Here is a 144,179-nt window from a genome sequence, read left to right as displayed (position 1 = left end):
CTGCATTAGGAACACACTGTCTTTACTCTGCTCTAGGAACACTCTGTCTTCACTCTCTATTAGGAACACACTGTCTTCGCTCTGCATTAGGAACACACTGTCTTCACTGTGCTCTAGGAACACACTGTCTTCACTCTGCTCTAGGAACACACTGTCTTCACTCTGCAATAGGAACACACTGTCTTCACTCTGCATTAGGAACACACACTCTTCACTCTGCTCTAGGAACACACTGTCTTCACTCTGCTCCATGCACATACACCGCAACTCTATGTTAGTAACACACTGTCTTCACTATGTTTTAGAAACACACTGTCTTCATTCTGCTCTAGGAACACACTGTCTTCACTCTGCGTTAGGATGATACTGTCTTCACTCTGCATTAGGAATACACTGTCTTCACTCTGCTCCTTGCACATACACCGCAACTCTGCGTTTGGAACAAACTGTCTTCACTCTGTTCTATGAACACACTGTTTTCACTCTGCATTAGGAACACACTGTCTACACTCTGCATTGTGGACACACTGTCTTCACTCTGCTTTAGGAACACACTGTCTTCATTCTGCTCTAGGAGCACACTGTCTTCACTCTGCTCTAGGAACACATTGTCTTCACTTTGCTCCATGCACATACACCGCTAATCTGCGTTAGGAAAACACTGTATTCACTCTGTTCTAGGAACACACTGTCTTCACTCTGCTCTAGGAACACACTGTCTTCACTCTGCTCCATGCACATACACCAGAACTCTGCCTTAGGAACACACTGTATTCATTCTGCTTTAGGAACACACTGTCTTAATTCTGCTCTAGGAACACACTGTCTTCACTCTGCTCTAGGAACACACTGTCTTCACTCTGCTCTAGGAACACACTGTCTTCACTCAGCTCCATGCACATACACCGAAACTATGCGTTAGGAACACACTGTCTTCACTCTGCTCTAGGAACTCACTGTCTTCACTCTGCTCTAGGAACACTGTCTTCACTCTGCTCTAGGAACACACTGTCTTCTTTCTCCTCTAGGACTATACTGTCTTCACTCTGCGTTAGGAACAAACTGTCTACACTCTGCTCTATTAACACACGGTCTTCACTCTGCATTAGGAACACAATGTCTTCACTCTGCTCCATGCACATACACCGCAACTCTGCGTTAGGAACACACTGTCTTTACTCTGCTCTAGGAACACACTGTCTTCACTCTCCATTAGGAACAAACTGTCTTCACTCTGCATTAGGAACACACTGTCTTCACTCTGCTCTAGGAACACACTGTCTTCACTTTGCTCTAGGAACACACTGTCTTCACTCTGCATTAGGAACACTCTGTCTTCACTCTGCATTAGGAACACACTGTCTTCACTCTGCTCTAGAAACACACTGTCTTCACTCTGCTCCATGCACATACATCGCAACTCTGTGTTAGTAACACACTATCTCCACTATGTTTTAGGAACACACTGTCTTCATTCTGCTCTAGGAACACACTGTCTTCACTCTGCGTTAGGATGATACTGTCTTCACTCTGCATTAGGAATACACTGTCTTCACTCTGTTCCATGCACATACACAGGAACTCTTTGTTAGGAACACACTGTATTCACTCTGCTGTAGGAACATACGGTACTAACTCTGCGTTAAGAACAAACTGTCTTCATTCTGCTCTAGGAACACACTGTCTTCACTATACATTAGGAACATACTGTCTTCACTCTGCTCTAGGAACACACTCTCCACTCTGCTCCATGCACATACACCGCAACTCTGCGTTAGGAACACACTGTCTTCACTCTGCTTTAGGAACACACTGTATTCACTCTGCATTAGGAACACACTGTCTTCACTCGGCATTAGGAACACACTGTCTACATTCTGCTCTAGGAACACACTGTCTTCACTCTGCTCTAGGAACACACTGTCTTCTTTCTCCTCTAGGAACACACTGTCTTCACTCTGCTCTAGGAACACACAGTCTTCACTCTGCTCTAGGAACACACTGTCTTCTTTCCTCTCTAGGACCACACTGTCTTCACTCTGCGTTAGGAACACACTGTCTTTATTCTGCTCTAGGAACAGAATGTCTTCACTCTGTTCCATGCACATACACCGCAACTCTGCGTTAGTAACCCACCTTCTTTATTCTGCTCTAGGAACACACTGTCATCACTCTGCTCAAGGACCACACTGTCTTCACTCTGTTCTAGGAACACACTGTATTCACTCATCATTAGGAACACACTGACTTCACTCTGCTCTAGGAACACACTGTCTTCTTTCTCCTCTAGGACTATACTGTCTTCACTCTGCGTTAGGAACACACTGTCTATACTCTGCTCTATTAACACACGGTCTTCACTCTGCATTAGTAACACACTGTCTTTATTCTGCTCTAGGAACACAATGTCTTCAATCTGCTCTAGGAACACACTGTCTTCACTCTGTTCTAGGAACACACTGTTCACTCTGCATTAGGAACACATTGTCTTCCCTCTGCTCTAGAAACACACTGTCTTCACTCAGCTATAGGAACACACTGTCTTCTTTCTCCTCTAGGAACACACTGTCTTCACTCTGTGTTTGGAACACACTGTCATCACTCTGCTCTATTAACACACTGTCTTTCCTCTGCATTAGGAACACACTGTCTACACTCCGCTCTAGGAACACACTGTCTTCACTCCGTTCTAGGAACACACTGTCTTCACTCTCCTCTAGGAACACACTGTCTACACTCTGCATTGGGGACACACTGTCTTCACTCTGCATTAGGAACACAATGTCTTCACTCTGCTCTAGGAACACACTGTCTTCACTCTGCTCTAGGAACACACAGTCTTCTTTCTCCTCTAGGAACACCCTGTCTTCACAATGCGTTAGGAACACACTGTCTTCACTCTGCACTATTAACACACTGTCTTTCCTCTGCATTAGGAACACACTGTCTTCTCTCCGCTCTAGGAACACACTGTCTTCACTCTGCATTAGGAACACACTGTCTTCACTCTGCATTAGGAACACACTGTCTTCACTCTGCTCTAGGAACACACTGTCTTCACTCTTCTCTAGGAACACACTGTCTTCACTCTGCGTTAGGATGATACTGTCTTCACTCTGCATTAGGAATACACTGTCTTCACTCTGTTCCATGCACATACACAGGAACTCTTTGTTAGGAACACACTGTATTCACTCTGCTGTAGGAAAATTAGGTATTAACTCTGCATTAAGAACAAACTGTCTTCATTCTGCTCTAGGAACACACTGTCTTCACTATACATTAGGAACATACTGTCTTCACTCTGCTCTAGGAACACACTCTCTTCACTCTGCTCCATGCACATACACCGCAACTCTGCGTTAGGAACACATTGTCTTCACTATGCATTAGGAATATACTGTCTTCACTATGCGTTAGGAACATACTCTCTTCACTCTGCTTTAGGAACACACTGTATTCACTCTCCATTAGGAACATACTGTCTTCACTCTGCATTAGGAACACACTGTCTACATTCTGCTCTAGGAACACACTGTCTTCACTCTGCTCTAGGAACACACTGTCTTCTTTCTCCTCTAGGAACACACTGTCTTCACTCTGCTCTAGGAACACACAGTCTTCACTCTGCTCTAGGAACACACTGTCTTCTTTCCTCTCTAGGAACACACTGTCTTCACTCTGCGTTAGGAACACACTGTCTACACTCTGCTCTCTTAACACATGGTCTTCACTCTGCATTAGGAGCACACTGTCTTCACACTGCATTAGGAACACACTGTCTTTATTCTGCTCTAGGAACAGAATGTCTTCACTCTGTTCCATGCACATACACAGCAACTCTGCGTTAGGAACCCACTGTCTTTACTCTGCTCTAGGAACACACTGTCATCACTCTGCTCAAGGAACACACTGTCTTCACTCTGTTCTAGGAACACACTGTTCACTGTGCATTAGGAACACACTGTCTTCACTCTGCTCTAGGAATATACTGTTTTCACTCTGCATTAGGAACACACTGTCTTCACTCTGTTCTAGGAACACACTGTATTCACTCTGCATTAGGAACACACTGACTTCACTCTGCATTAGGAACACACTGTCTTCACATTGCTCTAGGAACACACTGTCTTCTTTCTCCTCTAGGACTATACTGTCTTCACTCTGCGTTAGGAACACACTGTATATACTCTGCTCTATTAACACACGGTCTTCACTCTGCATTAGTAACATACTGTCTTTATTCTGCTCTAGGAACACAATGTCTTCAATCTGCTCTAGGAACACACTGTCTTCACTCTGTTCTAGGAACACACTGTTCACTCTGCATTAGGAACACATTGTCTTCCCTCTGCTCTAGAAACACATTGTCTTCACTCAGCTATAGGAACACACTGTCTTCTTTCTCCTCTAGGAACACACTGTCTTCACTCTGCGTTTGGAACACACTGTCATCACTCTGCTCTATTAACACACTGTCTTTCCTCTGCATTAGGAACACACTGTCTACACTCCGCTCTAGGAACACACTGTCTTCACTGCGTTCTAGGAACACACTGTCTTCACTCTGCTCTAGGAACACACTGTCTACACTCTGCATTGGGGACACACTGTCTTCACTCTGCATTAGGAACACAATGTCTTCACTCTGCTCTAGGAACACACTGTCTTCACTCTGCTTTAGGAACACACAGTCTTCTTTCTCCTCTAGGAACACCCTGTCTTCACTATGCGTTAGGAACACACTGTCTTCACTCTGCTCTATTAAAACACTGTCTTTCCTCTGCATTAGGAACACACTGTCTTCACTCCTCTCTAGGAACACACTGTCTTCACTCTGCATTAGGAACACACTGTCTTCACTCTGCATTAGGAACACACTGTCTTCACTCTGCTCTAGGAACACACTGTCTTCACTCTGCATTAGGAACATACTGTCTTCATTCTGTTTTAGGAACACACTGTCTTTATTCGGCTCTAGGAACACACTGTCTTCAACATTCGTTAGGAACATACTGTCTTCATTCTGCTCTAGGAACACACTGTCTTCACTCTGATCCATACACATATACCGCCACTCTGCGTTAGTAACACACTGTATTCACTCTGTTTTAGGAACACACTGTCTTCATTCTGCTCTAGGAACAAACTGTCTTCACTCTGCGTTAGGATGATACTGTCTTCACTCTGCGTTTGGAACACACTGTCTTCACTCTGTTCTATGAACACACTGTCTTCACTCTGCATTAGGAACACACTGTTTTCACTCTGCTCTAGGAACACACTGTCTTCACTCTGCTCTAGGAACACACTGTCTTCTCTCTGCATTAGGAACACACTGTCTTCACTCTGCATTATGAACACGCTGTCTTCAGTCTGCTCTAGGAACACACTGTCTTCACTCTGCATTATGAACACGCTGTCTTCAGTCTGCTCTAGGAACACACTGTCTTCACTCTGCTCTAGGAACAAATTGTCTTCACTCTGCTCCATGCACATATACCGCAACTCTGCGTTAGGAACACACTGTTTTCACTATGCGATTGGAAAATACTGTCGTCACTCTGCTCTAGAAACACACTGTCTTCACTCTGCTCCATGCACATACACCGGAACTCTGCTTTAGGAACACACTGTCTTCACTATGCGTTAGGAACATACTGTCTTAACTATGCGTTAGGAACACACTCTTCACTATGCGTTAGGAACACACTGTTTTCATTCTGCTCTAGGAAGACACTGTCTTCCCTCTGCATTAGGAACACACTGTCTTCACTCTGCATTAGGAACAAACTGTCTTCACTCTGCTCTAGGAACACACTGTCTTCACTCTGCTCTAGGAACACACTGACTTCACTCTCATTAGGAACACTCTGTCTTCACTCTGCGTTAGGAACAAACTGTCTTCACTCTGCTCTAGAAAGACAATGTCTTCACTCTGCTCTAGGAACACACTGTCTTCACTCTGCTCTAGGAACACACTGTCTTCTTTCTCCTCTAGGAACACACTGTCTTCACTCTGCATTAGGAACACACTGTCTTCATTCTGCTCTATTAACATACTCTCTTCCCTCTGCATTAGGACCACACTGTCTTCACTCTGCTCTAGGAACACACTGTCTTCACTCAACTCCATGCACATACACCGCAATTCTGCGTTACGAACACACTGTCTTGAATCTGCTCTAGGAACACACTGTCTTCACTCTGCTCTAGGAACACACTGTCTTCACTCTGCGTTAGGATGATACTGTCTTCACTCTGCATTAGGAACACACTGACTTCACTCTGCTCTATGCACATACACCGCAACTCTGCGTTTGGAACACACTGTCTTCACTCTGTTCTATGAACACACTGTTTTCACTCTGCATTGGGGACACACTGTCTTCATTCTGCTCTTGGAACACACTGTCTTCACTCTGCTCCATGCACATACACAGGCACTCTTTGTAGGAACACACTGTATTCACTCTACTGTAGGAACATACAGTATTAACTCTACGTTAGGAACAAACTGTCTTCATTCTGCTCTAGGAACACACTGTCTTCACTATGCTTAGGAACATACTCTCTTCACTCTGCTATAGGAACACACTCTCTTCACTCTGCTCCGTGCACATACACCGCAACTCTGCCTTAGGAACACACTGTCTTCACTATGCCTTAGGAACATACTGTCTTCACTATATGTGAAGTACACATTGTCTTCTCTATGCGTTAGGAACACACTGTCTTCATTCTGCTCTAGGAACACACTGTATTCACACTGCATTAGGAACACACTGACGTCACTCTGCATTAGGAACACACTGTCTACATTCTGCTCTAGTAACACACTGTCGTCACTCTGCTCTAGGAACACAATGTCTTCACTCTGCTCTAGGAACACACTGTCTGCTTTCTCCTCTAGGACCATACTGTCTTCACTCTGCATTAGGAACACACTGTCTACACTCTGGTCTATTAATACACGGTCTTCACTCTGCATTAGGAACACAATGTCTTCACTCTGCTCCATGAACATACACCGCAACTCTGCTCTAGGAACACACTGTCTTCACTCTCCATTAGGAACACACTGTCTTCACTCTGCTCTAGGAACACACTGTCTTCACTCTGCTCTAGGAACACACTGTCTTCACTCTGCATTAGGAACACACTGTCTTCACTCTGCATTAGGAACACACTGTCTTCACTCTGCTCTTGGAACACACTTTCTTCACTCTGCTCCATGCATATACACCGCAACTCTGTGTTAGTAACACACTGTCTTCACTATGTTTTAGGAACACACTGTCTTCATTCTGCTCTAGGATCACACTGTCTTCACTTTGCGTTAGGATGATACTGTCTTCACTCTGCATTAGGAATACACTGTCTTCACTCTGCTCCATGCACATACACCGCAACTCTGCGTTTGGAACACACTGTCTTCACTCTGTTCTATGCACACACTGTTTTCACTCTGCATTAGGAACACACTGTCTTCACTCTGCTTTAGGAACACACTGTATAAATTCTGCTCTGGGAACACACTGTCTTCACTCTGCTCCATGCACATACACAGGAACTCTTTGTTAGGAACACACTGTATTCATTCTGCTGTAGGAACATACGGTATTAACTCTGCATTAAGAACAAACTGTCTTCATTCTGCTCTAGGAACACACTGTCTTCACTATACATTAGGTACATAATGTCTTCACTCTGCTCTAGGAACACACTCTCTTCACTCTGCTCCATGCAAATACACCGCAACTCTGCGTTAGGAACACATTGTCTTCACTATGCATTATGAACATAGTGTCTTCACTACGCATTAGGTACACATTGTCTTCACTATGCGTTAGGAACACACTGTCTTCACTCTGCTTTAGGAACACACTGTATTCACTCTGCATTAGGAACACACTGTCTTCTCTCTGCATTAGGAACACACTGTCTTCACTCTGCATTAGGAACACACTGTCTTCACTCTGCTCTAGGAACACATTGTCTTCACTCTGCTCAATGCACATACACCGCAACTCTCCGTTAGGAACAGACTGTTTTCACTATGCGATTGGAAAATACTGTCGTCACTCTCCTCTAGAATCACACTGTCTTCACTCTGCTCCATGCACATACACCGGAACTCTGCGTTAGGAACACACTGTCTTCACTATGCGTTAGGAACATACTGTCTTAACTATGAGTTAGGAACACACTCTTCACTATGTGTTAGGAACACACTGTTTTCATTCTGCTCTAGGAAGACACTGTCTTCCCTCTGCATTAGGAACACACTGTCTTCACTCTGCATTAGGAACAAACTGTCTTCACTCTGCTCTAGGAACACACTGTCTTCACTCTGCTCTAGGAACACACTGTCTTCACTCTGCATTAGGAACACACTGTCTTCACTTTGCTCTAGGAACACAATGTCTTCACTCTGCTCCATGCACATAAACCGGAACTCTGTGTTAGTAACACACTTTCTTGACTCTGCACATACACAGCAACTCTTTGTTAGGAAAACACTGTCTTCAATCTCCTGTAGGAACACAATGTATTCACTCTGCATTAAAAACACACTGTCTTCACTCTGCTCTATTAACACATTCTCTTCCCTCTGCATTATGACCACACTGTCTTCACTCTGCTCTAGGAACACACTGTCTTCACTCAACTCCATGCACATACACCGCAACTCTGCGTTAGGAACACACTGTCTTGACTCTGCTCTAGGAACACACCTTCTTCACTCTGCTCTAGGAACACACTGTCTTCACCATTCGTTAGGAACATACTGTCTTCACTCTGTTTTAGGAACACACTGTCTTCACTCTGCTCCATACACATATACCGCAACTCTGCGTTAGTAACACACTGTCTTCACTCTGTTTTAGGAACACACTGTCTTCATTCTGCTCTAGGAACAAACTGTCCTCACTCTGCGTTAGGATGATACTGTCTTCACTCTGCATTAGGAACACACTGACTTCACTCTGCTCCATGCACATACACCGCAACTCTGCGTTTGGAACACACTGTCTTCACTCTGTTCTATGAACACACTGTTTTCACTCTGCATTGACGACACACTGTCTTCACTCTGCATTAGGAACACACTGTCTTCACTCTGCTCTAGGAACACACTGTCTTCACTCTGCTCTAGGAACACACTGTCTTCTTTCTCCTCTAGGAACACCCTGTCTTCACTATGCATTAGGAACACACTGTCTTCACTCTGCTCTAGGAACACACTGTCTTCACTCTGCATTAGGAACACACTGTCTTCACTCTGCATTAGGAACACACTGTCTTCACTCTGCTCTAGGAACACACTGTCTTCACTCTGCGTTAGTAACACACTGTCTTCACTCTGTTTTAGGAACACACTGTCTTCATTCTGCTCTAGGAACACACTGTCTTCACTCTGCGTTAGGATGATACTGTCTTCACTCTGCATTAGGAACACACTGACTTCACTCTGCTCCATGCACATACACCGCAACTCTGCGTTTGGAACACACTGTCTTCACTCTGTTCTATGAACACACTCTTTTCACTCTGCATTGGGGACACACTGTCTTCACTCTGCATTAGGAACACACTGTCTTCATTCTGCTCTTGGAACACACTGTCTTCACTCTGCTCCATGCACATACAAAGGAACTCTTTGTAGGAACACACTGTATTTACTCTGCTGTAGGAACATACGGTATTAACTCTACGTTAGGAACAAACTGTATTCATTCTGCTCTAGGAACACACTGTCTTCACTATGCTTAGGAACATACACTCTTTACTCTGCTCTAGGAACACACTCTCTTCACTCTGCTCCAAACACATATACCGCAACTCTGCGTTAGTAGCACACTGTCTTCACTCTGTTTTAGGAACAAACTGTCTTCATTCTGCTCTAGGAAAACACTGTTTTCTCTCTGCGTTAGGATGATACTGTCTTCCCTCTGCATTAGGAACACACTGACTTCACTCTGCTCCATGCACATACACCGCAACTCTGCGTTTGGAACACACTGTCTTCACTCTGTTCTATGAACACACTGTTTTCACTCTGCATTGGGGACACGCTGTCTTCACTCTACATTAGGAAGACACAGTCTTCATTCTGCTCTTGGAACACACTGTCTTCACTCTGCTCCATGCACCTACACAGGAACTCTTTGTAGGAACACACTGTATACACTCTGCTGTAGGAACATACGGTATTAACTCTACGTTAGGAACAAACTGTCTTCATTATGCTCTAGGAACACACTGTCTTGACTATGCTTAGGAACATACTCTCTTCACTCTGCTATAGGAACATACTCTCTTCACTCTGCTCCATGCACATACACCGCAACTCTGCCTTAGGAACACACTGTCTTCACTATGCGTTAGGAACATACTGTCTTCACTATATGTGAGGTACACATTGTCTTCACTATGCGTTAGGAACACACTGTCTTCACTCTGCTCTAGGAACAGACTGTATTCACACTGCATTAGGAACACACTGACGTCACTCTGCATTAGGAACACACTGTCTACATTCTGCTCTAGTAACACACTGTCGTCACTCTGCTCTAGGAACACAATGTCTTCACTCTGCTCTAGGAACACACTGTCTTCACTCTGCTCTAGGAACACACTGTCTTCACTCTGCATTAGGAACACACTGTCTTCACTCTGCATTAGGAACACACTGTCTTCACTCTGCTCCATGCATATACACCGCAACTCTGTGTTAGTAACACACTGATTTCACTATGTTTTAGGAACACACACTCTTCATTCTGCTCTAGGAACACACTGTCTTCACTCTGCGTTAGGATGATACTGTCTTCACTCTGCATTTGGAATACACTGTCTTCACTCTGCTCCATGCACATACACCGCAACTCTGCGTTTGGAACACACTGTCTTCACTCTGTTCTATGCACACACTGTTTTCACTCTGCATTAGGAACACACTGTCTTCACTCTGCTTTAGGAACACACTGTCTAAATTCTGCTCTAGGAACACACTGTCTTCACTCTGCTCCATGCACATACACAGGAACTCTTTGTTAGGAACACACTGTATTCACTCTGCTGTAGGAACATACGGTATTAACTCTGCATTAAGAACAAACTGTCTTCATTCTGCTCTAGGAACACACTGTCTTCACTATACATTAGGAACATACTGTCTTCACTCTGCTCTAGGAACACACTCTCTTAACTTTGCTCCATGCAAATACACCGCAACTCTGCGTTAGGAACACATTGTCTTCACTATGCATTAGGAACATAATGTCTTCACTATGGATTAGGTACACATTGTCTTCACTATGCGTTAGGAACACACTGTCTTCACTCTGCTTTAGAAACACACTGTATTCACTCTGCATTAGGAACACACTGTCTTCTCTCTGCATTAGGAACACACTGTCTTCACTCTGCAGTAGGAACACACTGTCTTCACTCTGCTCTAGGAACACATTGTCTTCACTCTGCTCAATGCAAATACACCGCAACTCTGCGTTAGGAACAGACTGTTTTCATTATGCGATTGGAAAATACTGTCGTCACTCTGCTCTAGAATCACACTGTCTTCACTCTGCTCCATGCACATACACCGGAACTCTGCGTTAGGAACACACTGTCTTCACTATGTGTTAGGAACATACTGTCTTAACTATGCGTTAGGAACACACTCTTCACTATGCGTTAGGAACACACTGTCTTCACTCTGCTCTAGGAACACACTGTCTTCACTCTGCATTAGGAACACACTGTCTTCTTCTGCATTAGGAACACACTGTCTTCACTCTGCTCTAGGAACACAATGTCTTCACTCTGCTCCATGCACATAAACCGGAACTCTGTGTTAGTAACACACTGTCTTGACTCTGCACATACACAGCAACTCTTTGTTAGGAACACACTGTCTTCAATCTCCTGTAGGAACACACTGTATTCACTCTGCATTAAACACACTGTCTTCACTCTGCTCTATTAACACATTCTCTTCCCTCTGCATTACGACCACACTGTCTTCACACTGCTCTAGGAACACACTGTCTTCACTCAACTCCATGCACATACACCGCAACTCTGCGTTAGGAACACACTGTCTTGACTCTGCTCTAGGAACACACCTTCTTCACTCTGCTCTAGGAACACACTGTCTTCACCATTCGTTAGGAACATACTGTCTTCACTCTGTTTTAGTAACATACTGTCTTTATTCGGCTCTAGGAACACACTGTCTTCAACATTCGTTAGGAACATACTGTCTTCATTCTGCTCTAGGAACACACTGTCTTCACTCTGCTCCATACACATATACCGCAACTCTGCGTTAGTAACACACTGTCTTCACTCTGTTTTAGGAACACACTGTCTTCATTCTGCTCTAGGAACACACTGTCTTCACTCTGCGTTAGGATGATACTGTCTTCACTCTGCATTAGGAACACACTGACTTCTCTCTGCTCCATGCACATACACCGCAACTCTGCGTTTGGAACACACTGTCTTCACTCTGTTTTATGAACACACTGTTTTCACTCTGCATTGAGGACACACTGTATTCACTCTGCATTAGGAACACACTGTCTTCACTCTGCTCTAGGAACACATTGTCTTCACTCTGCTCTAGGAACACACTGTCTTCTTTCTCCACTAGGAACACCCTGTCTTCACTATGCATTAGGAACACACTGTCTTCACTCTGCTCTAGGAACACACTGTCTTCACTCTGCATTAGGAACACACTGTCTTCACTCTTCATTAGGAACACACTGTCTTCACTCTGCTCTAGGAAAACACTGTCTTCACTCTGCGTTAGTAACACACTGTCTTCACTCTGTTTTAGGAACACACTGTCTTCACTCTGCTCTAGGAACACACTGTCTTCACTCTGCGTTAGTAACACACTGTCTTCACTCTGTTTTAGGAACACACTGTCTTCATTCTGCTCTAGGAACACACTGTCTTCACTCTGCGTTAGGATGATACTGTCTTCACTCTGCATTAGGAACACACTGCCTTCACTCTGCTCCATGCACATTCACCGCAACTCTGCGTTTGGAACACACTGTCTTCACTCTGTTCTATGAACACACTGTTTTCACTCTGCATTGGGGACACACTGTCTTCACTCTGCATTAGGAACACACTGTCTTCATTCTGCTCTTGGAACACACTGTCTTCACTCTGCTCCATGCACATACACAGGAACTTTTTGAAGGAACACACTGTATTCACTCTGCTGTAGGAACATACGGTATTAACTCTACGTTAGGAACAAACTGTATTCATTCTGCTCTAGGAACACACTCTCTTCACTATGCTTAGGAACATACTCTCTTCACTCTGCTCTAGGAACACACTCTCTTCACTCTGCTCCAAACACATATACCGCAACTCTGCGTTAGTAGCACAATGTCTTCACTCTGTTTTAGGAACAAACTGTCTTCATTCTGCTCTAGGAACACACTGTCTTCACTCTGCGTTAGGATGATACTGTCTTCACTCTGCATTAGGAACACACTACTTCACTCTGCTCCATGCACATACACCGCAACTCTGCGTTTGGAACACACTGTCTTCACTCTGTTCTATGAACACACTGTTTTCACTCTGCATTGGGGACACACTGTCTTCACTGTGCATTAGGAACACACTGTCTTCATTCTGCTCTTGGAACACACTGTCTTCACTCTGCTCCATGCACATACACAGGAACTCTTTGTAGGAACACACTGTATTCACTCTGCTGTAGGAACATACGGTATTAACTCTACGTTAGGAACAAACTGTCTTCATTCTGCTCTAGGAACACACTGTCTTCACTATGCTTAGGAACATACTCTCTTCACTCTGCTAGAAGGAACACACTCTCTTCACTCTGCTCCATGCACATACACCGCAACTCAGCCTTAGGAACACACTGTCTTCACTATGCATTAGGAACATACTGTCTTCACTATATGTGAGGTACACATTGTCTTCACTATGCGTTAGGAACACACTGTCTTCACTCTGCTCTAGGAACACACTGTATTCACACTGCATTAGGAACACACTGACGTCACTCTGCATTAGGAACACACTGTCAACATTCTGCTCTAGTAACACACTGTCGTCACTCTGCTCCAGGAACACAATGTCTTCACTCTGCTCTAGGAACACACTGTCTGCTTTCTCCTCTAGGACCATACTGTCTTCACTCTGCATTATGAACACACTGCCTACACTCTGCTCTATTAATACACGGTCTTCACTCTGCATTAGGAACACAATGTCTTCACTCTGCTCCATGAACATACACCGCAACTCTGCGTTAGGAACACCCTGTCTTTACTCTGCTCTAGGAACACACTGTCTTCACTCTCCATTAGGAACACACTGTCCTCACTCTGCTCTAGGAACACACTGTCTTCACTCTGCTCTAGGAACACACTGTCTTCACTCTGCATTAGGAACACACTGTCTTCACTCTGCGTTAGGAACACACTGTCTTCACTCTGCTCTAGGAACACACTGTCTTCACTCTGCTCCATGCACATACACAGCAACTCTTTGTTAGGAACACACTCTCTTCAATCTGCTGTAGGAACACACTGTATTTACTCTGCATTAAAAACACACTATCTTCACTCTGCTCTAGGAACACACTGTCTTCACTCTGCTCTAGGAACACACTGTCTTCACTCTGCTCTAGGAACACACTGTCTTCACACTGCTCTATTAACACATTCTCTTCCCTCTGCATTACGACCACACTGTCTTCACTCTGCTCTAGAACACACTGTCTTCACTCAACTCCATGCACATACACCGCAACTCTGCGTTAGGAACACACTGTCTTGACTCTGCTCTAGGAACACACATTCTTCACTATGCTCTAGGAACACACTGTCTTCACCATTCGTTAGGAACATACTGTCTTCACTCTGTTTTAGGAACACACTGTCTTTATTCGGCTCTAGGAACACACTGTCTTCAACATTCGTTAGGAACATACTGTCTTCATTTTGCTCTAGGAACACACTGTCTTCACTCTGCTCCATACACATATACCGCAACTCTGCGTTAGTAACACACTGTCTTCACTCTGTTTTAGGAACACACTGTCTTCATTCTGCTCTAGGAACAAACTGTCTTCACTCTGCTCCATGCACATACACCGCAACTCTGCGTTTGGAACACACTGTCTTCACTCTGTTCTATGAACACACTGTTTTCACTCTGCATTGAGGACACACTGTCTTCACTCTGCATTAGGAACACACTGTATTCACTCTGCTCTAGGAACACACTGTCTTCACTCTGCTCTAGAAACACACTGTCTTCTTTCTCCTCTAGGAACACCCTGTCTTCACTATGCATTAGGAACACACTGTCTTCACTCTGCTCTAGGAACACACTGTCTTCACTCTGCATTAGGAACACACTGCCTTCACTCTGCATTAGGAACACACTGTCTTCACTCTGCTCTAGGAGCACACTGTCTTCACTCTGCGTTAGTAACACACTGTCTTCAATTTGTTTTAGGAACACACTGTCTTCATTCTGCTCTAGGAACACACTGTCTTCACTCTGCGTTAGGATGATACTGTCTTCACTCTGCATTAGGAACACACTGACTTCACTCTGCTCCATGCACATACACCGCAACTCTGTGTTTGGAACACACTGTCTTCACTCTGTTCTATGAACACACTGTTTTCACTCTGCATGGGGGACACAGTGACTTCACTCTGCTCCATGCACATACACAGCAACTCTTTGTTAGGAACACACTCTCTTCAATCTGCTGTAGGAACACACTGTATTTACTCTGCATTAGTAACACACTTTCTTCACTCTGCTCTAGGAACACACTGTCTTCACTCTGCTCAATGCACATACAAACGCAACTCTGCGTTAGGAACACACTGTCTTCACTATGCGTTAGGTACATACTGTCTTCACTCTGCTCTAGGAACACACTGTCTTCACTCTGCTCCATACACATACACCGCAACTCTGCGTTAGGAACACTTTTTCTTCACTCTGCGTTAGGAACAAACTGTCTTCATTCTGCTCTAGGAAGACACGGTCTTCACTATGTGATAGGAATATACTGTCTTCCCTCTGCTCTAGGAACACACTGTCTTCACTGTGCTCTATGCACATACACCGCAACTGTGCATTAGAAACACACTTTTTTCACTATGCGTTAGGAACATACTGTCTTCACTATGTGTTAGGAACACACTGTCTTCACTATGCGTTAGGAACACACTGTCTTCACTCTGCTCTAGGAAGACACTATCTTCACTCAGCTCCATTCATATACACCGAAACTCTGCGTTAGGAACACACTGTCTTCACTTTGCTCTAGGAACACACTGTCTTCACTCTGCTCTAGGAACACACTGTCTTCACTGTGCGTTAGGAACACACTGTCTTCACTCTACTGTAAGAACACACTGTATTCACTCTGCATTAGGAACACACTTTCTTAACTCTGCTCTAGGAACACACTGTCTTCATTCTGCTCAATGCACATACAAACGCAAGTCTGCGTTAGGAACACACTGTCTTCACTATGCGTTAGGAACATACTGTCTTCACTCTACTCTAGGAACACACTGTCTTCACTATGCTCCAAGCACATACACAGCAACTCAGCGTTAGGATCACATTGTCTTCACACTGCTCTAGGAACACATTGTCTTCACTCTGCATTAGGAACACACGGTCTTCACTCTGCATTAGGAACACACTGTCTTCACTCTGCATTAGGAACACACTGTCTTCACTCTGCTCTAGGAACACACTGTCTTCACTCTGCATTAGGAACACACTGTCTTCACTCTGCTCCATGCACATACACAGCAACTCTTTGTTAGGAACACACTGTCTTCAATCTCATGTAGGAAAACACTGTATTCACTCTGCATTAAAAACACACTGTCTTCACTGTGCTCTAGGAACACACTGTCTTCACTCTGCTATAGGAACACACTGTCTTCACTGTGCGTTAGGAACACACTGTCTTCACTCTACTTTAAGAACACACTGTATTTACTCTGCATTAGGAACACACTTTCTTCACTCTGCTCTAGGAACACACTATCTTCACTCTGCTCAATGCACATACAAACGCAACTCTGCGTTAGGAACACATTGTGTTCACTATGCGTTTGGAACATACTGTCTTAACTATGCTTTAGGAACACACTGTCTTCAATATGCGTTAGGAACACACTGTCTTCATTCTGCTCTAGGAAGACACTGTCTTCCCTCTGCATTAGGAACACACTGTCTTCACTGTGCATTAGGAACAAACTGTCATCACTCTGCTCTAGGAACACACTGTCTTAACTCTGCTCTAGGAACACACTGTCTTCACTCTGCATTAGGAACACTCTGTCTTCACTCTGCATTAGGAACAAACTGTCTTCACTCTGCTCTAGGAAGACAATGTCTTCACTCTGCTCTAGGAACACGCTGTCTTCACTCTGCTCTAGGAACACACTGTCTTCTTTCTCCACTTGGAACACACTGTCTTCATCTGCATTAGGAACACACTGTCTTCACTCTGCTCTATTAACACACTGTCTTCTCTCTGCATTAGGAACACAATGTCTTCACTCTGCTCTAGGAACACACTGTCGTCTCTCCGTTCTAGGAACACACTGTTCACTGTGCATTAGGAACACACCGTCTTCACTCTGCTCTAGGAACACACTGTCTTCACTCTGCTCTAGGAACACACTGTCTTCTTTCGACTCTAGGAACACACTGTCTTCACTCTGCTCTAGGAACACACTGTCTTCACTGTGTGTTAGGAACACACTGTCTTCACTCTACTTTAAGAACACACTGTTTTTACTCTGCATTAGGAACACACTTTCTTCACTCTGCTCTAGGAACACACTGTCTTCACTCTGCTCAATGCACATACAAACGCAACTCTGCGTTAGGAACACACTGTCTTCACTATGCGTTAGGAACATACTGTCTTCACTCTACTCTAGGAACACACTGTCTTCACTCTGCTCCAAGCACATACACCGCAACTCAGCGTTAGGAACACATTGTCTTCACTCTGCTCTAGGAACACACTGTCTTCACTCCGCATTAGGATCACACTGTCTTCACTCTGCTCCATGCACATACACAGCAACTCTTTGTTAGGAACACACTGTCTTCAATCTCCTGTAGGAAAACACTGTATTCACTCTGCATTAAAAACACACTGTCTTCACTGTGCTCTAGGAACACACTGTCTTCACTCTGCTATAGGAACACACTGTCTTCACTGTGCGTTAGCAACACACTGTCTTCACTCTACTTTAAGAACACACTGTATTTACTCTGCATTAGGAACACACTTTCTTCACTCTGCTCTAGGAACACACTGTCTTCACTCTGCTCAATGCACATACAAACGCAACTCTGCGTTAGGAACACACTGTCTTCACTATGCGTTAGGTACATACTGTCTTCACTCTGCTCTAGGAACACACTGTCTTCACTCTGTTCCATACACATACACCGCAACTCTGTGTTAGGAACGCATTTTCTTCACTCTGCATTAGGAACAAACTGTCTTCATTCTGCTCTAGGAACACAGTGTCTTCACTATGCGATAAGAACATACTGTCTTCACTCTGCTCTAGGAACACACTGTCTTCACTCTGCTCCATGCACCTACACCGCAACTCTGCGTTAGGAACACACTTTCTTCACTATGCATTAGGAACATACGGTCTTCACTATGTGTTAAGAACACACTGTCTTCACTATGCGTTAGGAACACATTGTCTTCACTCTGCTCTAGAAACACACTGTCTTCACTCTGCTTCAGGAACACACTGTCTTCACTCTGCAATCGCAACACACTGACTTCACTGTGCATTAGGAACACACTGTTTTCACTCTGCATTAGGAACACATTGTCTACACTCTGCTCTAGGAACACACTGACTTCACTCTGCTCCATGCACATACACCGCAACTCAGCGTTAAGAACACACTGTCTTCACTATGCCTTAGGAACATACGGTCTTCACTATGTGTTAAGAACACACTGTCTTCACTATGCGTTAGGAACACATTGTCTTCACTCTGCTCTAGAAACACACTGTCTTCACTCTGCTTCAGGAACACACTGTCTTCACTCTGCAATCGCAACACACTGACTTCACTGTGCATTAGGAACACACTGTTTTCACTCTGCATTAGGAACACATTGTCTACACTCTGCTCTAGGACCACACTGACTTCACTCTGCTCCATGCACATACACCGCAACTCAGCGTTAGAAACACACTGTCTTCACTCTGCTCTAGGAACACACTGTCTTCACTCTGCATTAGGAACACACTGTCTTCACTCTGCATTAGGAACACACTGTCTTCACTCTGCATTAGGAACACACTGTCTTCACTCTGCATTAGGAACACACTGTCTTCACTCTGCATTAGGAACACACTGTCATCACTCTGCATTAGGAACACACTGTTCAATCTGCTGTATGAACACACTGTATTCACTCTGCATTAAAAACACACTGTTTTCACTCTGCTGTATGAACACACTGTCTTCACTCTGCTCCATGCACGTACACCACAACTCTGCGTTAGGAACACACTGTTTTCACTATGCGATAGAAAAATACTGTCTTCACTCTGCTCTAGGAACACACTGCCTTCACAATGCTCCATGCACATACACTGCAACCCTGCGTTAGGAACACACTGTCTTCACTATGCGTTAGGAACATACTGTCTTCACTCTACTCTAGGAACACACTGTCTTCACTATGCTCCAAGCACATACACAGCAACTCAGCGTTAGGATCACATTGTCTTCACACTGCTCTAGGAACACATTGTCTTCACTCTGCATTAGGAACACACGGTCTTCACTCTGCATTAGGAACACACTGTCTTCACTCTGCATTAGGAACACACTGTCTTCACTCTGCTCTAGGAACTCACTGTCTTCACTCTGCATTAGGAACACACTGTCTTCACTCTGCTCCATGCACATACACAGCAACTCTTTGTTAGGAACACACTGTCTTCAATCTCCTGTAGGAAAACACTGTATTCACTCTGCATTAAAAACACACTGTCTTCACTGTGCTCTAGGAACACACTGTCTTCACTCTGCTATAGGAACACACTGTCTTCACTGTGCGTTAGGAACACACTGTCTTCACTCTACTTTAAGAACACACTGTATTTACTCTGCATTAGGAACACACTTTCTTCACTCTGCTCTAGGAACACACTATCTTCACTCTGCTCAATGCACATACAAACGCGACTCTGCGTTAGGAACACATTGTGTTCACTATGCGTTTGGAACATACTGTCTTAACTATGCTTTAGGAACACACTGTCTTCAATATGCGTTAGGAACACACTGTCTTCATTCTGCTCTAGGAAGACACTGTCTTCCCTCTGCATTAGGAACACACTGTCTTCACTGTGCATTAGGAACAAACTGTCATCACTCTGCTCTAGGAACACACTGTCTTAACTCTGCTCTAGGAACACACTGTCTTCACTCTGCATTAGGAACACTCTGTCTTCACTCTGCATTAGGAACAAACTGTCTTCACTCTGCTCTAGGAAGACAATGTCTTCACTCTGCTCTAGGAACACGCTGTCTTCACTCTGCTCTAGGAACACACTGTCTTCTTTCTCCACTTGGAACACACTGTCTTCATCTGCATTAGGAACACACTGTCTTCACTCTGCTCTATTAACACACTGTCTTCTCTCTGCATTAGGAACACAATGTCTTCACTCTGCTCTAGGAACACACTGTCGTCTCTCCGTTCTAGGAACACACTGTTCACTGTGCATTAGGAACACACCGTCTTCACTCTGCTCTAGGAACACACTGTCTTCACTCTGCTCTAGGAACACACTGTCTTCTTTCGACTCTAGGAACACACTGTCTTCACTCTGCTCTAGGAACACACTGTCTTCACTGTGTGTTAGGAACACACTGTCTTCACTCTACTTTAAGAACACACTGTTTTTACTCTGCATTAGGAACACACTTTCTTCACTCTGCTCTAGGAACACACTGTCTTCACTCTGCTCAATGCACATACAAACGCAACTCTGCGTTAGGAACACACTGTCTTCACTATGCGTTAGGAACATACTGTCTTCACTCTACTCTAGGAACACACTGTCTTCACTCTGCTCCAAGCACATACACCGCAACTCAGCGTTAGGAACACATTGTCTTCACTCTGCTCTAGGAACACACTGTCTTCACTGTGTGTTAGGAACACACTGTCTTCACTCTACTTTAAGAACACACTGTTTTTACTCTGCATTAGGAACACACTTTCTTCACTCTGCTCTAGGAACACACTGTCTTCACTCTGCTCAATGCACATACAAACGCAACTCTGCGTTAGGAACACACTGTCTTCACTATGCGTTAGGAACATACTGTCTTCACTCTACTCTAGGAACACACTGTCTTCACTCTGCTCCAAGCACATACACCGCAACTCAGCGTTAGGATCACACTGTCTTCACTCTGCTCCATGCACATACACAGCAACTCTTTGTTAGGAACACACTGTCTTCAATCTCCTGTAGGAAAACACTGTATTCACTCTGCATTAAAAACACACTGTCTTCACTGTGCTCTAGGAACACACTGTCTTCACTCTGCTATAGGAACACACTGTCTTCACTGTGCGTTAGCAACACACTGTCTTCACTCTACTTTAAGAACACACTGTATTTACTCTGCATTAGGAACACACTTTCTTCACTCTGCTCTAGGAACACACTGTCTTCACTCTGCTCAATGCACATACAAACGCAACTCTGCGTTAGGAACACACTGTCTTCACTATGCGTTAGGTACATACTGTCTTTACTCTGCTCTAGGAACACACTGTCTTCACTCTGTTCCATACACATACACCGCAACTCTGTGTTAGGAACGCATTTTCTTCACTCTGCATTAGGAACAAACTGTCTTCATTCTGCTCTAGGAACACAGTGTCTTCACTATGCGATAAGAACATACTGTCTTCACTCTGCTCTAGGAACACACTGTCTTCACTCTGCTCCATGCACCTACACCGCAACTCTGCGTTAGGAACACACTTTCTTCACTATGCATTAGGAACATACGGTCTTCACTATGTGTTAAGAACACACTGTCTTCACTATGCGTTAGGAACACATTGTCTTCACTCTGCTCTAGAAACACACTGTCTTCACTCTGCTTCAGGAACACACTGTCTTCACTCTGCAATCGCAACACACTGACTTCACTGTGCATTAGGAACACACTGTTTTCACTCTGCATTAGGAACACATTGTCTACACTCTGCTCTAGGAACACACTGACTTCACTCTGCTCCATGCACATACACCGCAACTCAGCGTAAAGAACACACTGTCTTCACTATGCGTTAGGAACATACGGTCTTCACTATGTGTTAAGAACACACTGTCTTCACTATGCGTTAGGAACACATTGTCTTCACTCTGCTCTAGAAACACACTGTCTTCACTCTGCTTCAGGAACACACTGTCTTCACTCTGCAATCGCAACACACTGACTTCACTGTGCATTAGGAACACACTGTTTTCACTCTGCATTAGGAACACATTGTCTACACTCTGCTCTAGGACCACACTGACTTCACTCTGCTCCATGCACATACACCGCAACTCAGCGTTAGAAACACACTGTCTTCACTCTGCTCTAGGAACACACTGTCTTCACTCTGCATTAGGAACACACTGTCTTCACTCTGCATTAGGAACACACTGTCTTCACTCTGCATTAGGAACACACTGTCTTCACTCTGCATTAGGAACACACTGTCTTCACTCTGCATTAGGAACACACTGTCATCACTCTGCATTAGGAACACACTGTTCAATCTGCTGTATGAACACACTGTATTCACTCTGCATTAAAAACACACTGTTTTCACTCTGCTGTATGAACACACTGTCTTCACTCTGCTCCATGCACGTACACCACAACTCTGCGTTAGGAACACACTGTTTTCACTATGCGATAGAAAAATACTGTCTTCACTCTGCTCTAGGAACACACTGTCTTCACAATGCTCCATGCACATACACTGCAACCCTGCGTTAGGAACACACTGTCTTCACTCTGCGTTAGGAACATACTGTCTTCACTATGCGTTCGGAACACACTGCCTTCACAATGCTCCATGCACATACACTGCAACCCTGCGTTAGGAACACACTGTCTTCACTATGCGTTAGGAACATACTGTCTTCACTCTACTCTAGGAACACACTGTCTTCACTATGCTCCAAGCACATACACAGCAACTCAGCGTTAGGATCACATTGTCTTCACACTGCTCTAGGAACACATTGTCTTCACTCTGCATTAGGAACACACGGTCTTCACTCTGCATTAGGAACACACTGTCTTCACTCTGCATTAGGAACACACTGTCTTCACTCTGCTCTAGGAACTCACTGTCTTCACTCTGCATTAGGAACACACTGTCTTCACTCTGCTCCATGCACATACACAGCAACTCTTTGTTAGGAACACACTGTCTTCAATCTCCTGTAGGAAAACACTGTATTCACTCTGCATTAAAAACACACTGTCTTCACTGTGCTCTAGGAACACACTGTCTTCACTCTGCTATAGGAACACACTGTCTTCACTGTGCGTTAGGAACACACTGTCTTCACTCTACTTTAAGAACACACTGTATTTACTCTGCATTAGGAACACACTTTCTTCACTCTGCTCTAGGAACACACTATCTTCACTCTGCTCAATGCACATACAAACGCGACTCTGCGTTAGGAACACATTGTGTTCACTATGCGTTTGGAACATACTGTCTTAACTATGCTTTAGGAACACACTGTCTTCAATATGCGTTAGGAACACACTGTCTTCATTCTGCTCTAGGAAGACACTGTCTTCCCTCTGCATTAGGAACACACTGTCTTCACTGTGCATTAGGAACAAACTGTCATCACTCTGCTCTAGGAACACACTGTCTTAACTCTGCTCTAGGAACACACTGTCTTCACTCTGCATTAGGAACACTCTGTCTTCACTCTGCATTAGGAACAAACTGTCTTCACTCTGCTCTAGGAAGACAATGTCTTCACTCTGCTCTAGGAACACGCTGTCTTCACTCTGCTCTAGGAACACACTGTCTTCTTTCTCCACTTGGAACACACTGTCTTCATCTGCATTAGGAACACACTGTCTTCACTCTGCTCTATTAACACACTGTCTTCTCTCTGCATTAGGAACACAATGTCTTCACTCTGCTCTAGGAACACACTGTCGTCTCTCCGTTCTAGGAACACACTGTTCACTGTGCATTAGGAACACACCGTCTTCACTCTGCTCTAGGAACACACTGTCTTCACTCTGCTCTAGGAACACACTGTCTTCTTTCGACTCTAGGAACACACTGTCTTCACTCTGCTCTAGGAACACACTGTCTTCACTGTGTGTTAGGAACACACTGTCTTCACTCTACTTTAAGAACACACTGTTTTTACTCTGCATTAGGAACACACTTTCTTCACTCTGCTCTAGGAACACACTGTCTTCACTCTGCTCAATGCACATACAAACGCAACTCTGCGTTAGGAACACACTGTCTTCACTATGCGTTAGGAACATACTGTCTTCACTCTACTCTAGGAACACACTGTCTTCACTCTGCTCCAAGCACATACACCGCAACTCAGCGTTAGGAACACATTGTCTTCACTCTGCTCTAGGAACACACTGTCTTCACTGTGTGTTAGGAACACACTGTCTTCACTCTACTTTAAGAACACACTGTTTTTACTCTGCATTAGGAACACACTTTCTTCACTCTGCTCTAGGAACACACTGTCTTCACTCTGCTCAATGCACATACAAACGCAACTCTGCGTTAGGAACACACTGTCTTCACTATGCGTTAGGAACATACTGTCTTCACTCTACTCTAGGAACACACTGTCTTCACTCTGCTCCAAGCACATACACCGCAACTCAGCGTTAGGATCACACTGTCTTCACTCTGCTCCATGCACATACACAGCAACTCTTTGTTAGGAACACACTGTCTTCAATCTCCTGTAGGAAAACACTGTATTCACTCTGCATTAAAAACACACTGTCTTCACTGTGCTCTAGGAACACACTGTCTTCACTCTGCTATAGGAACACACTGTCTTCACTGTGCGTTAGCAACACACTGTCTTCACTCTACTTTAAGAACACACTGTATTTACTCTGCATTAGGAACACACTTTCTTCACTCTGCTCTAGGAACACACTGTCTTCACTCTGCTCAATGCACATACAAACGCAACTCTGCGTTAGGAACACACTGTCTTCACTATGCGTTAGGTACATACTGTCTTTACTCTGCTCTAGGAACACACTGTCTTCACTCTGTTCCATACACATACACCGCAACTCTGTGTTAGGAACGCATTTTCTTCACTCTGCATTAGGAACAAACTGTCTTCATTCTGCTCTAGGAACACAGTGTCTTCACTATGCGATAAGAACATACTGTCTTCACTCTGCTCTAGGAACACACTGTCTTCACTCTGCTCCATGCACCTACACCGCAACTCTGCGTTAGGAACACACTTTCTTCACTATGCATTAGGAACATACGGTCTTCACTATGTGTTAAGAACACACTGTCTTCACTATGCGTTAGGAACACATTGTCTTCACTCTGCTCTAGAAACACACTGTCTTCACTCTGCTTCAGGAACACACTGTCTTCACTCTGCAATCGCAACACACTGACTTCACTGTGCATTAGGAACACACTGTTTTCACTCTGCATTAGGAACACATTGTCTACACTCTGCTCTAGGAACACACTGACTTCACTCTGCTCCATGCACATACACCGCAACTCAGCGTAAAGAACACACTGTCTTCACTATGCGTTAGGAACATACGGTCTTCACTATGTGTTAAGAACACACTGTCTTCACTATGCGTTAGGAACACATTGTCTTCACTCTGCTCTAGAAACACACTGTCTTCACTCTGCTTCAGGAACACACTGTCTTCACTCTGCAATCGCAACACACTGACTTCACTGTGCATTAGGAACACACTGTTTTCACTCTGCATTAGGAACACATTGTCTACACTCTGCTCTAGGACCACACTGACTTCACTCTGCTCCATGCACATACACCGCAACTCAGCGTTAGAAACACACTGTCTTCACTCTGCTCTAGGAACACACTGTCTTCACTCTGCATTAGGAACACACTGTCTTCACTCTGCATTAGGAACACACTGTCTTCACTCTGCATTAGGAACACACTGTCTTCACTCTGCATTAGGAACACACTGTCTTCACTCTGCATTAGGAACACACTGTCATCACTCTGCATTAGGAACACACTGTTCAATCTGCTGTATGAACACACTGTATTCACTCTGCATTAAAAACACACTGTTTTCACTCTGCTGTATGAACACACTGTCTTCACTCTGCTCCATGCACGTACACCACAACTCTGCGTTAGGAACACACTGTTTTCACTATGCGATAGAAAAATACTGTCTTCACTCTGCTCTAGGAACACACTGTCTTCACAATGCTCCATGCACATACACTGCAACCCTGCGTTAGGAACACACTGTCTTCACTCTGCGTTAGGAACATACTGTCTTCACTATGCGTTCGGAACACACTGTCTTCACAATGCGTTAGGAACATACTGTATTCACTCTGCTCTTGGAACACACTCTCTTCACTCTGCTCCATTCACATACACCGCAACTCTTCGTTAGGAACACAATGTCTTCACTATGTTTAGGAACATACTGTCTACATTCTGCTCTAGGAACACACTGTCTTCACTCTGCTCTAGTAACACACTGTATTCTTTCTCCCCTAGGAACACACTGTTTTCACTCTGCTCTAGGAACACACTGTCTTCTTTCTCCTCTGGGACCATACTGTCTTCACTCTGCGTTAGGAACACACTGTCTTCACTCTGCAATCGCAACACACTGACTTCACTGTGCATTAGGAACACACTGTTTTCACTCTGCATTAGGAACACATTGTCTACACTCTGCTCTAGGAACACACTGACTTCACTCTGCTCCATGCACATACACCGCAACTCAGCGTTAGAAACACACTGTCTTCACTCTGCTCTAGGAACACACTGTCTTCACTCTGCATTAGGAACACACTGTCTTCACTCTGCATTAGGAACACACTGTCTTCACTCTGCATTAGGAACACACTGTCATCACTCTGCATTAGGAACACACTGTCTTTAATCTGCTGTATGAACACACTGTATTCACTCTGCATTAAAAACACACTGTTTTCACTCTGCTCTATGAACACACTGTCTTCACTCTGCTCCATGCACGTACACCACAACTCTGCATTAGGAACACACTGTTTTCACTATGCGATAGAAATATACTGTCTTCACTCTGCTCTAGGAACACACTGTCTTCACTCTGCTCCATGCACATACACTGCAACTCTGCGTTAGGAACACACTGTCTTCACTATGCGTTAGGAACATACTGTCTCCACTATGCGTTCGGAACACACTGTCTTCACTATGCGTTAGGAACATACTGTCTTCACTCTGCTCTTGGAACACACTCTCTTCCCTCTGCTCCATTCACATACACCGCAACTCTGCGTTAGGAACACAATGTCTTCACTATGCCTTAGGAACATACTGTCTTCACTATGCGTTAGGTACACATTGTCTTCACTATGCGTTAGGAACACACTGTCTTCAATCTGCTCTAGGAACACACTGTATTCACTCTGCATTAGGAACACACTGACTTCACTCTGCATTAGGAACACACTGTCTACATTCTGCTCTAGGAACACACTGTCTTCACTCTGCTCTAGTAACACACTGTATTCTTTCTCCCCTAGGAACACACTTTCTTCACTCTGCTCTAGGAACACACTGTCTTCTTTCTCCTCTGGGACCATACTGTCTTCACTCTGCGTTAGGAATACACTGTCTTCACTCTGCTCCATGCACATACACCGCAACTCTGCGTTAGGAACACACTGTCTTTACTCTGCTCTAGGAACACACTGTCTTCACTCTCCATTAGGAACACACTGTCTTCACTCTGCATTAGGAACACACTGTCTTCACGCTGCTCTAGGAACACACTGTCGTCACTCTGCTCTAGGAACACACTGTCTTCACTCTGCATTAGGAACACACTGTCTTCCCTCTGCATTAGGAACACACTGTCTTCACTCTGCTCTAGGAACACACTGTCTTCACTCTGCTCCATGCACATACACAGGAACTCTTTGTTAGGAACACACTGTATTCACTCTGCTGTAGGAACATTCGGTATTAACTCTGCGTAGGAACAAACTGTCTTCATTCTGCTCTAGGAACACACTGTCTACACTCTGCTCTATTAACACATGGTCTTCACTCTGCATTAGGAACACACTGTCTTCACTCTGCTCCATGCACACACACCGCAACTCTGCGTTAGGAACACATTGTATTCACTATGCGTTTGGAACATACTGTCTTAACTATGCGTTAGGAACACAATGTCTTCATTCTGCTCTAGGAAGACACTGCCTTCCCACTGCATTAGGAACACACTGTCTTCACTCTGCATTAGGAACAAACTGTCTTCACTCTGCTCTAGGAACACACTGTCTTCACTCTGCTCTAGGAACACACTGTCTTCACTCTGCATTAGGAACACTCTGTCTTCACTCTGCATTAGGAACAAACTGTCTTTACTCTGCTCTAGGAAGACAATGTCTTCACTCTGCTCTAGGAACATGCTGTCTTCACTATGTTTAGGAACACACTGTCTTCTTTCTCCACTTGGAACACACTGTCTTCATCTGCATTAGGAATACACTGTCTTCACTCTGCTCTATTAACACACTGTCTTCCCTCTGCATTAGGAACACAATGTCTTCACTCTGCTCTAGGCACACACTGTCTTCACTCTGCTCTAGGAACACACTGTCTTCTTTCGACTCTAGGAACACACTGTCTTCACTCTGCTCTAGGAACACACTGTCTTCACTGTGTGTTAGGAACACACTGTCTTCACTCTACTGTAAAAACACACTGTTTTCACTCTACATTAGGAACACACTTTCTTCACTCTCCTCTAGAAACACACTGTCTTCACTCTGCTCAATGCACATACAAACGCAACTCTGCGTTAGGAACACACTGTCTTCACTATGCATTAGGAACATACTGTCTTCACTCTACTCTAGGAACACACTGTCTTCACTCTGCTCCAAGCACATACACCGCAACTCAGCGTTAGGAACACATTGTCTTCACTCTGCTCTAGGAACACACTGTCTTCACCCTGCCTTAGGAACACAATGTCTTCACTCTGCTGTAGGAACACACGGTTCACTCTGCATTAGGAACACACTGTCTTCACTTTGTTCTAGGAACACACTGTCTTCACTCAGCTCCATGCACATACACCGCAACTCTGCGTTAGGAACACACTGTCTTCAATCTGCTGTAGGAACACACTGTATTCACTCTACATTAAAAACACACTGTCTTCACTCTGCTCTAGGAACACACTGTCTTCACTCTTGCTACATGCACATACACCACAAATCTGCGTACTGAACACACAGTTTTCACTCTGCTTTAGGAACACACTGTCTTCACTCTGCTCTAGAAACACACTGTCTTCACTCTGCTTCAGGAACACACTGGCTTCACTCTGCAATCGCCACACACTGACTTCACTGTGCTTTAGGAACACACTGTTTTCACTCTGCATTAGGAACACATTGTCTACACTCTGCTCTAGGAACACACTGACTTCACTTTGCTCCATGCACATACACCGCAACTCAGCGTTAGGAACACACTGTCTTCACTCTGCTCTAGGAAGACACTGTCTTCACTCTGCATTAGGAACACACTGTCTTCACTCTGCTTCAGGAACACACTGTCTTCACTCTGCATTAGGAACACACTGTCTTCACTCTGCATTAGGAACACACTGTCTTCACTCTGGTCTAGGAACACACTGTCTTCACTCTGCTCCATGCACATACACAGCAACTCTTTGTTAGGAACACACTGTCTTCAATCTGCTGTAGGAAGAAACTGTATTCACTCTGCATTAAAAACACACTGTCTTCACTCTGCTCTAGGAACACACTGTCTTCACTCTGTAATAGGAACACACTGTCTTCACTGTGCGTTAGGAACACACTGTCTTCACTCTACTTTAAGAACACACTGTATTTGCTCTGCATTAGGAACACACTTTCTGCACTCTGCTCTAGGAACACACTGTCTTCACTCTGCTCAATGCACATACAAACGCAAGTCTGCGTTAGGAACACACTGTCTTCACTATGCGTTAGGTACAAACTGTCTTCACTCTGCTCTAGGAACACACTATCTTCACTCTGCTCCAAACACATACACCGCAACTCTGCGTTAGGAACACATTTTCTTCACTCTGCGTTAGGAACAACCTGTCTTCATTCTGCTCTAGGAACACACTGTCTTCACTCTGCTCTAGAAACACACTGTCTTCACTCTGCTTCAGGAACACACTGGCTTCACTCTGCAATCGCAACACACTGACTTCACTGTGCTTTAGGAACACACTGTTTTCACTCTGCATTAGGAACACATTGTCTACACTCTGCTCTAGGAACACACTGACTTCACTTTGCTCCATGCACATACACCGCAACTCAGCGTTAGGAACACACTGTCTTCACTCTGCTCTAGGAACACACTGTCTTCACTCTGCATTAGGAACACACTGTCTTCACTCTGCATTAGGAACACACTGCCTTCACTCTGCATTAGGAACACACTGTCTGCACTCTGCTCTAGGAACACACTGTCTTCACTCTGCTCCATGCACATACACAGCAACTCTTTGTTAGGAACACACTGTCTTCAATCTGCTGTAGGAAGAAACTGTATTCACTCTGCATTAAAAACACACTGTCTTCACTCTACTCTAGGAACACACTGTCTTCACTCTGCTCCAAGCACATACACCGCAACTCAGCGTTAGGAACACATTGTCTTCACTCTGCTCTAGGAACACACTGTCTTCACCCTGCCTTAGGAACACAATGTCTTCACTCTGCTGTAGGAACACACGGTTCACTCTGCATTAGGAACACACTGTCTTCACTTTGTTCTAGGAACACACTGTCTTCACTCAGCTCCATGCACATACACCGCAACTCTGCGTTAGGAACACACTGTCTTCAATCTGCTGTAGGAACACACTGTATTCACTCTACATTAAAAACACACTGTCTTCACTCTGCTCTAGGAACACACTGTCTTCACTCTTGCTACATGCACATACACCACAACTCTGCGTACTGAACACACAGTTTTCACTCTGCTTTAGGAACACACTGTCTTCACTCTGCTCTAGAAACACACTGTCTTCACTCTGCTTCAGGAACACACTGGCTTCACTCTGCAATCGCCACACACTGACTTCACTGTGCTTTAGGAACACACTGTTTTCACTCTGCATTAGGAACACATTGTCTACACTCTGCTCTAGGAACACACTGACTTCACTTTGCTCCATGCACATACACCGCAACTCAGCGTTAGGAACACACTGTCTTCACTCTGCTCTAGGAAGACACTGTCTTCACTCTGCATTAGGAACACACTGTCTTCACTCTGCTTCAGGAACACACTGTCTTCACTCTGCATTAGGAACACACTGTCTTCACTCTGCATTAGGAACACACTGTCTTCACTCTGCTCTAGGAACACACTGTCTTCACTCTGCTCCATGCACATACACAGCAACTCTTTGTTAGGAACACACTGTCTTCAATCTGCTGTAGGAAGAAACTGTATTCACTCTGCATTAAAAACACACTGTCTTCACTCTGCTCTAGGAACACACTGTCTTCACTCTGTAATAGGAACACACTGTCTTCACTGTGCGTTAGGAACACACTGTCTTCACTCTACTTTAAGAACACACTGTATTTGCTCTGCATTAGGAACACACTTTCTGCACTCTGCTCTAGGAACACACTGTCTTCACTCTGCTCAATGCACATACAAACGCAAGTCTGCGTTAGGAACACACTGTCTTCACTATGCGTTAGGTACAAACTGTCTTCACTCTGCTCTAGGAACACACTATCTTCACTCTGCTCCAAACACATACACCGCAACTCTGCGTTAGGAACACATTTTCTTCACTCTGCGTTAGGAACAACCTGTCTTCATTCTGCTCTAGGAACACACTGTCTTCACTCTGCTCTAGAAACACACTGTCTTCACTCTGCTTCAGGAACACACTGGCTTCACTCTGCAATCGCAACACACTGACTTCACTGTGCTTTAGGAACACACTGTTTTCACTCTGCATTAGGAACACATTGTCTACACTCTGCTCTAGGAACACACTGACTTCACTTTGCTCCATGCACATACACCGCAACTCAGCGTTAGGAACACACTGTCTTCACTCTGCTCTAGGAACACACTGTCTTCACTCTGCATTAGGAACACACTGTCTTCACTCTGCATTAGGAACACACTGCCTTCACTCTGCATTAGGAACACACTGTCTGCACTCTGCTCTAGGAACACACTGTCTTCACTCTGCTCCATGCACATACACAGCAACTCTTTGTTAGGAACACACTGTCTTCAATCTGCTGTAGGAAGAAACTGTATTCACTCTGCATTAAAAACACACTGTCTTCACTCTGCTCTAGGAACACACTGTCTTCACTCTGCTCCATGCACATACACCGCAACTCTGCGTTAGGAACACACTGTCTTCACTCTGCTCTAGGAATACACTGTCTTCACTTTGCTCTAGGAACACACTGTCTTCACTCTTCGTTAGGAACATACTGTCTTTACTCTCCTCTAGGAAGACACTGTCTTCACTCAGCTCCATGCACATACACCGAAACTCTGCGTTAGGAACACACTGTCTTCACTCTGCTCTAGGAACACACTGACTTCACTCTGCTCTAGGAACACACTGTCTTCACTGTGCGTTAGGAACACATTGTCTATACTCTGCATTAGGAACAGACTGTCTTCACTCTGCAATAGGAACATACTTTCTTCACTCTGCTCTAGGAACACACTGTCTTCACTTTGTTCAATGCACATACAAACGCAACTCTGCGTTAGGAACACACTGTCTTCACTATGCGTTAGGTACATACTGTATTCACTCTGCTCTAGGAATACACTGTCTTCATTCTGCTCCATACGCATACACCGCAACTCTGCATTAGGAACACACTTTCTTCACTCTGCACTAGGAACAAACTGTCTTCATTCTGCTCTAGGAACACACTGTCTTCACTATGCGATAGGAACATACTGTCTTCACTCTGCTCTAGGAACACACTGTCTTCACTCTGCACCATGCACATACACCGCAACTCTGCGTTAGGAACACACTGTCTTCACTATGTGTTAGGAACACACTGTCTTCACTATGCGTTACGAACACACTGTCTTCACTCTGTTCTAGGAGACACTGTCTTCACTCTGCTCCATGCCCATACACTGCAACTCTGCATTAGGAACACACTGTCTTCACTCTGCGTTAGGAACATACTGTATTCACTATGCGTTAGGAACACACTGTCCTCACTATGCGTTAGGAACACACTATCTTCACTCTGCACTAGGAATACACTGTCTTCACTCTGCATTAGGAACACATTGTCTTCACTCTTCATTAGGAGCAAACTGTCTTCACTCTGCTGAAGGAACACACTCTCTTCACTCTGCTTTGGAACACACTGTCTTCAGTCTGCATTAGGAACACTCTGTCTTCACTCTGCATAAGGAACAAACTGTCTTCACTCTGCCCTAGGAAGACACTGTCTTCACTCTGCTCTAGGAACACACTGTATACATGTGCTATAGAACACACTGTCTTCTTTCTCCTCTAGGAACACACTGTCTTCACTCTGCTCTATCAACACACTGTCTGCCCTCTGAATTAGGAACACACTGTCTTCACTCTGCTCTAGGAACACACTGTCTTCACTCTGCTCTAGGAACACATTGTATTCACTCTGCTCTAGGAACACGCTGTCTTCACTCTGTATTAGGAAGAAACTGTCTTCACTCTGCTCTAGGAACACACTGTCTTCATTCTGCTCTAGGAACACACTGTCTTCACTCCGTTCTAGGAACACACTGTATTCACTCTGCTGTAGGAACATACTGTATTAACTCTGCATTAGTAACACACTGTCTTCCCTCTGCTCCATTAACATACACCGCAACTCTGCGTTAGGAACACACTGTCTTCACTCTGCGTTTGGAACAAACTGTCTTCATTCTGCTCTAGGAACACACTGTCTTCACTATGCGATGGGAACATACTGTCTTCACTATGCGATAGCAACACACTGTCTTCCCTCTCCTCCATGCACATACACCGCAACTCTGCATTAGGAACACACTTTCTTCACTATGGGTTAGGAACACACTGTCTTCACTCTGCTCTAGGAAAACACTGTCTTCACTCAGCTCCATGCATATACACCGAAACTCTGCTTTAGGAACATACTGTCTTCACTCTGCTCTAGGAACACACTGTCTTCACTGTGCGTTAGGAACACACTGTGTTCACTCTACTTTAAGAACACACTGTATTTACTCTGCATTAGGAACACACTGTCTTCCCTCTGCTCCATTAACATACACCGCAACTCTGCGTTAGGAACACACTGTCTTCACTCTGCGTTTGGAACAAACTGTCTTCATTCTGCTCTAGGAACACACTGTCTTCACTCTGCTCCATGCACCTACACTGCAACTCTGCGTTAGGAACACACTTTCTTCACTATGCGTTAGGAACATACGGTCTTCACTATGTGTTAAGAACACACTGTCTTCACTATGCGTTAAGAACACATTGTCTTCACTCTGCTCTAGAAACACACTGTCTTCACTCTGCTTCAGGAACACACTGTCTTCACTCTGCAATCGCAACACACTGACTTCACTGTGCATTAGGAACACACTGTTTTCACTCTGCATTAGGAACACATTGTCTACACTCTGCTCTAGGAACACACTGACTTCACTCTGCTCCATGCACATACACCGCAACTCAGCGTTAGAAACACACTGTCTTCACTCTGCTCTAGGAACACACTGTCTTCACTCTGCATTAGGAACACACTGTCTTCACTCTGCATTAGGAACACACTGTCTTCACTCTGCATTAGGAACACACTGTCTTCACTCTGCATTAGGAACACACTGTCTTCACTCTGCATTAGGAACACACTGTCTTCACTCTGCATTAGGAACACACTGTCATCACTCTGCATTAGGAACACACTGTTCAATCTGCTGTATGAACACACTGTATTCACTCTGCATTAAAAACACACTGTTTTCACTCTGCTGTATGAACACACTGTCTTCACTCTGCTCCATGCACGTACACCACAACTCTGCGTTAGGAACACACTGTTTTAACTATGCGATAGAAAAATACTGTCTTCACTCTGCTCTAGGAACACACTGTCTTCACAATGCTCCATGCACATACACTGCAACCCTGCGTTAGGAACACACTGTCTTCACTATGCGTTAGGAACATACTGTCTTCACTATGCGTTCGGAAAACACTGTCTTCACTATGCGTTAGGAACATACTGTCTTCACTCTGCTCTTGGAACACACTCTCTTCCCTCTGCTCCATTCACATACACCGCAGCTCTGCGTTAGGAACACAATGTCTTCACTATGCCTTAGGAACATACTGTCTTCACTATGCGTTAGGTACACATTGTCTTCACTATGCGTTAGGAACACACTGTCTTCAATCTGCTCTAGGAACACACTGTATTCACTCTGCATTAGGAACACACTGACTTCACTATGCATTAGGAACACACTGTCTACATTCTGCTCTAGGAACACACTGTCTTCACTCTGCTCTAGTAACACACTGTATTCTTTCTCCCCTAGGAACACACTTTCTTCACTCTGCTCTAGGAACACACTGTCTTCTTTCTCCTCTGGGACCATACTGTCTTCACTCTGCGTTAGGAATACACTGTCTTCACTCTGCTCCATGCACATACACCGCAACTCTGCGTTAGGAACACACTGTCTTTACTCTGCTCTAGGAACACACTGTCTTCACTCTCCATTAGGAACACACTGTCTTCACTCTGCATTAGGAACACACTGTCTTCACGCTGCTCTAGGAACACACTGTCGTCACTCTGCTCTAGGAACACACTGTCTTCATTCTGCATTAGGAACACACTGTCTTCCCTCTGCATTACGAACACACTGTCTTCACTCTGCTCTAGGAACACACTGTCGTCACTCTGCTACATGCACATACACCGCAACTCTGTGTTGGTAACACACTGTCTTCACTCTGCATTGCGGACACACTGTCTTCACTCTGCTTTAGGAACACACTGTCTTCATTCTGCTCTAGGAACACACTGTCTTCACTCTGCTCCATGCACATACACAGGAACTCTTTGTTAGGAACACACTGTATTCACTCTGCTGTAGGAACATTCGGTATTAACTCTGCGTTAGGAACAAACTGTCTTCATTCTGCTCTAGGAACACACTGTCTACACTCTGCTCTATTAACACATGGTCTTCACTCTGCATTAGGAACACACTGTCTTCACTCTGCTCCATGCACACACACCGCAACTCTGCGTTAGGAACACATTGTATTCACTATGCGTTTGGAACATACTGTCTTAACTATGCGTTAGGAACACACTGTCTTCACTATGCGATAGGAACACAATGTCTTCATTCTGCTCTATGAAGACACTGCCTTCCCACTGCATTAGGAACACACTGTCTTCACTCTGCATTAGGAACAAACTGTCTTCACTCTGCTCTAGGAACACACTGTCTTCACTCTGCTCTAGGAACACACTGTCTTCACTCTGCATTAGGAACACTCTGTCTTCACTCTGCATTAGGAACAAACTGTCTTTACTCTGCTCTAGGAAGACAATGTCTTCACTCTGCTCTAGGAACATGCTGTCTTCACTATGCTCTAGGAACACACTGTCTTCTTTCTCCACTTGGAACACACTGTCTTCATCTGCATTAGGAATACACTGTCTTCACTCTGCTCTATTAACACACTGTTTTCCCTCTGCATTAGGAACACAATGTCTTCACTCTGCTCTAGGAACACACTGTCGTCTTTCCGTTCTAGGAAGACACTGTTCACTCTGCATTAGGAACACACCGTCTTCACTCTGCTCTAGGCACACACTGTCTTCACTCTGCTCTAGGCACACACTGTCTTCTTTCGACTCTAGGAACACACTGTCTTCACTCTGCTCTAGGAACACACTGTCTTCACTGTGTGTTAGGAACACACTGTCTTCACTCTACTGTAAAAACACACTGTTTTCACTCTACATTAGGAACACACTTTCTTCACTCTCCTCTAGGAACACACTGTCTTCACTCTGCTCAATGCACATACAAACGCAACTCTGCGTTAGGAACACACTGTCTTCACTATGCGTTAGGAACATACTGTCTTCACTCTACTCTAGGAACACACTGTCTTCACTCTGCTCCAAGCACATACACCGCAACTCAGCGTTAGGAACACATTGTCTTCACTCTGCTCTAGGAACACACTGTATTCACTCTACATTAAAAACACACTGTCTTCACTCTGCTCTAGGAACACACTGTCTTCACTCTTGCTACATGCACATACACCACAACTCTGCGTACTGAACACACAGTTTTCACTCTGCATTAGGAACACACTGTCTTCACTCTGCTCTAGAAACACACTGTCTTCACTCTGCTTCAGGAACACACTGGCTTCACTCTGCAATCGCCACACACTGACTTCACTGTGCTTTAGGAACACACTGTTTTCACACTGCATTAGGCACACTTGTCTACACTCTGCTCTAGGAACACACTGACTTCACTTTGCTCCATGCACATACACCGCAACTCAGCGTTAGGAACACACTGTCTTCACTCTGCTCTAGGAAGACACTGTCTTCACTCTGCATTAGGAACACACTGTCTTCACTCTGCTTTAGGAACACACTGTCTTCACTCTGCATTAGGAACACACTGTCTTCACTCTGCATTAGGAACACACTGTCTTCACTCTGCTCTAGGAACACACTGTCTTTACTCTGCTCTAGGAACACACTGTCTTCACTCTCCATTAGGAACACACTGTCTTCACTATGCGTTAGGAACACATTGTCTTCACTCTGCTCTAGAAACACACTGTCTTCACTCTGCTTCAGGAACACACTGTCTTCACTCTGCAATCGCAACACACTGACTTCACTGTGCATTAGGAACACACTGTTTTCACTCTGCATTAGGAACACATTGTCTACACTCTGCTCTAGGAACACACTGTCTTCACTCTGCTCCATGCACATACACAGCAACTCTTTGTTAAGAACACACTGTCTTCAATCTGCTGTAGGAAGAAACTGTATTCACTCTGCATTAAAAACACACTGTCTTCACTCTGCTCTAGGAACACACTGTCTTCACTCTGCTCCATGCACATACACCGCAACTCTGCGTTTGGAACACACTGTCTTCACTCTGCTCTAGGAATACACTGTCTTCACTCTGCTCTAGGAACACACTGTCTTCACTCTTCGTTAGGAACATACTGTCTTTACTCTCCTCTAGGAAGACACTGTCTTCACTCAGCTCCATGCACATACACCGAAACTCTGCGTTAGGAACACACTGTCTTCACTCTGCTCTAGGAACACACTGTCTTCACTCTGCTCTAGGAAAACACTGTCTTCACTGTGCGTTAGGAACACATTGTCTATACTCTGCATTAGGAAGAGACTGTCTTCACTCTGCAATAGGAACATACTTTCTTCACTCTGCTCTAGGAACACACTGTCTTCACTTTGTTCAATGCACATACAAACGCAACTCTGCGTTAGGAACACACTGTCTTCACTATGCGTTAGGTACATACTGTATTCACTCTGCTCTAGGAACACACTGTCTTCATTCTGCTCCATACGCATACACCGCAACTCTGCATTAGGAACACACTTTCTTCACTCTGCACTAGGAACAAACTGTCTTCATTCTGCTCTAGGAACACACTGTCTTCACTATGCGATAGGAACATACTGTCTTCACTCTGCTCTAGGAACACACTGTCTTCACTCTGCACCATGCACATACACCGCAACTCTGCGTTAGGAACACACTGTCTTCACTATGTGTTAGGAACACACTGTCTTCACTATGCGTTACGAACACACTGTCTTCACTCTGTTCTAGGAGACACTGTCTTCACTCTGCTCCATGCCCATACACTGCAACTCTGCATTAGGAACACACTGTCTTTACTCTGCGTTAGGAACATACTGTATTCACTATGCGTTAGGAACACACTGTCCTCACTATGCGTTAGGAACACACTATCTTCACTCTGCACTAGGAATACACTGTCTTCACTCTGCATTAGGAACACACTGTCTTCACTCTTCATTAGGAGCAAACTGTCTTCACTCTGCTGAAGGAACACACTCTCTTCACTCTGCTTTGGAACACACTGTCTTCAGTCTGCATTAGGAACACTCTGTCTTCACTCTGCATAAGGAACAAACTGTCTTCACTCTGCCCTAGGAAGACACTGTCTTCACTCTGCTCTAGGAACACACTGTCTACATGTGCTATAGAACACACTGTCTTCTTTCTCCTCTAGGAACACACTGTCTTCACTCCGCTCTATCAACACACTGTCTGCCCTCTGAATTAGGAACACACTGTCTTCACTCTGCTCTAGGAACACACTGTCTTCACTCTGCTCTAGGAACACATTGTATTCACTCTGCTCTAGGAACACGCTGTCTTCACTCTGTATTAGGAAGAAACTGTCTTCACTCTGCTCTAGGAACACACTGTCTTCATTCTGCTCTAGGAACACACTGTCTTCACTCCGTTCTAGGAACACACTGTATTCACTCTGCTGTAGGAACATACTGTATTAACTCTGCATTAGTAACACACTGTCTTCCCTCTGCTCCATGCACATACACCGCAACTCTGCATTAGGAACACACTTTCTTCACTATGGGTTAGGAACACACTGTCTTCACTCTGCTCTAGGAAAACACTGTCTTCACTCAGCTCCATGCATATACACCGAAACTCTGCTTTAGGAACATACTGTCTTCACTCTGCTCTAGGAACACACTGTCTTCACTGTGCGTTAGGAACACACTGTGTTCACTCTACTTTAAGAACACACTGTATTTACTCTGCATTAGGAACACACTGTCTTCCCTCTGCTCCATTAACATACACCGCAACTCTGCGTTAGGAACACACTGTCTTCACTCTGCGTTTGGAACAAACTGTCTTCATTCTGCTCTAGGAACACACTGTCTTCACTCTGCTCCATGCACCTACACTGCAACTCTGCGTTAGGAACACACTTTCTTCACTATGCGTTCGGAACATATGGTCTTCACTATGTGTTAAGAACACACTGTCTTCACTATGCGTTAGGAACACATTGTCTTCACTCTGCTCTAGAAACACACTGTCTTCACTCTGCTTCAGGAACACACTGTCTTCACTCTGCAATCGCAACACACTGACTTCACTGTGCATTAGGAACACACTGTTTTCACTCTGCATTAGGAACACATTGTCTACACTCTGCTCTAGGAACACACTGACTTCACTCTGCTCCATGCACATACACCGCAACTCAGCGTTAGAAACACACTGTCTTCACTCTGCTCTAGGAACACACTGTCTTCACTCTGCATTAGGAACACACTGTCTTCACTCTGCATTAGGAACACACTGTCTTCACTCTGCATTAGGAACACACTGTCATCACTCTGCATTAGGAACACACTGTTCAATCTGCTGTATGAACACACTGTATTCACTCTGCATTAAAAACACACTGTTTTCACTCTGCTGTATGAACACACTGTCTTCACTCTGCTCCATGCACGTACACCACAACTCTGCGTTAGGAACACACTGTTTTCACTATGCGATAGAAAAATACTGTCTTCACTCTGCTCTAGGAACACACTGTCTTCACAATGCTCCATGCACATACACTGCAACCCTGCGTTAGGAACACACTGTCTTCACTATGCGTTAGGAACATACTGTCTTCACTATGCGTTCGGAAAACACTGTCTTCACTATGCGTTAGGAACATACTGTCTTCACTCTGCTCTTGGAACACACTCTCTTCCCTCTGCTCCATTCACATACACCGCAACTCTGCGTTAGGAACACAATGTCTTCACTATGCCTTACTAACATACTGTCTTCACTATGCGTTAGGTACACATTGTCTTCACTATGCGTTAGGAACACACTGTCTTCAATCTGCTCTAGGAACACACTGTATTCACTCTGCATTAGGAACACACTGACTTCACTCTGCATTAGGAACACACTGTCTACATTCTGCTCTAGGAACACACTGTCTTCACTCTGCTCTAGTAACACACTGTATTCTTTCTCCCCTAGGAACACACTTTCTTCACTCTGCTCTAGGAACACACTGTCTTCTTTCTCCTCTGGGACCATACTGTCTTCACTCTGCGTTAGGAATACACTGTCTTCACTCTGCTCCATGCACATACACCGCAACTCTGCGTTAGGAACACACTGTCTTTACTCTGCTCTAGGAACACACTGTCTTCACTCTCCATTAGGAACACACTGTCTTCACTCTGCATTAGGAACACACTGTCTTCACGCTGCTCTAGGAACACACTGTCGTCACTCTGCTCTAGGAACACACTGTCCTCACTCTGCATTAGGAACACACTGTCTTCCCTCTGCATTACGAACACACTGTCTTCACTCTGCTCTAGGAACACACTGTCGTCACTCTGCTACATGCACATACACCGCAACTCTGTGTTGGTAACACACTGTCTTCACTCTGCATTGCGGACACACTGTCTTCACTCTGCTTTAGGAACACACTGTCTTCATTCTGCTCTAGGAACACACTGTCTTCACTCTGCTCCATGCACATACACAGGAACTCTTTGTTAGGAACACACTGTATTCACTCTGCTGTAGGAACATTCGGTATTAACTCTGCGTTAGGAACAAACTGTCTTCATTCTGCTCTAGGAACACACTGTCTACACTCTGCTCTATTAACACATGGTCTTCACTCTGCATTAGGAACACACTGTCTTCACTCTGCTCCATGCACACACACCGCAACTCTGCGTTAGGAACACATTGTATTCACTATGCGTTTGGAACATACTGTCTTAACTATGCGTTAGGAACACACTGTCTTCACTATGCGATAGGAACACAATGTCTTCATTCTGCTCTATGAAGACACTGCCTTCCCACTGCATTAGGAACACACTGTCTTCACTCTGCATTAGGAACAAACTGTCTTCACTCTGCTCTAGGAACACACTGTCTTCACTCTGCTCTAGGAACACACTGTCTTCACTCTGCATTAGGAACACTCTGTCTTCACTCTGCATTAGGAACAAACTGTCTTTACTCTGCTCTAGGAAGACAATGTCTTCACTCTGCTCTAGGAACATGCTGTCTTCACTATGCTCTAGGAACACACTGTCTTCTTTCTCCACTTGGAACACACTGTCTTCATCTGCATTAGGAATACACTGTCTTCACTCTGCTCTATTAACACACTGTCTTCCCTCTGCATTAGGAACACAATGTCTTCACTCTGCTCTAGGAACACACTGTCGTCTTTCCGTTCTAGGAACACACTGTTCACTCTGCATTAGGAACACACCGTCTTCACTCTGCTCTAGGCACACACTGTCTTCACTCTGCTCTAGGCACACACTGTCTTCTTTCGACTCTAGGAACACACTGTCTTCACTCTGCTCTAGGAACACACTGTCTTCACTGTGTGTTAGGAACACACTGTCTTCACTCTACTGTAAAAACACACTGTTTTCACTCTACATTAGGAACACACTTTCTTCACTCTCCTCTAGGAACACACTGTCTTCACTCTGCTCAATGCACATACAAACGCAACTCTGCGTTAGGAACACACTGTCTTCACTATGCGTTAGGAACATACTGTCTTCACTCTACTCTAGGAACACACTGTCTTCACACTGCTCCAAGCACATACACCGCAACTCAGCGTTAGGAACACATTGTCTTCACTCTGCTCTAGGAACACACTGTCTTCACTCTGCCTTAGGAACACAATGTCTTCACTCTGCTGTAGGAACACACGGTTCACTCTGCATTAGGAACACACTGTCTTCACTTTGTTCTAGGAACACACTGTCTTCACTCAGCTCCATGCACATACACCGCAACTCTGCGTTAGGAACACACTGTCTTCAATCTGCTGTAGGAACACACTGTATTCACTCTACATTAAAAACACACTGTCTTCACTCTGCTCTAGGAACACACTGTCTTCACTCTTGCTACATGCACATACACCACAACTCTGCGTACTGAACACACAGTTTTCACTCTGCATTAGGAACACACTGTCTTCACTCTGCTCTAGAAACACACTGTCTTCACTCTGCTTCAGGAACACACTGGCTTCACTCTGCAATCGCCACACACTGACTTCACTGTGCTTTAGGAACACACTGTTTTCACACTGCATTAGGGACACATTGTCTACACTCTGCTCTAGGAACACACTGACTTCAATTTGCTCCATGCACATACACCGCAACTCAGCGTTAGGAACACACTGTCTTCACTCTGCTCTAGGAAGACACTGTCTTCACTCTGCATTAGGAACACACTGTCTTCACTCTGCTTTAGGAACACACTGTCTTCACTCTGCATTAGGAACACACTGTCTTCACTCTGCATTAGGAACACACTGTCTTCACTCTGCTCTAGGAACACACTGTCTTCACTCTGCTCCATGCAAATACACAGCAACTCTTTGTTAGGAACACACTGTCTTCAATCTGCTGTAGGAAGAAACTGTATTCACTCTGCATTAAAAACACACTGTCTTCACTCTGCTCTAGGAAGACACTGTCTTCACTCTGCATTAGGAACACACTGTCTTCACTCTGCTTTAGGAACACACTGTCTTCACTCTGCATTAGGAACACACTGTCTTCACTCTGCTCTAGGAACACACTGTCTTCACTCTGCTCCATGCAAATACACAGCAACTCTTTGTTAGGAACACACTGTCTTCAATCTGCTGTAGGAAGAAACTGTATTCACTCTGCATTAAAAACACACTGTCTTCACTCTGCTCTAGGAACACACTGTCTTCACTCTGTAATAGGAACACACTGTCTTCACTGTGCGTTAGGAACACACTGTCTTCACTCTACTTTAAGAACACACTGTATTTGCTCTGCATTAGGAACACACTTTCTGCACTCTGCTCTAGGAACACACTGTCTTCACTCTGCTCAATGCACATACAAACGCAAGTCTGCGTTAGGAACACACTGTCTTCACTATGCGTTAGGTACAAACTGTCTTCACTCTGCTCTAGGAACACAGTATCTTCACTCTGCTCCAAACACATACACCGCAACTCTGCGTTAGGAACACACTGTCTTCACTATGTGTTAGGAACACACTGTCTTCACTATGCGTTACGAACACACTGTCTTCACTCTGTTCTAGGAGACACTGTCTTCACTCTGCTCCATGCCCATACACTGCAACTCTGCATTAGGAACACACTGTCTTCACTCTGCGTTAGGAACATACTGTATTCACTATGCGTTAGGAACACACTGTCCTCACTATGCGTTAGGAACACACTATCTTCACTCTGCACTAGGAATACACTGTCTTCACTCTGCATTAGGAACACACTGTCTTCACTCTTCATTAGGAACAAACTGTCTTCACTCTGCTGAAGGAACACACTCTCTTCACTCTGCTTTGGAACACACTGTCTTCAGTCTGCATTAGGAACACTCTGTCTTCACTCTGCATAAGGAACAAACTGTCTTCACTCTGCCCTAGGAAGACACTGTCTTCACTCTGCTCTAGGAACACACTGTCTACATGTGCTATAGAACACACTGTCTTCTTTCTCCTCTAGGAACACACTGTCTTCACTCCGCTCTATCAACACACTGTCTGCCCTCTGAATTAGGAACACACTGTCTTCACTCTGCTCTAGGAACACACTGTCTTCACTCTGCTCTAGGAACACATTGTATTCACTCTGCTCTAGGAACACGCTGTCTTCACTCTGTATTAGGAAGAAACTGTCTTCACTCTGCTCTAGGAACACACTGTCTTCATTCTGCTCTAGGAACACACTGTCTTCACTCCGTTCTAGGAACACACTGTATTCACTCTGCTGTAGGAACATACTGTATTAACTCTGCATTAGTAACACACTGTCTTCCCTCTGCTCCATTAACATACACCGCAACTCTGCGTTAGGAACACACTGTCTTCACTCTGCGTTTGGAACAAACTGTCTTCATTCTGCTCTAGGAACACACTGTCTTCACTATGCGATGGGAACATACTGTCTTCACTATGCGATAGCAACACACTGTCTTCCCTCTGCTCCATGCACATACACCGCAACTCTGCATTAGGAACACACTTTCTTCACTATGGGTTAGGAACACACTGTCTTCACTCTGCTCTAGGAAAACACTGTCTTCACTCAGCTCCATGCATATACACCGAAACTCTGCTTTAGGAACATACTGTCTTCACTCTGCTCTAGGAACACACTGTCTTCACTGTGCGTTAGGAACACACTGTGTTCACTCTACTTTAAGAACACACTGTATTTACTCTGCATTAGGAACACACTTTCTTCACTCTGCTCTAGGAACACACTGTCTTCACTCTGCTAAATGCACATACAAACGCAACTCTGCGTTAGGAACACACTAGGCGTTAGGAACATACTGTCTTCACTCTACTCTAGGAACACACTGTCTTCACTCTGCTCCAAGCACATACACCGCAACTCAGCGTTAGGAACACATTGTCTTCACTCTGCTCTAGGAACACACTGTCTTCATTCTGCATTAGGAACACACGGTCTTCACTGTGCATTAGGAACACACTGTCTTCACTCTGCATTTGGAACACTCTGTCTTCACGCTGCATTAGGAACAAACTTTCTTCACTCTGCTCTAGGAAGACAATGTCTTAACTCTGCTCTAGGAACACGCTGTCTCTACTCTGCTCTAGGAACACACTGTCTTCTTTCTCCACTTGGAACACACTGTCTTCATCTGCATTAGGAACACACTGTCTTCACTCTGATCTATTAACACACTGTCTTCCCTCTGCATTAGGAACACAATGTCTTCACTCTGCTCTAGGAACACACTGTCTTCTCTCCGTTCTAGGAACACACTGTTCACTCTGCATTAGGAACACACTGTCTTCACTCTGCTCTAGGAACACACTGTCTTCACTCTGCTCTAGGAACACACTGTCTTCTTTCTAATCTAGGAACACACTGTCTTCACTCTGCGTTAGGAACACACTGTCTTCTCTCTGCTCTATTAACACACTGTGTTTCCTCTGCATTAGGAACACACTGTATTCACTCCGCTCTAGGAACACACTGTCTTCACTCCGTTCTAGGAACACACTGTCTTCACTCTACTCTAGGAACACACTGTCTTCACTCTGCTCTTGGAACACACTGTCTTCACTCTGCTCTAGGAACACACTGTCTTCACTCTGCCTTAGGAACACACTGTCTTCACTCTGCCTTAGGAACACACTGTCTTCACTCTGCTGTAGGAACACACTGTTCACTCTGCATTAGGAACACAGTGTCTTCACTCTGTTTTAGGAACACACTGTCTTCACTCAGCTCCATGCACATCCACCGCAACTCTGCGTTAGGAACACACTGTCTTCACTCTGCTCTAGAAACACACTGTCTTCACTCTGCTTCAGGAACACACTGGCTTCACTCTGCAGTCGCAACACACTGACTTCACTGTGCTTTAGGAACACACTGTTTTCACTCTGCATTAGGAACACATTGTCTACACTCTGCTCTAGGAACACACTGACTTCACTTTGCTCCATGCACATACACCGCAACTCAGCGTTAGGAACACACTGTCTTCACTCTGCTCTAGGAACACACTGTCTTCACTCTGCATTAGGAACACACTGTGTTCACTCTGCATTAGGAACACACTGCCTTCACTCTGCATTAGGATCACACTGTCTGCACTCTGCTCTAGGAACACACTGTCTTCACTCTGCTCCATGCACATACACAGCAACTCTTTGTTAGGAACACACTGTCTTCAATCTGCATTAGGAACACACTGTCTTCACTCTGCATTAGGAACACACTGTCTTCACTCTGCTCTAGGAACACACTGTCTTTGCTCTAGGAACACACTGTCTTCACTCTCCATTAGGAACACACTGTCTTCACTATGCGTTAGGAACACATTGTCTTCACTCTGCTCTAGAAACACACTGTCTTCACTTTGCTTCAGGAACACACTGTCTTCACTCTGCAATCGCAACACACTGACTTCACTGTGCATTAGGAACACACTGTTTTCACTCTGCATTAGGAACACATTGTCTACACTCTGCTCTAGGAACACACTGTCTTCACTCTGCTCCATGCACATACACAGCAACTCTTTGTTAAGAACACACTGTCTTCAATCTGCTGTAGGAAGAAACTGTATTCACTCTGCATTAAAAACACACTGTCTTCACTCTGCTCTAGGAACACACTGTCTTCACTCTGCTCCATGCACATACACCGCAACTCTGCGTTAGGAACACACTGTCTTCACTCTGCTCTAGGAATACACTGTCTTCACTCTGCTCTAGGAACACACTGTCTTCACTCTTCGTTAGGAACATACTGTCTTTACTCTCCTCTAGGAAGACACTGTCTTCACTCAGCTCCATGCACATACACCGAAACTCTGCGTTAGGAACACACTGTCTTCACTCTGCTCTAGGAACACACTGTCTTCACTCTGCTCTAGGAAAACACTGTCTTCACTGTGCGTTAGGAACACATTGTCTATACTCTGCATTAGGAACAGACTGTCTTCACTCTGCAATAGGAACATACTTTCTTCACTCTGCTCTAGGAACACACTGTCTTCACTTTGTTCAATGCACATACAAACGCAACTCTGCGTTAGGAACACACTGTCTTCACTATGCGTTAGGTACATACTGTATTCACTCTGCTCTAGGAACACACTGTCTTCATTCTGCTCCATACGCATACACCGCAACTCTGCATTAGGAACACACTTTCTTCACTCTGCACTAGGAACAAACTGTCTTCATTCTGCTCTAGGAACACACTGTCTTCACTATGCGATAGGAACATACTGTCTTCACTCTGCTCTAGGAACACACTGTCTTCACTCTGCACCATGCACATACACCGCAACTCTGCGTTAGGAACACACTGTCTTCACTATGTGTTAGGAACACACTGTCTTCACTATGCGTTACGAACACACTGTCTTCACTCTGTTCTAGGAGACACTGTCTTCACTCTGCTCCATGCCCATACACTGCAACTCTGCATTAGGAACACACTGTCTTCACTCTGCGTTAGGAACATACTGTATTCACTATGCGTTAGGAACACACTGTCCTCACTATGCGTTAGGAACACACTATCTTCACTCTGCACTAGGAATACACTGTCTTCACTCTGCATTAGGAACACACTGTCTTCACTCTTCATTAGGAGCAAACTGTCTTCACTCTGCTGAAGGAACACACTCTCTTCACTCTGCTTTGGAACACACTGTCTTCAGTCTGCATTAGGAACACTCTGTCTTCACTCTGCATAAGGAACAAACTGTCTTCACTCTGCCCTAGGAAGACACTGTCTTCACTCTGCTCTAGGAACACACTGTCTACATGTGCTATAGAACACACTGTCTTCTTTCTCCTCTAGGAACACACTGTCTTCACTCCGCTCTATCAACACACTGTCTGCCCTCTGAATTAGGAACACACTGTCTTCACTCTGCTCTAGGAATACACTGTCTTCACTCTGCTCTAGGAACACATTGTATTCACTCTGCTCTAGGAACACGCTGTCTTCACTCTGTATTAGGAAGAAACTGTCTTCACTCTGCTCTAGGAACACACTGTCTTCATTCTGCTCTAGGAACACACTGTCTTCACTCCGTTCTAGGAACACACTGTATTCACTCTGCTGTAGGAACATACTGTATTAACTCTGCATTAGTAACACACTGTCTTCCCTCTGCTCCATGCACATACACCGCAACTCTGCATTAGGAACACACTTTCTTCACTATGGGTTAGGAACACACTGTCTTCACTCTGCTCTAGGAAAACACTGTCTTCACTCAGCTCCATGCATATACACCGAAACTCTGCTTTAGGAACATACTGTCTTCACTCTGCTCTAGGAACACACTGTCTTCACTGTGCGTTAGGAACACACTGTGTTCACTCTACTTTAAGAACACACTGTATTTACTCTGCATTAGGAACACACTGTCTTCCCTCTGCTCCATTAACATACACCGCAACTCTGCGTTAGGAACACACTGTCTTCACTCTGCGTTTGGAACAAACTGTCTTCATTCTGCTCTAGGAACACACTGTCTTCACTCTGCATTAGGAACACACTGTCTTCACTCTGCATTAGGAACACACTGTCTTCACTCTGCATTAGGAACACACTGTCTTCACTCTGCATTAGGAACACACTGTCTTCACTCTGCATTAGGAACACACTGTCATCACTCTGCATTAGGAACACACTGTTCAATCTGCTGTATGAACACACTGTATTCACTCTGCATTAAAAACACACTGTTTTCACTCTGCTGTATGAACACACTGTCTTCACTCTGCTCCATGCACGTACACCACAACTCTGCGTTAGGAACACACTGTTTTCACTATGCGATAGAAAAATACTGTCTTCACTCTGCTCTAGGAACACACTGTCTTCACAATGCTCCATGCACATACACTGCAACCCTGCGTTAGGAACACACTGTCTTCACTATGCGTTAGGAACATACTGTCTTCACTATGCGTTCGGAAAACACTGTCTTCACTATGCGTTAGGAACATACTGTCTTCACTCTGCTCTTGGAACACACTCTCTTCCCTCTGCTCCATTCACATACACCGCAACTCTGCGTTAGGAACACAATGTCTTCACTATGCCTTAGGAACATACTGTCTTCACTATGCGTTAGGTACACATTGTCTTCACTATGCGTTAGGAACACACTGTCTTCAATCTGCTCTAGGAACACACTGTATTCACTCTGCATTAGGAACACACTGACTTCACTCTGCATTAGGAACACACTGTCTACATTCTGCTCTAGGAACACACTGTCTTCACTCTGCTCTAGTAACACACTGTATTCTTTCTCCCCTAGGAACACACTTTCTTCACTCTGCTCTAGGAACACACTGTCTTCTTTCTCCTCTGGGACCATACTGTCTTCACTCTGCGTTAGGAATACACTGTCTTCACTCTGCTCCATGCACATACACCGCAACTCTGCGTTAGGAACACACTGTCTTTACTCTGCTCTAGGAACACACTGTCTTCACTCTCCATTAGGAACACACTGTCTTCACTCCGCATTAGGAACACACTGTCTTCACGCTGCTCTAGGAACACACTGTCGTCACTCTGCTCTAGGAACACACTGTCCTCACTCTGCATTAGGAACACACTGTCTTCCCTCTGCATTACGAACACACTGTCTTCACTCTGCTCTAGGAACACACTGTCGTCACTCTGCTACATGCACATACACCGCAACTCTGTGTTGGTAACACACTGTCTTCACTCTGCATTGCGGACACACTGTCTTCACTCTGCTTTAGGAACACACTGTCTTCATTCTGCTCTAGGAACACACTGTCTTCACTCTGCTCCATGCACATACACAGGAACTCTTTGTTAGGAACACACTGTATTCACTCTGCTGTAGGAACATTCGGTATTAACTCTGCGTTAGGAACAAACTGTCTTCATTCTGCTCTAGGAACACACTGTCTACACTCTGCTCTATTAACACATGGTCTTCACTCTGCATTAGGAACACACTGTCTTCACTCTGCTCCATGCACACACACCGCAACTCTGCGTTAGGAACACATTGTATTCACTATGCGTTTGGAACATACTGTCTTAACTATGCGTTAGGAACACACTGTCTTCACTATGCGATAGGAACACAATGTCTTCATTCTGCTCTATGAAGACACTGCCTTCCCACTGCATTAGGAACACACTGTCTTCACTCTGCATTAGGAACAAACTGTCTTCACTCTGCTCTAGGAACACACTGTCTTCACTCTGCTCTAGGAACACACTGTCTTCACTCTGCATTAGGAACACTCTGTCTTCACTCTGCATTAGGAACAAACTGTCTTTACTCTGCTCTAGGAAGACAATGTCTTCACTCTGCTCTAGGAACATGCTGTCTTCACTATGCTCTAGGAACACACTGTCTTCTTTCTCCACTTGGAACACACTGTCTTCATCTGCATTAGGAATACACTGTCTTCACTCTGCTCTATTAACACACTGTTTTCCCTCTGCATTAGGAACACAATGTCTTCACTCTGCTCTAGGAACACACTGTCGTCTTTCCGTTCTAGGAAGACACTGTTCACTCTGCATTAGGAACACACCGTCTTCACTCTGCTCTAGGCACACACTGTCTTCACTCTGCTCTAGGCACACACTGTCTTCTTTCGACTCTAGGAACACACTGTCTTCACTCTGCTCTAGGAACACACTGTCTTCACTGTGTGTTAGGAACACACTGTCTTCACTCTACTGTAAAAACACACTGTTTTCACTCTACATTAGGAACACACTTTCTTCACTCTCCTCTAGGAACACACTGTCTTCACTCTGCTCAATGCACATACAAACGCAACTCTGCGTTAGGAACACACTGTCTTCACTATGCGTTAGGAACATACTGTCTTCACTCTACTCTAGGAACACACTGTCTTCACTCTGCTCCAAGCACATACACCGCAACTCAGCGTTAGGAACACATTGTCTTCACTCTGCTCTAGGAACACACTGTATTCACTCTACATTAAAAACACACTGTCTTCACTCTGCTCTAGGAACACACTGTCTTCACTCTTGCTACATGCACATACACCACAACTCTGCGTACTGAACACACAGTTTTCACTCTGCATTAGGAACACACTGTCTTCACTCTGCTCTAGAAACACACTGTCTTCACTCTGCTTCAGGAACACACTGGCTTCACTCTGCAATCGCCACACACTGACTTCACTGTGCTTTAGGAACACACTGTTTTCACACTGCATTAGGCACACATTGTCTACACTCTGCTCTAGGAACACACTGACTTCACTTTGCTCCATGCACATACACCGCAACTCAGCGTTAGGAACACACTGTCTTCACTCTGCTCTAGGAAGACACTGTCTTCACTCTGCATTAGGAACACACTGTCTTCACTCTGCTTTAGGAACACACTGTCTTCACTCTGCATTAGGAACACACTGTCTTCACTCTGCATTAGGAACACACTGTCTTCACTCTGCTCTAGGAACACACTGTCTTTACTCTGCTCTAGGAACACACTGTCTTCACTCTCCATTAGGAACACACTGTCTTCACTATGCGTTAGGAACACATTGTCTTCACTCTGCTCTAGAAACACACTGTCTTCACTCTGCTTCAGGAACACACTGTCTTCACTCTGCAATCGCAACACACTGACTTCACTGTGCATTAGGAACACACTGTTTTCACTCTGCATTAGGAACACATTGTCTACACTCTGCTCTAGGAACACACTGTCTTCACTCTGCTCCATGCACATACACAGCAACTCTTTGTTAAGAACACACTGTCTTCAATCTGCTGTAGGAAGAAACTGTATTCACTCTGCATTAAAAACACACTGTCTTCACTCTGCTCTAGGAACACACTGTCTTCACTCTGCTCCATGCACATACACCGCAACTCTGCGTTAGGAACACACTGTCTTCACTCTGCTCTAGGAATACACTGTCTTCACTCTGCTCTAGGAACACACTGTCTTCACTCTTCGTTAGGAACATACTGTCTTTACTCTCCTCTAGGAAGACACTGTCTTCACTCAGTTCCATGCACATACACCGAAACTCTGCGTTAGGAACACACTGTCTTCACTCTGCTCTAGGAACACACTGTCTTCACTCTGCTCTAGGAAAACACTGTCTTCACTGTGCGTTAGGAACACATTGTCTATACTCTGCATTAGGAACAGACTGTCTTCACTCTGCAATAGGAACATACTTTCTTCACTCTGCTCTAGGAACACACTGTCTTCACTTTGTTCAATGCACATACAAACGCAACTCTGCGTTAGGAACACACTGTCTTCACTATGCGTTAGGTACATACTGTATTCACTCTGCTCTAGGAACACACTGTCTTCATTCTGCTCCATACGCATACACCGCAACTCTGCATTAGGAACACACTTTCTTCACTCTGCACTAGGAACAAACTGTCTTCATTCTGCTCTAGGAACACACTGTCTTCACTATGCGATAGGAACATACTGTCTTCACTCTGCTCTAGGAACACACTGTCTTCACTCTGCACCATGCACATACACCGCAACTCTGCGTTAGGAACACACTGTCTTCACTATGTGTTAGGAACACACTGTCTTCACTATGCGTTACGAACACACTGTCTTCACTCTGTTCTAGGAGACACTGTCTTCACTCTGCTCCATGCCCATACACTGCAACTCTGCATTAGGAACACACTGTCTTCACTCTGCGTTAGGAACATACTGTATTCACTATGCGTTAGGAACACACTGTCCTCACTATGCGTTAGGAACACACTATCTTCACTCTGCACTAGGAATACACTGTCTTCACTCTGCATTAGGAACACACTGTCTTCACTCTTCATTAGGAGCAAACTGTCTTCACTCTGCTGAAGGAACACACTCTCTTCACTCTGCTTTGGAACACACTGTCTTCAGTCTGCATTAGGAACACTCTGTCTTCACTCTGCATAAGGAACAAACTGTCTTCACTCTGCCCTAGGAAGACACTGTCTTCACTCTGCTCTAGGAACACACTGTCTACATGTGCTATAGAACACACTGTCTTCTTTCTCCTCTAGGAACACACTGTCTTCACTCCGCTCTATCAACACACTGTCTGCCCTCTGAATTAGGAACACACTGTCTTCACTCTGCTCTAGGAACACACTGTCTTCACTCTGCTCTAGGAACACATTGTATTCACTCTGCTCTAGGAACACGCTGTCTTCACTCTGTATTAGGAAGAAACTGTCTTCACTCTGCTCTAGGAACACACTGTCTTCATTCTGCTCTAGGAACACACTGTCTTCACTCCGTTCTAGGAACACACTGTATTCACTCTGCTGTAGGAACATACTGTATTAACTCTGCATTAGTAACACACTGTCTTCCCTCTGCTCCATGCACATACACCGCAACTCTGCATTAGGAACACACTTTCTTCACTATGGGTTAGGAACACACTGTCTTCACTCTGCTCTAGGAAAACACTGTCTTCACTCAGCTCCATGCATATACACCGAAACTCTGCTTTAGGAACATACTGTCTTCACTCTGCTCTAGGAACACACTGTCTTCACTGTGCGTTAGGAACACACTGTGTTCACTCTACTTTAAGAACACACTGTATTTACTCTGCATTAGGAACACACTGTCTTCCCTCTGCTCCATTAACATACACCGCAACTCTGCGTTAGGAACACACTGTCTTCACTCTGCGTTTGGAACAAACTGTCTTCATTCTGCTCTAGGAACACACTGTCTTCACTCTGCTCCATGCACCTACACTGCAACTCTGCGTTAGGAACACACTTTCTTCACTATGCGTTCGGAACATATGGTCTTCACTATGTGTTAAGAACACACTGTCTTCACTATGCGTTAGGAACACATTGTCTTCACTCTGCTCTAGAAACACACTGTCTTCACTCTGCTTCAGGAACACACTGTCTTCACTCTGCAATCGCAACACACTGACTTCACTGTGCATTAGGAACACACTGTTTTCACTCTGCATTAGGAACACATTGTCTACACTCTGCTCTAGGAACACACTGACTTCACTCTGCTCCATGCACATACACCGCAACTCAGCGTTAGAAACACACTGTCTTCACTCTGCTCTAGGAACACACTGTCTTCACTCTGCATTAGGAACACACTGTCTTCACTCTGCATTAGGAACACACTGTCTTCACTCTGCATTAGGAACACACTGTCTTCACTCTGCATTAGGAACACACTGTCTTCACTCTGCATTAGGAACACACTGTCATCACTCTGCATTAGGAACACACTGTTCAATCTGCTGTATGAACACACTGTATTCACTCTGCATTAAAAACACACTGTTTTCACTCTGCTGTATGAACACACTGTCTTCACTCTGCTCCATGCACGTACACCACAACTCTGCGTTAGGAACACACTGTTTTCACTATGCGATAGAAAAATACTGTCTTCACTCTGCTCTAGGAACACACTGTCTTCACAATGCTCCATGCACATACACTGCAACCCTGCGTTAGGAACACACTGTCTTCACTATGCGTTAGGAACATACTGTCTTCACTATGCGTTCGGAAAACACTGTCTTCACTATGCGTTAGGAACATACTGTCTTCACTCTGCTCTTGGAACACACTCTCTTCCCTCTGCTCCATTCACATACACCGCAACTCTGCGTTAGGAACACAATGTCTTCACTATGCCTTAGGAACATACTGTCTTCACTATGCGTTAGGTACACATTGTCTTCACTATGCGTTAGGAACACACTGTCTTCAATCTGCTCTAGGAACACACTGTATTCACTCTGCATTAGGAACACACTGACTTCACTCTGCATTAGGAACACACTGTCTACATTCTGCTCTAGGAACACACTGTCTTCACTCTGCTCTAGTAACACACTGTATTCTTTCTCCCCTAGGAACACACTTTCTTCACTCTGCTCTAGGAACACACTGTCTTCTTTCTCCTCTGGGACCATACTGTCTTCACTCTGCGTTAGGAATACACTGTCTTCACTCTGCTCCATGCACATACACCGCAACTCTGCGTTAGGAACACACTGTCTTTACTCTGCTCTAGGAACACACTGTCTTCACTCTCCATTAGGAACACACTGTCTTCACTCTGCATTAGGAACACACTGTCTTCACGCTGCTCTAGGAACACACTGTCGTCACTCTGCTCTAGGAACACACTGTCCTCACTCTGCATTAGGAACACACTGTCTTCCCTCTGCATTACGAACACACTGTCTTCACTCTGCTCTAGGAACACACTGTCGTCACTCTGCTACATGCACATACACCGCAACTCTGTGTTGGTAACACACTGTCTTCACTCTGCATTGCGGACACACTGTCTTCACTCTGCTTTAGGAACACACTGTCTTCATTCTGCTCTAGGAACACACTGTCTTCACTCTGCTCCATGCACATACACAGGAACTCTTTGTTAGGAACACACTGTATTCACTCTGCTGTAGGAACATTCGGTATTAACTCTGCGTTAGGAACAAACTGTCTTCATTCTGCTCTAGGAACACACTGTCTACACTCTGCTCTATTAACACATGGTCTTCACTCTGCATTAGGAACACACTGTCTTCACTCTGCTCCATGCACACACACCGCAACTCTGCGTTAGGAACACATTGTATTCACTATGCGTTTGGAACATACTGTCTTAACTATGCGTTAGGAACACACTGTCTTCACTATGCGATAGGAACACAATGTCTTCATTCTGCTCTATGAAGACACTGCCTTCCCACTGCATTAGGAACACACTGTCTTCACTCTGCATTAGGAACAAACTGTCTTCACTCTGCTCTAGGAACACACTGTCTTCACTCTGCTCTAGGAACACACTGTCTTCACTCTGCATTAGGAACACTCTGTCTTCACTCTGCATTAGGAACAAACTGTCTTTACTCTGCTCTAGGAAGACAATGTCTTCACTCTGCTCTAGGAACATGCTGTCTTCACTATGCTCTAGGAACACACTGTCTTCTTTCTCCACTTGGAACACACTGTCTTCATCTGCATTAGGAATACACTGTCTTCACTCTGCTCTATTAACACACTGTCTTCCCTCTGCATTAGGAACACAATGTCTTCACTCTGCTCTAGGAACACACTGTCGTCTTTCCGTTCTAGGAACACACTGTTCACTCTGCATTAGGAACACACCGTCTTCACTCTGCTCTAGGCACACACTGTCTTCACTCTGCTCTAGGCACACACTGTCTTCTTTCGACTCTAGGAACACACTGTCTTCACTCTGCTCTAGGAACACACTGTCTTCACTGTGTGTTAGGAACACACTGTCTTCACTCTACTGTAAAAACACACTGTTTTCACTCTACATTAGGAACACACTTTCTTCACTCTCCTCTAGGAACACACTGTCTTCACTCTGCTCAATGCACATACAAACGCAACTCTGCGTTAGGAACACACTGTCTTCACTATGCGTTAGGAACATACTGTCTTCACTCTACTCTAGGAACACACTGTCTTCACACTGCTCCAAGCACATACACCGCAACTCAGCGTTAGGAACACATTGTCTTCACTCTGCTCTAGGAACACACTGTCTTCACTCTGCCTTAGGAACACAATGTCTTCACTCTGCTGTAGGAACACACGGTTCACTCTGCATTAGGAACACACTGTCTTCACTTTGTTCTAGGAACACACTGTCTTCACTCAGCTCCATGCACATACACCGCAACTCTGCGTTAGGAACACACTGTCTTCAATCTGCTGTAGGAACACACTGTATTCACTCTACATTAAAAACACACTGTCTTCACTCTGCTCTAGGAACACACTGTCTTCACTCTTGCTACATGCACATACACCACAACTCTGCGTACTGAACACACAGTTTTCACTCTGCATTAGGAACACACTGTCTTCACTCTGCTCTAGAAACACACTGTCTTCACTCTGCTTCAGGAACACACTGGCTTCACTCTGCAATCGCCACACACTGACTTCACTGTGCTTTAGGAACACACTGTTTTCACACTGCATTAGGGACACATTGTCTACACTCTGCTCTAGGAACACACTGACTTCAATTTGCTCCATGCACATACACCGCAACTCAGCGTTAGGAACACACTGTCTTCACTCTGCTCTAGGAAGACACTGTCTTCACTCTGCATTAGGAACACACTGTCTTCACTCTGCTTTAGGAACACACTGTCTTCACTCTGCATTAGGAACACACTGTCTTCACTCTGCATTAGGAACACACTGTCTTCACTCTGCTCTAGGAACACACTGTCTTCACTCTGCTCCATTCAAATACACAGCAACTCTTTGTTAGGAACACACTGTCTTCAATCTGCTGTAGGAAGAAACTGTATTCACTCTGCATTAAAAACACACTGTCTTCACTCTGCTCTAGGAACACACTGTCTTCACTCTGTAATAGGAACACACTGTCTTCACTGTGCGTTAGGAACACACTGTCTTCACTCTACTTTAAGAACACACTGTATTTGCTCTGCATTAGGAACACACTTTCTGCACTCTGCTCTAGGAACACACTGTCTTCACTCTGCTCAATGCACATACAAACGCAAGTCTGCGTTAGGAACACACTGTCTTCACTATGCGTTAGGTACAAACTGTCTTCACTCTGCTCTAGGAACACAGTATCTTCACTCTGCTCCAAACACATACACCGCAACTCTGCGTTAGGAACACACTGTCTTCACTATGTGTTAGGAACACACTGTCTTCACTATGCGTTACGAACACACTGTCTTCACTCTGTTCTAGGAGACACTGTCTTCACTCTGCTCCATGCCCATACACTGCAACTCTGCATTAGGAACACACTGTCTTCACTCTGCGTTAGGAACATACTGTATTCACTATGCGTTAGGAACACACTGTCCTCACTATGCGTTAGGAACACACTATCTTCACTCTGCACTAGGAATACACTGTCTTCACTCTGCATTAGGAACACACTGTCTTCACTCTTCATTAGGAACAAACTGTCTTCACTCTGCTGAAGGAACACACTCTCTTCACTCTGCTTTGGAACACACTGTCTTCAGTCTGCATTAGGAACACTCTGTCTTCACTCTGCATAAGGAACAAACTGTCTTCACTCTGCCCTAGGAAGACACTGTCTTCACTCTGCTCTAGGAACACACTGTCTACATGTGCTATAGAACACACTGTCTTCTTTCTCCTCTAGGAACACACTGTCTTCACTCCGCTCTATCAACACACTGTCTGCCCTCTGAATTAGGAACACACTGTCTTCACTCTGCTCTAGGAACACACTGTCTTCACTCTGCTCTAGGAACACATTGTATTCACTCTGCTCTAGGAACACGCTGTCTTCACTCTGTATTAGGAAGAAACTGTCTTCACTCTGCTCTAGGAACACACTGTCTTCATTCTGCTCTAGGAACACACTGTCTTCACTCCATTCTAGGAACACACTGTATTCACTCTGCTGTAGGAACATACTGTATTAACTCTGCATTAGTAACACACTGTCTTCCCTCTGCTCCATTAACATACACCGCATCTCTGCGTTAGGAACACACTGTCTTCACTCTGCGTTTGGAACAAACTGTCTTCATTCTGCTCTAGGAACACACTGTCTTCACTATGCGATGGGAACATACTGTCTTCACTATGCGATAGCAACACACTGTCTTCCCTCTGCTCCATGCACATACACCGCAACTCTGCATTAGGAACACACTTTCTTCACTATGGGTTAGGAACACACTGTCTTCACTCTGCTCTAGGAAAACACTGTCTTCACTCAGCTCCATGCATATACACCGAAACTCTGCTTTAGGAACATACTGTCTTCACTCTGCTCTAGGAACACACTGTCTTCACTGTGCGTTAGGAACACACTGTGTTCACTCTACTTTAAGAACACACTGTATTTACTCTGCATTAGGAACACACTTTCTTCACTCTGCTCTAGGAACACACTGTCTTCACTCTGCTAAATGCACATACAAACGCAACTCTGCGTTAGGAACACACTAGGCGTTAGGAACATACTGTCTTCACTCTACTCTAGGAACACACTGTCTTCACTCTGCTCCAAGCACATACACCACAACTCAGCGTTAGGAACACATTGTCTTCACTCTGCTCTAGGAACACACTGTCTTCATTCTGCATTAGGAACACACGGTCTTCACTGTGCATTAGGAACACACTGTCTTCACTCTGCATTTGGAACACTCTGTCTTCACGCTGCATTAGGAACAAACTTTCTTCACTCTGCTCTAGGAAGACAATGTCTTAACTCTGCTCTAGGAACACGCTGTCTCTACTCTGCTCTAGGAACACACTGTCTTCTTTCTCCACTTGGAACACACTGTCTTCATCTGCATTAGGAACACACTGTCTTCACTCTGATCTATTAACACACTGTCTTCCCTCTGCATTAGGAACACAATGTCTTCACTCTGCTCTAGGAACACACTGTCTTCTCTCCGTTCTAGGAACACACTGTTCACTCTGCATTAGGAACACACTGTCTTCACTCTGCTCTAGGAACACACTGTCTTCACTCTGCTCTAGGAACACACTGTCTTCTTTCTAATCTAGGAACACACTGTCTTCACTCTGCGTTAGGAACACACTGTCTTCTCTCTGCTCTATTAACACACTGTGTTTCCTCTGCATTAGGAACACACTGTATTCACTCCGCTCTAGGAACACACTGTCTTCACTCCGTTCTAGGAACACACTGTCTTCACTCTACTCTAGGAACACACTGTCTTCACTCTGCTCTTGGAACACACTGTCTTCACTCTGCCTTAGGAACACACTGTCTTCATTCTGCTCTAGGAACACACTGTCTTCACTCTGCTCCATGCACATACACAGGAACTCTTTGTTAGGAACACACTGTATTCACTCTGCTGTAGGAACATTCGGTATTAACTCTGCGTTAGGAACAAACTGTCTTCATTCTGCTCTAGGAACACACTGTCTACACTCTGCTCTATTAACACATGGTCTTCACTCTGCATTAGGAACACACTGTCTTCACTCTGCTCCATGCACACACACCGCAACTCTGCGTTAGGAACACATTGTCTTCACTCTGCTCTAGGAACACACTGTATTCACTCTACATTAAAAACACACTGTCTTCACTCTGCTCTAGGAACACACTGTCTTCACTCTTGCTACATGCACATACACCACAACTCTGCGTACTGAACACACAGTTTTCACTCTGCATTAGGAACACACTGTCTTCACTCTGCTCTAGAAACACACTGTCTTCACTCTGCTTCAGGAACACACTGGCTTCACTCTGCAATCGCCACACACTGACTTCACTGTGCTTTAGGAACACACTGTTTTCACACTGCATTAGGCACACATTGTCTACACTCTGCTCTAGGAACACACTGACTTCACTTTGCTCCATGCACATACACCGCAACTCAGCGTTAGGAACACACTGTCTTCACTCTGCTCTAGGAAGACACTGTCTTCACTCTGCATTAGGAACACAGTGTCTTCACTCTGCTTTAGGAACACACTGTCTTCACTCTGCATTAGGAACACACTGTCTTCACTCTGCATTAGGAACACACTGTCTTCACTCTGCTCTAGGAACACACTGTCTTTACTCTGCTCTAGGAACACACTGTCTTCACTCTCCATTAGGAACACACTGTCTTCACTATGCGTTAGGAACACATTGTCTTCACTCTGCTCTAGAAACACACTGTCTTCACTTTGCTTCAGGAACACACTGTCTTCACTCTGCAATCGCAACACACTGACTTCACTGTGCATTAGGAACACACTGTTTTCACTCTGCATTAGGAACACATTGTCTACACTCTGCTCTAGGAACACACTGTCTTCACTCTGCTCCATGCACATACACAGCAACTCTTTGTTAAGAACACACTGTCTTCAATCTGCTGTAGGAAGAAACTGTATTCACTCTGCATTAAAAACACACTGTCTTCACTCTGCTCTAGGAATACACTGTCTTCACTCTGCTCTAGGAACACACTGTCTTCACTCTTCGTTAGGAACATACTGTCTTTACTCTCCTCTAGGAAGACACTGTCTTCACTCAGCTCCATGCACATACACCGAAACTCTGCGTTAGGAACACACTGTCTTCACTCTGCTCTAGGAACACACTGTCTTCACTCTGCTCTAGGAAAACACTGTCTTCACTGTGCGTTAGGAACACATTGTCTATACTCTGCATTAGGAACAGACTGTCTTCACTCTGCAATAGGAACATACTTTCTTCACTCTGCTCTAGGAACACACTGTCTTCACTTTGTTCAATGCACATACAAACGCAACTCTGCGTTAGGAACACACTGTCTTCACTATGCGTTAGGTACATACTGTATTCACTCTGCTCTAGGAACACACTGTCTTCATTCTGCTCCATACGCATACACCGCAACTCTGCATTAGGAACACACTTTCTTCACTCTGCACTAGGAACAAACTGTCTTCATTCTGCTCTAGGAACACACTGTCTTCACTATGCGATAGGAACATACTGTCTTCACTCTGCTCTAGGAACACACTGTCTTCACTCTGCACCATGCACATACACCGCAACTCTGCGTTAGGAACACACTGTCTTCACTATGTGTTAGGAACACACTGTCTTCACTATGCGTTACGAACACACTGTCTTCACTCTGTTCTAGGAGACACTGTCTTCACTCTGCTCCATGCCCATACACTGCAACTCTGCATTAGGAACACACTGTCTTCACTCTGCGTTAGGAACATACTGTATTCACTATGCGTTAGGAACACACTGTCCTCACTATGCGTTAGGAACACACTATCTTCACTCTGCACTAGGAATACACTGTCTTCACTCTGCATTAGGAACACACTGTCTTCACTCTTCATTAGGAGCAAACTGTCTTCACTCTGCTGAAGGAACACACTCTCTTCACTCTGCTTTGGAACACACTGTCTTCAGTCTGCATTAGGAACACTCTGTCTTCACTCTGCATAAGGAACAAACTGTCTTCACTCTGCCCTAGGAAGACACTGTCTTCACTCTGCTCTAGGAACACACTGTCTACATGTGCTATAGAACACACTGTCTTCTTTCTCCTCTAGGAACACACTGTCTTCACTCCGCTCTATCAACACACTGTCTGCCCTCTGAATTAGGAACACACTGTCTTCACTCTGCTCTAGGAATACACTGTCTTCACTCTGCTCTAGGAACACATTGTATTCACTCTGCTCTAGGAACACGCTGTCTTCACTCTGTATTAGGAAGAAACTGTCTTCACTCTGCTCTAGGAACACACTGTCTTCATTCTGCTCTAGGAACACACTGTCTTCACTCCGTTCTAGGAACACACTGTATTCACTCTGCTGTAGGAACATACTGTATTAACTCTGCATTAGTAACACACTGTCTTCCCTCTGCTCCATGCACATACACCGCAACTCTGCATTAGGAACACACTTTCTTCACTATGGGTTAGGAACACACTGTCTTCACTCTGCTCTAGGAAAACACTGTCTTCACTCAGCTCCATGCATATACACCGAAACTCTGCTTTAGGAACATACTGTCTTCACTCTGCTCTAGGAACACACTGTCTTCACTGTGCGTTAGGAACACACTGTGTTCACTCTACTTTAAGAACACACTGTATTTACTCTGCATTAGGAACACACTGTCTTCCCTCTGCTCCATTAACATACACCGCAACTCTGCGTTAGGAACACACTGTCTTCACTCTGCGTTTGGAACAAACTGTCTTCATTCTGCTCTAGGAACACACTGTCTTCACTCTGCTCCATGCACCTACACTGCAACTCTGCGTTAGGAACACACTTTCTTCACTATGCGTTCGGAACATATGGTCTTCACTATGTGTTAAGAACACACTGTCTTCACTATGCGTTAGGAACACATTGTCTTCACTCTGCTCTAGAAACACACTGTCTTCACTCTGCTTCAGGAACACACTGTCTTCACTCTGCAATCGCAACACACTGACTTCACTGTGCATTAGGAACACACTGTTTTCACTCTGCATTAGGAACACATTGTCTACACTCTGCTCTAGGAACACACTGACTTCACTCTGCTCCATGCACATACACCGCAACTCAGCGTTAGAAACACACTGTCTTCACTCTGCTCTAGGAACACACTGTCTTCACTCTGCATTAGGAACACACTGTCTTCACTCTGCATTAGGAACACACTGTCTTCACTCTGCATTAGGAACACACTGTCTTCACTCTGCATTAGGAACACACTGTCTTCACTCTGCATTAGGAACACACTGTCATCACTCTGCATTAGGAACACACTGTTCAATCTGCTGTATGAACACACTGTATTCACTCTGCATTAAAAACACACTGTTTTCACTCTGCTGTATGAACACACTGTCTTCACTCTGCTCCATGCACGTACACCACAACTCTGCGTTAGGAACACACTGTTTTCACTATGCGATAGAAAAATACTGTCTTCACTCTGCTCTAGGAACACACTGTCTTCACAATGCTCCATGCACATACACTGCAACCCTGCGTTAGGAACACACTGTCTTCACTATGCGTTAGGAACATACTGTCTTCACTATGCGTTCGGAAAACACTGTCTTCACTATGCGTTAGGAACATACTGTCTTCACTCTGCTCTTGGAACACACTCTCTTCCCTCTGCTCCATTCACATACACCGCAACTCTGCGTTAGGAACACAATGTCTTCACTATGCCTTAGGAACATACTGTCTTCACTATGCGTTAGGTACACATTGTCTTCACTATGCGTTAGGAACACACTGTCTTCAATCTGCTCTAGGAACACACTGTATTCACTCTGCATTAGGAACACACTGACTTCACTCTGCATTAGGAACACACTGTCTACATTCTGCTCTAGGAACACACTGTCTTCACTCTGCTCTAGTAACACACTGTATTCTTTCTCCCCTAGGAACACACTTTCTTCACTCTGCTCTAGGAACACACTGTCTTCTTTCTCCTCTGGGACCATACTGTCTTCACTCTGCGTTAGGAATACACTGTCTTCACTCTGCTCCATGCACATACACCGCAACTCTGCGTTAGGAACACACTGTCTTTACTCTGCTCTAGGAACACACTGTCTTCACTCTCCATTAGGAACACACTGTCTTCACTCTGCATTAGGAACACACTGTCTTCACGCTGCTCTAGGAACACACTGTCGTCACTCTGCTCTAGGAACACACTGTCCTCACTCTGCATTAGGAACACACTGTCTTCCCTCTGCATTACGAACACACTGTGTTCACTCTGCTCTAGGAACACACTGTCGTCACTCTGCTACATGCACATACACCGCAACTCTGTGTTGGTAACACACTGTCTTCACTCTGCATTGCGGACACACTGTCTTCACTCTGCTTTAGGAACACACTGTCTTCATTCTGCTCTAGGAACACACTGTCTTCACTCTGCTCCATGCACATACACAGGAACTCTTTGTTAGGAACACACTGTATTCACTCTGCTGTAGGAACATTCGGTATTAACTCTGCGTTAGGAACAAACTGTCTTCATTCTGCTCTAGGAACACACTGTCTACACTCTGCTCTATTAACACATGGTCTTCACTCTGCATTAGGAACACACTGTCTTCACTCTGCTCCATGCACACACACCGCAACTCTGCGTTAGGAACACATTGTATTCACTATGCGTTTGGAACATACTGTCTTAACTATGCGTTAGGAACACACTGTCTTCACTATGCGATAGGAACACAATGTCTTCATTCTGCTCTATGAAGACACTGCCTTCCCACTGCATTAGGAACACACTGTCTTCACTCTGCATTAGGAACAAACTGTCTTCACTCTGCTCTAGGAACACACTGTCTTCACTCTGCTCTAGGAACACACTGTCTTCACTCTGCATTAGGAACACTCTGTCTTCACTCTGCATTAGGAACAAACTGTCTTTACTCTGCTCTAGGAAGACAATGTCTTCACTCTGCTCTAGGAACATGCTGTCTTCACTATGCTCTAGGAACACACTGTCTTCTTTCTCCACTTGGAACACACTGTCTTCATCTGCATTAGGAATACACTGTCTTCACTCTGCTCTATTAACACACTGTCTTCCCTCTGCATTAGGAACACAATGTCTTCACTCTGCTCTAGGAACACACTGTCGTCTTTCCGTTCTAGGAACACACTGTTCACTCTGCATTAGGAACACACCGTCTTCACTCTGCTCTAGGCACACACTGTCTTCACTCTGCTCTAGGCACACACTGTCTTCTTTCGACTCTAGGAACACACTGTCTTCACTCTGCTCTAGGAACACACTGTCTTCACTGTGTGTTAGGAACACACTGTCTTCACTCTACTGTAAAAACACACTGTTTTCACTCTACATTAGGAACACACTTTCTTCACTCTCCTCTAGGAACACACTGTCTTCACTCTGCTCAATGCACATACAAACGCAACTCTGCGTTAGGAACACACTGTCTTCACTATGCGTTAGGAACATACTGTCTTCACTCTACTCTAGGAACACACTGTCTTCACACTGCTCCAAGCACATACACCGCAACTCAGCGTTAGGAACACATTGTCTTCACTCTGCTCTAGGAACACACTGTCTTCACTCTGCCTTAGGAACACAATGTCTTCACTCTGCTGTAGGAACACACGGTTCACTCTGCATTAGGAACACACTGTCTTCACTTTGTTCTAGGAACACACTGTCTTCACTCAGCTCCATGCACATACACCGCAACTCTGCTTTAGGAACACACTGTCTTCAATCTGCTGTAGGAACACACTGTATTCACTCTACATTAAAAACACACTGTCTTCACTCTGCTCTAGGAACACACTGTCTTCACTCTTGCTACATGCACATACACCACAACTCTGCGTACTGAACACACAGTTTTCACTCTGCATTAGGAACACACTGTCTTCACTCTGCTCTAGAAACACACTGTCTTCACTCTGCTTCAGGAACACACTGGCTTCACTCTGCAATCGCCACACACTGACTTCACTGTGCTTTAGGAACACACTGTTTTCACACTGCATTAGGGACACATTGTCTACACTCTGCTCTAGGAACACACTGACTTCAATTTGCTCCATGCACATACACCGCAACTCAGCGTTAGGAACACACTGTCTTCACTCTGCTCTAGGAAGACACTGTCTTCACTCTGCATTAGGAACACACTGTCTTCACTCTGCTTTAGGAACACACTGTCTTCACTCTGCATTAGGAACACACTGTCTTCACTCTGCTCTAGGAACACACTGTCTTCACTCTGCTCCATGCAAATACACAGCAACTCTTTGTTAGGAACACACTGTCTTCAATCTGCTGTAGGAAGAAACTGTATTCACTCTGCATTAAAAACACACTGTCTTCACTCTGCTCTAGGAACACACTGTCTTCACTCTGTAATAGGAACACACTGTCTTCACTGTGCGTTAGGAACACACTGTCTTCACTCTACTTTAAGAACACACTGTATTTGCTCTGCATTAGGAACACACTTTCTGCACTCTGCTCTAGGAACACACTGTCTTCACTCTGCTCAATGCACATACAAACGCAAGTCTGCGTTAGGAACACACTGTCTTCACTATGCGTTAGGTACAAACTGTCTTCACTCTGCTCTAGGAACACAGTATCTTCACTCTGCTCCAAACACATACACCGCAACTCTGCGTTAGGAACACACTGTCTTCACTATGTGTTAGGAACACACTGTCTTCACTATGCGTTACGAACACACTGTCTTCACTCTGTTCTAGGAGACACTGTCTTCACTCTGCTCCATGCCCATACACTGCAACTCTGCATTAGGAACACACTGTCTTCACTCTGCGTTAGGAACATACTGTATTCACTATGCGTTAGGAACACACTGTCCTCACTATGCGTTAGGAACACACTATCTTCACTCTGCACTAGGAATACACTGTCTTCACTCTGCATTAGGAACACACTGTCTTCACTCTTCATTAGGAACAAACTGTCTTCACTCTGCTGAAGGAACACACTCTCTTCACTCTGCTTTGGAACACACTGTCTTCAGTCTGCATTAGGAACACTCTGTCTTCACTCTGCATAAGGAACAAACTGTCTTCACTCTGCCCTAGGAAGACACTGTCTTCACTCTGCTCTAGGAACACACTGTCTACATGTGCTATAGAACACACTGTCTTCTTTCTCCTCTAGGAACACACTGTCTTCACTCCGCTCTATCAACACACTGTCTGCCCTCTGAATTAGGAACACACTGTCTTCACTCTGCTCTAGGAACACACTGTCTTCACTCTGCTCTAGGAACACATTGTATTCACTCTGCTCTAGGAACACGCTGTCTTCACTCTGTATTAGGAAGAAACTGTCTTCACTCTGCTCTAGGAACACACTGTCTTCATTCTGCTCTAGGAACACACTGTCTTCACTCCGTTCTAGGAACACACTGTATTCACTCTGCTGTAGGAACATACTGTATTAACTCTGCATTAGTAACACACTGTCTTCCCTCTGCTCCATTAACATACACCGCAACTCTGCGTTAGGAACACACTGTCTTCACTCTGCGTTTGGAACAAACTGTCTTCATTCTGCTCTAGGAACACACTGTCTTCACTATGCGATGGGAACATACTGTCTTCACTATGCGATAGCAACACACTGTCTTCCCTCTGCTCCATGCACATACACCGCAACTCTGCATTAGGAACACACTTTCTTCACTATGGGTTAGGAACACACTGTCTTCACTCTGCTCTAGGAAAACACTGTCTTCACTCAGCTCCATGCATATACACCGAAACTCTGCTTTAGGAACATACTGTCTTCACTCTGCTCTAGGAACACACTGTCTTCACTGTGCGTTAGGAACACACTGTGTTCACTCTACTTTAAGAACACACTGTGTTTACTCTGCATTAGGAACACACTTTCTTCACTCTGCTCTAGGAACACACTGTCTTCACTCTGCTAAATGCACATACAAACGCAACTCTGCGTTAGGAACACACTAGGCGTTAGGAACATACTGTCTTCACTCTACTCTAGGAACACACTGTCTTCACTCTGCTCCAAGCACATACACCGCAACTCAGCGTTAGGAACACATTGTCTTCACTCTGCTCTAGGAACACACTGTCTTCATTCTGCATTAGGAACACACGGTCTTCACTGTGCATTAGGAACACACTGTCTTCACTCTGCATTTGGAACACTCTGTCTTCACGCTGCATTAGGAACAAACTTTCTTCACTCTGCTCTAGGAAGACAATGTCTTAACTCTGCTCTAGGAACACGCTGTCTCTACTCTGCTCTAGGAACACACTGTCTTCTTTCTCCACTTGGAACACACTGTCTTCATCTGCATTAGGAACACACTGTCTTCACTCTGATCTATTAACACACTGTCTTCCCTCTGCATTAGGAACACAATGTCTTCACTCTGCTCTAGGAACACACTGTCTTCTCTCCGTTCTAGAAACACACTGTTCACTCTGCATTAGGAACACACTGTCTTCACTCTGCTCTAGGAACACACTGTCTTCACTCTGCTCTAGGAACACACTGTCTTCTTTCTAATCTAGGAACACACTGTCTTCACTCTGCGTTAGGAACACACTGTCTTCTCTCTGCTCTATTAACACACTGTGTTTCCTCTGCATTAGGAACACACTGTATTCACTCCGCTCTAGGAACACACTGTCTTCACTCCGTTCTAGGAACACACTGTCTTCACTCTACTCTAGGAACACACTGTCTTCACTCTGCTCTTGGAACACACTGTCTTCACTCTGCTCTAGGAACACACTGTCTTCACTCTGCCTTAGGAACACACTGTCTTCACTCTGCCTTAGGAACACACTGTCTTCACTCTGCTGTAGGAACACACTGTTCACTCTGCATTAGGAACACAGTGTCTTCACTCTGTATTAGGAACACACTGTCTTCACTCAGCTCCATGCACATCCACCGCAACTCTGCGTTAGGAACACACTGTCTTCACTCTGCTCTAGAAACACACTGTCTTCACTCTGCTTCAGGAACACACTGGCTTCACTCTGCAGTCGCAACACACTGACTTCACTGTGCTTTAGGAACACACTGTTTTCACTCTGCATTAGGAACACATTGTCTACACTCTGCTCTAGGAACACACTGACTTCACTTTGCTCCATGCACATACACCGCAACTCAGCGTTAGGAACACACTGTCTTCACTCTGCTCTAGGAACACACTGTCTTCACTCTGCATTAGGAACACACTGTGTTCACTCTGCATTAGGAACACACTGCCTTCACTCTGCATTAGGATCACACTGTCTGCACTCTGCTCTAGGAACACACTGTCTTCAATCTGCTCCATGCACATACACAGCAACTCTTTGTTAGGAACACACTGTCTTCAATCTGCTGTAGGAACACACTGTATTCACTCTGCATTAAAAACACACTGTCTTCACTCTGCTCTAGGAACACACTGTCTTCACTCTGCTCCATGCACATACACCGCAACTCTGCGTTAGGAACACACTGTCTTCACTCTGCTCTAGGAATACACTGTCTTCACTCTGCTCTAGGAACACACTGTCTTCACTCTTCGTTAGGAACATACTGTCTTTACTCTCCTCTCGAAGACACTGTCTTCACTCAGCTCCATGCACATACACCGAAACTCTGCGTTAGGAACAAACTGTCTTCACTCTGCAATAGGAACATACTTTCTTCACTCTGCTCTAGGAACACACTGTCTTCACTGTGCGTTAGGAACACATTGTCTATACTCTGCATTAGGAACAGACTGTCTTCACTCTGCAATAGGAACATACTTTCTTCACTCTGCTCTAGGAACACACTGTCTTCACTTTGTTCAATGCACATACAAACGCAACTCTGCGTTAGGAACACACTGTCTTCACTATGCGTTAGGTACATACTGTATTCACTCTGCTCTAGGAACACACTGAATTCATTCTGCTCCATACGCATACACCGCAACTCTGCATTAGGAACACACTTTCTTCACTCTGCACTAGGAACAAACTGTCTTCATTCTGCTCTAGGAACACACTGTCTTCACTATGCGATAGGAACATACTGTCTTCACTCTGCTCTAGGAACACACTGTCTTCACTCTGCACCATGCACATACACCGCAACTCTGTGTTAGGAACACACTGTCTTCACTATGTGTTAGGAACACACTGTCTTCACTATGCGTTACGAACACACTGTCTTCACTCTGTTCTAGGAGACACTGTCTTCACTCTGCTCCATGCCCATACACTGCAACTCTGCATTAGGAACACACTGTCTTCACTCTGCGTTAGGAACATACTGTATTCACTATGCGTTAGGAACACACTGTCCTCACTATGCGTTAGGAACACACTATCTTCACTCTGCACTAGGAATACACTGTCTTCACTCTGCATTAGGAACACACTGTCTTCACTCTTCATTAGGAACAAACTGTCTTCACTCTGCTGAAGGAACACACTCTCTTCACTCTGCTTTGGAACACACTGTCTTCAGTCTGCATTAGGAACACTCTGTCTTCACTCTGCATAAGGAACAAACTGTCTTCACTCTGCCCTAGGAAGACACTGTCTTCACTCTGCTCTAGGAACACACTGTCTACATGTGCTATAGAACACACTGTCTTCTTTCTCCTCTAGGAACACACTGTCTTCACTCCGCTCTATCAACACACTGTCTGCCCTCTGAATTAGGAACACACTGTCTTCACTCTGCTCTAGGAACACACTGTCTTCACTCTGCTCTAGGAACACATTGTATTCACTCTGCTCTAGGAACACGCTGTCTTCACTCTGTATTAGGAAGAAACTGTCTTCACTCTGCTCTAGGAACACACTGTCTTCATTCTGCTCTAGGAACACACTGTCTTCACTCCGTTCTAGGAACACACTGTATTCACTCTGCTGTAGGATCATACTGTATTAACTCTGCATTAGTAACACACTGTCTTCACTCTGCTCAATTAACATACACCGCAACTCTGCGTTAGGAACACACTGTCTTCACTCTGCGTTTGGAACAAACTGTCTTCATTCTGCTCTAGGAACACACTGTCTTCACTATGCGATGGGAACATACTGTCTTCACTATGCGATAGCAACACACTGTCTTCCCTCTGCTCCATGCACATACACCGCAACTCTGCATTAGGAACACACTTTCTTCACTATGGGTTAGGAACACACTGTCTTCACTCTGCTCTAGGAAAACACTGTCTTCACTCAGCTCCATGCATATACACCGAAACTCTGCTTTAGGAACATACTGTCTTCACTCTGCTCTAGGAACACACTGTCTTCACTGTGCGTTAGGAACACACTGTGTTCACTCTACTTTAAGAACACACTGTATTTACTCTGCATTAGGAACACACTTTCTTCACTCTGCTCTAGGAACACACTGTCTTCACTCTGCTAAATGCACATACAAACGCAACTCTGCGTTAGGAACACACTAGGCGTTAGGAACATACTGTCTTCACTCTACTCTAGGAACACACTGTCTTCACTCTGCTCCAAGCACATACACCGCAACTCAGCGTTAGGAACACATTGTCTTCACTCTGCTCTAGGAACACACTGTCTTCATTCTGCATTAGGAACACACGGTCTTCACTGTGCATTAGGAACACACTGTCTTCACTCTGCATTTGGAACACTCTGTCTTCACGCTGCATTAGGAACAAACTTTCTTCACTCTGCTCTAGGAAGACAATGTCTTAACTCTGCTCTAGGAACACGCTGTCTCTACTCTGCTCTAGGAACACACTGTCTTCTTTCTCCACTTGGAACACACTGTCTTCATCTGCATTAGGAACACACTGTCTTCACTCTGATCTATTAACACACTGTCTTCCCTCTGCATTAGGAACACAATGTCTTCACTCTGCTCTAGGAACACACTGTCTTCTCTCCGTTCTAGGAACACACTGTTCACTCTGCATTAGGAACACACTGTCTTCACTCTGCTCTAGGAACACACTGTCTTCACTCTGCTCTAGGAACACACTGTCTTCTTTCTAATCTAGGAACACACTGTCTTCACTCTGCGTTAGGAACACACTGTCTTCTCTCTGCTCTATTAACACACTGTGTTTCCTCTGCATTAGGAACACACTGTATTCACTCCGCTCTAGGAACACACTGTCTTCACTCCGTTCTAGGAACACACTGTCTTCACTCTACTCTAGGAACACACTGTCTTCACTCTGCTCTTGGAAAACACTGTCTTCACTCTGCTCTAGGAACACACTGTCTTCACTCTGCCTTAGGAACACACTGTCTTCACTCTGCTCTAGGAACACACTGTCTTCACTCTGCCTTAGGAACACACTGTCTTCACTCTGCCTTAGGAACACACTGTCTTCACTCTGCTGTAGGAACACACTGTTCACTCTGCATTAGGAACACAGTGTCTTCACTCTGTTTTAGGAACACACTGTCTTCACTCAGCTCCATGCACATCCACCGCAACTCTGCGTTAGGAACACACTGTCTTCACTCTGCTCTAGAAACACACTGTCTTCACTGTGCTTCAGGAACACACTGGCTTCACTCTGCAATCGCAACACACTGACTTCACTGTGCTTTAGGAACACACTGTTTTCACTCTGCATTAGGAACACATTGTCTACACTCTGCTCTAGGAACACACTGACTTCACTTTGCTCCATGCACATACACCGCAAGTCAGCGTTAGGAACACACTGTCTTCACTCTGCTCTAGGAACACACTGTCTTCACACTGCATTAGGAACACACTGTCTTCACTCTGCATTAGGAACACACTGCCTTCACTCTGCATTAGGAACACACTGTCTGCACTCTGCTCTAGGAACACACTGTCTTCACTCTGCTCCATGCACATACACAGCAACTCTTTGTTAGGAACACACTGTCTTCAATCTGCTGTAGGAACACACTGTATTCACTCTGCATTAAAAACACACTGTCTTCACTCTGCTCTAGGAACACACTGTCTTCACTCTGCTCCATGCACATACACCGCAACTCTGCGTTAGGAACACACTGTCTTCACTCTGCTCTAGGAATACACTGTCTTCACTCTGCTCTAGGAACACACTGTCTTCACTCTTCGTTAGGAACATACTGTCTTGATTCTGCTCTAGGAAAACACTGTCTTCACTCAGCTCCATGTATATACACTGAAACTCTGCTTTAGGACCACACTGTCTTCACTCTGCTCTAGGAACACACTGTCTTCACTCTGCTACATGCACATAGAAACGCAACTCTGCGTTAGGAACACACTGTCTTCACTATGCGTTAGGAACATACTGTCTTCACTCTACTGTAGGAACACACTGTCTTCACTCTGCTCCAAGCACATACACCGCAACACAGCGTCAGGAACACACTGTCTTCACTCTGCATTAGTAACACACTGTGTTCACTCTGCATTAGGAATACACTGTCTTCACTCTGCATTAGGAACACACTGTCTTCACTCTGCTCCATGCACATACACTGCAACTCTGCGTTAGGAACATACTGTCTTCACTATGCGTTAGGAACACACTGTCTTCACTCTGCTCTAGGAATAAACTGTCTTCACTCTGCATTAGGAACACACTGTCTTCACCCTGCTCTAGGAAGACACTATCTTCACTCAGCTCCATTCATATACACGGAAACTCTGCGTTAGGAACACACTGTCTTCACTTTGCTCTAGGAACAGACTGTCTTCACTCTGCTCTACGAACACACTGTCTTCACTCTGCTCAATGCATATACAAATGCAACTCTGCTTTAGAAAACAAAGTCTTCAATATGAGTTAGGAACATACTGTCTTCACTCTACTCTAGGAACACACTGTCTTCACTCTGCTCCAAGCCATACACCGCAACTCAGCGTTAGGAACACATTGTCTTCACTCTGCTCTAGGAACACACTGTCTTCACTCTGCATTAGGAACACACAGTCTTCACTCTGCATTAGGAACACACTGTCTTCACTCTGCATTCGGAACACTGTCTTCACTCTGCTCTAGGAACACCCTGTCTACATGTGCTATAGGAACACACTGTCTTCTTTCTGCTCTAGGAACAAACTGTCTTCCGTCTGCTCTATTAACACACTGTCTCCCCTCTGAAATAGGAACACACTGTCTTCACTCTGCTCTAGGAACACAGGGTCTTCACTCTGCTCTAGGAACACATTGTATTCGCTCTGCTCTAGGAACACGCTGTCTTCACTCTGTATTAGGAAGAAACTGTCTTCACTCTGCTCTAGGAACACACTGTCTTCATTCTGCTCTAGGAACACACTGTCTTCACTCTGCTCTAGGAACACATTGTATTTGCTCTGCTCTAGGAACACGCTGTCTTCACTCTGTATTAGGAACAAACTGTCTTCACTCTGCTCTAGGAACACACTGTCTTCATTCTGCTCTAGGAACACACTGTCTTCACTCCGTTCTAGGAACACACTGTATTCACTCTGCTGTAGGAACATACTGTATTAACTCTGCATTAGGAACACACTGTCTTCACTCTGCTCCATGAACATACACCGCAACTCTGCGTTAGGAACACACTGTCTTCACTCTTCGTTTGGAAAAAACTGTCTTCATTCTGCTCTAGGAACACACTGTCTTCACTATGCGATAGGAACATCCTGTCTACACTATGCGATAGGAACACACTGTCTTCACTCTGCTCCATGCACATACACCGCAACTCTGCATTAGGAACACACTTTCTTAACTATGCGTTAGGAACACACTGTCTTCACTCTGCTTTGGAAAACACTGTCTTCACTCAGCTCCATGCATATACACCGAAACTCTGCTTTAGGAACACACTGTCTTCACTCTGCTCTAGGAACACACTTTCTCCACTCTGCTACATGCACGTAGAACCGCAACTCTGCGTTAGGAACACATTGTCTTCACTATGCGTTAGGAACATACTGTCTTCACTCTACTGTAGGAACACACTGTCTTCACTCTGCTCCAAGCACATACACCGCAACTCAGCGTTAGGAACACACTGTCTTCACTCTGCATTAGGAACACACTGTTTTCACCCTGCTCTAGGAACACACTGTCTTCATTCCGTTCTAGGAACACACTGTATTCACTCTGCTGTAGGAACATACTGTCTTCACTCTGCATTAGGAACACACTGTCTTCAATCTGCTCTAGGAAAACACTGTTTTCACTCTGCTCCATGCATATACACCGAAACTCTGCTTCACTCTGCTCTAGGAACACACGGTCTTCACTCTGCTCTAGGAACACACTGTCTTCACAGTGCGTTAGGAACACACTGTCTTCACTCTACTGTAAGAACACACTGTATTCACTCTGCATTACGAACACACTTTCTTCACTTTGCTCTAGGAACACACTGTCTTCACTCTGCTCCATGCACATACAAACGCAACTCTGCATTAGGAACACACTGTCTTCACTATGCGTTAGGAACATACTGTCTTCACTATGCCTTAGGAACACACTGTCTTCACTCTGCTCTAGGAACACACTGTCTTCACTCTGTCCATGCACATACACCGCAACTCTGCATTAGGAACACACTGTTTTCACTATGCTCTAGGAACACAATTGCTTCACACTGCATTAGGAACACACTGTCTTCACTCTGCATTAGGAAAACACTGTCTTCACTCTGCATTAGGAACACACTGTCTTCACTCTGCACTAGGAACACACTGTCTTCACTCTGCTCCATGCACATACACAGCAACTCTTTGTTAGGAACACACTGTCTTCAATCTACTGTAGGAAAACACTGTCTTCACTCTGCATTAAAAACACACTGTCTTCACTCTGCTATAGGAACACACTGTCTTCACTCTGCTCTAGGAACACACTGTCTTCACTGTGCGTTAGGAACACACTGTCTTCACTCTACTGTAAGAACACACTGTATTCACTCTGCATTAGGAACACACTTTCTTCACTCTGCTCTAGGACACACTGGCTTCACTCTGCTCAATGCAAATACAAATGCAACTCTGCATTAGGAAAACACTGTCTTCACTATGCGTTAGGTCCATACTGTCTTCATTCTGCTCTAGGAATACACTGTCTTCACTATGCGTTAGGTACATACTGTCTTGATTCTGCTCCAGGAAAACACTGTCTTCACTCAGCTCCATGGATATACACTGAAACTCTGCTTTAGGACCACACTGTCTTCACTCTGCTCTAGGAACACACTGTCTTCACTCTGCTACATGCACATAGAAACGCAACTCTGCATTAGGAACACACTGTCTTCACTATGCGTTAGGAACATACTGTCTCCACTCTACTGTAGGAACACACTGTCTTCACTCTGCTCCAAGCACATACACCGCAACTCAGCATCAGGAACACACTGTCTTCACTCTGCATTAGTAACACACTGTGTTCACTCTGCATTAGGAATACACTGTCTTCACTCTGCATTAGGAACACACTGTCTGCACTCTGCTCTAGGAACACACTGTCTTCACTCTGCTCCATGCACATACACAGCAACTCTTTGTTAGGAACACACTCTCTTCAATCTGCTGTAGGAACACACTGTATTTACTCTGCATTAAAAACACACTATCTTCACTCTGTTCTAGGAACACACTGTCTTCACTCTCCTCCATGCAAATACACTGCAACTCTGCGTTAGGAACATACTGTCTTCACTATGCGTTAGGAACACACTGTCTTCACTCTGCTCTAGGAATAAACTGTCTTCACTCAGCATTAGGAACACACTGTCTTCACTCTGCTCTAGGAAGACACTATCTTCACTCAGCTCCATTCATATACACCGAAACTCTGCGTTAGGAACACACGGTCTTCACTTTGCTCTAGGAACAGACTGTCTTCACTCTGCTCTACGAACACACTGTCTTCACTCTGCTCAATGCACATACAAATGTAACTCTGCGTTAGGAACACACTGTCTTCAATATGAGTTAGGAACATACTGTCTTCACTCTGCTCTAGGAACACACTGTCTTCACTCTGCATTAGGAACACACAGTCTTCACTCTGCATTAGGAACACACTGTCTTCACTCTGCTCTAGGAACACACTGTCTTCACTCTGCTCTAGGAACACACTATCTTCACTCTGCTCCATGCACATACACCGCAACTCTTTAGTAGGAACACACTGTCTTCAATCTGCTGTAGGAACACACTGTATTCACTCTGCATTAAAAACACACTTTCCTCACTCTGCTCTAGGAACACACTGTCTTCACTATGCGTTAGGAACACACTGTCCTCACTATGCTTTAGGAACACACTGTCTTCACTCTGCTCTAGGAATACACTGTCTTCACTCTGCATTAGGAACACACTGTCTTCACTCTGCATTAGGAACAAACTGTCTTCACTCTGATTTGGAACACACTGTCTTCAGTCTGCATTAGGAACACTCTGTCTTCACTCTGCTATAGGAACAAACTGTCTTCACTCTGCTCTAGGAACACACTGTCTACATGTGCTATAGGAACAAACTGTCTTCTTTCTGCTCTAGGAACAAACTGTCTTCACTGTGCTCTATTAACACACTGTCTCCCCTCTGAATTAGGAACACACTGTCTTCACTCTGCTCCAAGCACATACACCGCAACTCAGCGTTAGGAACACACTGTCTTCACTCTGCATTAGGAACACACTGTCTTCACCCTGCTCTAGGAACACACTGTCTTCACTCCGTTCTAGGAACACACTGTATTCACTCTGCTGTAGGAACATACTGTATTAACTCTGCATTAGGAACACACTGTCTTCACTCTGCTCCATGCACATACACCGCAACTCTGCCTTAGAAACACACTTTCTTCACTATGGGTTAGGAACATACTGTCTTCACTATGTGTTAGGAACATACTGTCTTCACTATGCGTTAGGAACACACTGTCTTCACTCTGCTCTAGGAAAACACTGTCTTCACTCAGCTCCATGCATATACTCTGAAACTCTGCTTTAGGAACAAACTGTCTTCCCTCTGCATTAGGAACACACTGTTTTCACTATGCTCTAGGAACACACTGTCTTCACTCTACTGTAAGAACACACTGTCTTCACTCTGCATTAGGAACACACTGTCTTCACTCTGCACTAGGAACAAACTGTCTTCACTCAGCTCCATGCACATACACAGCAACTCATTGTTAGGGACACACTGTCTTCAATCTGCTGTAGGAACACACTGTATTCACTCTGTATTAAAAACACACTGTCTTCACTCTTCTCTGGGAACACACTGTTTTCACTCTGCTCTAGGAACACACTTTCTTCACTGTGCGTTAGGAACACACTGTCTTCACTCTACTGTAAGAACACACTGTATTCACTCTGCATTAGGAACACACTTTCTTCACTCTTCTCTAGGAACACACTGGCTTCACTCTGCTCAATGCACATACAAATGCAACTCTGCGTTAGGAACACACTGTCTTCACTATGCGTTAGGTACATACTGTCTTCATTCTGCTCTAGGAACACACTGTCTTCACTAGGCGTTAGGTACATACTGTCTTCATTCTGCTCTAGGAAAACACTGTCTTCACTCAGCTCCATGCATATACACCGAAATTCTGCGTTAGGTACACAGTGTCTTCACTCTGCTCTAGGAACACACTGTCTTCACTCTGCTACATGCACATAGAAACGCAACTCTGCGTTAGGAACACACTGTCTTCACTGTGCGTTAGGAACATACTGTCTTCACTCTACTGTAGGAACACACTGTCTTCACTCTGCTCCAAGCACATACACCGCAACTCAGCGTTAGGAACACACTGTCTTCACTCTGCATTAGGAACAAACTGTCTTCACTCTGCATTAGGAACACTCTGTCTTCACTCTGCATTAGGAACAAACTGTCTTCATTCTGCTCTAGGAAGACACTGTCTTCACTATGTGATAGGAACATACTGTCTTCACTCTGCTCTAGGAACACACTGTCTTCACTCTGCTCAATGCACATACAAACGCAAGTCTGAGTTAGGAACACACTGTCTTCACTATGCGTTAGGAAAATACTGTCTTCACTCTACTCTAGGAACACACTGTCTTCACTATGCTCCAAGCACATACACCGCAACTCAGCGTTAGGATCACATTGTCTTTACTCTGCTCTAGGAACACATTGTCTTCACTCTGCATTAGGAACACATGGTCTTCACTCTGCATTAGGAACACACTGTCTTCACTCTGCATTAGGAACACACTGTCTTCACTCTGCATTAGGAACACACTGTCTTCACTCTGCTCTAGGAACACACTGTCTTCACTCTGCATTAGGAACACACTGTCTTCACTCTGCTCCATGCACATACACAGCAACTCTTTGTTAGGAACACACTGTCTTCAATCTCCTGTAGGAAAACACTGTATTCACTCTGCATTAAAAACACACTCTCTTCACTGTGCTCTAGGAACACACTGTCTTCACTCTGCTATAGGAACACACTGTCTTCACTGTGCGTTAGGAACACACTGTCTTCACTCTACTTTAAGAACACACTCTATTTTCTCTGCATTAGGAACACACTTTCTTCACTCTGCTCTAGGAACACACTGTCTTTACTCTGCTCTAGGAACACACTGTCTTCTTTCTCCACTTGGAACACACTGTCTTCATCTGCATTAGGAACACACTGTCTTCACTCTGCTCTATTAACACACTGTCTTCCCTCTGCTTTAGGAACACAATTTCATCACTCTGCTCTAGGAACACACTGTCTTCACTATGCATTTGGAACACACTGTCTTAACTCTGCTCTAGTAACACACTGTCTTCACTCTGCATTAGGAACACACTGTCTTCACTCTGCTTTAGGACCACACTGTCTTCCCTCTGCTCTAGGAACACACTGTCTTCACTCTGCTCGAGGAACACACTGTCTTCTTTCTACTCTAGGAAGACACTGTCTTCACTCTGCGTTAGGAACACACTGTCTTCACTCTGCTCTATTAACACACTGTGTTTCCTCTGCATTAGGAACACACTGTATTCACTCCGCTCTAGGAACACACTGTCTTCACTCTACTCTAGGAACACACTGTCTTCACTCTGCTCTTGGAACACACTGTCTTCACTCTGCTCTAGGAACACACTGTCTTCACTCTGCTCTAGGAACACACTGTGCTCACTCTGCCTTAGGAACACACTGTCTTCACTCGGCTGTAGGAACACACTGTTCACTCTGCATTAGGAACACACTGTCTTCACTCTGTTCTAGGAACACACTGTCTTCACTCAGCTCCATGCACATCAACCCCAACTCTGCGTTAGGAACACACTGTCTTCACTCTGCTCTAGGAACACACTGTCTTCACTATGGTCTAGGAACACACTGTCTTCACTCTGCTCCATGCACATACACAGCAACTCTTTGTTAGGAACACACTGTCTTCAATCTGCTGTAAGAACACACTGTATTCACTCTGCATTAAAAACACACTGTCTTCACCCTGCTCTAAGAACACACTGTCTTCACTCTTGCTCCATGCACATACACCGCAACCCTGCGTAAGGAACACACAATTTCACTCTGCATTAGGAACACACTGTCTTCACTCTGCTCTAGAAACACACTGTCTTCACTCTGCTTCAGGAACACACTGGCTTCACTCTGCAATCGCAACACACTGACTTCACTGTGCTTTAGGAACACACTGTTTTCAACTCTACATTAGGAACACATTGTCTACACTCTGCTCTAGGAACACACTGACTTCACTTTGCTCCATGCACATACACCGCAACTCAGCATTAGGAACACACTGTCTTCACTCTGCTCTAGGAAGACACTGTCTTCACACTGCATTAGGAACACACTGTCTTCACTCTGCATTAGGAACACACTGTCTTCACTATGCATTAGGAACACACTGTCTTCACTCTGCATTAGGAACACACTGTCTTCACTCTGCTCTAGGAACACACTGTCTTCACTCTGCTCCATGCACATACACCGCAACTCTGCGTTATGAACACACTGTCTTCACTCTGCTCTAGGAATATACTGTCTTCACTCTGCTCTAGGAACACACTGTCTTCACTCTTCGTTAGGAACACACTGTCTTCACTCTGTTCAATGCACATACAAACGCAACTCTGCGTTAGGAACACACTGTCTTCACTATGCGTTAGGTACATACTGTATTCACTCTGCTCTAGGAACACACTGTCTTCACTCTGCTCCATACGCATACACCGCAACTCTGCGTTAGGAACAAACTGTCTTCATTCTGCTCTAGGAACACACTGTCTTCACTATGCGATAGGAACATACTGTCTTCACTCTGCTCTTGGAACACACTGTCTTCACTCTGCACCATGCACATACACCGCAACTCTGCGTTAGGAACACACTTTCTTCACTATGCGTTAGCAACATACTGTCTTCACTATGTGTAAGGAACACACTGTCTTCACTATGCGTTACGAACACACTGTCTTCACTCTGTTCTAGGAGACACTGTCTTCACTCAGCTCCATGCACATACACCGAAACTCTGCGTTAGGAACACATTGTCTTCACTTTGCTCAGGGAACACACTGTGTTCACTCTGCATTAGGAACACACTGTCTTCACTCTCCTCCATGCACATACACAGCAACTCTTTGTTAGGAATACACTGTCTTCAATCTCCTGTAGGAACACACTGTATTCACTCTGCATTAAAAACACACTGTCTTCACTCTGCTATAGGAACACACTGTCTTCACTGTGCGTTAGGAACACACTGTCTTCACTCTACTTTAAGAACACACTGTATTTACTCTGCATTAGTAACACACTTTCTTCACTCTGCTCTAGGAACACACTGTCTTCACTCTGCTCAATGCACATACAAACGCAACTCTGCGTTAGGAACACACTGTCTTCACTATGAATTAGGTACATACTGTCTTCACTCTGCTCTAGGAACACACTGTCTTCACTCTGCTCCATACACATACACCGCAACTCTGCGTTAGGAACACATTTTCTTCACTCTACGTTAGGAACAAACTGTCTTCATTCTGCTCTAGGAAGACACGGTCTTCACTATGTGATAGGAACATACTGTCTTCCCTCTGCTCTAGGAACACACTGTCTTCACTCTGCTCTATGCACATACACCGCAACTGTGCATTAGAAACACACTTTTTTCACTATGCGTTAGGAACATACTGTCTTCACTATGTGTTAGGAACACACTGTCTTCACTATGCGTTAGGAACACACTGTCTTCACTCTGCTCTAGGACGACACTATCTTCACTCAGCTCCATTCATATACACCGAAACTCTGCGTTAGGAACACACTGTCTTCATTTTGCTCTAGGAACACACTGTCTTCACTCTGCTCTAGGAACACACTGTCTTCACTGTGCGTTAGGAACACACTGTCTTCACTCTACTGTAAGAACACACTGTATTCACTCTGCATTAGGAACACACTTTCTTAACTCTGCTCTAGGAACACACTGTCTTCATTCTGCTCAATGCACATACAAACGCAAGTCTGCGTTAGGAACACACTGTCTTCACTATGCGTTAGGAACATACTGTCTTCACTCTACTCTAGGAACACACTGTCTTCACTATGCTCCAAGCACATACACCGCAACTCAGCGTTAGGATCACATTGTCTTCACTCTGCTCTAGGAACACATTGTCTTCACTCTGCATTAGGAACGTCTTCACTCTGCATTAGGAACACACTGTCTTCACTCTGCTCTAGGAACACACTGTCTTCACTCTGCATTAGGAACACACTGTCTTCACTCTGCTCCATGCACATACACAGCAACTCTTTGTTAGGAACACACTGTCTTCAATCTCCTGTAGGAAAACACTGTATTCACTCTGCATTAAAAACACACTGTCTTCACTGTGCTCTAGGAACACACTGTCTTCACTCTGCTATAGGAACACACTGTCTTCACTGTGCGTTAGGAACACACTGTCTTCACTCTACTTTAAGAACACACTGTATTTACTCTGCATTAGGAACACACTTTCTTCACTCTGCTCTAGGAACACACTATCTTCACTCTGCTCAATGCACATACAAACGCAACTCTGCGATAGGAACACATTGTGTTCACTATGCGTTTGGAACATACTGTCTTAACTATGCTTTAGGAACACACTGTCTTCAATATGCGTTAGGAACACACTGTCTTCATTCTGCTCTACGAAGACACTGTCTTCCCTCTGCATTAGGAACACACTGTCTTCACTCTGCATTAGGAACAAACTGTTTCACTCTGCTCTAGGAACACACTGTCTTCACTCTGCTCTAGGAACACACTGTCTTCACTCTACTTTAAGAACACACTGTTTTCACTCTGCATTAGGAACACACTTTCTTCACTCTGCTCTAGGAACACACTGTTTCACTCTGCTCAATGCACATACAAACGCAACTCTGCGTTAGGAACACACTGTCTTCACTATGCGTTAGGAACATACTGTCTTCACTCTACTCTAGGAACACACTGTCTTCACTCTGCTCCAAGCACATACACCGCAACTCAGCGTTAGGAACACATTGTCTTCACTCTGCTCTAGGAACACACTGTCTTCACTCTGCTCCATACACATACACCGCAACTCTGCGTTAGGAACACATTTTCTTCACTCTGCGTTAGGAACAAACTGTCTTCATTCTGCTCTAGGAAGACACGGTCTTCACTATGTGATAGGAACATACTGTCTTCCCTCTGCTCTAGGAACACACTGTCTTCACTCTTCTCTATGCACATACACCGCAACTGTGCATTAGAAACACACTTTTTTCACTATGCGTTAGGAACATACTGTCTTCACTATGTGTTAGGAACACACTGTCTTCACTATGCGTTAGGAACACACTGTCTTCACTCTGCTCTAGGAAGACACTATCTTCACTCAGCTCCATTCATATACACCGAAACTCTGCGTCAGGAACACACTGTCTTCACTTTGCTCTAGGAACACACTGTCTTCACTCTGCTCTTGGAACACACTGTCTTCACTGTGCGTTAGGAACACACTGTCTTCACTCTACTGTAAGAACACACTGTATTCACTCTGCATTAGGAACACACTTTCTTAACTCTGCTCTAGGAACACACTGTCTTCATTCTGCTCAATGCACATACAAACGCAAATCTGCGTTAGGAACACACTGTCTTCACTATGCGTTAGGAACATACTGTCTTCACTCTACTCTAGGAACACACTGTCTTCACTATGCTCCAAGCACATACACCGCAACTCAGCGTTAGGATCACATTGTCTTCACTCTGCTCTAGGAACACATTGTCTTCACTCTGCATTAGGAACACACGGTCTTCACTCTGCATTAGGAACACACTGTCTTCACTCTGCATTAGGAACACACTGTCTTCACTCTGCATTAGGAACACACTGTCTTCACTCTGCATTAGGAACACACTGTCTTCACTCTGCTCTAGGAACACACTGTCTTCACTCTGCATTTGGAACACACTGTCTTCACTCTGCTCCATGCACATACACAGCAACTCTTGGTTAGGAACACACTGTCTTCAATCTCCTGTAGGAAAACACTGTATTCACTCTGCATTAAAAACACACTGTCTTCACTGTGCTCTAGAAACACACTGTCTTCACTCTGCTATAGGAACACACTGTCTTCACTGTGCGTTAGGAACACACTGTCTTCACTCTACTTTAAGAACACACTGTATTTACTCTGCATTAGGAACACACTTTCTTCACTCTGCTCTAGGAACACACTATCTTCACACTGCTCAATGCACATACAAACGCAACTCTGCGTTAGGAACACATTGTGTTCACTATGCGTTTGGAACATACTGTCTTAACTATGCTTTAGGAACACACTGTCTTCAATATGCGTTAGGAACACACTGTCTTCATTCTGCTCTAGGAAGACACTGTCTTCCCTCTGCATTAGGAACACACTGTCTTCACTCTGCATTAGGAACAAACTGTTTCACTCTGCTCTAGGAACACACTGTCTTAACTCTGCTCTAGGAACACACTGTCTTCACTCTGCATTAGGAACACTCTGTCTTCACTCTGCATTAGGAACAAACTGTCTTCACTCTGCTCTAGGAAGACAATGTCTTCACTCTGCTCTAGGAACACGCTGTCTTCACTCTGCTCTAGGAACACACTGTCTTCTTTCTCTACTTGGAACACACTGTCTTCATCTGCATTAGGAACACACTGTCTTCACTCTGCTCTATTAACACACTGTCTTCTCTCTGCATTAGAAACACAATGTCTTCACTCTGCTCTAGGAACACACTGTCGTCTCTCCGTTCTAGGAACACACTGTTCACTCTGCATTAGGAACACACCGTCTTCACTCTGCTCTAGGAACACACTGTCTTCACTCTGCTCTAGGAACACACTGTCTTCTTTCGACTCTAGGAACACACTGTCTTCACTCTGCTCTAGGAACACACTGTCTTCACTGTGTGTTAGGAACACACTGTCTTCACTCTACTTTAAGAACACACTGTTTTCACTCTGCATTAGGAACACACTTTCTTCACTCTGCTCTAGGAACACACTGTTTCACTCTGCTCAATGCACATACAAACGCAACTCTGCGTTAGGAACACACTGTCTTCACTATGCGTTAGGAACACACTGCCTTCACTCTGCTCCAAGCACATACACCGCAACTCAGCGTTAGGAACACATTGTCTTCACTCTGCTCTAGGAACACACTGTCTTCACTCCGCATTAGGATCACACTGTCTTCACTCTGCTCCATGCACATACACAGCAACTCTTTGTTAGGAACACACTGTCTTCAATCTCCTGTAGGAAAACACTGTATTCACTCTGCATTAAAAACACACTGTCTTCACTGTGCTCTAGGAACACACTGTCTTCACTCTGCTATAGGAACACACTGTCTTCACTGTGCGTTAGGAACACACTGTCTTCACTCTACTTTAAGAACACACTGCATTTACTCTGCATTAGGAACATAGTTTCTTCACTCTGCTCTAGGAACACACTGTCTTCACTCTGCTCAATGCACATACAAACGCAACTCTGCGTTAGGAACACACTGTCTTCACTATGCGTTAGGTACATACTGTCTTCACTCTGCTCTAGGAACACACTGTCTTCACTCTGTTCCATACACATACACCGCAACTCTGTGTTAGGAACGCATTTTCTTCACTCTGCATTAGGAACAAACTGTCTTCATTCTGCTCTAGGAACACAGTGTCTTCACTATGCGATAAGAACATACTGTCTTCACTCTGCTCTAGGAACACACTGTCTTCTCTCTGCTCCATGCACCTACACCGCAACTCTGCGTTAGGAACACACTATCTTCACGATGCGTTAGGAACACATTGTCTTCACTCTGCTCTAGAAACACACTGTCTTCACTCTGCTTCAGGAACACACTGTCTTCACTCTGCAATCGCAACACACTGACTTCACTGTGCATTAGGAACACACTGTTTTCACTCTGCATTAGGAACACATTGTCTACACTCTGCTCTAGGAACACACTGACTTCACTCTGCTCCATGCACATACACCGCAACTCAGCGTTAGAAACACACTGTCTTCACTCTGCTCTAGGAACACACTGTCTTCACTCTGCATTAGGAACACACTGTCTTCACTCTGGATTAGGAACACACTGTCTTCACTCTGCATTAGGAACACACTGTCTTCACTCTGCATTAGGAACACACTGTCTTCACTCTGCATTAGGAACACACTGTCATCACTCTGCATTAGGAACACACTGTTCAATCTGCTGTATGAACACACTGTATTCACTCTGCATTAAAAACACACTGTCTTCACTCTGCTCTAGGAACACACTGTCTTCACTCTGCTCCATGCACATACACTGCAACCCTGCGTTAGGAACACACTGTCTTCACTATGCGTTAGGAACATACTGTCTTCACTATGCGTTCGGAACACACTGTCTTCACTATGCGTTAGGAACATACTGTCTTCACTCTGCTCTTGGAACACACTCTCTTCACTCTGCTCCATTCACATACACCGCAACTCTGCGTTAGGAACACAATGTCTTCACTATGTTTAGGAACATACTGTCTTCACTATGCGTTAGGTACACATTGTCTTCACTATGTGTTAGGAACACACTGTCTTCACTCTGCTCTAGGAACACACTGTATTCACTCTGCATTAGGAACACACTGACTTCACTCTGCATTAGGAACACACTGTCTACATTCTGCTCTAGGAACACACTGTCTTCACTCTGCTCTAGGAACACACTGTCTTCTTTCTCCTCTGGGACCATACTGTCTTCACTCTGCGTTAGGAATACACTGTCTTCACTCTGCTCCATGCACATACACGGCAACTCTGCGTTAGGAACACACTGTCTTTACTCTGCTCTAGGAAAACACTGTCTTCACTCTCCATTAGGAACACACTGTCTTCACTCTGCTTCAGGAACACACTGTCTTCACTCTGCAATCGCAACACACTGACTTCACTGTGCATTAGGAACACACTGTTTTCACTCTGCATTAGGAACACATTGTCTACACTCTGCTCTAGGAACACACTGACTTCACTCTGCATTAGGAACAAACTGTCTTCACTCTGCTCTAGGAACACACTGTCTTAACTCTGCTCTAGGAACACACTGTCTTCACTCTGCATTAGGAACACTCTGTCTTCACTCTGCATTAGGAACAAACTGTCTTCACTCTGCTCTAGGAAGACAATGTCTTCTCTCTGCTCTAGGAACACGCTGTCTTCACTCTGTTCTAGGAACACACTGTCTTCTTTCTCCACTTGGAACACACTGTCTTCATCTGCATTAGGAACACACTGTCTTCACTCTGCTCTATTAACACACTGTCTTCTCTCTGCATTAGAAACACAATGTCTTCACTCTGCTCTAGGAACACACTGTCGTCTCTCCGTTCTAGGAACACACTGTTCACTCTGCATTAGGAACACACCGTCTTCACTCTGCTCTAGGAACACACTGTCTTCACTCTGCTCTAGGAACACACTGACTTCACTCTGCACTTGGAACACACTCTCTTCACTCTGCTCCATTCACATACACTGCAACTCTGCGTTAGGAACACAATGTCTTCACTATGTTTAGGAACATTCTGTCTTCACTATGCGTTAGGTACACAGTGTCTTCACTATGCGTTAGGAACACACTGTCTTCACTCTGCTCTAGGAACACACTGTATTCACTCTGCATTAGGAACACACTGACTTCACTCTGCATTAGGAACACACTGTCTACATTCTGCTCTAGGAACACACTGTCTTCACTCTGCTCTAGTAACACACTGTATTCTTTCTCCCCTAGGAACACACTGTCTTCACTCTGCTCTAGGAACACACTGTCTTCTTTCTCCTCTGGGACCATACTGTCTTTACTCTGCTCTAGGAACACACTGTCTTCACTCTCCATTAGGAACACACTGTCTTCACTCTGCTTCAGGAACACACTGTCTTCACTCTGCAATCGCAACACACTGACTTCACTGTGCATTAGGAACACACTGTTTTCACTCTGCATTAGGAACACATTGTCTACACTCTGCTCTAGGAACACACTGAATTCACTCTGCATTAGGAACAAACTGTCTTCACTCTGCTCTAGGAACACACTGTCTTAACTCTGCTCTAGGAACACACTCTCTTCACTCTGCATTAGGAACACTCTGTCTTCACTCTGCATTAGGAACAAACTGTCTTCACTCTGCTCTAGGAAGACAATGTCTTCACTCTGCTCTAGGAACACGCTGTCTTCACTCTGCTCTAGGAACACACTGTCTTCTTTCTCCACTTGGAACACACTGTCTTCATCTGCATTAGGAACACACTGTCTTCACTCTGCTCTATTAACACACTGTCTTCTCTCTGCATTAGAAACACAATGTCTTCACTCTGCTCTAGGAACACAATGTCTTCACTCTGCTCTAGGAACACACTGTCTTCACTCTACTTTAAGAACACACTGTATTTACTCTGCATTAGGAACACACTTTCTTCACTCTGCTCTAGGAACACACTGTCTTCACTCTGCTCAATGCACATACAAACGCAACTCTGCGTTAGGAACACACTGTCTTCACTATGCGTTAGGTACATACTGTCTTCACTCTGCTCTAGGAACACACTGTCTTCACTCTGTTCCATACACATACACCGCAACTCTGTGTTAGGAACGCATTTTCTTCACTCTGCATTAGGAACAAACTGTCTTCATTCTGCTCTAGGAACACAGTGTCTTCACTATGCGATAAGAACATACTGTCTTCACTCTGCTCTAGGAACACACTGTCTTCACTCTGCTCCATGCACCTACACCGCAACTCTGCGTTAGGAACACACTGTCTTCACTATGCGTTAGGAACACATTGTCTTCACTCTGCTCTAGAAACACACTGTCTTCACTCTGCTTCAGGAACACACTGTCTTCACTCTGCAATCGCAACACACTGACTTCACTGTGCATTAGGAACACACTGTTTTCACTCTGCATTAGGAACACATTGTCTACACTCTGCTCTAGGCACACACTGACTTCACTCTGCTCCATTCACCTACACCGCAACTCAGCGTTAGAAACACACTGTCTTCACTCTGCTCTAGGAACACACTGTCTTCACTCTGCATTAGGAACACATTGTCTTCACTCTGCATTAGGAACACACTGTCTTCACTCTGCATTAGGAACACACTGTCTTCACTCTGCATTAGGAACACACTGTCATCACTCTGCATTAGGAACACACTCTTCAATCTGCTGTATGAACACACTGTATTCACTCTGCATTAAAAACACACTGTTTTCACTCTGCTTTATGAACACACTGTCTTCACTCTGCTCCATGCACGTACACCACAACTCTGCGTTAGGAACACACTGTTTTCACTATGCGATAGAAAAATACTGTCTTCACTCTGCTCTAGGAACACACTGTCTTCACTCTGCTCCATGCACATACACTGCAACCCTGCGTTAGGAACACACTGTCTTCACTATGCGTTAGGAACATACTGTCTTCACTATGCGTTCGGAACACACTGTCTTCACTATGCGTTAGGAACATACTGTCTTCACTCTGCTCTTGGAACACACTCTCTTCACTCTGCTCCATTCACATACACCGCAACTCTGCGTTAGGAACACAATGTCTTCACTATGTTTAGGAACATACTGTCTTCACTATGCGTTAGGAACACACTGTCTTCACTCTGCTCTAGGAACACACTGTATTCACTCTGCATTAGGAACACACTGACTTCACTCTGCATTAGGAACACACTGTCTACATTCTGCTCTAGGAACACACTGTCTTCACTCTGCTCTAGTAACACACTGTATTCTTTCTCCCCTAGGAACACACTGTCTTCACTCTGCTCTAGGAACACACTGTCTTCTTTCTCCTCTGGGACCATACTGTCTACACTCTGCGTTAGGAATACACTGTCTTCACTCTGCTCCATGCACATACACCGCAACTCTGCGTTAGGAACACACTGTCTTTACTCTGCTCTAGGAACACACTGTCTTCACTCTCCATTAGGAACACACTGTCTTCACTCTGCTTCAGGAACACACTGTCTTCACTCTGCAATCGCAACACACTGACTTCACTGTGCATTAGGAACACACTGTTTTCACTCTGCATTAGGAACACATTGTCTACACTCTGCTCTAGGAACACACTGAGTTCACTCTGCTCCATGCACATACACCGCAACTCAGCGTTAGAAACACACTGTCTTCACTCTGCTCTAGGAACACCTTGTCTTCACTCTGCATTAGGAACACACTGTCTTCACTCTGCATTAGGAACACACTGTCTTCACTCTGCATTAGGAACACACTGCCTTCACTCTGCATTCGGAACACACTGTCTTCACTCTGAATTAGGAACACACTGTCATCACTCTGCATTAGGAACACACTGTCTTTAATCTGCTGTATGAACACACTGTATTCACTCTGCATTAAAAACACACTGTTTTCACTCTGCTCTATGAACACACTGTCTTCACTCTGCTCCATGCACGTACACCACAACTCTGCGTTAGGAACACACTGTTTTCACTATGCGATAGAAAAATACTGTCTTCACTCTGCTCTAGGAACACACTGTCTTCACTCTGCTCCATGCACATACACTGCAACTCTGCGTTAGGAACACACTGTCTTCACTATGCGTTAGGAACATACTGTCTCCACTATGCGTTCGGAACACACTGTCTTCACTATGCGTTAGGAACATACTGTCTTCACTCTGCTCTTGGAACACACTCTCTTCCCTCTGCTCCATTCACATACACCGCAACTCTGCGTTAGGAACACAATGTCTTCACTATGCCTTAGGAACATACTGTCTTCACTATGCGTTAGGTACACATTGTCTTCACTATGCGTTAGGAACACACTGTCTTCACTCTGCTCTAGGAACACACTGTATTCACTCTGCATTAGGAACACACTGACTTCACTCTGCATTAGGAACACACTGTCTACATTCTGCTCTAGGAACACACTGTCTTCACTCTGCTCTAGTAACACACTGTATTCTTTCTCCCCTAGGAACACACTTTCTTCACTCTGCTCTAGGAACACACTGTCTTCTTTCTCCTCTGGGACCATACTGTCTTCACTCTGCGTTAGGAATACACTGTCTTCACTCTGCTCCATGCACATACACAGCAACTCTGCGTTAGGAACACACTGTCTTTACTCTGCTCTAGGAACACACTGTCTTCACTCTCCATTAGGAACACACTGTCTTCACTCTGCATTAGGAACACACTGTCTTCACTCTGCTCTAGGAACACACTGTCGTCACTCTGCTCTAGGAACACACTGTCTTCACTCTGCATTAGGAACACACTGTCTTCCCTCTGCATTAGGAACACACTGTCTTCACTCTGCTCTAGGAACACACTGTCGTCACTCTGCTACATGCACATACACCGCAACTCTGTGTTGGTAACACACTGTCTTCACTCTGCATTGCGGACACACTGTCTTCACTCTGCTTTAGGAACACACTGTCTTCATTCTAATCTAGGAACACACTGTCTTCACTCTGCTCCATGCACATACACAGGAACTCTTTGTTAGGAACACACTGTATTCACTCTGCTGTAGGAACATTCGGTATTAACTCTGCGTTAGGAACAAACTGTCTTCATTCTGCTCTAGGAACACACTGTCTACACTCTGCTCTATTAACACATGGTCTTCACTCTGCATTAGGAACACACTGTCTTCACTCTGCTCCATGCACACACACCGCAACTCTGCGTTAGGAACACATTGTATTCACTATGCGTTTGGAACATACTGTCTTAACTATGCGTTAGGAACACACTGTCTTCACTATGCGTTAGGAACACAATGTCTTCATTCTGCTCTATGAAGACACTGCCTTCCCACTGCATTAGGAACACACTGTCCTCACTCTGCATTAGGAACAAACTGTCTTCACTCTGCTCTAGGAACACACTGTCTTCACTCTGCTCTAGGAACACACTGTCTTCACTCTGCATTAGGAACACTCTGTCTTCACTCTGCATTAGGAACAAACTGTCTTTACTCTGCTCTAGGAAGACAATGTCTTCACTCTGCTCTAGGAACATGCTGTCTTCACTATGCTCTAGGAACACACTGTCTTCTTTCTCCACTTGGAACACACTGTCTTCATCTGCATTAGGAATACACTGTGTTCACTCTGCTCTATTAAAACACTGTCTTCCCTCTGCATTAGGAACACAATGTCTTCACTCTGCTCTAGGAACACACTGTCGTCTTTCCGTTCTAGGAATACAATGTTCACTCTGCATTAGGAACACACCGTCTTCACTCTGCTCTAGGCACACACTGTCTTCACTCTGCTCTAGGAACACACTGTCTTCTTTCGACTCTAGGAACACACTGTCTTCACTCTGCTCTAGGATCACACTGTCTTCACTGTGTGTTAGGAACACACTGTCTTCACTCTACTGTAAAAACACACTGTTTTCACTCTACATTAGGAACACACTTTCTTCACTCTCCTCTAGGAACACACTGTCTTCACTCTGCTCAATGCACATACAAACGCAACTCTGCGTTAGGAACACACTGTCTTCACTATGCGTTAGGAACATACTGTCTTCACTCTACTCTAGGAACACACTGTCTTCACTCTGCTCCAAGCACATACACCGCAACTCAGCGTTAGGAACACATTGTCTTCACTCTGCTCTAGGAACACACTGTCTTCACTCTGCCTTAGGAACACAATGTCTTCACTCTGCTCTAGGAACACACGGTTCACTCTGCATTAGGAACACACTGTCTTCACTTTGTTCTAGGAACACACTGTCTTCACTCAGCTCCATGCACATACACCGCAACTCTGCGTTAGGAACACACTGTCTTCAATCTGCGGTAGGAACACGCTGTATTCACTCTACATTAAAAACACACTGTCTTCACTCTGCTCTAGGAACACACTGTCTTCACTCTTGCTCCATGCACATACACCACAACTCAGCGTACTGAACACACAGTTTTCACTCTGCATTAGGAACACACTGTCTTCACTCTGCTCTAGAAACACACTGTCTTCACTCTGCTTCAGGAACACACTGGCTTCACTCTGCAATCGCCACACACTGACTTCACTGTGCTTTAAGAACACACTGTTTTCACTCTGCATTAGGAACACATTGTCTACACTCTGCTCTAGGAACACACTGACTTCACTTTGCTCCATGCACATACACCGCAACTCAGCGTTAGGAACACACTGTCTTCACTCTGCTCTAGGAACACACTGTCTTCACTCTGCATTAGGAACACACTGTCTTCACTCTGCATTAGGAACACACTGTCTTCACTCTGCTCTAGGAACACACTGTCTTCACTCTGCTCCATGCACATACACAGCAACTCTTTGTTAGGAACACACTGTCTTCAATCTGCTGTAGGAAGAAACTGTATTCACTCTGCATTAAAAACACACTGTCTTCACTCTGCTCTAGGAACACACTGTCTTCACTCTGTAATAGGAACACACTGTCTTCACTGTGCGTTAGGAACACACTGTCTTCACTCTACTTTAAGAACACACTGTATTTGCTCTGCATTAGGAACACACTTTCTGCACTCTGCACTAGGAACACACTGTCTTCACTCTGCTCAATGCACATACAAACGCAACTCTGCGTTAGGAACACACTGTCTTCACTATGCGTTAGGTACAAACTGTCTTCACTCTGCTCTAGGAACACACTATCTTCACTCTGCTCCAAACACATACACCGCAACTCTGCGTTAGGAACACATTTTCTTCACTCTGCGTTAGGAACAACCTGTCTTCATTCTGCTCTAGGAACACACTGTCTTCACTCTGCTCTAGAAACACACTGTCTTCACTCTGCTGCAGGAACACACTGGCTTCACTCTGCAATCGCAACACACTGACTTCACTGTGCTTTAGGAACACACTGTTTTCACTCTGCATTAGGAACACATTGTCTACACTCTGCTCTAGGAACACACTGACTTCACTTTGCTCCATGCACATACACCGCAACTCAGCGTTAGGAACACACTGTCTTCACTCTGCTCTAGGAACACACTGTCTTCACTCTGCATTAGGAACACACTGCCTTCACTCTGCATTAGGAACACACTGTCTGCACTCTGCTCTAGGAACACACTGTCTTCACTCTGCTCCATGCAAATACACAGCAACTCTTTGTTAGGAACACACTGTCTTCAATCTGCTGTAGGAACACACTGTATTCACTCTGCATTAAAAACACACTGTCTTCACTCTGCTCTAGGAACACACTGTCTTCACTCTGCTCCATGCACATACACCGCAACTCTGCGTTAGGAACACACTGTCTTCACTCTGCTCTAGGAATACACTGTCTTCACTCTGCTCTAGGAACACACTGTCTTCACTCTTCGTTAGGAACATACTGTCTTTACTCTCCTCTAGGAAGACACTGTCTTCACTCAGCTCCATGCACATACACTGAAACTCTGCGTTAGGAACACACTGTCTTCACTCTGCTCTAGGAACACACTGTCTTCACTCTGCTCTAGGAACACACTGTCTTCACTGTGCGTTAGGAACACACTGTCTATACTCTGCATTAGGAACAGACTGTCTTCACTCTGCAATAGGAACATACTTTCTTCACTCTGCTCTAGGAACACACTGTCTTCACTTTGTTCAATGCACATACAAACGCAACTCTGCGTTAGAAACACACTGTCTTCACTATGCGTTAGGTACATACTGTATTCACTCTGCTCTAGGAACACACTGTCTTCATTCTGCTCCATACGCATACACCGCAACTCTGCATTAGGAACACACTTTCTTCACTCTGCACTAGGAACACACTGTCTTCTTTCTACTCTAGGAACACACTGTCTTCACTCTGCGTTAGGAACACACTGTCTTCACTCTGCATTAGGAACACACTGTCTTCACTCTGCATTAGGAACACACTGTCTTCACTCTGCATTAGGAACACACTGTCTTCACTCTGCATTAGGAACACACTGTCTTCACTCTGCATTCGGAACACACTGTCTTCACTCTGCATTAGGAACACACTGTCATCACTCTGCATTAGGAACACACTGTCTTTAATCTGCTGTATGAACACACTGTATTCACTCTGCATTAAAAACACACTGTTTTCACTCTGCTCTATGAACACACTGTCTTCACTCTGCTCCATGCACGTACACCACAACTCTGCGTTAGGAACACACTGTTTTCACTATGCGATAGAAAAATACTGTCTTCACTCTGCTCTAGGAACACACTGTCTTCACTCTGCTCCATGCACATACACTGCAACTCTGCGTTAGGAACACACTGTCTTCACTATGCGTTAGGAACATACTGTCTCCACTATGCGTTCGGAACACACTGTCTTCACTATGCGTTAGGAACATACTGTCTTCACTCTGCTCTTGGAACACACTCTCTTCCCTCTGCTCCATTCACATACACCGCAACTCTGCGTTAGGAACACAATGTCTTCACTATGCCTTAGGAACATACTGTCTTCACTATGCGTTAGGTACACATTGTCTTCACTATGCGTTAGGAACACACTGTCTTCACTCTGCTCTAGGAACACACTGTATTCACTCTGCATTAGGAACACACTGACTTCACTCTGCATTAGGAACACACTGTCTACATTCTGCTCTAGGAACACACTGTCTTCACTCTGCTCTAGTAACACACTGTATTCTTTCTCCCCTAGGAACACACTTTCTTCACTCTGCTCTAGGAACACACTGTCTTCTTTCTCCTCTGGGACCATACTGTCTTCACTCTGCGTTAGGAATACACTGTCTTCACTCTGCTCCATGCACATACACCGCAACTCTGCGTTAGGAACACACTGTCTTTACTCTGCTCTAGGAACACACTGTCTTCACTCTCCATTAGGAACACACTGTCTTCACTCTGCATTAGGAACACACTGTCTTCACTCTGCTCTAGGAACACACTGTCGTCACTCTGCTCTAGGAACACACTGTCTTCACTCTGCATTAGGAACACACTGTCTTCCCTCTGCATTAGGAACACACTGTCTTCACTCTGCTCTAGGAACACACTGTCGTCACTCTGCTACATGCACATACACCGCAACTCTGTGTTGGTAACACACTGTCTTCACTCTGCATTGCGGACACACTGTCTTCACTCTGCTTTAGGAACACACTGTCTTCATTCTGCTCTAGGAACACACTGTCTTCACTCTGCTCCATGCACATACACAGGAACTCTTTGTTAGGAACACACTGTATTCACTCTGCTGTAGGAACATTCGGTATTAACTCTGCGTTAGGAACAAACTGTCTTCATTCTGCTCTAGGAACACACTGTCTACACTCTGCTCTATTAACACATGGTCTTCACTCTGCATTAGGAACACACTGTCTTCACTCTGCTCCATGCACACACACCGCAACTCTGCGTTAGGAACACATTGTATTCACTATGCGTTTGGAACATACTGTCTTAACTATGCGTTAGGAACACACTGTCTTCACTATGCGTTAGGAACACAATGTCTTCATTCTGCTCTATGAAGACACTGCCTTCCCACTGCATTAGGAACACACTGTCCTCACTCTGCATTAGGAACAAACTGTCTTCACTCTGCTCTAGGAACACACTGTCTTCACTCTGCTCTAGGAACACACTGTCTTCACTCTGCATTAGGAACACTCTGTCTTCACTCTGCATTAGGAACAAACTGTCTTTACTCTGCTCTAGGAAGACAATGTCTTCACTCTGCTCTAGGAACATGCTGTCTTCACTATGCTCTAGGAACACACTGTCTTCTTTCTCCACTTGGAACACACTGTCTTCATCTGCATTAGGAATACACTGTGTTCACTCTGCTCTATTAAAACACTGTCTTCCCTCTGCATTAGGAACACAATGTCTTCACTCTGCTCTAGGAACACACTGTCGTCTTTCCGTTCTAGGAATACAATGTTCACTCTGCATTAGGAACACACCGTCTTCACTCTGCTCTAGGCACACACTGTCTTCACTCTGCTCTAGGAACACACTGTCTTCTTTCGACTCTAGGAACACACTGTCTTCACTCTGCTCTAGGATCACACTGTCTTCACTGTGTGTTAGGAACACACTGTCTTCACTCTACTGTAAAAACACACTGTTTTCACTCTACATTAGGAACACACTTTCTTCACTCTCCTCTAGGAACACACTGTCTTCACTCTGCTCAATGCACATACAAACGCAACTCTGCGTTAGGAACACACTGTCTTCACTACGCGTTAGGAACATACTGTCTTCACTCTACTCTAGGAACACACTGTCTTCACTCTGCTCCAAGCACATACACCGCAACTCAGCGTTAGGAACACATTGTCTTCACTCTGCTCTAGGAACACACTGTCTTCACTCTGCCTTAGGAACACAATGTCTTCACTCTGCTCTAGGAACACACGGTTCACTCTGCATTAGGAACACACTGTCTTCACTTTGTTCTAGGAACACACTGTCTTCACTCAGCTCCATGCACATACACCGCAACTCTGCGTTAGGAACACACTGTCTTCAATCTGCTGTAGGAACACACTGTATTCACTCTACATTAAAAACACACTGTCTTCACTCTGCTCTAGGAACACACTGTCTTCACTCTTGCTCCATGCACATACACCACAACTCGGCGTACTGAACACACAGTTTTCACTCTGCATTAGGAACACACTGTCTTCACTCTGCTCTAGAAACACACTGTCTTCACTCTGCTCTAGGAACACACTGACTTCACTTTGCTCCATGCACATACACCGCAACTCAGCGTTAGGAACACACTGTCTTCACTCTGCTCTAGGAACACACTGTCTTCACTCTGCATTAGGAACACACTGTCTTCACTCTGCATTAGGAACACACTGTCTTCACTCTGCTCTAGGAACACACTGTCTTCACTCTGCTCCATGCACATACACAGCAACTCTTTGTTAGGAACACACTGTCTTCAATCTGCTGTAGGAAGAAACTGTATTCACTCTGCATTAAAAACACACTGTCTTCACTCTGCTCTAGGAACACACTGTCTTCACTCTGTAATAGGAACACACTGTCTTCACTGTGCGTTAGGAACACACTGTCTTCACTCTACTTTAAGAACACACTGTATTTGCTCTGCATTAGGAACACACTTTCTGCACTCTGCACTAGGAACACACTGTCTTCACTCTGCTCAATGCACATACAAACGCAACTCTGCGTTAGGAACACACTGTCTTCACTATGCGTTAGGTACAAACTGTCTTCCCTCTGCTCTAGGAACACACTATCTTCACTCTGCTCCAAACACATACACCGCAACTCTGCGTTAGGAACACATTTTCTTCACTCTGCGTTAGGAACAACCTGTCTTCATTCTGCTCTAGGAACACACTGTCTTCACTCTGCTCTAGAAACACACTGTCTTCACTCTGCTGCAGGAACACACTGGCTTCACTCTGCAATCGCAACACACTGACTTCACTGTGCTTTAGGAACACACTGTTTTCACTCTGCATTAGGAACACATTGTCTACACTCTGCTCTAGGAACACACTGACTTCACTTTGCTCCATGCACATACACCGCAACTCAGCGTTAGGAACACACTGTCTTCACTCTGCTCTAGGAACACACTGTCTTCACTCTGCATTAGGAACACACTGTCTTCACTCTGCATGAGGAACACACTGCCTTCACTCTGCATTAGGAACACACTGTCTGCACTCTGCTCTAGGAACACACTGTCTTCACTCTGCTCCATGCACATACACAGCAACTCTTTGTTAGGAACACACTGTCTTCAATCTGCTGTAGGAACACACTGTATTCACTCTGCATTAAAAACACACTGTCTTCACTCTGCTCTAGGAACACACTGTCTTCACTCTGCTCCATGCACATACACCGCAACTCTGCGTTAGGAACACACTGTCTTCACTCTGCTCTAGGAATACACTGTCTTCACTCTGCTCTAGGAACACACTGTCTTCACTCTTCGTTAGGAACATACTGTCTTTACTCTCCTCTAGGAAGACACTGTCTTCACTCAGCTCCATGCACATACACCGAAACTCTGCGTTAGGAACACACTGTCTTCACTCTGCTCTAGGAACACACTGTCTTCACTCTGCTCTAGGAACACACTGTCTTCACTGTGCGTTAGGAACACACTGTCTATACTCTGCATTAGGAACAGACTGTCTTCACTCTGCAATAGGAACATACTTTCTTCACTCTGCTCTAGGAACACACTGTCTTCACTTTGTTCAATGCACATACAAACGCAACTCTGCGTTAGAAACACACTGTCTTCACTATGCGTTAGGTACATACTGTATTCACTCTGCTCTAGGAACACACTGTCTTCATTCTGCTCCATACGCATACACCGCAACTCTGCATTAGGAACACACTTTCTTCACTCTGCACTAGGAACACACTGTCTTCTTTCTACTCTAGGAACACACTGTCTTCACTCTGCGTTAGGAACACACTGTCTTCTCTCTGCTCTATTAACACACTGTGTTTCCTCTGCATTAGGAACACACTGTATTCACTCCGCTCTAGGAACACACTGTCTTCACTCCGTTCTAGGAACACACTGTCTTCACTCTACTCTAGGAACACACTGTCTTCACTCTGCTCTTGGAACACACTGTCTTCACTCTGCTCTAGGAACACACTGTCTTCACTCTGCCATAGGAACACACTGTCTTCACTCTGCCTTAGGAACACACTGTCTTCACTCTGCTGTAAAAACACACTGTTCACTCTGCATTAGGAACACAGTGTCTTCACTCTGTTTTAGGAACACACTGTCTTCACTCAGCTCCATGAACATCCACCGCAACTCTGAGTTAGGAACACACTGTCTTCACTCTGCTCTAGGAACACACTGTCTTCACTGTGCGTTAGGAACACACTGTCTTTACTCTACTGTAAGAACACACTGTATTCACTCTGCATTAGGAACACACTTTATTCACTCTACTCTAGAACACACTGGCTTCACTCTGCTCAATGCAAATACAAATGCAACTCTGCGTTAGGAACACACTGTCTTCACTATGCGTTAGGTACATACTGTCTTCATTCTGCTCTAGGAAGACACTGTCTTCACTATGCGTTAGGTACATACTGTCTTGATTCTGCTCTAGGAAAACACTGTCTTCACTCAGCTCCATGTATATACACTGAAACTCTGCTTTAGGACCACACTGTCTTCACTCTGCTCTAGGAACACACTGTCTTCACTCTGCTACATGCACATAGAAACACAACTCTGCGTTAGGAACACACTGTCTTCACTATGCGTTAGGAACATACTGTCTTCACTCTACTGTAGGAACACACTGTCTTCACTCTGCTCCAAGCACATACACCGCAACTCAGCGTCAGGAACACACTGTCTTCACTCTGCATTAGTAACACACTGTGTTCACTCTGCATTAGGAATACACTGTCTTCACTCTGCATTAGGAACACACTGTCTTCACTCTGCTCCATGCACATACACTGCAACTCTGCGTTAGGAACATACTGTCTTCACTATGTGTTAGGAACACACTGTCTTCACTCTGCATTAGGAACACTCTGTCTTCACTCTGCATAAGGAACAAACTGTCTTCACTCTGCCCTAGGAAGACACTGTCTTCACTCTGCTCTAGGAACACACTGTCTACATGTGCTATAGAACACACTGTCTTCTTTCTCCTCTAGGAACACACTGTCTTCACTCCGCTCTATCAACACACTGTCTGCCCTCTGAATTAGGAACACACTTGTCTTCACTCTGCTCTAGGAACACACTTTCTTCACTCTGCTCTAGGAACACATTGTATTCACTCTGCTCTAGGAACACGCTGTCTTCACTCTGTACTAGGAAGAAACTGTCTTCACTCTGCTCTTGGAACACACTGTCTTCATTCTGCTCTAGGAACACACTGTCTTCACTCCGTTCTAGGAACACACTGTATTCACTCTGCTGTAGGAACATACTGTATTAACTCTGCATTAGTACACACTGTCTTCACTCTGCTCCATTAACATACACCGCAACTCTGCGTTAGGAACACACTGTCTTCACTCTGCGTTTGGAACAAACTGTCTTCATTCTGCTCTAGGAACACACTGTCTTCACTATGCGATGGGAACATACTGTCTTCACTATGCGATAGCAACACACTGTCTTCCCTCTGCTCCATGCACATACACCGCAACTCTGCATTAGGAACACACTTTCTTCACTATGGGTTAGGAACACACTGTCTTCACTCTGCTCTAAGAACACACTGTCTTCACTCTGCTCTAGGAACACACTGTCTTCACTGTGCGTTAGGAACACACTGTGTTCACTCTACTTTAAGAACACACTGTATTTATTCTGCATTAGGAACACACTTTCTTCACTCTGCTCTAGGAACACACTGTCTTCACTCTGCTCAATGCACATACAAACGCAACTGTGCGTTAGGAACACACTAGGCGTTGGGAACATACTGTCTTCACTCTACTCTAGGAACACACTGTCTTCACTCTGCTCCAAGCACATACACCGCAACTCAGCGTTAGGAACACATTGTCTTCACTCTGCTCTAGGAACACACTGTCTTCATTCTGCATTAGGAACACACGGTCTTCACTGTGCATTAGGAACACACTGTCTTCACTCTGCATTTGGAACACTCTGTCTTCACGCTGCATTAGGAACAAACTTTCTTCACTCTGCTCTAGGAAGACAATGTCTTAACTCTGCTCTAGGAACACGCTGTCTCTACTCTGCTCTAGGAACACACTGTCTTCTTTCTCCACTTGGAACACACTGTCTTCATCTGCATTAGGAACACACTGTCTTCACTCTGATCTATTAACACACTGTCTTCCCTCTGCATTAGGAACACAATGTCTTCACTCTGCTCTAGGAACACACTGTCTTCTCTCCGTTCTAGGAACACACTGTTCACTCTGCATTAGGAACACACTGTCTTCACTCTGCTCTAGGAACACACTGTCTTCACTGTGCGTTAGGAACACACTGTGTTCACTCTACTTTAAGAACACACTGTATTTATTCTGCATTAGGAACACACTTTCTTCACTCTGCTCTAGGAACACACTGTCTTCACTCTGCTCAATGCACATACAAACGCAACTCTGCGTTAGGAACACACTAGGCGTTGGGAACATACTGTCTTCACTCTACTCTAGGAACACACTGTCTTCACTCTGCTCCAAGCACATACACCGCAACTCAGCGTTAGGAACACATTGTCTTCACTCTGCTCTAGGAACACACTGTCTTCATTCTGCATTAGGAACACACGGTCTTCACTGTGCATTAGGAACACACTGTCTTCACTCTGCATTTGGAACACTCTGTCTTCACGCTGCATTAGGAACAAACTTTCTTCACTCTGCTCTAGGAAGACAATGTCTTAACTCTGCTCTAGGAACACGCTGTCTCTACTCTGCTCTAGGAACACACTGTCTTCTTTCTCCACTTGGAACACACTGTCTTCATCTGCATTAGGAACACACTGTCTTCACTCTGATCTATTAACAGACTGTCTTCCCTCTGCATTAGGAACACAATGTCTTCACTCTGCTCTAGGAACACACTGTCTTCTCTCCGTTCTAGGAACACACTGTTCACTCTGCATTAGGAACACACTGTCTTCACTCTGCTCTAGGAACACACTGTCTTCACTCTGCTCTAGGAACACACTGTCTTCTTTCTACTCTAGGAACACACTGTCTTCACTCTGCGTTAGGAACACACTGTCTTCTCTCTGCTCTATTAACACACTGTGTTTCCTCTGCATTAGGAACACACTGTATTCACTCCGCTCTAGGAACACACTGTCTTCACTCCGTTCTAGGAACACACTGTCTTCACTCTACTCTAGGAACACACTGTCTTCACTCTGCTCTTGGAACACACTGTCTTCACTCTGCTCTAGGAACACACTGTCTTCACTCTGCCATAGGAACACACTGTCTTCACTCTGCCTTAGGAACACACTGTCTTCACTCTGCTGTAGGAACACACTGTTCACTCTGCATTAGGAACACAGTGTCTTCACTCTGTTTTAGGAACACACTGTCTTCACTCAGCTCCATGCACATCCACCGCAACTCTGAGTTAGGAACACACTGTCTTCACTCTGCTCTAGGAACACACTGTCTTCACTGTGCGTTAGGAACACACTGTCTTTACTCAACTGTAAGAACACACTGTATTCACTCTGCATTAGGAACACACTTTCTTCACTCTGCTCTAGGAACACACTGGCTTCACTCTGCTCAATGCAAATACAAATGCAACTCTGCGTTAGGAACACACTGTCTTCACTATGCGTTAGGTACATACTGTCTTCATTCTGCTCTAGGAAGACACTGTCTTCACTATGCGTTAGGTACATACTGTCTTGATTCTGCTCTAGGAAAACATTGTCTTCACTCAGCTCCATGTATATACACTGAAACTCTGCTTTAGGACCACACTGTCTTCACTCTGCTCTAGGAACACACTGTCTTCACTCTGCTACATGCACATAGAAACGCAACTCTGCGTTAGGAACACACTGTCTTCACTATGCTTTAGGAACATACTGTCTTCACTCTACTGTAGGAACACACTGTCTTCACTCTGCTCCAAGCACATACACCGCAACTCAGCGTCAGGTACACACTGTCTTCACTCTGCATTAGTAACACACTGTGTTCACTCTGCATTAGGAATACACTGTCTTCACTCTGCATTAGGAACACACTGTCTTCACTCTGCTCCATGCACATACACTGCAACTCTGTGTTAGGAACATACTGTCTTCACTATGCGTTAGGAACACACTGTCTTCACTATGCTCTAGGAATAAACTGTCTTCACTCTGCATTAGGAACACACTGTCTTCACTCTGCTCTAGGAAGACACTGTCTTCACTCTGCATTAGGAACACACTGTCTTCACTCTGCATTAGGAACACACTGTCTTCACTCTGCATTAGGAACACACTGTCTTCACTCTGCATTAGGAACACACTGTCTGCACTCTGCTCTAGGAACACACTGTCTTCACGCTGCTCCATGCACATACACAGCAAATCTTTGTTAGGAACACACTGTCTTCAATCTGCTGTACGAACACACTGTATTCACTCTGCATTAAAAACACACTGTCTTCACTCTGCTCTAGGAATACACTGTCTTCACTCTGCTCTAGGAACACACTGTCTTCACTCTTCGTTAGGAACGTACTGTCTTTACTCTCCTCTAAGAAGACACTGTCTTCACTCAGCTCCATGCACATACACCCAAACTCTGCGTTAGGAACACACTGTCTTCACTCTGCTCTAGGAACACACTGTCTTCACTCTGCTCTAGGAACACACTGTCTTCACTGTGCGTTAGGAACACATTTTCTTCACTCTGCTCTAGGAACACACTGGCTTCACTCTGCTCAATGTAAATACAAATGCAACTCTGCGTTAGGAACACACTGTCTTCACTATGCGTTAGGTACATACTGTCTTCATTCTGCTCTAGGAAGACACTGTCTTCACTATGCGTTTGGTACATACTGTATTCACTCTGCTCTAGGAACACACTGTCTTCATTCTGCTCCATACGCATACACCGCAACTCTGCGTTAGGAACACACTTTCTTCACTCTGCTCTAGGAACAAACTGTCTTCATTCTGCTCTAGGAACACACTGTCTTCACTATGCGATAGGAACATACTGTCTTCACTCTGCTCTAGGAACACACTGTCTTCACTCTGCACCATGCACATACACCGCAACTCTGCGTTAGGAACACACTGTCTTCACTATGTGTTAGGAACACACTGTCTTCACTATGCGTTACGAACACACTGTCTTCACTCTGTTCTAGGAGACACTGTCTTCACTCTGCTCCATGCACATACACTGCAACTCTGCATTAGGAACACACTGTCTTCACTATGCGTTAGGAACATACTGTCTTCACTATACGTTAGGAACACACTGTCCTCACTATGCATTAGGAACACACTGTCTTCACTCTGCACTAGGAATACACTGTCTTCACTCTGCATTAGGAACACACAATCTTCACTCTTCATTAGGAACAAACTGTCTTCACTCTGCTGAAGGAACACACTCTCTTCACTCTGCTTTGGAACACACTGTCTTCAGTCTGCATTAGGAACACTCTGTCTTCACTCTGCATTAGGAACAAACTGTCTTCACTCTGCTCTAGGAAGACACTGTCTTCACTCTGCTCTAGGAACACACTGTCTACATGTGCTATAGAACACACTGTCTTCTTTCTCCTGTAGGAACACACTGTCTTCACTCTGCTCTATTAACACACTGTCAGCCCTCTGAATTAGGAACACACTGTCTTCACTCTGCTCTAGGAACACACTGTCTTCACTCTGCTCAAGGAACACATTGTATTCACTCTGCTCTAGGAACACGCTGTCTTCACTCTGTATTAGGAAGAAACTGTCTTCACTCTGCTCTAGGAACACACTGTCTTCACTCCGTTCTAGGAACATACTGTATTCACTCTGCTGTAGGAACATACTGTATTAACTCTGCATTAGGAACACACTGTCTTCACTCTGCTCCCTTAACAAACACCGCAACTCTGCGTTAGGAACAAACAGTCTTCACTCTGCGTTTGGAACAAACTGTCTTCATTCTGCTCTAGGAACACACTGTCTTCACTATGCGATGGGAACATACTGTCTTCACTATGGTTTAGGAACACACTGTCTTCACTCTGCTGTAGGAAAACTCTGTCTTCACTCAGCTCCATGCATATACACCGAAACTCTGCTTTAGGAACACACTGTCATCACTCTGCTCTAGGAACACACTGTCTTCACTCTGCTACATGCACATAGAAACGCAACTCTGTGTTAGGAACACACTGTCTTCACTATGCGTTAGGAACATACTGTCTTCACTCTACTGTGGGAACACACTGTCTTCATTCTGCTCCAAGCACATACACCGCAACTCAGCGTTAGGAACACACTGTCTTCACTCTGCATTAGGAACACACTGTCTTCACTCTGCATTAGGAACACACTGTCTTCACTCTGCTCTAGGAACACACTGTCTTCACTCTGCTCCATGCACATACACAGCAACTCTTTGTTAGGAACACACTCTCTTCAATCTGCTGTAGAAACACACTGTATTTACTCTGCATTAAAAACACACTATCTTCACTCTGCTCTAGGAACACACTTTCTTCACTCTGCTCCATGCACATACACTGCAACTCTGCGTTAGGAACACACTGTCTTCATTATGCGTTAGGAATATACTGTCTTCACTATGCGTTAGGAACACACTGTATTCACTCTGCTCTAGGAATACAAGGTCTTCACTCTGCATTAGGAACACACTGTCTTCAATCTGCTCTAGGAAAACACTGTTTTCACTCTGCTCCATGCATATACACCGAAACTCTGCTTTAGGAACACACTGTCTTCACTCTGGTCTAGGAACACACGGTCTTCACTCTGCTCTAGGAACACACTGTCTTCACAGTGCGTTAGGAACACACTGTCTTCACTCTACTGTAAGAACACACAGTATTCACTCTGCATTACGAACACACTTTCTTCACTTTGCTCTAGGAACACACTGTCTTCACTCTGCTCCATGCACATACAAACGCAACTCTGCATTAGGAACACACTGTTTTCACTATGCTCTAGGAACACATGTCTTCACACTGCATTAGGAACACACTGTCTTCACTCTGCATTAGGAACACACTGTCTTCACTCTGCATTAGGAACACACTGTCTTCACTCTGCACTAGGAACACACTGTCTTCACTCTGCTCCATGCACATACAGCAACTCTTTGTTAGGAACACACTGTCTTCAATCTGCTGTAGGAAAACACTGTCTTCACTCTGCATTAAAAACACACTGTCTTCACTCTTCTCTAGGAACACACTGTCTTCACTGTGCGTTAGGAACACACTGTTTTCACTCTACTGTAAGAACACACTGTATTCACTCTGCATTAGGAACACACTTTCTTCACTCTGCTCTAGGAACACACTGGCTTCACTCTGCTCAATGCAAATACAAATGCAACTCTGCGTTAGGAACACACTGTCTTCACTATGCGTTAGGTACATACTGTCTTCATTCTGCTCTAGGAAGACACTGTCTTCACTATGCGTTAGGTACATACTGTCTTGATTCTGCTCTAGGAAAACACTGTCTTCACTCAGCTCCATGTATATACACTGAAACTCTGCTTTAGGACCACACTGTCTTCACTCTGCTCTAGGAACACACTGTCTTCACTCTGCTACATGCACATAGAAACGCAACTCTGCGTTAGGAACACACTGTCTTCACTATGCGTTAGGAACATACTGTCTTCACTCTACTGTAGGAACACACTGTCTTCACTCTGCTCCAAGCACATACACCGCAACTCAGCGTCAGGAACACACTGTCTTCACTCTGCATTAGTAACACACTGTGTTCACTCTGCATTAGGAATACACTGTCTTCACTCTGCATTAGGAACACACTGTCTTCACTCTGCTCCATGCACATACACTGCAACTCTGCGTTAGGAACATACTGTCTTCACTATGCCTTAGGAACACACTGTCTTCACTCTGCTCTAGGAATAAACTGTCTTCACTCTGCATTAGGAACACACTGTCTTCACTCTGCTCTAGGAAGACACTGTCTTCACTCTGCATTAGGAACACACTGTCTTCACTCTGCATTAGGAACACACTGTCTTCACTCTGCATTAGGAACACACTGTCTTCACTCTGCATTAGGAACACACTGTCTGCACTCTGCTCTAGGAACACACTGTCTTCACGCTGCTCCATGCACATACACAGCAACTCTTTGTTAGGAACACACTGTCTTCAATCTGCTGTAGGAACACATTGTATTCACTCTGCATTAAAAACACACTGTCTTCACTCTGCTCTTGGAATACACTGTCTTCACTCTGCTCTAGGAACACACTGTCTTCACTCTTCGTTAGGAACATACTGTCTTTACTCTCCTCTAAGAAGACACTGTCTTCACTCAGCTCCATGCACATACACCCAAACACTGCGTTAGGAACACACTGTCTTCACTCTGCTCTAGGAACACACTGTCTTCACTCTGCTCTAGGAACACACTGTCTTCACTGTGCGTTAGGAACACACTTTCTTCACTCTGCTCTAGGAACACACTGGCTTCACTCTGCTCAATGTAAATACAAATGCAACTCTGCGTTAGGAACACACTGTCTTCACTATGCGTTAGGTACATACTGTCTTCATTCTGCTCTAGGAAGACACTGTCTTCACTATGCGTTAGGTACATACTGTATTCACTCTGCTCTAGGAACACACTGTCTTCATTCTGCTCCATACGCATACACCGCAACTCTGCGTTAGGAACACACTTTCTTCACTCTGCTCTAGGAACAAACTGTCTTCATTCTGCTCTAGGAACACACTGTCTTCACTATGCGATAGGAACATTCTGTCTTCACTCTGCTCTAGGAACACACTGTCTTCACTCTGCACCATGCACATACACCGCAACTCTGCGTTAGGAACACACTGTCTTCACTATGTGTTAGGAACACAATGTCTTCACTATGCGTTACGAACACACTGTCTTCACTCTGTTCTAGGAGACACTGTCTTCACTCTGCTCCATGCACATACACTGCAACTCTGCATTAGGAACACACTGTCTTCACTATGCGTTAGGAACATACTGTCCTCACTATGCGTTAGGAACACACTGTCTTCACTGTGCACTAGGAATACACTGTCTTCACTCTGCATTAGGAACACACAATCTTCACTCTTCATTAGGAACAAACTGTCTTCACTCTTCTGAAGGAACACACTCTCTTCACTCTGCTTTGGAACACACTGTCTTCAGTCTGCATTAGGAACACTCTGTCTTCACTCTGCATTAGGAACAAACTGTCTTCACTCTGCTCTAGGAAGACACTGTCTTCACTCTGCTCTAGGAACACACTGTCTACATGTGCTATAGAACACACTGTCTTCTTTCTCCTGTAGGAACACACTGTCTTCACTCTGCACTATTAACACACTGTCTGCCCTCTGCTTTAGGAACACACTTTCTTCACTCTGCACTAGGAACACACTGTCTTCTTTCTACTCTAGGAACACACTGTCTTCACTCTGCGTTAGGAACACACTGTCTTCTCTCTGCTCTATTAACACACTGTGTTTCCTCTGCATTAGGAACACACTGTATTCACTCCGCTCTAGGAACACACTGTCTTCACTCCGTTCTAGGAACACACTGTCTTCACTCTACTCTAGGAACACACTGTCTTCACTCTGCTCTTGGAACACACTGTCTTCACTCTGCTCTAGGAACACACTGTCTTCACTCTGCCATAGGAACACACTGTCTTCACTCTGCCTTAGGAACACACTGTCTTCACTCTGCTGTAAAAACACACTGTTCACTCTGCATTAGGAACACAGTGTCTTCACTCTGTTTTAGGAACACACTGTCTTCACTCAGCTCCATGAACATCCACCGCAACTCTGAGTTAGGAACACACTGTCTTCACTCTGCTCTAGGAACACACTGTCTTCACTGTGCGTTAGGAACACACTGTCTTTACTCTACTGTAAGAACACACTGTATTCACTCTGCATTAGGAACACACTTTATTCACTCTACTCTAGAACACACTGGCTTCACTCTGCTCAATGCAAATACAAATGCAACTCTGCGTTAGGAACACACTGTCTTCACTATGCGTTAGGTACATACTGTCTTCATTCTGCTCTAGGAAGACACTGTCTTCACTATGCGTTAGGTACATACTGTCTTGATTCTGCTCTAGGAAAACACTGTCTTCACTCAGCTCCATGTATATACACTGAAACTCTGCTTTAGGACCACACTGTCTTCACTCTGCTCTAGGAACACACTGTCTTCACTCTGCTACATGCACATAGAAACACAACTCTGCGTTAGGAACACACTGTCTTCACTATGCGTTAGGAACATACTGTCTTCACTCTACTGTAGGAACACACTGTCTTCACTCTGCTCCAAGCACATACACCGCAACTCAGCGTCAGGAACACACTGTCTTCACTCTGCATTAGTAACACACTGTGTTCACTCTGCATTAGGAATACACTGTCTTCACTCTGCATTAGGAACACACTGTCTTCACTCTGCTCCATGCACATACACTGCAACTCTGCGTTAGGAACATACTGTCTTCACTATGTGTTAGGAACACACTGTCTTCACTCTGCATTAGGAACACTCTGTCTTCACTCTGCATAAGGAACAAACTGTCTTCACTCTGCCCTAGGAAGACACTGTCTTCACTCTGCTCTAGGAACACACTGTCTACATGTGCTATAGAACACACTGTCTTCTTTCTCCTCTAGGAACACACTGTCTTCACTCCGCTCTATCAACACACTGTCTGCCCTCTGAATTAGGAACACACTTGTCTTCACTCTGCTCTAGGAACACACTTTCTTCACTCTGCTCTAGGAACACATTGTATTCACTCTGCTCTAGGAACACGCTGTCTTCACTCTGTACTAGGAAGAAACTGTCTTCACTCTGCTCTTGGAACACACTGTCTTCATTCTGCTCTAGGAACACACTGTCTTCACTCCGTTCTAGGAACACACTGTATTCACTCTGCTGTAGGAACATACTGTATTAACTCTGCATTAGTACACACTGTCTTCACTCTGCTCCATTAACATACACCGCAACTCTGCGTTAGGAACACACTGTCTTCACTCTGCGTTTGGAACAAACTGTCTTCATTCTGCTCTAGGAACACACTGTCTTCACTATGCGATGGGAACATACTGTCTTCACTATGCGATAGCAACACACTGTCTTCCCTCTGCTCCATGCACATACACCGCAACTCTGCATTAGGAACACACTTTCTTCACTATGGGTTAGGAACACACTGTCTTCACTCTGCTCTAAGAACACACTGTCTTCACTCTGCTCTAGGAACACACTGTCTTCACTGTGCGTTAGGAACACACTGTGTTCACTCTACTTTAAGAACACACTGTATTTATTCTGCATTAGGAACACACTTTCTTCACTCTGCTCTAGGAACACACTGTCTTCACTCTGCTCAATGCACATACAAACGCAACTGTGCGTTAGGAACACACTAGGCGTTGGGAACATACTGTCTTCACTCTACTCTAGGAACACACTGTCTTCACTCTGCTCCAAGCACATACACCGCAACTCAGCGTTAGGAACACATTGTCTTCACTCTGCTCTAGGAACACACTGTCTTCATTCTGCATTAGGAACACACGGTCTTCACTGTGCATTAGGAACACACTGTCTTCACTCTGCATTTGGAACACTCTGTCTTCACGCTGCATTAGGAACAAACTTTCTTCACTCTGCTCTAGGAAGACAATGTCTTAACTCTGCTCTAGGAACACGCTGTCTCTACTCTGCTCTAGGAACACACTGTCTTCTTTCTCCACTTGGAACACACTGTCTTCATCTGCATTAGGAACACACTGTCTTCACTCTGATCTATTAACACACTGTCTTCCCTCTGCATTAGGAACACAATGTCTTCACTCTGCTCTAGGAACACACTGTCTTCTCTCCGTTCTAGGAACACACTGTTCACTCTGCATTAGGAACACACTGTCTTCACTCTGCTCTAGGAACACACTGTCTTCACTGTGCGTTAGGAACACACTGTGTTCACTCTACTTTAAGAACACACTGTATTTATTCTGCATTAGGAACACACTTTCTTCACTCTGCTCTAGGAACACACTGTCTTCACTCTGCTCAATGCACATACAAACGCAACTCTGCGTTAGGAACACACTAGGCGTTGGGAACATACTGTCTTCACTCTACTCTAGGAACACACTGTCTTCACTCTGCTCCAAGCACATACACCGCAACTCAGCGTTAGGAACACATTGTCTTCACTCTGCTCTAGGAACACACTGTCTTCATTCTGCATTAGGAACACACGGTCTTCACTGTGCATTAGGAACACACTGTCTTCACTCTGCATTTGGAACACTCTGTCTTCACGCTGCATTAGGAACAAACTTTCTTCACTCTGCTCTAGGAAGACAATGTCTTAACTCTGCTCTAGGAACACGCTGTCTCTACTCTGCTCTAGGAACACACTGTCTTCTTTCTCCACTTGGAACACACTGTCTTCATCTGCATTAGGAACACACTGTCTTCACTCTGATCTATTAACACACTGTCTTCCCTCTGCATTAGGAACACAATGTCTTCACTCTGCTCTAGGAACACACTGTCTTCTCTCCGTTCTAGGAACACACTGTTCACTCTGCATTAGGAACACACTGTCTTCACTCTGCTCTAGGAACACACTGTCTTCACTCTGCTCTAGGAACACACTGTTCACTCTGCATTAGGAACACACTGTCTTCACTCTGCTCTAGGAACACACTGTCTTCACTCTGCTCTAGGAACACACTGTCTTCTTTCTACTCTAGGAACACACTGTCTTCACTCTGCGTTAGGAACACACTGTCTTCTCTCTGCTCTATTAACACACTGTGTTTCCTCTGCATTAGGAACACACTGTATTCACTCCGCTCTAGGAACACACTGTCTTCACTCCGTTCTAGGAACACACTGTCTTCACTCTACTCTAGGAACACACTGTCTTCACTCTGCTCTTGGAACACACTGTCTTCACTCTGCTCTAGGAACACACTGTCTTCACTCTGCCATAGGAACACACTGTCTTCACTCTGCCTTAGGAACACACTGTCTTCACTCTGCATTTGGAACACTCTGTCTTCACGCTGCATTAGGAACAAACTTTCTTCACTCTGCTCTAGGAAGACAATGTCTTAACTCTGCTCTAGGAACACGCTGTCTCTACTCTGCTCTAGGAACACACTGTCTTCTTTCTACTCTAGGAACACACTGTCTTCACTCTGCGTTAGGAACACACTGTCTTCTCTCTGCTCTATTAACACACTGTGTTTCCTCTGCATTAGGAACACACTGTATTCACTCCGCTCTAGGAACACACTGTCTTCACTCCGTTCTAGGAACACACTGTCTTCACTCTACTCTAGGAACACACTGTCTTCACTCTGCTCTTGGAACACACTGTCTTCACTCTGCTCTAGGAACACACTGTCTTCACTCTGCCATAGGAACACACTGTCTTCACTCTGCTGTAGGAACACACTGTTCACTCTGCATTAGGAACACAGTGTCTTCACTCTGTTTTAGGAACACACTGTCTTCACTCAGCTCCATGCACATCCACCGCAACTCTGAGTTAGGAACACACTGTCTTCACTCTGCTCTAGGAACACACTGTCTTCACTGTGCGTTAGGAACACACTGTCTTTACTCAACTGTAAGAACACACTGTATTCACTCTGCATTAGGAACACACTTTCTTCAATCTGCTCTAGGAACACACTGGCTTCACTCTGCTCAATGCAAATACAAATGCAACTCTGCGTTAGGAACACACTGTCTTCACTATGCGTTAGGTACATACTGTCTTCATTCTGCTCTAGGAAGACACTGTCTTCACTATGCGTTAGGTACATACTGTCTTGATTCTGCTCTAGGAAAACATTGTCTTCACTCAGCTCCATGTATATACACTGAAACTCTGCTTTAGGACCACACTGTCTTCACTCTGCTCTAGGAACACACTGTCTTCACTCTGCTACATGCACATAGAAACGCAACTCTGCGTTAGGAACACACTGTCTTCACTATGCTTTAGGAACATACTGTCTTCACTCTACTGTAGGAACACACTGTCTTCACTCTGCTCCAAGCACATACACCGCAACTCAGCGTCAGGTACACACTGTCTTCACTCTGCATTAGTAACACACTGTGTTCACTCTGCATTAGGAATACACTGTCTTCACTCTGCATTAGGAACACACTGTCTTCACTCTGCTCCATGCACATACACTGCAACTCTGTGTTAGGAACATACTGTCTTCACTATGCGTTAGGAACACACTGTCTTCACTATGCTCTAGGAATAAACTGTCTTCACTCTGCATTAGGAACACACTGTCTTCACTCTGCTCTAGGAAGACACTGTCTTCACTCTGCATTAGGAACACACTGTCTTCACTCTGCATTAGGAACACACTGTCTTCACTCTGCATTAGGAACACACTGTCTTCACTCTGCATTAGGAACACACTGTCTGCACTCTGCTCTAGGAACACACTGTCTTCACGCTGCTCCATGCACATACACAGCAAATCTTTGTAAGGAACACACTGTCTTCAATCTGCTGTACGAACACACTGTATTCACTCTGCATTAAAAACACACTGTCTTCACTCTGCTCTAGGAATACACTGTCTTCACTCTGCTCTAGGAACACACTGTCTTCACTCTTCGTTAGGAACGTACTGTCTTTACTCTCCTCTAAGAAGACACTGTCTTCACTCAGCTCCATGCACATACACCCAAACTCTGCGTTAGGAACACACTGTCTTCACTCTGCTCTAGGAACACACTGTCTTCACTCTGCTCTAGGAACACACTGTCTTCACTGTGCGTTAGGAACACATTTTCTTCACTCTGCTCTAGGAACACACTGGCTTCACTCTGCTCAATGTAAATACAAATGCAACTCTGCGTTAGGAACACACTGTCTTCACTATGCGTTAGTACATACTGTCTTCATTCTGCTCTAGGAAGACACTGTCTTCACTATGCGTTTGGTACATACTGTATTCACTCTGCTCTAGGAACACACTGTCTTCATTCTGCTCCATACGCATACACCGCAACTCTGCGTTAGGAACACACTTTCTTCACTCTGCTCTAGGAACAAACTGTCTTCATTCTGCTCTAGGAACACACTGTCTTCACTATGCGATAGGAACATACTGTCTTCACTCTGCTCTAGGAACACACTGTCTTCACTCTGCACCATGCACATACACCGCAACTCTGCGTTAGGAACACACTGTCTTCACTATGTGTTAGGAACACACTGTCTTCACTATGCGTTACGAACACACTGTCTTCACTCTGTTCTAGGAGACACTGTCTTCACTCTGCTCCATGCACATACACTGCAACTCTGCATTAGGAACACACTGTCTTCACTATGCGTTAGGAACATACTGTCTTCACTATACGTTAGGAACACACTGTCCTCACTATGCATTAGGAACACACTGTCTTCACTCTGCACTAGGAATACACTGTCTTCACTCTGCATTAGGAACACACAATCTTCACTCTTCATTAGGAACAAACTGTCTTTACTCTGCTGAAGGAACACACTCTCTTCACTCTGCTTTGGAACACACTGTCTTCAGTCTGCATTAGGAACACTCTGTCTTCACTCCGCATTAGGAACAAACTGTCTTCACTCTGCTCTAGGAAGACACTGTCTTCACTCTGCTCTAGGAACACACTGTCTACATGTGCTATAGAACACACTGTCTTCTTTCTCCTGTAGGAACACACTGTCTTCACTCTGCTCTATTAACACACTGTCAGCCCTCTGAATTAGGAACACACTGTCTTCACTCTGCTCTAGGAACACACTGTCTTCACTCTGCTCAAGGAACACATTGTATTCACTCTGCTCTAGGAACACGCTGTCTTCACTCTGTATTAGGAAGAAACTGTCTTCACTCTGCTCTAGGAACACACTGTCTTCACTCCGTTCTAGGAACATACTGTATTCACTCTGCTGTAGGAACATACTGTATTAACTCTGCATTAGGAACACACTGTCTTCACTCTGCTCCCTTAACAAACACCGCAACTCTGCGTTAGGAACAAACAGTCTTCACTCTGCGTTTGGAACAAACTGTCTTCATTCTGCTCTAGGAACACACTGTCTTCACTATGCGATGGGAACATACTGTCTTCACTATGGTTTAGGAACACACTGTCTTCACTCTGCTGTAGGAAAACTCTGTCTTCACTCAGCTCCATGCATATACACCGAAACTCTGCTTTAGGAACACACTGTCATCACTCTGCTCTAGGAACACACTGTCTTCACTCTGCTACATGCACATAGAAACGCAACTCTGTGTTAGGAACACACTGTCTTCACTATGCGTTAGGAACATACTGTCTTCACTCTACTGTGGGAACACACTGTCTTCACTCTGCTCCAAGCACATACACCGCAACTCAGCGTTAGGAACACACTGTCTTCACTCTGCATTAGGAACACACTGTCTTCACTCTGCATTAGGAACACACTGTCTTCACTCTGCTCTAGGAACACACTGTCTTCACTCTGCTCCATGCACATACACAGCAACTCTTTGTTAGGAACACACTCTCTTCAATCTGCTGTAGAAACACACTGTATTTACTCTGCATTAAAAACACACTATCTTCACTCTGCTCTAGGAACACACTTTCTTCACTCTGCTCCATGCACATACACTGCAACTCTGCGTTAGGAACACACTGTCTTCATTATGCGTTAGGAATATACTGTCTTCACTATGCGTTAGGAACACACTGTATTCACTCTGCTCTAGGAATACAAGGTCTTCACTCTGCATTAGGAACACACTGTCTTCAATCTGCTCTAGGAAAACACTGTTTTCACTCTGCTCCATGCATATACACCGAAACTCTGCTTTAGGAACACACTGTCTTCACTCTGGTCTAGGAACACACGGTCTTCACTCTGCTCTAGGAACACACTGTCTTCACAGTGCGTTAGGAACACACTGTCTTCACTCTACTGTAAGAACACACAGTATTCACTCTGCATTACGAACACACTTTCTTCACTTTGCTCTAGGAACACACTGTCTTCACTCTGCTCCATGCACATACAAACGCAACTCTGCATTAGGAACACACTGTTTTCACTATGCTCTAGGAACACATGTCTTCACACTGCATTAGGAACACACTGTCTTCACTCTGCATTAGGAACACACTGTCTTCACTCTGCATTAGGAACACACTGTCTTCACTCTGCACTAGGAACACACTGTCTTCACTCTGCTCCATGCACATACAGCAACTCTTTGTTAGGAACACACTGTCTTCAATCTGCTGTAGGAAAACACTGTCTTCACTCTGCATTAAAAACACACTGTCTTCACTCTTCTCTAGGAACACACTGTCTTCACTGTGCGTTAGGAACACACTGTTTTCACTCTACTGTAAGAACACACTGTATTCACTCTGCATTAGGAACACACTTTCTTCACTCTGCTCTAGGAACACACTGGCTTCACTCTGCTCAATGCAAATACAAATGCAACTCTGCGTTAGGAACACACTGTCTTCACTATGCGTTAGGTACATACTGTCTTCATTCTGCTCTAGGAAGACACTGTCTTCACTATGCGTTAGGTACATACTGTCTTGATTCTGCTCTAGGAAAACACTGTCTTCACTCAGCTCCATGTATATACACTGAAACTCTGCTTTAGGACCACACTGTCTTCACTCTGCTCTAGGAACACACTGTCTTCACTCTGCTACATGCACATAGAAACGCAACTCTGCGTTAGGAACACACTGTCTTCACTATGCGTTAGGAACATACTGTCTTCACTCTACTGTAGGAACACACTGTCTTCACTCTGCTCCAAGCACATACACCGCAACTCAGCGTCAGGAACACACTGTTTTCACTCTGCATTAGTAACACACTGTGTTCACTCTGCATTAGGAATACACTGTCTTCACTCTGCATTAGGAACACACTGTCTTCACTCTGCTCCATGCACATACACTGCAACTCTGCGTTAGGAACATACTGTCTTCACTATGCCTTAGGAACACACTGTCTTCACTCTGCTCTAGGAATAAACTGTCTTCACTCTGCATTAGGAACACACTGTCTTCACTCTGCTCTAGGAAGACACTGTCTTCACTCTGCATTAGGAACACACTGTCTTCACTCTGCATTAGGAACACACTGTCTTCACTCTGCATTAGGAACACACTGTCTTCACTCTGCATTAGGAACACACTGTCTGCACTCTGCTCTAGGAACACACTGTCTTCACGCTGCTCCATGCACATACACAGCAACTCTTTGTTAGGAACACACTGTCTTCAATCTGCTGTAGGAACACATTGTATTCACTCTGCATTAAAAACACACTGTCTTCACTCTGCTCTTGGAATACACTGTCTTCACTCTGCTCTAGGAACACACTGTCTTCACTCTTCGTTAGGAACATACTGTCTTTACTCTCCTCTAAGAAGACACTGTCTTCACTCAGCTCCATGCACATACACCCAAACACTGCGTTAGGAACACACTGTCTTCACTCTGCTCTAGGAACACACTGTCTTCACTCTGCTCTAGGAACACACTGTCTTCACTGTGCGTTAGGAACACACTTTCTTCACTCTGCTCTAGGAACACACTGGCTTCACTCTGCTCAATGTAAATACAAATGCAACTCTGCGTTAGGAACACACTGTCTTCACTATGCGTTAGGTACATACTGTCTTCATTCTGCTCTAGGAAGACACTGTCTTCACTATGCGTTAGGTACATACTGTATTCACTCTGCTCTAGGAACACACTGTCTTCATTCTGCTCCATACGCATACACCGCAACTCTGCGTTAGGAACACACTTTCTTCACTCTGCTCTAGGAACAAACTGTCTTCATTCTGCTCTAGGAACACACTGTCTTCACTATGCGATAGGAACATTCTGTCTTCACTCTGCTCTAGGAACACACTGTCTTCACTCTGCACCATGCACATACACCGCAACTCTGCGTTAGGAACACACTGTCTTCACTATGTGTTAGGAACACAATGTCTTCACTATGCGTTACGAACACACTGTCTTCACTCTGTTCTAGGAGACACTGTCTTCACTCTGCTCCATGCACATACACTGCAACTCTGCATTAGGAACACACTGTCTTCACTATGCGTTAGGAACATACTGTCCTCACTATGCGTTAGGAACACACTGTCTTCACTGTGCACTAGGAATACACTGTCTTCACTCTGCATTAGGAACACACAATCTTCACTCTTCATTAGGAACAAACTGTCTTCACTCTTCTGAAGGAACACACTCTCTTCACTCTGCTTTGGAACACACTGTCTTCAGTCTGCATTAGGAACACTCTGTCTTCACTCTGCATTAGGAACAAACTGTCTTCACTCTGCTCTAGGAAGACACTGTCTTCACTCTGCTCTAGGAACACACTGTCTACATGTGCTATAGAACACACTGTCTTCTTTCTCCTGTAGGAACACACTGTCTTCACTCTGCTCTATTAACACACTGTCTGCCCTCTGAATTAGGAACACACTGTCTTCACTCTGCTGTAGGAACACACTGTCTTCACTCTGCTCTAGGAACACATTGTATTCACTCTGCTCTAGGAACACGCTGTCTTCACTCTGTATTAGGAAGAAACTGTCTTCACTCTGCTCTAGGAACACACTGTCTTCACTCCGTTCTAGGAACATACTGTATTCACTCTGCTGTAGGAACATACTGTATTAACTCTGCATTAGGAACACACTGTCTTCACTCTGCTCCCTTAACAAACACCGCAACTCTGCGTTAGGAACACACAGTCTTCACTCTGCGTTTGGAACAAACTGTCTTCATTCTGCTCTAGGAACACACTGTCTTCACTATGCGATGGGAACATACTGTCTTCACTATGGGTTAGGAACACACTGTCTTCACTCTGCTGTAGGAAAACTCTGTCTTCACTCAGCTCCATGCATATACACCGAAACTCTGCTTTAGGAACACACTGTCATCACTCTGCTCTAGGAACACACTGTCTTCACTCTGCTACATGCACATACAAACGCAACTCTGCATTAGGAACACACTCTCTTCACTATGCGTTAGGAACATACTGTCTCCACTCTACTGTAGGAACACACTGTCTTCACTCTGCTCCAAGCACATACACCGCAAGTCAGTGTCAGGAACACACTGTCTTCACTCTGCATTAGTAACACACTGTGTTCACTCTGCATTAGGAATACACTGTCTTCACTCTGCATTAGGAACACACAGTCTGCACTCTGCTCTAGGAACACACTGTCTTCACTCTGCTCCATGCACATACACAGCAACTCTTTGTTAGGAACACACTCTCTTCAATCTGCTGTAGGAACCCACTGTATTTACTCTGCATTAAAAACACACTATCTTCACTCTGCTCTAGGAACACACTGTCTTCACTCTGCTCCATGCACATACACTGAAACTCTGCGTTAGGAACATACTGTCTTCACTATGCGTTAGGAACACACTGTCTTCACTCTGCTCTAGGAATAAACTGTCTTCACTCAGCATTAGGAACACACTGTCTTCACTCTGCTCTAGGAAGACACTATCTTCACTCAGCTCCAATCATATACACCGAAACTCTGCGTTAGGAACACACTGTCTTCACTTTGCTCTAGGAACAGACTGTCTTCACTCTGCTCTACGAACACACTGTCTTCACTCTGCTCAATGCACATACAAATGTAACTCTGCGTTAGGAACACACTGTCTTCAATATGAGTTAGGAACATACTGTCTTCACTCTGCTCTAGGAACACACTGTCTTCACTCTGCATTAGGAACACACTGTCTTCACTCTGCTCTAGGAACACACTGTCTTCACTCTGCTCTAGGAACACACTGTCTTCACTCTGCTCCATGCACTTACACCGCAACTCTTTAGTAGGAACACACTGTCTTCAATCTGCTGTAGGAACACACTGTATTCACTCTGCATTAAAAACACACTTTCCTCCCTCTGCTCTAGGAAAACACTGTCTTCACTATGCGTTAGGAACACACTGTCCTCACTATGCTTTAGGAACACACTGTCTTCACTCTGCTCTAGGAATACACTGTCTTCACTCTGCATTAGGAACACACTGTCTTCACTCTGCATTAGGAACAAACTGTCTTCACTCTGCTTTGGAACACACTGTCTTCAGTCTGCATTAGGAACACTCTGTCTTCACTCTGCTATAGGAACAAACTGTCTTCACTCTGCTCTAGGAACACACTGTCTACATGTGCTATAGGAACACACTGTCTTCTTTCTGCTCTAGGAACAAACTGTCTTCACTGTGCTCTATTAACACACTGTCTCCCCTCTGAATTAGGAACACACTGTCTTCACTCTGCTCCAAGCACATACACCGCAACTCAGCGTTAGGAACACACTGTCTTCACTCTGCATTAGGAACACACTGTCTTCACCCTGCTCTAGGAACACACTGTCTTCACTCCGTTCTAGGAACACACTGTATTCACTCTGCTGTTGGAACATACTGTATTAACTCTGCATTAGGAACACACTGTCTTCACTCTGCTCCATGCACATACACCGCAACTCTGCCTTAGAAACACACTTTCTTCACTATGGGTTAGGAACATAGTGTCTTCACAATGTGTTAGGAACACACTGTCTTCACTATGCGTTAGGAACACACTGTCTTCACTCTGCTCTAGGAAAACACTGTCTTCACACAGCTCCATGCATATACTCTGAAACTCTGCTTTAGGAACACACTGTCTTCACTCTGCATTAGGAACACACTGTCTTCACTATGCTCTAGGAACACACTGTCTTCACTCTACTGTAAGAACACACTGTATTCACTCTGCATTACGAAGACACTTTCTTCACTTTGCTCTAGGAACACACTGTCTTCACTATGCTCTAAGAACACACTGTCTTCACTCTGCATTAGGAACACACTGTCTTCACTCTGCACTAGGAACACACTGTCTTCACTCAGCTCCATGCACATACACAGCAACTCATTGTTAGGGACACACTGTCTTCAATCTGCTGTAGGAACACACTGTATTCACTCTGTATTAAAAACACACTGTCTTCACTCTGCTCTAGGAACACACTGTCTTCACTCTGCTCTAGGAACACACTTTCTTCACTGTGCGTTAGGAACACAATGTCTTCACTCTACTGTAAGAACACACTGTCTTCACTCTGCATTAGGAACACACTTTCTTCACTCTTCTCTAGGACCACACTGGCTTCACTTTGCTCAATGCACATACAAATGCAACTCTGCGTTAGGAACACACTGTCTTCACTATGCGTTAGGTACATACTGTCTTCATTCTGCTCTAGGAAAACACTGTCTTCACTCAGCTCCATGCATATAAACCGAAATTCTGCTCTAGGAACACACTGTCTTCACTCTGCTACATGCACATAGAAACGCAACTCTGCGTTAGGAACACACTGTCTTCACTGTGCGTTAGGAACATACTGTCTTCACTCTACTGTAGGAACACACTGTCTTCACTCTGCTCCAAGCACATACACCGCAACTCAGCGTTAGGAACACATTGTCTTCACTCTGCATTAGGAACAAACTGTCTTCACTCTGCATTAGGAACACACTGTCTTCACTCTGCATTAGGAACACACTGTCTTCACTCTGCTCTAGGAACACACTGTCTTCACTCTGCTCCATGCACATACACAGCAAGTCTTTGTTAGGAACACACTCTCTTCAATCTGCTGTAGGAACACACTGTATTTACTCTGCATTAAAAACACACTATCTTCACTCTGTTCTAGGAACACACTGTCTTCACTCTGCTCCATGCACATACACTGCAACTCTGCGTTAGGAACACACTGTCTTCACTATGCATTAGGAACATACTGTCTTCACTATGCGTTAGGAACACACTGTCTTCACTCTGCTCTAGGAATAAATTGTCTTCACTCTGCATTAGAATCACACTGTCTTCACTCTGCATTAGGAACAAACTGTCTTCACTCTGCTGTAGGAACACACTGTCTCCTCTCTGCTATAGGAACACACTGTCTTCAGTCTGCATTAGGAACACTCTGTTTTCACTCTGCATTAGGAACAAACTGTCTTCACTCTGCTCTAGGAAGACACTGTCTTCACACTGCTCTAGGAACACACTGTCTTCACTGTGCTATAGGAACGCACTGTCTTCTTACTCCTCTAGGACCACACTGTCTTCACTCTGTTCTATTAACACACTGTCTGCCCTCTGCATTAGGAACACACTGTCTTCACTCTGCTCTAGGAACACACTGTCTTCACTCCGTTCTAGGAACACACTGTATTCACTCTGCTGTAGGAACATACTGTATTAACTCTGCATTAGGAACACACTGTCTTCACTCTGCTCCATGTACATACACTGCAACTCTGCTTTAGGAACACACTTTCTTCACTATGCGTTAGGAACTTCTGTCTTCACTATGTGTTAGGAACACACTGTCTTCACTATGCGTTAGGAACACACTGTCTTCACTCTGCTCTAGGAAAACACTGTCTTCACTCAGCTCCATGCATATACACCGAAACTCTGCTTTAGGAACACACTGTCTTCACTCTGCTCTAGGAACACACTGTCTTCACTCTGCTACATGCACATAGAAACGCAACTCTGCGTTAGGAACACACTGTCTTCACTATGCGTTAGGAACATACTGTCTTCACTCTACTGTAGGAACACACTCTCTTCACTCTGCTCCAAGCACATACACCACTACTCAGCGTTAGGAACACACTGTCTTCACTCTGCATTAGAAACACACTGTCTTCACTCTGCATTAGGAACACACTGTCTTCACTCTTCATTAGGAACACACTGTCTTCACTCTGCACTAGGAACACACTGTCTTCACTCTGCTCTAGGAATACACTGTCTTCACTCAGCTCCATGCATATACACCGAAACTCTGCTTTAGGAACACACTGTCTTCACTCTGCTCTAGGAACACACTGTCTTCACTCTGCTCTAGGAACACACTGTCTTCACAGTGCGTTAGGAACACACTGTCTTCATTCTACTGTAAGAACACACTGTATTCACTCTGAATTACGAACACACTTTCTTCACTTTGCTCTAGGAACACACTGTCTTCACTCTGCTCCATGCACATACAAACGCAATTCTGCGTTAGGAACACACTGTCTTCACTATGCGTTAGGAACATACTGTCTTCACTATGCCTTAGGAACAAACAGTCTTCACTATGCGTTAGGAACACACTACCTTCACTCTGCTCTAGGAACACACTGTCTTCACTCTGCCTTAGGAACACACTGTCTTCACTCTGCTCTAGGAACACACTGTCTTCACTCCGTTCTAGGAACACACTGTATTCACTCTGCTGTAGGAACATACTGTATTAACTCTGCATTAGGAACACACTGTCTTCACTCTGCTCCATGCACATACACCACAACTCTGCATTCGGAACACACTGTATTCACTATGCTCTAGGAACACACTGTATTCACACTGCTCTAGGAATACACTGTCTTCACTCTGCATTAGGAACACACTGTCTTCACTCTGCTCTAGGAAGACACTATCTTCACTCAGCTCCATTCATATACACCGAAACTCTGTGTTAGGAACACACTGTCTTCACTTTGCTCTAGGAACACACTGTCTTCACTATGTGTTAGGAACATACTGTCTTCACTCTACTCTAGGAACACACTGTCTTCACTCTGCGCCAAGCCATACACCGCAACTCAGCGTTAAGAACACATTGTCTTCACTCTGCTCTAGGAACACACTGTCTTCACTCTGCATAAGGAACACACAGTCTTCACTCTGCATTAGGAACACACTGTCTTCACTCTGCATTAGGAACACACTGTCTTCACTCTGCTCTAGGAACACACTGTCTTCACTCTGCTCTATGCACATACACAGCAACTCTTTAGTAGGAACACACTGTCTTCAATCTGCTGTAGGAACCCACTGTATTCACTCTCCATTAAAAACACACTGTCTTCACTCTGCTCTAGGAACACACTGTCTTCACTCTGCTCCATGCACATACACCGCAACTCTGCATTAGGACCACACTGTCTTCACTATGCTCTAGGAACACACTGTCTTCACTCTGCATTAGGAACACACTGTCTTCACTCTGCATTAGGAACACACTGTCTTCACTCTGCACTAGGAACACACTGTCTTCACTCTGCTCTAGGAATACAATGTCTTCACTCTGCATTAGGAACACACTGTCTTCACTCTGCTCTAGGAGACACTATCTTCAGTCAGCTCCATTCATATACACCGAAACTCTGTGTTAGGAACACACTGTCTTCACTTTGCTCTGGGAACACACTGTCTTCACTCTGCTCATGGAACACACTGTCTTCACTGTGCGTTAGGAACACACTGTCTTCACTCTACTGTAAGAACACACTGTATTCACTCTGCATTAGGAACACACTTTCTTCACTCTGCTCTAGGAACACACAGTCTTCACTCTGCTCAATACAAATACAAACGCAACACTGCGTTAGGAACACACTGTCTTCACTATGCGTTAGGAACATACTGTCTTCACTCTACTCTAGGAACACACTGTCTTCACTCTGCTCCAAGCACATACACCGCAACTCAGCGTTAGGATCACACTGACTTCACTCTGCATTAGGAACACACTGTCTTCACTCTGCATTAGGAACACACTGTCTTCACTCTGCTCTAGGTACACACTGTCTTCACTCTGCCCCATGCACATACACAGCAACTCTTTGTTAGGAACACACTCTGAACACACTGTCTTCACTCTGCTCCATGCACATACAGTGCAACTCTGCTTTAGGAACACACTGTCTTCACTATGCGTTAGGAACATTCTGTCTTCACTATGCGTTAGGAACACACTGTCTTCACTCTGCTCTAGGAATACACTGTCTTCAGTCTGCATTAGGAACACTCTGTATTCACTCTGCATTAGGAACAAACTGTCTTCTCACTGCTCTAGGAAGACATTGTCTTCACTCTGCTCTAGGAACACACTGTCTTCACTGTGCTATAGGAACACACTGTCTTCTTTCTCATCTAGGACCACACTGTCTTCACTCTGTTCTATTAACACACTGTCTGCCCTCTGCATTAGGAACACACTGTCTTCACTCTGCTCTAAGAACACACTGTATTCACTCTGCTGTAGGAACATATTATATTAACTCTGCATTAGGAACACACTGTCTTCACTGTGCTCCATGCACATACACCGCAACTCTGCGTTAGGAACACACTTTCTTCACTATGCGTTAGGAACATACTGTATTCACTATGTGTTAGGAACACACTGTCTTCACTATGCATTAGGAAAACACTGTCTTCATTCTGCTCTAGGAAAACACTGTCTACACTCAGCTCCATGCATATACACCGAAACTCTGCTTTAGGAACACACTGTCTTCACTCTGCTATAGGAACACACTGTCTTCACTCTGCTCTAGGAACACACTGTCTTCACAGTGCGTTAGGAACACACTGTCTTCACTCTACTGTAAGAAAAAACTGTATTCACTCTGCATTACGAACACACTTTCTTCACTTTGCTCTAGGAACACACTGTCTTCACTCTGCTCCATGCACGTACAAACGCAACTCTGCGTTAGGAACACACTGTCTTCACTAGGCGTTAGGAACATACTGTCTTCACTATGCCAGAGGAGCAAACAGTCTTCACTATGCGTTAGGAACACACTGTCTTCACTCTGCTCTAGGAACAAACTGTCTTCACTCTGCTCCATGCACATACACCGCAAGTCTGCGTTAGGAACACACTGTCTTCACTATGCTCTAGGAACACACTGTCTTCACACTGCATTAGGAATACACTGTCTTCACTCTGCATTAGGAACACACTGTCTTCACTCTGCATTAGGAACACACAGTCTTCACTCTGCTCTAGGAACACACTGTTTTCACTCTGCTCCATGCACATACAGGGCAACTCTTTGTTAGGAAAACACTGTCTTCAATCTGCTGTAGGAACACACTGTATTCACTCTGCATTAAAAACACACTGTCTTCACTCTGCTCTAGGAATACACTGTCTTCAGTCTGTATTAGGAACACTCTGTTTTCACTCTGCATTAGGAACAAACTGTCTTCTCACTGCTCTAGGAAGACATTGTCTTCACTCTGCTCTAGGAACACACTGTCTTCACTGTGCTATAGGAACACACTGTCTTCTTTCTCATCTAGGACCACACTGTCTTCACTCTGTTCTATTAACACACTGTCTGCCCTCTGCATTAGGAACACACTGTCTTCACTCTGCTCTAAGAACACACTGTATTCACTCTGCTGTAGGAACATATTATATTAACTCTGCATTAGGAACACACTGTCTTCACTGTGCTCCATGCACATACACCGCAACTCTGCGTTAGGAACAAACAGTCTTCACTATGCGTTAGGAACACACTGTCTTCACTCTGCTCTAGGAACACACTGTCTTCACTCTGCTCCATGCACATACACCGCAAATCTGCGTTAGGAACACACTGTCTTCACTATGCTCTAGGAACACACTGTCTTCACACTGCATTAGGAATACACTGTCTTCACTCTGCATTAGGAACACACTGTCTTCACTCTGCATTAGGAACACACTGTCTTCACTCTGCTCTAGGAACACACTGTCTTCACTCTGCTCCATGCACATACAGGGCAACTCTTTGTTAGGAAAACACTGTCTTCAATCTGCTGTAGAACACACTGTATTCACTCTGCATTAAAAACACACTGTCTTCACTCTGCTCTAGGAACACACTGTCTTCACTCTGCTCTAGGAACACACTTTCTTCACTCTGCTCTAGGAACACACTGTCTTCACTCTGCTCAATGCACATACAAATGCAACTCTGCGTTAGGAACACACTGTATTCACTATGCGTTAGGTACATACTGTCTTCATTCTGCTCTAGGAACACACTCTCTTCACTATGCGATAGGAACATACTGTCTTCACTCTGCTCTAGGAACAAACTGTCTTTACTCTGCTCCATGCACATACACAGGAACTCTGCGTTAGGAACACACTTTCTTGACTATGCGTTAGGAACATACTGTCTTCACTATGTGTTAGGAACACACTGTCTTCAATCTGCTCTAGGAACACACTGTCTTCACTCTGCTTTAGGAACATACTGTCTTCACTCTGCTCTAGGAACACACTGTCTTCACTATGCGTTAGGAACACACTGTCTTCACTCTGCTCTAGGAAGAGCCTGTCTTCACTCAGCTCTATGCATATACACCAAAACTCTGTGTTAGGAACACACTGTCTTCACTGTGCGTTAGGAACACACTGGCTTCACTCTACGGTAAGAACACACTCTATTCACTCTGCATTAGGAACACACTTTCTACACTCTGCCATAGGAACACACTGTCTTCACTCTGCTCAATGCACATACAAACGCAACTCTGCGTTATTAACACACTGTCGTCACTATGCGTTAGGAACATACTGTCTTCACTCTAATCTAGGAACACACTGTCTTCACTCTGCTCCAAGCATATACACCGCAACTCAGCATTAGGAACACATTGTCTTCATTCTGCTCTAGGAACACACTGTCTTCAATCTGCTCTAGGAACACATTGTCTTCACTCTGCTCCAAGCATATACACCGCAACTCAGCATTAGGAACACATTGTCTTCATTCTGCTCTAGGAACACACTGTCTTCAATCTGCTCTAGGAACACATTGTCTTCGCTCTGCTCTAGGAACACACTGTCTTCACTCTGTATTATGAACAAACTGTCTTCACTCTGCTCTAGGAACACACTGTCTTCATTCTGCTCTAGGAACACACTGTCTTCACTCCGTTCTAGGAACACACTGTATTCACTCTGCTGTAGGAACATACTGTATTAACTCTGCATTAGGAACACACTATCTTCACTCTGCTCCATGAACATACACAGCAACTCTTTGTTAGGAACACACTCTCTTCAATCTGCTGTAGGAACACACTGTATTTACTCTGCATTAAAAACACACTATCTTCACTCTGCTCTAGGAACACACTGTCTTCACTCTGCTCCATGCACATACAGTGCAACTCTGCTTTAGGAACACACTGTCTTCACTATGCGTTAGGAACATTCTGTCTTCACTATGCGTTAGGAACACACTGTCTTCACTCTGCTCTAGGAATACACTGTCTTCAGTCTGCATTAGGAACACTCTGTTTTCACTCTGCATTAGGAACAAACTGTCTTTTCACTGCTCTAGGAAGACATTGTCTTCACTCTGCTCTAGGAACACACTGTCTTCACTGTGCTATAGGAACACACTGTCTTCTTTCTCATCTAGGACCACACTGTCTTCACTCTGTTCTATTAACACACTGTCTGCCCTCTGCATTAGGAACACACTGTATTCACTCTGCTCTAGGAACACACTGTATTCACTCTGCTGTAGGAACATATTATATTAACTCTGCATTAGGAACACACTGTCTTCACTGTGCTCCATGCACATACACCGCAACTCTGCGTTAGGAACACACTTTCTTCACTATGCGTTAGGAACATACTGTATTCACTATGTGTTAGGAACACACTGTCTTCACTATGCATTAGGAAAACACTGTCTTCATACTGCTCTAGGAAAACACTGTCTACACTCAGCTCCATGCATATACACCGAAACTCTGCTCTAGGAACACACTGTCTTCACAGTGCGTTAGGAACACACTGTCTTAACTCTACTGTAAGAAAAAACTGTATTCACTCTGCATTACGAACACACTTTCTTCACTTTGCTCTAGGAACACACTGTCTTCACTCTGCTCCATGCACATACAAATGCAACTCTGCGTTAGGAACACACTGTCTCCACTAGGCGTTAGGAACATACTGTCTTCACTATGCCTGAGGAGCAAACAGTCTTCACTATGCGTTAGGAACACACTGTCTTCACTCTGCTCTAGGAACACACTGTCTTCACTCTGCTCCATGCACATACACCGCAAATCTGCGTTAGGAACACACTGTCTCACTATGCTCTAGGAACACACTGTCTTCACACTGCATTAGGAATACACTGTCTTCACTCTGCATTAGGAACACACTGTCTTCACTCTGCATTAGGAACACACTGTCTTCACTCTGCTCTAGGAACACACTGTCTTCACTCTGCTCCATGCACATACAGGGCAACTCTTTGTTAGGAAAACACTGTCTTCAATCTGCTATAGGAACACACTGTATTCACTCTGCATTAAAAACACACTGTCTTCACTCTGCTCGAGGAACACACTGTCTTCACTCTGCTCTAGGAACACACTTTCTTCACTCTGCTCTAGGAACACACTGTCTTCACTCTGCTCAATGCACATACAAATGCAACTCTGCGTTAGGAACACACTGTATTCACTATGCGTTAGGTACATACTGTCTTCATTCTGCTCTAGGAACACACTCTCTTCACTATGCGATAGGAACATACTGTCTTCACTCTGCTCTAGGAACACACTGTCTTTACTCTGCTCCATGCACATGCACAGGAACTCTGCGTTAGGAACACACTTTTTTGACTATGCGTTAGGAACATACTGTCTTCACTATGTGTTAGGAACACACTGTCTTCAATCTGCTCTAGGAACACACTGTCTTCACTCTGCTTTAGGAACATAATGTCTTCACTCTGCTCTAGGAACACACTGTCTTCACTATGCGTTAGGAACACACTGTCTTCACTCTGCTCTAGGAAGAGCCTGTCTTCCCTCAGCTCTATGCATATACACCAAAACTCTGTGTTAGGAACACACTGTCTTCACTGTGCGTTAGGAACACACTTGCTTCACTCTACGGTAAGAACACACTCTATTCACTCTGCATTAGGAACACACTTTCTACACTCTGCCATAGGAACACACTGTCTTCACTCTGCTCCAAGCATATACACCGCAACTCAGCATTAGGAACAAATTGTCTTCATTCTGCTCTAGGAACACACTGTCTTCAATCTGCTCTAGGAACACACTGTCTTCATTCTGCTCTAGGAACACACTGTCTTCACTCCGTTCTAGGAACACACTGTATTCACTCTGCTGTAGGAACATACTGTATTAACTCTGCATTAGGAACACACTGTCTTCACTCTGCTCCATGAACATACACCGCAACTCTGCGTTAGGAACACACTGTCTTCACTCTGCGTTTGGAACACATTGTCTTCATTCTACTCTAGGAAAACACTGTCTTCACTCCGTTCTAGGAACACACTGTCTTCACTCTGCTCTAGGAACACACTGTATTCACTCTGCTGTGGGAACATACTATATTAACTCTGCATTAGGAACACACTGTCTTCACTGTGCTCCATGCACATACACCGCAACTCTGCGTTAGGAACACACTTTCTTCACTATGCGTTAGGAACATACTGTATTCACTATGTGTTAGGAACACACTGTCTTCACTATGCATTAGGAAAACACTGTCTTCATTCTGTTCTAGGAAAACACTGTCTACACTCAGCTCCATGCATATACACCGAAACTCTGCTTTAGGAACACACTGTCTTCACTCTGCTGTAGGAACACACTGTCTTCACTCTGCTCTAGGAACACACTGTCTTCACAGTGCGTTAGGAACACACTGTCTTCACTCTACTGTAAGAAAAAACTGTATTCACTCTGCATTACGAACACACTTTCTTCACTTTGCTCTAGGAACACACTGTCTTCACTCTGCTCCATGCACATACAAACGCAACTCTGCGTTAGGAACACACTGTCTCACTATGCTCTAGGAACACACTGTCTTCACACTGCATTAGGAATACACTGTCTTCACTCTGCATTAGGAACACACTGTCTTCACTCTGCATTAGGAACACACTGTCTTCACTCTGCTCTAGGAACACACTGTCTTCACTCTGCTCCATGCACATACAGGGCAACTCTTTGTTAGGAAAACACTGTCTTCAATCTGCTGTAGGAACACACTGTATTCACTCTGCATTAAAAACACACTGTCTTCACTCTGCTCGAGGAACACACTGTCTTCACTCTGCTCTAGGAACACACTTTCTTCACTCTGCTCTAGGAACACACTGTCTTCACTCTGCTCAATGCACATACAAATGCAACTCTGCGTTAGGAACACACTGTATTCACTATGCGTTAGGTACATACTGTCTTCATTCTGCTCTAGGAACACACTCTCTTCACTATGCGATAGGAACATACTGTGTTCACTCTGCTCTAGGAACACACTGTCTTTACTCTGCTCCATGCACATACACAGGAACTCTGCGTTAGGAACACACTTTCTTGATTATGCGTTAGGAACATACTGTCTTACTATGTGTTAGGAACACACTGTCTTCAATCTGCTCTAGGAACACACTGTCTTCACTCTGCTTTAGGAACATAATGTCTTCACTCTGCTCTAGGAACACACTGTCTTCACTATGCGTTAGGAACACACTGTCTTCACTCTGCTCTAGGAAGAGCCTGTCTTCCCTCAGCTCTATGCATATACACCAAAACTCTGTGTTAGGAACACACTGTCTTCACTGTGCGTTAGGAACACACTGTCTTCTCACTGCTCTAGGAAGACACTGTCTTCACTCTGCTCTAGGAACACACTGTCTTCACTGTGCTATAGGAACACACTGTCTTCTTTCTCATCTAGGACCACACTGTCTGCCCTCTGCATTAGGAACACACTGTCTTCACTCTGCTCTAGGAACACACTGTATTCACTCTGCTGTAGGAACATACTGTATTAACTCTGCATAAGGAACACACTGTCTTCACTGTGCTCCATGCACATACACCGCAACTCTGCGTTAGGAACACACTTTCTTCACTATGCGTTAGGAACATACTGTATTCACTATGTGTTAGGAACACACTGTCTTAACTATGCATTAGGAAAACACTGTCTTCATTCTGCTCTAGGAAAACACTGTCTACACTCAGCTCCATGCATATACACCGAAACTCTGCTTTAGGAACACACTGTCTTCACTCTGCTATAGGAACACACTGTCTTCACTCTGCTCTAGGAACACACTGTCTTCACAGTGCGTTAGGAACACACTGTCTTCACTCTACTGTAAGAAAACACTGTATTCACTCTGCATTACGAACACACTTTCTTCACTTTGCTCTAGGAACACACTGTCTTCACTCTGCTCCATGCACATACAAATGCAACTCTGCGTTAGGAACACACTGTCTTCTCTAGGCGTTAGGAACATACTGTCTTCACTATGCCTGAGGAGCAAACAGTCTTCACTATGCGTTAGGAACACACTGTCTTCACTCTGCTCTAGGAACACACTGTCTTCACTCTGCTCCATGCACATACACCGCAACTCTGTGTTAGGAACACACTGTCTTCAATATGCTCTAGGAACACACTGTCTTCACACTGCATTAGGAATACACTGTCTTCACTCTGCATTAGGAACAAATTGTCTTCACTCTGCATTAGGAACACACTGTCTTCACTCTGCTCTAGGAACACACTGTCTTCACTCTGCTCCATGCACATACAGGGCAAATCTTTGTTAGGAAAACACTGTCTTCAATCTGCTGTAGGAACACACTGTATTCACTCTGCATTAAAAACACACTGTCTTCACTCTGCTCTAAGAACACACTGTCTTCACAGTGCGTTAGGAACACACTGTCTTCACTCTACTGTAAGAAAACACTGTATTCAATCTGCATTACGAACACACTTTCTTCACTTTGCTCTAGGAACACACTGTCTTCACTCTGCTCCATGCACATACAAACGCAACTCTGCGTTAGGAACACATTGTCTTCACTAGGCGTTAGGAACATACTGTCTTCACTATGCCTGAGGAGCAAACAGTCTTCACTATGCGTTAGGAACACACTGTCTTCACTCTGCTCTAGGAACAAACTGTCTTCACTCTGCTCCATGCACATACACCGCAACTCTGCGTTAGGAACACACTGTCTTCACTATTCTCTAGGAACACACTGTCTTCACACTGCATTAGGAATACACTGTCTTCACTCTGCATTAGGAACACACTGTCTTCACTCTGCATTAGGAACACACTGTCTTCACTCTGCTCTAGGAAAACACTGTCTTCACTCAGCTCCATGCATATACACCGAAACTCTGCTTTAGGAACACACTGTCTTCACTCTGCTCTAGGAACACACTGTCTTCACTCTGCTACATGCACATAGAAACGCAACTCTGCGTTAGGAACACACTGTCTTCACTATGCGTTAGGAACATACTGTCTTCACTCTACTGTAGGAACACACTCTCTTCACTCTGCTCCAAGCACATACACCACTACTCAGCGTTAGGAACACACTGTCTTCACTCTGCATTAGAAACACACTGTCTTCACTCTGCATTAGGAACACACTGTCTTCACTCTTCATTAGGAACACACTGTCTTCACTCTGCACTAGGAACACACTGTCTTCACTCTGCTCTAGGAATACACTGTCTTCACTCAGCTCCATGCATATACACCGAAACTCTGCTTTAGGAACACACTGTCTTCACTCTGCTCTAGGAACACACTGTCTTCACTCTGCTCTAGGAACACACTGTCTTCACAGTGCGTTAGGAACACACTGTCTTCATTCTACTGTAAGAACACACTGTATTCACTCTGAATTACGAACACACTTTCTTCACTTTGCTCTAGGAACACACTGTCTTCACTCTGCTCCATGCACATACAAACGCAATTCTGCGTTAGGAACACACTGTCTTCACTATGCGTTAGGAACATACTGTCTTCACTATGCCTTAGGAACAAACAGTCTTCACTATGCGTTAGGAACACACTACCTTCACTCTGCTCTAGGAACACACTGTCTTCACTCTGCCTTAGGAACACACTGTCTTCACTCTGCTCTAGGAACACACTGTCTTCACTCCGTTCTAGGAACACACTGTATTCACTCTGCTGTAGGAACATACTGTATTAACTCTGCATTAGGAACACACTGTCTTCACTCTGCTCCATGCACATACACCACAACTCTGCATTCGGAACACACTGTATTCACTATGCTCTAGGAACACACTGTATTCACACTGCTCTAGGAATACACTGTCTTCACTCTGCATTAGGAACACACTGTCTTCACTCTGCTCTAGGAAGACACTATCTTCACTCAGCTCCATTCATATACACCGAAACTCTGTGTTAGGAACACACTGTCTTCACTTTGCTCTAGGAACACACTGTCTTCACTATGTGTTAGGAACATACTGTCTTCACTCTACTCTAGGAACACACTGTCTTCACTCTGCGCCAAGCCATACACCGCAACTCAGCGTTAAGAACACATTGTCTTCACTCTGCTCTAGGAACACACTGTCTTCACTCTGCATAAGGAACACACAGTCTTCACTCTGCATTAGGAACACACTGTCTTCACTCTGCATTAGGAACACACTGTCTTCACTCTGCTCTAGGAACACACTGTCTTCACTCTGCTCTATGCACATACACAGCAACTCTTTAGTAGGAACACACTGTCTTCAATCTGCTGTAGGAACCCACTGTATTCACTCTCCATTAAAAACACACTGTCTTCACTCTGCTCTAGGAACACACTGTCTTCACTCTGCTCCATGCACATACACCGCAACTCTGCATTAGGACCACACTGTCTTCACTATGCTCTAGGAACACACTGTCTTCACTCTGCATTAGGAACACACTGTCTTCACTCTGCATTAGGAACACACTGTCTTCACTCTGCACTAGGAACACACTGTCTTCACTCTGCTCTAGGAATACAATGTCTTCACTCTGCATTAGGAACACACTGTCTTCACTCTGCTCTAGGAGACACTATCTTCAGTCAGCTCCATTCATATACACCGAAACTCTGTGTTAGGAACACACTGTCTTCACTTTGCTCTGGGAACACACTGTCTTCACTCTGCTCATGGAACACACTGTCTTCACTGTGCGTTAGGAACACACTGTCTTCACTCTACTGTAAGAACACACTGTATTCACTCTGCATTAGGAACACACTTTCTTCACTCTGCTCTAGGAACACACAGTCTTCACTCTGCTCAATACAAATACAAACGCAACACTGCGTTAGGAACACACTGTCTTCACTATGCGTTAGGAACATACTGTCTTCACTCTACTCTAGGAACACACTGTCTTCACTCTGCTCCAAGCACATACACCGCAACTCAGCGTTAGGATCACACTGACTTCACTCTGCATTAGGAACACACTGTCTTCACTCTGCATTAGGAACACACTGTCTTCACTCTGCTCTAGGTACACACTGTCTTCACTCTGCCCCATGCACATACACAGCAACTCTTTGTTAGGAACACACTCTGAACACACTGTCTTCACTCTGCTCCATGCACATACAGTGCAACTCTGCTTTAGGAACACACTGTCTTCACTATGCGTTAGGAACATTCTGTCTTCACTATGCGTTAGGAACACACTGTCTTCACTCTGCTCTAGGAATACACTGTCTTCAGTCTGCATTAGGAACACTCTGTATTCACTCTGCATTAGGAACAAACTGTCTTCTCACTGCTCTAGGAAGACATTGTCTTCACTCTGCTCTAGGAACACACTGTCTTCACTGTGCTATAGGAACACACTGTCTTCTTTCTCATCTAGGACCACACTGTCTTCACTCTGTTCTATTAACACACTGTCTGCCCTCTGCATTAGGAACACACTGTCTTCACTCTGCTCTAAGAACACACTGTATTCACTCTGCTGTAGGAACATATTATATTAACTCTGCATTAGGAACACACTGTCTTCACTGTGCTCCATGCACATACACCGCAACTCTGCGTTAGGAACACACTTTCTTCACTATGCGTTAGGAACATACTGTATTCACTATGTGTTAGGAACACACTGTCTTCACTATGCATTAGGAAAACACTGTCTTCATTCTGCTCTAGGAAAACACTGTCTACACTCAGCTCCATGCATATACACCGAAACTCTGCTTTAGGAACACACTGTCTTCACTCTGCTATAGGAACACACTGTCTTCACTCTGCTCTAGGAACACACTGTCTTCACAGTGCGTTAGGAACACACTGTCTTCACTCTACTGTAAGAAAAAACTGTATTCACTCTGCATTACGAACACACTTTCTTCACTTTGCTCTAGGAACACACTGTCTTCACTCTGCTCCATGCACGTACAAACGCAACTCTGCGTTAGGAACACACTGTCTTCACTAGGCGTTAGGAACATACTGTCTTCACTATGCCAGAGGAGCAAACAGTCTTCACTATGCGTTAGGAACACACTGTCTTCACTCTGCTCTAGGAACAAACTGTCTTCACTCTGCTCCATGCACATACACCGCAAGTCTGCGTTAGGAACACACTGTCTTCACTATGCTCTAGGAACACACTGTCTTCACACTGCATTAGGAATACACTGTCTTCACTCTGCATTAGGAACACACTGTCTTCACTCTGCATTAGGAACACACAGTCTTCACTCTGCTCTAGGAACACACTGTTTTCACTCTGCTCCATGCACATACAGGGCAACTCTTTGTTAGGAAAACACTGTCTTCAATCTGCTGTAGGAACACACTGTATTCACTCTGCATTAAAAACACACTGTCTTCACTCTGCTCTAGGAATACACTGTCTTCAGTCTGTATTAGGAACACTCTGTTTTCACTCTGCATTAGGAACAAACTGTCTTCTCACTGCTCTAGGAAGACATTGTCTTCACTCTGCTCTAGGAACACACTGTCTTCACTGTGCTATAGGAACACACTGTCTTCTTTCTCATCTAGGACCACACTGTCTTCACTCTGTTCTATTAACACACTGTCTGCCCTCTGCATTAGGAACACACTGTCTTCACTCTGCTCTAAGAACACACTGTATTCACTCTGCTGTAGGAACATATTATATTAACTCTGCATTAGGAACACACTGTCTTCACTGTGCTCCATGCACATACACCGCAACTCTGCGTTAGGAACAAACAGTCTTCACTATGCGTTAGGAACACACTGTCTTCACTCTGCTCTAGGAACACACTGTCTTCACTCTGCTCCATGCACATACACCGCAAATCTGCGTTAGGAACACACTGTCTTCACTATGCTCTAGGAACACACTGTCTTCACACTGCATTAGGAATACACTGTCTTCACTCTGCATTAGGAACACACTGTCTTCACTCTGCATTAGGAACACACTGTCTTCACTCTGCTCTAGGAACACACTGTCTTCACTCTGCTCCATGCACATACAGGGCAACTCTTTGTTAGGAAAACACTGTCTTCAATCTGCTGTAGAACACACTGTATTCACTCTGCATTAAAAACACACTGTCTTCACTCTGCTCTAGGAACACACTGTCTTCACTCTGCTCTAGGAACACACTTTCTTCACTCTGCTCTAGGAACACACTGTCTTCACTCTGCTCAATGCACATACAAATGCAACTCTGCGTTAGGAACACACTGTATTCACTATGCGTTAGGTACATACTGTCTTCATTCTGCTCTAGGAACACACTCTCTTCACTATGCGATAGGAACATACTGTCTTCACTCTGCTCTAGGAACAAACTGTCTTTACTCTGCTCCATGCACATACACAGGAACTCTGCGTTAGGAACACACTTTCTTGACTATGCGTTAGGAACATACTGTCTTCACTATGTGTTAGGAACACACTGTCTTCAATCTGCTCTAGGAACACACTGTCTTCACTCTGCTTTAGGAACATACTGTCTTCACTCTGCTCTAGGAACACACTGTCTTCACTATGCGTTAGGAACACACTGTCTTCACTCTGCTCTAGGAAGAGCCTGTCTTCACTCAGCTCTATGCATATACACCAAAACTCTGTGTTAGGAACACACTGTCTTCACTGTGCGTTAGGAACACACTGGCTTCACTCTACGGTAAGAACACACTCTATTCACTCTGCATTAGGAACACACTTTCTACACTCTGCCATAGGAACACACTGTCTTCACTCTGCTCAATGCACATACAAACGCAACTCTGCGTTATTAACACACTGTCGTCACTATGCGTTAGGAACATACTGTCTTCACTCTAATCTAGGAACACACTGTCTTCACTCTGCTCCAAGCATATACACCGCAACTCAGCATTAGGAACACATTGTCTTCATTCTGCTCTAGGAACACACTGTCTTCAATCTGCTCTAGGAACACATTGTCTTCACTCTGCTCCAAGCATATACACCGCAACTCAGCATTAGGAACACATTGTCTTCATTCTGCTCTAGGAACACACTGTCTTCAATCTGCTCTAGGAACACATTGTCTTCGCTCTGCTCTAGGAACACACTGTCTTCACTCTGTATTATGAACAAACTGTCTTCACTCTGCTCTAGGAACACACTGTCTTCATTCTGCTCTAGGAACACACTGTCTTCACTCCGTTCTAGGAACACACTGTATTCACTCTGCTGTAGGAACATACTGTATTAACTCTGCATTAGGAACACACTATCTTCACTCTGCTCCATGAACATACACAGCAACTCTTTGTTAGGAACACACTCTCTTCAATCTGCTGTAGGAACACACTGTATTTACTCTGCATTAAAAACACACTATCTTCACTCTGCTCTAGGAACACACTGTCTTCACTCTGCTCCATGCACATACAGTGCAACTCTGCTTTAGGAACACACTGTCTTCACTATGCGTTAGGAACATTCTGTCTTCACTATGCGTTAGGAACACACTGTCTTCACTCTGCTCTAGGAATACACTGTCTTCAGTCTGCATTAGGAACACTCTGTTTTCACTCTGCATTAGGAACAAACTGTCTTTTCACTGCTCTAGGAAGACATTGTCTTCACTCTGCTCTAGGAACACACTGTCTTCACTGTGCTATAGGAACACACTGTCTTCTTTCTCATCTAGGACCACACTGTCTTCACTCTGTTCTATTAACACACTGTCTGCCCTCTGCATTAGGAACACACTGTATTCACTCTGCTCTAGGAACACACTGTATTCACTCTGCTGTAGGAACATATTATATTAACTCTGCATTAGGAACACACTGTCTTCACTGTGCTCCATGCACATACACCGCAACTCTGCGTTAGGAACACACTTTCTTCACTATGCGTTAGGAACATACTGTATTCACTATGTGTTAGGAACACACTGTCTTCACTATGCATTAGGAAAACACTGTCTTCATACTGCTCTAGGAAAACACTGTCTACACTCAGCTCCATGCATATACACCGAAACTCTGCTCTAGGAACACACTGTCTTCACAGTGCGTTAGGAACACACTGTCTTAACTCTACTGTAAGAAAAAACTGTATTCACTCTGCATTACGAACACACTTTCTTCACTTTGCTCTAGGAACACACTGTCTTCACTCTGCTCCATGCACATACAAATGCAACTCTGCGTTAGGAACACACTGTCTCCACTAGGCGTTAGGAACATACTGTCTTCACTATGCCTGAGGAGCAAACAGTCTTCACTATGCGTTAGGAACACACTGTCTTCACTCTGCTCTAGGAACACACTGTCTTCACTCTGCTCCATGCACATACACCGCAAATCTGCGTTAGGAACACACTGTCTCACTATGCTCTAGGAACACACTGTCTTCACACTGCATTAGGAATACACTGTCTTCACTCTGCATTAGGAACACACTGTCTTCACTCTGCATTAGGAACACACTGTCTTCACTCTGCTCTAGGAACACACTGTCTTCACTCTGCTCCATGCACATACAGGGCAACTCTTTGTTAGGAAAACACTGTCTTCAATCTGCTATAGGAACACACTGTATTCACTCTGCATTAAAAACACACTGTCTTCACTCTGCTCGAGGAACACACTGTCTTCACTCTGCTCTAGGAACACACTTTCTTCACTCTGCTCTAGGAACACACTGTCTTCACTCTGCTCAATGCACATACAAATGCAACTCTGCGTTAGGAACACACTGTATTCACTATGCGTTAGGTACATACTGTCTTCATTCTGCTCTAGGAACACACTCTCTTCACTATGCGATAGGAACATACTGTCTTCACTCTGCTCTAGGAACACACTGTCTTTACTCTGCTCCATGCACATGCACAGGAACTCTGCGTTAGGAACACACTTTTTTGACTATGCGTTAGGAACATACTGTCTTCACTATGTGTTAGGAACACACTGTCTTCAATCTGCTCTAGGAACACACTGTCTTCACTCTGCTTTAGGAACATAATGTCTTCACTCTGCTCTAGGAACACACTGTCTTCACTATGCGTTAGGAACACACTGTCTTCACTCTGCTCTAGGAAGAGCCTGTCTTCCCTCAGCTCTATGCATATACACCAAAACTCTGTGTTAGGAACACACTGTCTTCACTGTGCGTTAGGAACACACTTGCTTCACTCTACGGTAAGAACACACTCTATTCACTCTGCATTAGGAACACACTTTCTACACTCTGCCATAGGAACACACTGTCTTCACTCTGCTCCAAGCATATACACCGCAACTCAGCATTAGGAACAAATTGTCTTCATTCTGCTCTAGGAACACACTGTCTTCAATCTGCTCTAGGAACACACTGTCTTCATTCTGCTCTAGGAACACACTGTCTTCACTCCGTTCTAGGAACACACTGTATTCACTCTGCTGTAGGAACATACTGTATTAACTCTGCATTAGGAACACACTGTCTTCACTCTGCTCCATGAACATACACCGCAACTCTGCGTTAGGAACACACTGTCTTCACTCTGCGTTTGGAACACATTGTCTTCATTCTACTCTAGGAAAACACTGTCTTCACTCCGTTCTAGGAACACACTGTCTTCACTCTGCTCTAGGAACACACTGTATTCACTCTGCTGTGGGAACATACTATATTAACTCTGCATTAGGAACACACTGTCTTCACTGTGCTCCATGCACATACACCGCAACTCTGCGTTAGGAACACACTTTCTTCACTATGCGTTAGGAACATACTGTATTCACTATGTGTTAGGAACACACTGTCTTCACTATGCATTAGGAAAACACTGTCTTCATTCTGTTCTAGGAAAACACTGTCTACACTCAGCTCCATGCATATACACCGAAACTCTGCTTTAGGAACACACTGTCTTCACTCTGCTGTAGGAACACACTGTCTTCACTCTGCTCTAGGAACACACTGTCTTCACAGTGCGTTAGGAACACACTGTCTTCACTCTACTGTAAGAAAAAACTGTATTCACTCTGCATTACGAACACACTTTCTTCACTTTGCTCTAGGAACACACTGTCTTCACTCTGCTCCATGCACATACAAACGCAACTCTGCGTTAGGAACACACTGTCTCACTATGCTCTAGGAACACACTGTCTTCACACTGCATTAGGAATACACTGTCTTCACTCTGCATTAGGAACACACTGTCTTCACTCTGCATTAGGAACACACTG

Source organism: Microtus pennsylvanicus, unplaced genomic scaffold (assembly GCF_037038515.1).
Source record: "Microtus pennsylvanicus isolate mMicPen1 unplaced genomic scaffold, mMicPen1.hap1 Scaffold_48, whole genome shotgun sequence".
Taxonomy (NCBI): Eukaryota; Metazoa; Chordata; class Mammalia; order Rodentia; family Cricetidae; genus Microtus; species Microtus pennsylvanicus.
Note: the sequence above shows the minus strand (reverse complement) of the source record.